At 45.0% G+C, this 144179-nt stretch overlaps 2 protein-coding genes across 2 annotated transcripts; one reads left to right on the forward strand and one right to left on the reverse strand.

Annotated features, from left to right (window-relative positions):
- The first annotated feature begins 2700 nt into the window (after positions 1-2700).
- On the forward strand, positions 2701-15876 carry ELOF1 (elongation factor 1). Its single transcript, XM_066593642.1, has 4 exons — positions 2701-2797; positions 6849-6973; positions 8551-8621; positions 13026-15876. The coding sequence occupies exons 2-4, from the start codon at positions 6858-6860 to the stop codon at positions 13088-13090; spliced, it is 252 nt and encodes an 83-aa protein (XP_066449739.1). The 5' UTR covers positions 2701-2797; positions 6849-6857; the 3' UTR covers positions 13091-15876.
- Positions 15877-19794: 3918 nt separating this feature from the next.
- CNN1 (calponin 1) lies at positions 19795-105577 on the reverse strand. Its single transcript, XM_066593643.1, has 7 exons — positions 105423-105577; positions 35220-35341; positions 35036-35102; positions 33064-33201; positions 28599-28709; positions 21827-21973; positions 19795-21214 (listed from the first exon to the last, which is right to left on the reverse strand). The coding sequence occupies exons 1-7, from the start codon at positions 105483-105485 to the stop codon at positions 20966-20968; spliced, it is 897 nt and encodes a 298-aa protein (XP_066449740.1). The 5' UTR covers positions 105486-105577; the 3' UTR covers positions 19795-20965.
- Between the last annotated feature and the right edge of the window lie 38602 nt (positions 105578-144179).

The following is a 144179-nucleotide window of genomic DNA, read 5'->3' on the forward strand; positions in this document are numbered from 1 at the left end:
TTGCGGCATGTTGTGGAGACTTGTCACTTTTCCCTTTCTCCCCCACAGCCCTAGCGATATGCCGCCTTGCCCATGGACGGGCAGCCTTAGGTGTGCAAATGCAAAGTAACATAAAGCGTGTTGCAAATTTTTTTTGTTGTGCAATCAAAAATGCGCGGGAAAAATACGTGCGTGTGAACAAAACAATTGAAATCAATGGGTTCTATTCTCTGCGCAGGTAGATTTTCTGAGGTTCTGCGTGTCGCGCACGCTCGGTTCACACCCACACAGATCCTCCAGCTCAGGTCTGATACTCAGTCCTGGACAGAATAGCGCAGGCTATATTGTCTGGTAAAACGCTGGGCGCCATGATGGAAACCTGAAGAACCCCATTACAGTCGATGAGGTCCACCGGGGGTCATTTTTGTCTGTATTGTGCCAAATCCGGGGTTTCCGTTTATTTTATTTTATTTTAATTCCGCTTCTCTGATGAGCCGAACAGAAGTGTAAAGTGCGGATATGAGGAGGTGGTACAAGGTGGCCGCCATCGCTACTTGTGAGACAAACGTACACATTTGTACCGGTCCTCCTACAGGAGCGCTCTGCGTTACCTACATTTATTTTTACCCCAAAACCTACAGAAAGCAGCTAGTCTTGCGCTCTCTCTGGGGCCCGTGACTTCGGGATCACACGAGCGAGTGGTAAAACGGCGTGTTGTCATGGTATTTTTTTTTCGTTGCACTGAATTGCCGCTTAGCGACATTTTGTATAAATGCTGCACATGATGTAATGTAATTGTGTGTGTAGAGCATTTTGTACGCCGCCATAGAGAACAATAGCGCTCTATCGCACGTAATACGCAACAAAATAGAACATGCTGCGTTTTTTTTTTTTACTTGCGTAATATCCACAATGAAAAACGCTGGTCTGGGTCTAACGGCGAAAATCAATGTATCTGAACTGCCGCAATGTAACACGTTTACGGTAATTCACATACGCTTGTGTGAGCGCGATCTTTTAGATGGAACGCTTCTTTCGAACAAGTGAAAGTGAATGATAATCATTCAGTCTAAACGCAGCAGCCTGATGATAGACTTTAGTTTAGTTTCCCACAGGATGGAATTGTCTGTAGGACGCAGCACGGGTGTGGATTTTGTCAATTATGGCGGCTTCACGCAGGGTATTTGCGTGCACAATATGCAGGGAATAGAACCCACGGGACCATATTTGGTATTGTGCACCAGGGGCCCCTGTAGGAATCTATGGGAGGAGTGCAGATGTGCGCACGGATGCGTGATACGCAGTGGAAAAACGAACACCAGCTAAATAGCCATTTAAATTGGGTCTTGTTTGTCCGCTGTGCGTAAATGAGCATGTCCTGCATGCGCAAAAAATACAGGAAAATGTATTAAGGGCACAAAAAAAAGCCTCGTCCGTAGTGCAAATACGCTGCGCTGAGGCATGCGCAAAAACACATATGCCCGTGGGAAGCTGACCCTAGTGCGGATGTTTTATTTGCGTTGTCGATTGCGGAGTGCGTTCTGCAGAACTTCTTGTGTTTTTGTTTTTTTTTTTACACAAACTTTAATTGCGGAATTCCATCTGCTGTATGTTTGAAATGCGCAACAATCCAAGACGTTCTGCATTCGGAATGCTTTACCGTGGCGGATTTTAAGCCCCATAGGAATAACACATGTCCGCCTAATAAGGGGCCTTCACCCGGCCAGGGTGACCCCACAGGACGCAGCCGAATCTGCAGCTGCGGGATAGCACACACAAATCCACAGAGCTAGGGTCTTATTCACACGACCGAATGCGTTTTTATGTTCGCCCATACGTGCCGTAAAATCGCATGAATGAAGAATTGCTGCGATCGAGTCCCGATCTTGATTAGCGGTTTTCATGCCAATCACACGGGCGGCTGCTGCGTACCGGCAAGAAAATATGCTAATGCGATGGAACCCATCGACCGCTGTAAAAGCTTTGGAAGGACTAATAGCGCTTAAATAGCAGCGTCTTCTCTTCCCAGCGTTGGGCGCAGGTAACTCCCTCCAACCCCTTTTTTTCTGCTGCCATAGAAGTCTACGGGATCATGCTGCATATTTTGGCAAAAGTCCTATCTTGTGACGCGGCGTATAAAATCGGTGCCATTTTTTACAGCGCAATTTTTTTTACACGCCCTGAAATCGCTCACCTGAATCAATATATTGGAATCCAATGTTTCGGATGGTCGCGATTTTTGGGCAATTTTTTACGCAGCTAAATACCGTTATATATATATATATATATACACACACACGGTCGTGTGAATACGGCGCAACTGTAGGTTTTGGTGCAGATTTTCCGGACTGATTCTGTTATTTTCCCATCCCCACGTCAGCAGTGCAGATTGTGGGGCGTATTCCCAACACTGGGTGAAAGCTCCCTTGTGATTCTGCAGATGAGCTGCCACATTTCCACTCTAGCTCGGGCCTGACCTCATGCTCTAGGCCTCCTTAGCAACGAGTCGCGCTTAACAACGACGCATACCCTTGACGTCATCTCCTTCCAATCAGCGGAGACGTCTCTCTGCCTCTCCACCAATCACAAACTGCGTTCTATAACGATGAGTGACGCGACCTTGGATTCAATGGGACGTTACCGCTTGGCTGTCCAATGGGAAACTAGAGGAGGCGGGACAACTTGTGTTGTGAACTAGCTGATTGGCTGCTGACCGGAAATAGGAAGTGTAGCTAGAAGGGGGGTGATTTCCGTCCACTCTCATTGCTGATCGGCGCCGGGAGGGAGGAGACACGAAGTATCAGGCGGGAATTCGGAGGTGATTATCATGTCATTATGATGTGTGCTGCGGCTCCCCGGGGATCTGGTTATGAGGTGCTGGGGGGCAGTGCGCCAGTGGTGTGTGGCAGCCTCCACCCCCATCCCTCCTGTGTATACATGTATCCCGGCATGCTGGACTGCTGGCGCAGTTTATTCCCCCCCCCCCCAAAAAAAAAAAATCTGTAATTTTCTTCCCCAAAATGTCGTTAAAAATACAACTTTTCTCCCAAACATGCGGTCCCCGCTCTGCCGCTGCCATGATGGAGCGATCGGAGGGTCGTGCAGTGATGTGGCGGTGTGTAAACATTGGGTCATGTGACCAGCCTCATGGGCTGTAATGGGGCGGTGGATATATGCCTGTCCGAATAGTCCGTCCCAACCCCATGTGGTGAACCCGCTGGGGGCGGCAGTATTGGCAGCGTATGACGGGCACCAGGGTATGGGAGGCAGTGGACACGGCCCCGTAGATCTGGCGCCCGCTTAGTGTCTCCGCCACGTGATGTTTTCTCGCACTTCTCCTGATTTTCGTACGCACAGTCCGCGCTGTCTGGGCTTTAAACCTGCGCCATTCTAAGGCTCCGGTGCCGGTTGCAGCGGCCGCTCTCACGGAGGTGGTCAGTGCGTGTTTTTTACTGACAGAATACCGTTAACGAACAGACAAATTACATTAGTGAATTCAGACGTGTTCGTGTTTTTCTACGTGGACCGTGGCGGCGCATCCCAAAAACTGATGCAGGCCCTATTCTGGTCCGCAATCACAGATCATAAATGGCCATTAGATGCATCAGCGTCCGTGTTTAACTTTTTGCGCCCTCTGTTATCTGGGGGTTGTGACAGCGGGCATCATGGGGGCCGCCTTTCGTTTTTTTGGATGCGCTAAAGATTTTAACATAAAAAAAAATCGAGTGAAAGTGTGTTTATTTTTTTTTTTTTTGTTTGTTTTTTTTACTGTCTAAAATTGCCCCCGCCCCGGTGACCGGACCCTCGAAGACTTAAGAAAAAGGAGAGGGGGAAAAAAAGCTTAAACTTAATAAAACTGGATTCCTGCTCAGCCGCTCGCTGCCTTCCAATGCCCAGGGAAGCCTGTGAGTGGTTACCTGTACAATGTGTGCCACGTGACCACCTGCCGCCTCTCCCGGGTTTAATGCAGCAGCCATCGGGGTCAGCGGTGCTCAAATAACACAAGTGGGTCTTTGCAGACGGGGAGGGGGGGGGGGGGGTGGAGCTTCAGACACAAAACACGGAAATATTAGGAAGCCCCCGTTTATAAGGTTGTGTCATGCAGTCGTGGGGCGCGGAGCACACTGATATTTAGATGCGACTCCTGGGCCTGACTATAGGGGGGAGGGGAGGATCCTCCTTTAGTTGCCAAGTCCCTCCGCCGTCCTCCGTAGCCCGCCTCCGGTGATGTCATAAGTAGATGCGCAGAACGTCTGGATGGAAACCCCAATTTAATTTTGCAGACCTTTTTCCAAAGAGGCGTTCCAATAGGGAAGATACGGCCGCCATATTTTGCATCATGAACTTAGCTACCAGGGGACACCAAGCATATGTGAGCTGATTGGCTTGGCAGGTTCCGGGGTCCCACAGCGACGGGTGTCCGTGATGTACTGGTGTGTCTGGAGGGGCAGGGAGACGATGGGATCTCCTTACAAAGGGCTTTCATGGTCCCAAAAGGTGCAAATGGGATCAAAGCGCCCCCTGGTGCAGGTGTGAAAGGCAGCGGGTGAATATTGATGCGCTCTTCTTGGCACTCTTAGACTCTCACCTACTTTTATCCTTAGGAGCTAAGCTTATGGGCTGACAGTAGGCTGACCCATCTGGAAGGGTTATACTTGCCTCCCCCGGGGGCAGCGCTGGCCGCCGCCCCTGAATGCGTTAGGCAGCAATGCTAACTTAGTAGCCAGTCCGTCCTAATTTTATAATGGGCGGACTACTTAGAGCGCCGCTCAATACACTAAGTGATGGCATTCAGCGCTGCCATCGGGGAACGATGGGGAAGTATACAACTTGCATCACCGGACTCAGCGGGTCACCTACTCCGAGTCCATGGGCTAAAAGTAGGTGACCACGTCTCTTTAACCCCTGAGGGTCACAGCCCTGCTCTCTCCCACCCATTTTTGTTTTTTCCCAATGACCCTGGGGGTCCCTTCCATCTCCACCATTCTAGGATTCTAATGTACTGAAAAACTTTAAAAAAAGTTCTGAATGGCGTGAAATGAAAAAGATACAAGATTCCGCCATTTTTCGGTGTGTCTCGTTTCTACGGCGTACACGCTGCACCAAAAATGACCTGATAACTATATTTTTTGGTCAGTACAATTACTAAGGTACATTTATATACAGCAGGTGTTTGCCGGGTTTTTATTTATTTTTTGCTGTGCTACTTAAATTTTTTTTTACAAAGGTTTAGGCCTCATGTCCACGGGGAAAATCAGATCCGCTGCAGATTCTCCATGTAGAATCTGCAGCGGGTCCCTCCTGCCCCGCGGACATGAGCGCTGAAAATAGCAATTTAAAAGCATTTACCTTTCCGTAGCGGACGGCGAAGATCAGCTGTTCCTCACGGCCGGATCTTCATTTTCGGCCGGCGGATGAATTCCTGACGCCGGCGGCACATCGCCGGCACGTCGTCGACGTGCCGCGCGCATGCGCCGGGCACATCCGCCGAGCCGAAGCAAGGGAGATGCAGCCGTGAGGAAGAGCAGAGCTTCGCGGCCCGCTGCGGGTGAGTAAATGCTTTAAATTCCTATTTTAGGTCTCCCGCGGATCCGGACGGCTTCCATAGGCTTCAATAGAAGCCCGCGGGAGCCGTCCCTGCGGGAGACCTGCACGAAAATGGAGCATGGTCCAGATTTTTTCATGCTCCATTTTTTTAAAATCACTTTTATTGACGATCCGCGGGTATTTATGGACCCGCGGGTGGTCAATGCATCCCTATGGGGTGCGGATCCGCGCGCGGGAGATCCGCTGCGGATTTTAAATGTCATTTTGCCCGTGGACATGAGCCCTTATTCTTAAATTTCTGCCGCCATCTTCTGACGGCCATCAATGTTTTATTTTTCCATTGGTGTAGTTGTGCAGGGCTCATTTTTTTGGGGCGTCTTCTGATGGTCTATTGGTACCAGTATAACTTTTTATTACATTTTTTTTTCTTGGAGACAGGGTGACCGAAAAGGCGCAATTCTGGCGTTCTTTATTTTCTTCTGACGTTTACCGTGCGGGGTAAATAATGTATTACTTTGATAGATCAGACTTTTACGGACGCAGCGATACCAAATATATATTATTATTTAGATTCTTTTATTATAAATATGACAGGTTTTTGTTTTATCATTTTTTTTAATTTTTTTTTAATTTTGTTGTTTTTTTTAAAGTCCCTATAGGGGACAAGAACTTGTGATGCAGTATGATGTAATGCCATCGCGGGTTGTCATGCAGTCGTCTTGGCAGCCGCAGGCGGTAGCATTACATCATACCGCAGTCTGATAGACACTCTGCAATGGCAGCCCCGGGGCTTTCAGAAGGCCCCTGGCTGCCATGACAACCACACGGCAACCTATGATCTTATCGTAGGTTCTGTATGTGACCCCTGAACATCAGTTGGGCCATTTAAATGCCACTAACAGAATTTGTGGCATTTAAAGAGTTAACAACTTTGATGAGCGGCACGGCTTATCGGAGCTGTTGTGGGTGGGTGTTGGATGAAACAGCCGGCACCCGCATTGTATGGAGCGGGTTTGACCCGCTATCCCCCTTCATTCACACTCCGAACCTGCAGGATATAACTGTACAGAGTTAAACCTCTGCCTGAATCCAATGTGAATGTGGGCTGACAAACAGTGGGTTCGGCCCCGTATCATGTAGCCGAATACGTTTCCTCTCCACTCTTCCTGGTTCTACTTCTTGAGCTGCAGCGCCGTTCCTCCTATTTTTGCATTTGTACTGATAGACCAGAAAGGTGGCAGATACCAGCGAGAATAGCTGACACACCATGATGGGTGACAATCTACCAGGATTATTTCATCACCTCTTCTGTTTTTTTGTAGTTGTTGAAGATGGGACGCAGAAAGTCAAAGAGAAAGCCTCCACCCAAGAAGAAGATGACGGGGAATCTGGACACCCAGTTCACGTGTCCCTTCTGTAACCACGAGAAATCCTGCGACGTAAAGATGTAAGATGTGCTAGGGGGCGCTCTATGTCAGGGCCTCGTTCTGTGGAGTCACATGATCCCTCCCAGCCTGTTAGGATCCAGTGATGTGCTCCATAGGAGTTGCCAAGTGCCTCACATGAACTTCTCCAGCTTCTGACTGGCTGAGAGGGGACATGTGATACTGAACAGTCACCGTTACTGATTCTACTTTAACCCCTAATACACTTATATACTTTGTTAATTATTCCCATTACAGCAAGGTATGTATCAACAGGATAGGAGATAACTTGCTGATTGGTAGGGGTCTGACTGCTGGGACCCCCACGAACCTGAGATGACAGCCCCGGCACATCCAAAGTGCAGACAGCAGAGGCTGTAGGTGCTCACCTCCTCTCCATTCACTTCAATGGGAAAGCTAGAGATCACCAAGATCAATCACTACATTATCTCTGGTGGTCCCCTTGAAGTGAATGAGGCAGAGGTGTGCATGCATGGCTTCCACTGCCCAAGCTTTGGGACATGCTATGGCTTAAATTTAGGGAATTATGGGGGGTTCCAGTGGTCAAACCCACACTAAACAGTGAGTTCGTGCAGGATACAGAGATTGGGGGTCCATTTGGCCCCCAAGTAAATGGAGCAGAGGTTGTGCAGGCACACCATTCACTTCAGCAATCTCCGGCGCTGTCATTGATTAGAATGGAGCAGTGACGTGTCTGTGTGACCTCAGGGACCAACTGGACCTCCGTTCCTGGCATCTGTGGTGGTCTCAGCAGTTTGACCCTGATCAATCATGAAGTTATTCCCTATCTTGTGGATATGATATAACTTGGCACAACTCCTACAAGGGGCTTTATTCTACAGCGCTGTGTTTACAGTTTAGGACCCCAAGTATTGTCCTCCCGGCTCATACATTACACGGGGGGGATGCCAGTACATGCTAGGTGTAAAATAAAGTTGGAAAACTGTAATCTTTGTAAGAGGATTAAACGACCAAGAAACAAGATCTGGTGTAGAATGTGACACTGAAATGATAGAAAACAATCAACACAAAACTAAAAAAATCATTTATTAACACTTTGTGAGAACAGACAAGTTCAGCCTTCGTGGCCGCCAGCCTCGTCCCCTCGCAGGGGAGCCTCCGATGCAACACTGTAACCTTAAATAGACTAGCATTGGCAATAGTTGTTGTGGTGTGTAAGATATTAGGGGCTGTAAAGGCAGCTGTCCGCGGCCATAATAGTTGAAACCTGCTTGTTAACCTCTATGGACGGACATCCGCCTGGAAGTGATAGAAGACTATGAATCAGATCCGTCTGGGAATCCTACAATTAGTAACAGGATAACGATCGCCTGATAGACTGAGGGGCCAAATGGGAAATGTCCATCAAATATCGTGTTAAGTTACTGTAAAACTGATTTGTGAACTTCTGGGCACATCCAGCAAATATGTAGGTGATCTCCCAGAGTATGAGGACCTGAGAAGTAGTGTGATCCCCAGCCGCTTCGCCTCAATGCACTTGAACGACTAGTTGTCTGCTTTTAAAGGTGCCTCAGTTCTTATCAAACGAGTCACTTTCTGCATCTGTTTGTTCCCACAGGGACAGAGCCCGGAACACGGGGGTCATCTCCTGCACCGTGTGTCTCGAGGAGTTCCAGACCCCCATAACATGTATCCTTTCCTAGAAGCCAGTGCGGCGTACATCGCATTGTTCCTCCGGGACCGCAGGACGTTGGGTCACTCGTCCCCTTTGTGGATATAGCCGCGCCCCAGGGTACGTGTCAGAGAGGAAGGTGTTAATAATGTGCTGGGCGTATTCCAGCAAAGCAAACGAGATAAGAGGTGATCTGAGGATAATCCTGATTAATAAGACTGCATCCCTGAAGGAGCTTTACTACTTTCATGGCCGCTCCGCCTGTTCTACTAATCTGCATCCTATCCCTGACAGCGTCGCTGTATCCGTGTTATATGCGTTATCCGGAATATTACGGGCTGTCTGTATCCTGTGTACAGGACATAGAAGACCTCCAAGGGCCGCTATCACACTGGCGATAAAAATCACACAAAATTATGAATCCCATGCTTTTCAATGGTTTCTGTCACATTTGTGATGTTTTTACTCATTCGAGGTTGCGTAAAAAAAAAACCCTGCGGCTTGCCTTATCTTTCTGCGTTTTGCCCCCCCCCCCCCCCCCCTCTTCCTGCTGTGTTTCCCTATGGAATGTAATTTTTATCGCATCACAAAGTACGAACTTGAGATCTTCATGCGATGTGATGCGTTTTAACATTAGAAGGTCCTGTTGTCTTTCTCACGAAAAAACGTGAGAAAATCGCAAGCGGCAGCGCTGTTTTTGCGAGAAAAGGCAGCACTGACGCGCAAAAGTCATGGGAAAAAAGACAAATTTTCCCGTGACTATCGTGACCTCCCGTGTGAAAACTAACTTTAGGGTGCTTTTAGATGGAACAATTAACATTCCAAAAACTGTTCAAACCAATGAGAGCGACCGATAATCCTTCAGCTGAAACGCGAATCAACAAATTCTCATTTTAACCCCGAACCAGAAGTTCCCGATTCCCAACGATGAGCTGCCTGTCTAAACTGGAGCCAGCGATGACGTCACCGTTCATTGGTGTAAAAGAGCTATTGGGGTACTTTTAGGCCGGGCGACTGGATCAGCGTTGGGGGGTGATGGGCTGAACTGGAGGGACGGAGGGCATTTTATGGCCTAACGTACCGTGTTTGTTAAAATTGTATCCGGTCTGCACAATTTAGTGTAGGTTAAGCACATCAATAGCGCAAATCTCTCCTGTCTTGATAGTTTGTTACATTGTGTCAGCCCGAAGTCCTGATTGCTCACCTCACAGAGGATTATGTGGGCTGCATACAATTGTAACAAACCCCCTGATCTGTGAGCTTTATTGAGATTCCACAGATGTAATCAAGAATATTTAGCATTCACTGATCGCCAGCAGAGTACATTAGATACTTGTAAATCATTGGACTAAGGGCAATTTACATGAAACTGGAAAATCCCTTTAAGAGCATTTCTGTATAGGGGGGGGGGGGGGGGGGGAGGGAGGCTGCCTTCAACCACTTGAGGATTTCCGATAGAGGTTGTCTGGTTACTTTATGAAAATTGAATGTCAGGGGTGCAGATGGCCTAAAATTACAAATAAAATGGTACTTACACCTTATTGGCCCCAGTTCTCCCAGTCTGTGCTGACAGCGAACATCAGGTGACTGCTGCCTACCAATCGGGCCACAGCATCACTGTTTGAAACTCCTGGCATCATGGCACCCAGGATTTGAGTAGTGACTCTGTGGCTTGTGATTGGCAGGCAGTGGTCACCTGCCTTTCACTGTCAGTAGAGCCCCAGGTGAACAGCAAGGCTGGATCACAGAGGATGGGCACCTACGGCTTGATTTGATATCCTTGGCCATCTGTGTCTGGTTACTTTTTCAAAATTAAGCGGTCAGACAACCCCTTTGGGGACCCTTCACACGGGACAGAATAGGCCACACGACCCACCGCAAGCCGCAGTAAAATCTGCATCACAAGCCACCGGCTATCCTAAGATTTTGATGCAGAATTGAAAATGGCTTAAAACCTGCCTGCAATTCTGCATCAAAATCCGTTTTGGATTTGCTGCGTCCTGCGGGGTAATTCCGCCCCGTGTGAAAGGTCCCTTAAAAGGATTGTGCCAAGATATACAACCCCTCGTTGAATGAGGGGGCTGGTGCAGACAAGTCCTGTTTTCTACACCTAACAGGAACAGACGTTGTGGCTTCCAGGGTCTGCAGTAGCATCGGAGCCCCCAGAGGTAAAACAGATTTTTCCTATTTCACAATTCTCGCCTTTCTGTTCGCAGTTTACACTACAGTTAATTAGCGCCATTTATGCAGTTCAGTATGCCACTTGCTGCTACAGTCCCGGTACGGAGGCTGCTGGGTCTTACTAGACATGGAGTTGCTCTACATTATATGTTAGTTCCGGGAGGTTTACCGCCTCCTAATATGTCAGCCTCCAGTTACAGGGCAAATCTACAGTGAGAAATGACATGTTTTATGAAGCTCCTGCACCCGGTCATTAGTGGGTAAAGTGGCGTGGGTCTTAAACTAGTTAGACAGGAGCTACAGCCTTTATTATGTAAGAGGCCGCCATAACCGAGTACAGAGCAGGCAGATGTATCCCATGGTGTCTGTCTACGGAGTGATGCACGGCAGCCTGGCACATTGCCGCTGGCGGTCTGTAGGTGACTGGCCAGTTTACACTGCTCACAAATATTTTGGGAGCCGTTAAGCATCAGAAGTAGAACCGTAGGCTGCTCCGACTTCAGGGATACTAGTGTGTCCTGTTACACCAGCATTTCTGTCTTCACTGCGAAGTGCAGAGGGAGCCGGGCCGGCACCAAGACGTGTCAGTTCGACCACTAGGAGGAGTCATGGTGTCGGACACAATTGGTGTTTTAGGGGGGAGAAATGCTACCATGTGACAGCTTAAGGTGGGGTTCACGTGGGGTGGATTTGCTGCGAACCCTTCGCTATGAAAATCCGCAGTATTTACAGCAGCAGCAAAGAGGATGAGCTTTTTAAATGTCAGCCGCAAGCTGCAGAAATAATCTGCACAAAACCCTGCGGAATTAAATACCACAGCATGTCCATTGTATCGCGGCATTCATCTCTTCTCAATAAGGGGGTGAATTCCGCACAGAAATTTGCGATAAAACCCGTACCCAGTGGTACAGGCTAGTAGACAGGCTTTATGGGACTGATCTGCAGTAGAATGCCCACTGCGGACAACCCGCTGGTAATCACCCCGCGGGCACCCAGCCTAAGGGTATGCCCACCTCCCTATTTCTCTTCTGCATTGTTCCGTGGGTGTTTCCTACTAATGATTGCAATCTCAGCCAAACATGAGTCTATGTGTGTATGTATAATATCACGCATGCACGCATACATACTCGGTGCCATTAGGTGCCACCCTCCACCCCTTCACCCTTGTACAATGATTTACAGCCTGCTGGCATTTGACTGCCCTGCAGCGTTCCTTCCGCTCCTGGCTGTTCAGTCATGTCTGCCCAGAACCGTTCCCTCGCCCTTCTCCACCAAGAGGCGAAGCAACAACTAACAGGATTACGTACGCATCTATATAATTAGGTGGAACTGTAAAAGAGCATTTTGCAAGGAGGATAAGAACTGGCATGCCCCCCATGATGAAGTGTGTGCGGGGTCTGAAGGGTAGACGGTTACCACTAAATCTCAGCTGCAGCAAATAAAGTGGCGTATTCCATCGTTATCTCTGCTAATTAACATGGCCAGACACTGTCCTATAGGCAGGCGGAGAAGGGGGCTGCCATGCATCCTCAGCCAGGTGTGCTGCTGCCACCCCGGCCCCCTGCTGTAGAGAATAATCACCAGCAAATGAGCAAGCGCCAGCCACCGCTCCGGATCACAGCAGTGGCCGGATACCATGGCAACCACGTGTCAACAGCAGGATGGAAGGATTAGAAGATCTTGAGAAGTAGATTGGTAAGAGTCTTATTACACAAGAACATTAAAGAATACCTGAACTTTCAGAAAACTTTTGACATGTCATATAAACCTGCCAAATGTATTGATCAGCGGGGTTCCCGTTACTGAGACCCCTGCTGATCGATAGAATGAGGGGGCTGCGGCACTCACCTGAGCGCTGCGCCCCCTAAATGGTGTTCACTCATTTTTGGCTGCTTTCGGCAGCTGAAGATGGCTTCATAGAGATGTATAGGAAGCATCCTGCAGCCCCCTCAATCTAGCAATCAGCGGGGGTCTCGGCAGCGGGACCCCCACTGATCAGTACTTATGAAAGTTCAGGTATTCCTTAGGTATGAATAGGGTTAACGAGATGGGAATGATGCTGTTGGCGAATGTTCAGGGGGCGGGATTTACATGTGGAAGAGGTAATGATGGGGATCACTGAGATCCGATGTGCCGTTTGTGATCTTGGATCGGTATATGTGCCCCTCTGTACTGTTAGCCCCTTGCGGGGTCTTCCTGCTCCTATGTTCTCCCAGTGTGCCCTTAACTCTTCTCCCCAGATCTGTCAGAGCCGGTGGATGTTTATAGCGACTGGATCGATGCTTGTGAAGCCGCCAACCAGTAGCATCGCGAGAGGAGGGCGATCTCAGCAATCCCTACTAGATGCCCTCTGTATATTGGCCTGCATTTCTCACCTGACTTCCTGAGGACACATTCAGAGCGACCTCTAGTGGTGGCAGCAGGGCGATGCAATCAAGACTTCACTACGAATATATGCGGACCCTCGGCTGCTAGTGGCGGATCCTCGTGGGGGGGGTTAGATCAGCGAATTATAAGGGTGCTTTAGGTTTAATCCCTAATTCCCTCCTAGTGTTATTTATGTGCCCCTCTGGACACCCGGCAGCTGTTCGCTTCTTGGGGTCCACGAGAAAACTACATTTCTGACTTTCAGCTCTCACAATGAGGCTACATCCACACGAGCATGAATCTTGCGCAAGTTCTGTGGGTTGCAAGACGCATAAAACACGTGCAAATATAAACTCCATCCTTCTGAATGCAGTCCTATCCGTTAGCGATGCTGCGAGGGAAAAAATCGCTGCATGTCCTGTTTTTTTTCCACGTCCCGCGGAACGCATCGCCCAGTTTTCATTGGGACAGTCGAACATGCCATACGATCAATGGGAAACCCTTGCAGATCCTCCGCTGCAACAAGCGCCAGAAAAGCGCAATTTCACAGAAGTGACGGGAGACGTTTTTGTATGAAAATTGCTTTGCATCCGCGGGTGAAACGCACATTGACGAGCCTGAAATTGGACTGGGTTGGCCCGATATCGCGCTCGCCTGTGTGAAGGTAGCCAGGGACAAATGCTTTTAAGGCTAATTTGACATGGGCGAGTGCCATATCCGGTGGTGAAGCTCTGCCCAATATCGCGCTTGTGATCGTCTCGCAGTGCTTCAGGGAAGTAGCGATCCTCCGGCGCGGCTGTTTTCAATGGAAGCCTCGTATCACATTCACGTGCACCCAGCTCGCCGTGCGATGCTTTCCCCAGCACCATTGAAAACAATGGGCGATGCCAGGGAACGCCCAAGGATGGGCCATGCCACCATTTTCTCCTGCACTGCGATGTGGAAACAAATGGCGCATGTTTATGACCCCCGTTCAAAATAATGGGGTTCATATTCGCGCTTCTCGCAACGCACAAACCTCACGCAATTTTCTCGGCCGTGTGAAAATGTCATAGGAATAGTTATGAAGCTGTAGCAGTTGGGGGGCTTGTTATGTAACCTGCCACATGCTTTGCTGCTCTGATCTTGCATCACATCATGTCTTCTACTCCATTTACAACAAGAGCTGCAGCCAGATTTCTATTGGTTCTCAGGAACCTCAAATCTCAGTGCTATGCGGAGTATATTCTGCTGCGGTGCATTAGGGTCGATGTAGTGTTTACATCACAGCGTACACCCAACTATGCTACAGCTGCTGTTATGAATTGGCCAAAGTAGTTCTAAATGCAGCTGTGGGTGTGACTGGAGTAGATGCCATGTGACCTCTCGCTGCTATACGGTGCAAATTCTGCTGTTTAAACGGTACATCTGCAGTGGCCCACGGTACCTTTCTCAGTGCACACAAGAGCATGCTACAGCTATTTATGGATGGGCCAGTATAGTCCTAAATGCAGCTCTGGGTGTGACTGAAGTAGATGTCAAATCTCTCAGCCATATAGTCCATTGTAGAAGATGTAGTATTTACACCATACCTCCCTTGGGGCACACAAAAGCATGCTGCATTCTATAGAGTGCTTCTGGATGCAGCTCTTGATGTGACCGCAGTCATTGTCATGTCACATCTCGTTGCTAGACAGCAGAAAGTCTGCTGTGGCAACACTACATCTGCAATGCGCCACAATACCTTTCTCAGTAGACACCAAAGCATGCTACAGATATTCTGCTCTGGGTGTGACTGGAGTAGCTAGGAAATCAATCCCACTGCGGTACAGTCCATAATGGGAGGTGACGCATTGCAATCGATGTCGTGTTTACACAGTACCTCCCTTGGAGCACACTGCATTATAGGACCTGCTTCTGAATGCAGCTCTGGGTGTGACTGGAGTAAATGTCATGTAACACAAGATGAGAAAAACAAAGTATTTGGAAATGTAATAAAAATAGTGTCCAACTTGAATCTCAATCCACCCACCATCCAGACTGTTCCAAGGCTCTATGTGATTGATTCTCCCTCATATGGACCACGTACCCCCCCCCCCCCCATGTGACAATGAGCTGCAGTGACTTCCCTATAAGACATGTATGTAGAGGTGTCCTAGTGAATTTAGGTGATAATCTAGTTTAGCTCCATAACCTAAAGTGTTTATTCTCTGGGACGCCCACATACAGAGGTTGAGGGGTGTCCTAGACCTTCAGGTTGTTCGCATTGTCCATAAATGAATATGAAGCTCTCGTTGTGTTCCAGGGTGACTCCACGCACATCGGACGTCCCAGCGTCGCCTTCCTGGCGTGGCAAATGCAGTTGTCACAGCCGCTCCACCATTACAGGGAAGTGTTTCTGATGGGGAGTCTAGTGTGATGTGTAGTAACCTGGTTCTACCACAAGATGGCGCCGTCATATGCACAGTATACCTATTCATGATGAGAATAGGAAACGAACAGTTTAATGAGAAGGCCGCCGCCATACTGTGTACCTACGATTTTATTTTTCTATTGTTTATACCATATCGCCCCTGAGCTGAAGTGTTTTGTGTCACCAGACTAGAAACTATGGTTTGTTTTTCTAATTTTATTTTGTAGATAACTAATACAATGGATGTGACCCACAGAGCCGCCACCTGCTACCACTTTGATGTAAAAGTGACTTATTTTGGTTTTTAATAAAACAAGACTGTGCGGTATGAAGCAAGTTTGAGGTGTTTTATAAAGTGGCGCGGGGGGGTCTGATCTGGACGGGGATCTTCTTAGCCACGTTCAGGTTCTTTCCTTTACAGATGACGTATAGAAACCCCTCACATACATGTATGGATCACCAGGTGCCGCCGGGGATGTAGCTGCCACCACCTATCGAGCCGCTAAGTCTGGCCCTAGACGAGGAACAGTGTGGCTCAAGCAGGGCCGGCGCTCACTGGATAGCCGAATGTTTGCACTGGTTTTGATATGTGTTGCACCATTTGTCTACATTGCCTGTTCATAGTGAATGAAGGCGGCCAGAGGAGATCTCCGTTGCGCTCCGCTTCCATTCGTTGCATGACTTGCTCCTGTATGAACGCATCAGACCAGTAGGAACTTCTGCACCCAACAGTCGCCCCTTGTAAAGTGCCCTTAGAATGATCCCTGCATGATCAGCCGATCACAAACCGTCCCCCTACTTGGAATCGCCAGCGACCAGCTGTTATCTTTGGGTAAAAACGTGGCGACAAATGATCATTTGTTCGCTTCTTGTTTTTTGTCGCTACCTTTTATACAGGCATGAAAATCATCATGTGACCAAATGATCGCCTTTTCCACTGAACGGCTGGCTTCACAAACTCCTCCCAGGCGGGGGCAGGCTAATGATGGACTGAACAAAAATACGGATGATTATCTGCGTGTTTCAGGACGTCGTTTGGAAGCGAACGTCTCATTTTCTCTTTCCGATGATGAATTGCTCCGCACAGGTGGAATACAGCAAGAATGTTCTGATTCACTGCCAGCAAGCAGAGATCTTGAGAGGGACAGTGTGTGCTGGGATGAAAGGGATTTGCACCTAGTGGTTCGTATCCAGTTCGCTTGTAGCTATACCCTTGTATCCCCTTCAGGGACCTCACACAGGACGGAGCACGCTGGTGGATATTGTCCATTACAGCTCCTGATTAGAAATCCACAAGAGGTGAAGCCTGCAGTTGTAGTGGAACACTCTAAGGCTGGGTTCACACAGGGCGGATTTGCCGCGGTTTTTCCGTTGCGGTTTTGCCGCAGAAGAACTGCTTCTGTGGCAAAACCGCTTCAAGGGTTAATTTGGGCTTGCAGATTTTTCTGCGGATTTTCATGCGGAAAAATCCGCAAGCGGCTTTTTCCGCAGCGCTTTTTTACACTTTGCCGCGGATTTGGTGCGGTTTTGGCTGCATCCATAGAGGTCTATGGACAAAAAAGCGTTGCAGAAAAGACGGTAGAATGAACATGCTGCATCTTTTAAAACTGCGACGCAGTTGCATTTCCGCCCTGCAGCTGTGCGGAAAAAATCCGTCCTGTGAGAACAGCTTTTGGCAAATCTCATTTGTGCTGCATTGCACTGCAAACGCAGCGGTTTTGCCGCAGTGCGGATATGCAACGGCAATCCGCGGCAAAACCGCGGCAAATCCGCCCTGTGTGAACCCAGCCCAAAACTAAAAGGCATTGTGAATGTCCCCCGGAGGTGTTATATGGAGTCTAGGGGGGCGTACGGTAAAGCATATATAGAATAGGTCATAAATAGTGAAATGTAGTCTGAGAATGTACAAATGATATATCCAGAAGACCGATGCGATACCGGGAGCCGGTCTGTACTTTATTCTTAAAATTTAGTACATAAATGCTAAAATAAAGAATTCTGAATTAAAGTACCTCTTTGCACACATTACCGCTAAGAAAGCAAAAGATCATCTTGGTAGCCCAAGGAAATAAAGTAAGGCCGTTAAACCACCCAGTGCATAAAGTGGCTGGAGGGCGCGTCACACGGAGCTGAGATACTGTAGGTTTCCCATAGTGGGGAATTCCAGGACAAAATCTGTGGCATTTCTGCAAAAGAAAGTCAAAATCTGCATTTTGACCAGAAATTGGCTGCGTATGTGCAGCTGCTCTGAGCAGCCACAGCGCCCCCCTCACCTCAGAAGTGGCATCACCTGACCAGCAGCGATCACTAGAGGCCGCCCGGTGAAGGGGTGCACTGACAGCACCAAGACTTTTGAGGTGAGGGGGAGGACCACTGTGGTTACTGAAATCATCTGTGGATGTGCAGACAATTTCTTGTCACAATCTGCACCAATGAGAAATGCTGCTGAATCTTCCACTGCGGACAATTCGCAGCATTGTGTGAATGGAGCCAGACTGTGTCTATTGGTTTAAAACTGAAACACTGGTTGTTAAGGGCTAAGTGGTTAATTCACTTCTAGCTCTCTTGGTGCAGGGAGTAAACAGCTCCGTCCATTGCGCAGTGGTCCAGGTTGGTACTGCAGGCTGATTTCTATTGAAGTGAATGGGACAATGTACTGTGGCACGGTACAAAGCTGATTGCTTCCTGCACCAATAGGACTAGAAGTGGGACCCCTTTAAAGCGACCCTCCGGGCCTGGGCAAAGAAAGATGGCCGCACCGCTGCTCTGACTACCGGATACAGAATGCAGCATTATTAGTTTTAAGACGCTACATGCTGCTCTGAGTAACCAGTGTTGTCCATTTAGAGCAGCATCCAGTGTCTTAGACTACCACCACCCAGTGTACAGCAAGTAGTCAGAGAAGCCATGTGGCCATCCTTGGTTGTCCAGGGGGGAGGGAACTTTAAAGATGTTTTCTAGGACTTGATATTGAACTTCTCTATAGGATAGACCACCAGTGTCCCCTCAGTGGGGATCTAACTCCAGGCTCCCACCAGTCAGCTGACAAACGGGCCGCTGCAGTATCAGTTACATCAGCTGCCTAGTGGGGGCTTTCTTGCAGTTGAAACACCCCCCCCAATCTGACAGGGGTCAGCAATGGTCAAGGTGTTCTAAAACCATTGATTAACTGTCCTGACCCTTCTGGTATTTGTGGCCCTTGTGATAATGTCCGGGGGCCTACTTGTCACTGAGGATCACATTGGTTGGATGGTGCAGTCAGGTGACGTTACGGCTTTGTTGGACTAATGGATACTGATGGCGGAGATAGCTAAGTATATTGCACTGCTTCCCTTTGTGTAACCTCGGTGGTCTCCAGCGGCTGCCCTCCAGGACTACAACTCCCAGCAGCTCTCGAAGACTTCAGTGGCCTGAGCTGCACCACCAGATGGGCAAGAAAGCAGCCGTGTTCTAATCCCGGACAAGCCCCTTAATTTTGTATAGGCAGCGAGGACAGTTCTATAAGTCAAGCAGTCGTTGGAGAGCCAGGGACCCTGGAGGTCCCTTCCAGAGTTGGAAGGGACCTCCAGGGTCATCGGGTCCAGCCCTCTGCTCAGTGCAGGATCACTAAATCGTCCCAGACCGATGTCTGCCCAGCCTCTGTTTGAACACTTCCATTGAAGGAGAACTCACCACCTCCCGTGGTAACCTGTTACACTCATTGATCACCCTCTCTGTCTAATATCTAATTTGTGTCTCCTCCCTTTCAGTTTCATCCCATTGCTTCTAGTCTTTCCTTGTACAAATGAGAATAGGGCTGATCCCTGACTTCCGTTTTTTAGCATTCTTATGGTCTCCTGCCTTTTGCGCGTACTCAGAAGTAAAACTGGCTGCAAAAACGGAAAGGAAAAACATGAAAACGGCTTGCTTTCTGATTTTTCAGTCTCCCATTGACTGAAAAAGTGAAATGTTTTCCTTCCGTTTTTGCTTCTCCCACAATGGAACAACCAGACTGAAAACAAACCCGCTAGTGTGAACTGGCCCTGCGCCATCAGTCTATGCGTGGACAGAGCCGAGGAGCATGATGGGAAATCTCTTAGAACCGGACTGCCTCGTTCTTGAAGCATTGGGAATATACACTGTGTCGCTGCCCATCGAATTGGGTTTAACCCCTTCTTTCCTGCTTGGTTGCTGATGAATCGGCATAAACCCCCCCCCCCAGGTTCTCCTTGGCATCGCGGCGCCCAGAAATAAAGCACACGGAGCCCATGTAGAAATATAGATCTAGAAATATATTTGCAGTCTGTTGTTGAACAGAGGTGAGGTGTTGTTTACTGCGGTGAGGAGGGGGAGCGAGGGACATGCACAAAACATAGCCAGGCAAGTTGTTCCTTCCACCGTAGTCTGCAGAGCATTGCATCCATCTCGGTGGATGACGCAGCACCTATTAAACCTCTCACCTGCCAGAACATTATTCTAGAACCGTCCCTCTCTTCGGAGACCTCATCCATTCATAGCTCTCTCATCCGTAAAACTAGGGAAGCTGCAGAGCATCGCTGCCCTGACGTCACCTACTCCGATTCCCTTCTGCCCACCTCCGCAGCGATGCTCTGCAGACTAGAGAAGCACTTGGCACAGGAGAAGAATTGTCATGCGTAGCTTATATGTCCCCACACCAGTGTCCCTCTACGCTGGGCGATCTGGAAAGGACAGGGTTAAGTAATATATTAATGAGCCCAATTATAGATTTACCTTTCTGTGGGGTGCGGTAATTTTTTTTAACTCTATCATTTCCAGAGCACACAGCTTAGAAGGGATAATACCCCACATGCAGGAGTGCAGTTTGTCTGCCGGTAAAGTAATACAATAGTTTACGCCCCCTGCTGACTATAAAATGTAAGGAGTGTGAACTTGTGAGTGAAGAAAAGCGTAAAAGCGGGCAGGGTGCAATATTCTGCACATATGCCGAGACAGGAGAAGCAATGCTCTGCAGACGTCCACCTGAACACAATAAAAAAAAAGGAAATGTGACGCTCATTGTCAGTCTCTTGTAAAGTGTTGTCAGGCACAGAGGGAATGGGTTTATTTCTTTCCTGCCAAAGCAGCGGGCATAGGCTGGCACAGAATGGGAAGCTTTTTACCCCTTTTCTGCCAGGAGAGCAGAAAGTGGGTAGGATGAACATCATTCTCTGCCAGAACAGCAGGTATGGGACAGGCAGCATCTAATTGCCAGAAGGCAGGCTGGCACAGAGCGGGCATCATCTATTTCTTCCTTTGCAAGAGCAAACACGGATAGTGGGTAGCATTTAACCCCCTTTGCCAGAGCAACTAGCACACACTGGCATAGAATGGGCAGCATGAACACCGTTCTCTGCCACAGTAGCAGGCACACAGTGGCACAGAAGAGGGTGGTGTACGGGTTATTTTTGGGAATGGACGGTGTTACTCGGAGTTGTAATACTGATGGCTGTTACTGTAGCTCCCATCTTCATCCGAAAACAGGAGCATGTTGGGATCTCCGCAGTACTTGGAGTCGTACACCTGGCGTGGGAGACCGTACACAGTCATGCCTTGCTGAGATGCCCCCTTGTTTGTCCCCATTTGCAAGGGTATGGTCTGGGTGTCACAATGCTCCATGCCAAGCTTCTGCTCGAAAATCTGGCGCTTGGTGCCTGGAGCCGTCATGCCAGCCTGAGGGGAAAGGGAATATGTGTTAGTCCTGTATTCTTTTACCATCCAAGCCAGTAGTGGTTAATTCCATAAGTGCGAGTCACAAAGTACCTCGTGCCTCAAGTGATGTCATTGCTTCCTAGTGACAACTGACATTGGGCCTCTATAATAATCCGCAATCTGCTTGCTGTGAGGAACACTACTTCCACATATTAATTAAGGCTAATAACGCCGCCCTATAAACCATACCAGAAAAAGTGCCATCAAGTAACAATACTGTAAGCAGAGTGCTTAACTTCACTGCTGTAAAATAAAATGATAGAATTCGGCCCACATAAACCACCACCAGGGGGAGCTCACTGCATACATATATAGTATAGTTATGCAGCGCCCATTAAAATCAATGGGAGCAATACAGCAGTGTGCTCCCTCTAGTGGTGACTGCCAGCAGTCTTTTGGGAAAATGAGCATGTTCTCCCTCGAATGTGGGGCACTCTCCACCTCCCCTATTTCAGGGGTCTCATGGACGCTCTAGGAGCATAATTTAACCCTGTAAATGGCTGATGTCTACTGGATTACCGATTAGACCAGTGCTGAGAGTACTAGTGTATCCTGAGGAAGATATGTACTCACTTGGGATGCCCCCTTGTTGGTGCCCATTTGTAAGCTGATGGTAGCTTGGTCCAGCGGCTGCTCAGTGCCCAGTTTGGGGTCATACAGATGTCTACGGGTGCCATAGGATGTCATCCCTTTTTGGCTGGCAAACTTGTTGGTTCCCATCTGCAAAAAAAGCAAACGTGTCACTGAAATGTTCTGCTTGAACGAGCGAGAACCACTTTGTACATCTTAGGGTTCCTTCACATCCATGTTGGAGGTTCCATTTGGGGCTAGTGTTGCAGATTCCGTTAAATTACCCGAAACAAATAGCATAGCATGCAGGTAACTGAAGCCTGATGGACCCTATTATAGTCAACGTGGCCCGTCGAGCACTGTTGGGGTCCGACATATGACAGATCCGGCACCGCTGTTCATTTCTTTGTTCTGCTCTTAAAACAGAGAAGAACAATGAAACATTTGAGGTAAATGCAGATGAGATCCAGCTCTTATCTCTATAGTATCCTTGTAGAACTGGCCTGAAAGTGCTGGACTTTCCTTAATCTGTTATTACTCTGCTGCCACCCTGTGGTGAATGTGGGGATCTGACAATGTCAATTTATTATGGGGTCTACCCAAAATGTATGACACAATATCATCACATAATTTCCTGCAAATGTATCAGCAGACACAAAATAAACAGCCTTTATATGATCCACTAGAAGAAGTTGCTGTTCTCCTGTATAACCCGTCCTGCAGTTCCATCTCAGGCAGATCTGTAGATGATGAGAGTTGTGGTGACTAGATGGACGGTCTTGTCACCGGAGGCCCTATAAGTGGTTCCACCCTCGGCCTATAAGAGGCTCTTGGATGCTCCTTGTGTGTAGTGACCTCTTCTTCCACTTGTGTAGAGCTTGTTGGCCACTAGACGCCTCTACGACGCAGAGAAGAGATTTCACCCCGTTACCAGAGTCTGAGAGGGGCGCATTATTGGGATGCGAGAAGCTGGATGGTCGTATCAATGAATTGTCCCCCACAGGCCATTCTGACCAGACTGTTAGGAGGTGTTGGGACCAGTGGATGTGTGAGGGCACACAAGGTGACCAGGCTCAGGACGCCCCCTACAGACCACCAGTAGAGAGGAGCGTCTGACCAGCCTGTTAGGAGGTGATGGGACCAGTGGATGTGTGAGGGCACACAAGGTGACCGGGCTCAGGACGCCCCCGACAGACCACCAGTAGAGAGGAGCATCTGACCAGACTGTTAGGGGGTGTTGGGACCAGTGGATGTGTGAGGGCACACAAGGTGACCGGGCTCAGGACGCCCCCTACAGACCACCAGTAGAGAGGAGCGTCTGACCAGCCTGTTAGGAGGTGTTGGGACCAGTGGATGTGTGAGGGCACACAAGGTGACCGGGCTCAGGACGCCCCCTACAGACCACCAGTAGAGAGGAGCGTCTGACCAGCCTGTTAGGAGGTGTTGGGACCAGTGGATGTGTGAGGGCACACAAGGTGATCGGGCTCAGGACGCCCCCTACAGACCACCAGTAGAGAGGAGCGTCTGACCGGACTGTTAGGAGGTGTTAGAGCCAGTGGATGTGTGAGGGCACACAAGGTAACCGGGCTCAGGACGCCCCCTACAGACCACCAGTAGAGAGGAGAGTCTGACCAGACTGTTAGGAGGTGTTGGGACCAGTGGATGTGTGAGGGCACACAAGGTGACTGGGCTCAGGACGCCCCCTACAGACCACCACTAGAGAGGAGTGTCTGATTGTCTGACAAGCACCAGCAGCTCCAACGATGTCCGTGAGAATGCTCCGGATAACTCTTTTCCGCACACACAAGGGGGTCACAGGAATGTCCCCACAACATTGTCGCACTTCCGTGGCCGCCTGGATACCGGGTTTATAATACTAATATCTTTATTTATATAGCACCAACATATTTCGCAGCGGTTACAAAACAGGAGAACAGATACAAAAACCACTGTTACATGAAGTGATCGATTGATGGAAACAGTAGGGGTGAGGGTACTGATAAGGGAGTGAAAAGTGTCAAAGAGCCGTTTAGGGTTGTGGGATAGTGAGGAGACGAGAGAGGTGAAATAGACTTGTTTGGCATGGTGGAGGGCGAGGTTGTAGGTTCTGAGCATGAATTTGTAGTGGAGGAAGTCTGTGGACGTTTGTGACTTTCTCCACAGCCGTTCAGCACTTCTAGAGCACCGCCGGATGAAGCGCGTTTGAGGCGTGAGCCAGGGTTGGCGCGTTCTACATCGGATGGCTCGGGTCCTGGGGGGGGCGCCGCTTCATCCAAAGCATGTTTGAGAGCGGTGTTGTAATGTGCGGCAGCCAGGTTGGGACAGGAGAGGAGAGAGTTAGGGGACAGAGAAAACTGTAGGGTCTCAGCAAAGTTTTGGGTGCAAACAGCCTGAAGGTTCAGTGGATAGGAGGGTCTGGGGAGATACTAGGGAGCTTAACAGAGAAAGAGAGGAGGTTATGGTCCGAGAGCGGGAGAGGGGAGTTAGTAAAGTGGGAAGCACAGCAGAGACGGAAGAAGACCAGATCAAGAGTATTGCCATCTCTGTGAGTGGGAGAGGCTGTGAGTTGTGAGAGACCAAGGGAGGAGGTGAGCGAAAGAAGCTGAGAGGTAGATGGGGAGATGCCTAGAATTAGGGTTGGGATTTTGCAGGATAGGAAGTGAGGGAGCCAAGCGGCAAAGTGATCCATAAACAGGCAGGGAGGGCCCTGGGGGTGGTAGATCATTGCTACTCACATGGACAGCGGGTGGAAAAGTTGTAGGGCATGTACCTCAAACGATGGCAAGGTGAGTGAAGGTACTGGGGGGGGGGATAACCTGGTAGGTACATTTCGGAGAGAGAAAATCACCTACTCCTCCGCCACGCCTATCTTCCAGTCTTGGGGTATGGGAGAACTGCAGGCCGTTATAAGGCAAGAAGGCAATGCAGCAGGGAAGACCGTGTCAGACTGCTGCATCCACGTTTCTGTGAGAGCTAGCAGGTTTAGAGATTTAACCTTGAAAAAGTCGTGGATAGGGGGGAGTTTGTTGCATGCTGACTGGCAGTTCAAGAGCACATTTAAAGTTGAGAGGGGAGGGTATGCATGGGCTAGTAGTTGGGCTAGTAGGGTATCTCAGTGAAGCAAGGTAGGGGATAATAGTTAGGAGCAATAGAGGGTGGACCAGGATTGGGAGAATTATCCCCTGCTTCTACCGTAGTAGTGGCAGGATATCGAGGGTGAGCAGGTGGTTAGGAGATTTATGAGGGCGGCTGTTATATTTCTTAGTGGCATTAGGGGGTTTGAGACTTAGTAAGAAAGTAAAGAGTGCATGTGAACTGTGCATAGGTGAGGATAGGAGAAAGGGGCTGATGTGAGTAGATTGCACGAGAGGTGGCTTTTGGAAATGGGTTCTAAAGCTAACAGCAAAGATGAGGATAGAGGTCTACCTGTCTCCTGCCCTGTCGAACTGCCATGTATAACTGCGTAAAAAACTATTACCAATAAACATGTATGGGATCATCTGGGACACCAACTTTGACAGCCTACGAGGTTGTACGATCGAGAGGCTCATTTGAAGCAAATGTGAATCGATATGCCGTAGGATATCATATGGAACCTGTATACCTCCATGTCCACCAATATCATTTCTGGTATCCAAGCTACAGGCAGTACAACAGGGAACTAGAGCCTCATGCCCACCCGTATCACATCTTGTATCCAAGTTAAAGGGGGTACAACAGGGTACTAGAGCCTCATGCCCATCCATATCACATCTTGTATTGACACTAAAGACGGTACAACAGGGTACTAGAGCCTCCATGCCCGTCCGTATCACATCTCGTATCCAAACTAGAGCCTCCATTCCTACCTGTATCACATCTTGTATCCAAGCTAGAGGCAGTACAACAGGGTACTAGAGCCTTCATGCCCCCCATATCACATCTTGTATCCAAGCTAGATGCAGTACAACAGGGTACTAGAGCCTCCATGCCCACCTGTATCACATCTTGTATCCAAGCTAGAGGCGGTGCAACAGGGTATTGGAGCCTCCATGCCCCCCGTATCACATCTTGTATCCAAGCTAGTGGCAGTACAACAGGGTACTAGAGCCTTCATGCCCCCCCCACCCCCGTATCACATCTTGTATCCAAGCTAGAGGTGGTACAACAGGGTACTAGAGCCTCCATGCCCACCTGTATCACATCTTGTATCCAAGCTAGAGGCGGTACAACAGGGTACTAGAGCCTCCATGCCGGCCCGTATCACATCTTGTATCCAAGCTAGCGGCAGTACAACAGGGTACTAGAGCCTTCATGCCCCCCCCCCCCCATATCACATCTTGTATCCAAGCTAGAGGTGGTACAACAGGGTACTAGAGCCTCCATGCCCGCCAGTATCACATCTAGTATCCAAGCTAGAGGCGGTACAACAGGGTACTAGAGCCTCCCTACAAGGGGTCAGTCCTCCACAATAAATTATGCTTTCGCTCTGATATTGTAATCACTTACTTATATCGGTGTTACAATCACAGAGAAAGTTTATTCCATCTGACAACTTATAGGGGAGGGGGAGTTGGTCTGACAATGAGTGTATATAGAATGTATATAAGACATTTGCATTGGTGATGATGATTATCCGTTCAGTCGCATCCGACCTTCGGTCACTCTATGGGTCAATGTTTTCCACGTGTTTCTGTCTTTCACCGCTTCTTTCAGTTCAGTGATTGACAAGATTGTATCTCACCATCTTGTTCTTTGTCGCCCTGATCTTCTCTTCCCACTGACCTTGACAAGGATCAGTCCTGTTTCCAGTGAGTTAGTGCGCATCACGTGGCCAAAAAATGAGAGCCGCTGTTTGATGATTTAGCCCTCTAGTGATATTTTCGGTTTGACGCGATCTAACACTACCTTGTTCATTGTCATGGCAGTCCAAGGTATCCGTAGCATTCTCCTCCAGCACCAGAGTTCAAACGCATCCGTTTTCCTTCTGTCTGTTTTCCTGAGCGTCCATCTTTCCCAACCATATATCGTTATGGGAAAGGCGATTGCATTGGCCCGTCTGGTTTTTGTTGCGATGCTAATGTCCTTGCTTTTCCAGATCTTTTCCATTCCTTGCATTGCATTCCTACCAAGTGTAATCCGTCTCTTGATCTCAGGTCCAGATTGCCCGTTGCGATCAATTTTAGATCCAAGGAAGATGAAATCTTGGACCGACTCGTCAACTTCGTTGTTGATGTTTATGATCCCTGTCCCTTTACCTACCGCGGTCATGACTTTAGTCGTCTTGCTGTTGAGGTACAGTCCCATGGGTTCGCTTTCCTTCTGCACTCGTTGGATCAGGTATTCCAGGTCCTTTTCACCTTCTGCCAGCAGGGTGGTGTCATCTGCATATCGGAGGTTGTTGACATTTCTGCCACCGATTTTGACTCTGATTTCTGATTGGTCCAGATTGCATCGCCTCCTGATCGTTTCTGTGCACAGATTGAAAAGGACTGGTGATAGAATGCAGCCGTGCCGGACGCCATTCTCGATTCCAAACCAATCCGTGTTTCCATAAGCCTTCCTGACTGCTACTTCTTGGTTGTTGTAAAGCGACCTTATAAGCTGTTCAGTATGTTCTGGGACGCCCCTTTACATCAGACACTTCCAAAGGTTGTCATGTTCGACACAGTCACATGCCTTGCTGCAGCTGATGAAACACATGCACACGTCCTTTTGATACTCCCGGGTCTTCTCCATGATCCAGCGCAAGTTCACAATTTGGTCTCTAGTGCCACATCATTTGCAGAAGCCAGCTTGAACGTCCGGCAGTTCCCGTTCAACAATCGTCGCAATGTGTTTTTGTATGATCTATAAAATAATTTTGCTCACCTGAGGTATGAGGGTGATGGGCGGTCATTGGAACATTCTTGAGCATCACCTTTTTTGGAAGTGTGATGAAGGTACATCTTGTCCCGTCTTTGGGCCACGATTTGGAGCTCCAGATCTTCTGACATAGGTCGGTTCGAATCTTGACTGACGCTGGTTTGCGCAGTTCGGCTGGTATGTGATCAACGCCCGGAGCTTTCCTGTTTGGTGGTAGTTTCAGGGCCCGTGTGACTTCTTCCTCCAGAATGCCCGGTTCTTGTTCTACTTGATGTTCCTTGATCTATTGTGTTGTTTGATTGGCGACATACAGCTCTCCCGTATATTCGCCACCTACGCGTCATTTGATCTTCTTGTAATAATTCACCATCCCAATCTTTGATAGTTGCTGCCTTGCGTGGTACGAACGGCGCCCGGGTCTGCTTTACATGGGCAAAGAGCTCGGGTGTGGCCTTGCTGGTTCACTTCTTCCAGTTTCGCGCATTGGTCGTTCCAGTAGCGCTCCTTGCCTCGCCTGACCTTTTCTTTGAAATTCCACATTCAGCTGTCTGAATTCAACGATGGTGCCCGCTGCTTTAGCTGCTTGTTGGCGATTCTGATGGATTCATCTGACAGCCATTGCGGTCGTTTTGCTGATTTCTGAAAGGGATGATTTGTTGAGCTGTGTTCCTTGTGATGGATTTGATTTCCTCCCATAATCCGTCAGGGTCTTTTGCAATGGTGCTGAGCGCTTCAAATCTGTTATTCACTTCGACTGCGTATCATGAAGGGATGTTGTCTACATCCAAACCGCGTACTGCTGGTAACCTTTTGGTGTTGCTGAATTTGACCTTGATTTTTGCAACATTTGCATTGCTTCCGTTGAAATATGTATTAATGACAGCCCCCCCTGCTGGTGCCACATGAGAATACAGCTACCCAAAACACTCACCTGAAGTCCAATTATATTTCTTCCTTCCTTAAGTTTTTCAGGGTTGAATTTCCTCTCCTGCCGGTCGGCGTACTTGACCCCGAGGTTGACTTTGGCACCTTTTGACTTGGCCTAAAATATTGAAGGACACAGGTAAGCATATATATTAGCACATACTGAATTGTGTGTTGTATTCCATTAGTACACAGCTAGGATCAGTGACTTCAGCTTGGCTGCACTGATTATTATTAGAGCTTCTGCATGTGAAATGCCTCTCCTATCTCATCTGATGCTCGAGTTGCTGTTCAGTCTTTGTCCCATACTTTACACTGCAGCTTTGCTTATTCAGATTTAATGCTTTTCATATACAGGTCAGTACATGCAGAGCTGATTTTAACCAGAGGAAGGACAGGATCAATGGCATAACTATAGAAGATGCAGGGGATGCGGTCGCACCCGGGCCCAGGAGCTTCAGGGGGCCCATAAGGCCTCTCTTCTCCATATAGGGATCCCAGTACTATGAATAAAGCATTATAGTTGGGGGCCCTGTTACAGTTTTTGCCATGGGCCCCAGAAGCTTCAAGTTACGCCTCCGGACAGGATGATTATAAAACTAAAAGAAAACTAAGACCTCCCGTGAGAACATGAGGCTCAGACTGGTACAGTCTAAGGTTACATTACAATGGACTACAGAAAAGGTGTAATAATACAAGGAGGATCTTCCCTTCCAAATTTCAACAGGTACGGCAGATTTACACAAGGAGCTCCATTTATCAACATCACTAAGTTAAAGGGGTTGTCCCGCGGCAGCAAGTGGGTCTATACACTTCTGTATGGCCATAATAATGCACTTTGTAATGTACATTGTGCATTAATTATGAGCCATACAGAAGTTATAAAAAGTTTTTTACTTACCTGCTCCGTTGCTAGCGTCCTCGTTCCCATGGAGCCGACTAATTTTCGCCCTCCGATGGCCAAATTAGCCGCGCTTGCGCAGTCCGGGTCTTCTGCAGTCTTCTATGGAGCCGCTCGTGCAGAATGCCGGCTCCGTGTAGCTCCGCCCCGTCACGTGCCGATTCCAGCCAATCAGGAGGCTGGAATCGGCAATGGACCGCACAGAAGAGCTGCGGTCCACGGAGACAGAGGATCCCGGCGGCCATCTTCAGCGGTAAGTATTGAAGTCACCGGAGCGCGGGGATTAAGGTAAGCGCTCCGGTAAGCTTTCTTTACGTCCCTGCATCGGGGTTGTCTCGCGCCGAACGGGGGGGGGGGGGGTTGAAAAAAAAAAAAAACCCGTTTCGGCGCGGGACAACCCCTTTAATTCATTAAATTACATAATTGAATGGCTGTGATTGGTTCATCAAGCGCCGGCTTTGATTGGTTCACGAGTGCTGCCTCAGCCAATCAGAGCAATCGCTTGCTGGAGGGGGGGGTATTCAAGCCTCGTTATCAGCAAGAGATGCTCCGTGGACATTAAGGACTGCACGGAAGCCTGCAGGAGCACCGGAGGCCAGCGGGAGGGACCCAAACGGTGCCTGCTAGATGACTATAAGACACCCTCTGAAAATAAGACCCTGTGTAATACAGTGTCTTATTTTTGGGGAAACACTGTATGTATTTGGAATCAAGCAACTTACAAACTTGATTTACTATTCTGCTGCACTACCTGTATTGACCACCAGGTGGCAGAAGCAAACTGTAATCCTAATATTTAGTGCCCTTTAGTCTCAAAAATAGCTTTTTGGATGATGTGATGTTCATATATATATAGCTGTTTTTACCTTCCCAGGAGCTAAACATTACATCACAATGCGAGATGGGTGGCTGCTCACTTATACTGTATAGAGTTGCCCTAAGGCTGGAAAATGGCGATACGAATAATTACTAATGCAGCTCCTTCTTGTGAATAACTCGTCTGCCTTATGTCATGTCCGCTCTCCAGGATGTCAGATAACAAGGTGACTAAAGTATATATCAGGCTCAGACCTGCCCTGCAGATAATACCTGTAAAGGATGCTGTAACTACAGTGTATTTGTTGAGGAGTGATGTCATCTCAGTCACATGACCCCTCGAGTAAGAAATCAGCAGATAGAGAGTTGGAGAGATTTACCAATGGAGCATTGAATCAGCAAGGAATGCTTCAGTGCCGAAGCCTGCAGAATAGTGAGTGCAGCTCTGGAGTATAATACAGCATGTAACTGAGGATCAGTACAGGATAAGTAATGTATGTACACAGTGCCTCCAACAGCAGAATAGTGAGTGCAGCTCTGGAGTATAATACAGGATGTAACTCAGGATCAGTATAGGATAAGTAATGTATGTACACAGTGACTCCACCAGCAGAATAGTGAGTGCAGCTCTGGAGTATAATACAGGATGTAACTCAGGATCAGTACAGGATAAGTAATGTATGTACACAGTGACTCCACCAGCAGAATAGTGAGTGCAGCTCTGGAGTATAATACAGGATGTAACTCAGGATCAGTACAGGATAAGTAATGTATGTACACAGTGACTCCACCAGCAGAATAGTGAGTGCAGCTCTGGAGTATAATACAGGATGTAACTCAGGATCAGTACAGGATAAGTAATGTATGTACACAGTGACTCCACCAGCAGAATAGTGAGTGCAGCTCTGGAGTATAATACAGGATGTAACTGAGGATCAGTACAGGATAAGTAATGTATGTACACAGTGACTCCACCAGCAGAATAGTGAGTGCAGCTCTGGAGTATAATACAGGATGTAACTCAGGGTCAGTACAGGATAAGTAATGTATGTACACAGCGACTCCACCAGCAGAACAGTGAGTGCAGCTCTGGAGTATAATACAGGATGTAACTCAGGATCAGTAATGTATGTACACAGTGACTCCACTAACAGAATAGTGAGTGCAGCTCTGGAGTATAATACAGGATGTAACTCAGGATCAGTACAGGATAAGTAATGTATGTACACAGTGACTCCACCAGCAGAATAGTGAGTGCAGCTCTGGAGTATAATACAGGATGTAACTCAGGATCAGTACAGGATAAGTAATGTATGTACACAATGACTCCACCAGCAGAATAGTGAGTGCAGCTCTGGAGTATAATACAGGATGTAACTCAGGATCAGTACAGGATAAGTAATGTATGTACACAGTGACTCCACCAGCAGAATAGTGAGTGCAGCTCTGGAGTATAATACAGGATGTAACTGAGGATCAGTACAGGATAAGTAATGTATGTACACAGTGCCTCCAACAGCAGAATAGTGAGTGCAGCTCTGGAGTATAATACAGGATGTAACTCAGGATCAGTAATGTATGTACACAGTGACTCCACTAACAGAATAGTGAGTGCAGCTCTGGAGTATAATACAGGATGTAACTCAGGATCAGTACAGGATAAATAATGTATATACACAGTGACACCACCAGCAGAATAGTGAATGTAGCTCTGGAGTATAATACAGGACGTAACTCAGGATCATTAATGTATGCACACAGTGACTCCAATAGCAGAATAGTGAGTACAGCTCTGGGGTATAATACAGGATGTAACTCAGGATCAGTATAGGATAGGTATTGTATATACACAGTTACTCCTCCAGCTGAATAGTGAGTGCAGCTCTGGAGTATAATACAAGATGTAACTCAGGATCAGTACAGGATAAGTAATGTATGTACACAGTGACTCCACCAGCAGCAGAATAGTGAGTGCAACTCTGGAGTATAATGCAGGATGTGACTCTGGAGCAGTGCAGGATAAGTAATGTATGTACACAGTGACTCCACCAGCAGAATGGTGAGTGCAGCTCTGGAGTATAATACAGGATGTGACTCAGGAGCAGTACAGGATAAGTAATGTATGTACACAGTGACTCCAGCAGTAGAATAGAGAGTGCAGCTCTGGAGTATAATACAGGATGTAACTCAGGATCAGTACAGGATAAGTAATGTATGTACACAGTGACTCCACCAGCAGCAGAATAGTGAGTGCAGCTCTGGAGTATAATACAGGATGGGACTCAGGAGCAGTGCAGGATAAGTAATGCCAATAGAGCGGTGCCCATTCTTCTCCTCATAAATTCCACAGGGCAGATGTGCAGGTATGCATACGCTTTATCAGCCCCTGTATCCTATAGAGAGTGACATATCTTGCTCTCCTAATATTAGACTATATATGTAATATTTGGCCTGGGGTAACCAAGCGGCAATCAGTTCTTATCTGATCTGCACAACATTCGTAATGACAGCAGTGATTTGACTGGTTTATCCTAAACATGCTGGGCATAATGGGAAAGCGAGTGTGTGTGCAAAGAACGGAGCAGGTGCTCATAACAACCAATCAGATCGCTGCTTTCATCTTTCAATGATGAGTTCTAGAATACAATAAATATTCTGATTGGTTGCTGTAGACAAATGCGACTCCTTCCCTTGTCTTCATATATAGGATCCACCATGGCTTCTTAGTGCATGTTGGTTGACTGCAATGACTTACCATGCTGGCCAGGGCGAGCAGTGTGGACTGGACTTGGGTGAGGTTGGTGTTCTCAAACAGGTCGTTTGCTTCGAATATATCATGTGGTTTGACTCCGTACGCTGTGATGGCCTTAATAAAGTTTCCAATATTTTCCAGCTGCAGAGACAAAGAACCAGATTCCGTATGATGCAGGTGAAATCATTCCTAAGGCCGCTATCACACATAGTGTTGGCAAAACGCAGCGATTTTACGGCAGTTTTCGGACACAGGTTACTGCCTCCGATAGCGAATTTTAACGTACCGCATCATTCTGATGGGTGATGAGGTGCATTAATTGCGGTAAAATAGAGCAGACGGCGCTCGAAAATCGCGAGAGCATGTCTACGAGGCCCCATTGAAATCAAAGGGAGCCTTGTACCGCAGTGATTTGAACCCCCCAGAAATCACGGTAAAAAGCGGATGTGTGAGAGTAGCCTTAGAATTAAAGTTCCATGCTGAACTTGCTCTGTATCAGTTGCTCCTTAGCAGCAGGATACAAATATGCCATTAGTTTGTTGGCCTTCACTGTGGCAGTGGTTATCGAACACTTAAAGGGCCACTATAACAAAAACACATTTTTCTACCCCTGCCCCCTCACCTGATTGTCTGTCACACTCTGAAGTTCTCCTCAGTGTATTCCAGTCACTTCCCTGCAGTGAAGCCCCTGTCTGATACGTATCAGGCACGATTTAACTTTCACTTTCAAATGAATACCATGATGCATTAGCTAGAGGCTGTACCATTTCTGCCTGCTGGGAAGGGGGGGAGTTTAATTATTCTATATTCACCTAAGTAAGCTACAGACCATAAGTATACAGTCAAGAGGATGAGCTGTGATCTCTACTATTATGCCTGTGGGACATGGAGCTGTGTGATTATTATCAGTAACTGAGACAGGAGTGTTTTGTTTCCCCCTTTAGGCAGTTTTTGTGGTTTGGTCCATGTAATAACATCACACAGACTGAAAAATGGACTAGAAACGAAACACAAAAATCTAAGTAAATCTGAGCTGATAAGAATTCAGATGACATGACTATTTGTGGGAAAAGAGGCCAGGAGTCTCAGATAGAAAGAAATAACTAGCCAATATAACATTAGCCCACTTTATATACTGGGGGGATAGCAACATAGTGAATAGATTAAAAAAAATCACTGGAGTGGCCCTTTAAATTTTCATGATCCGTCCATCGGATGAACCATCAATAAATGATCAGTAGGTATTGGCTCCTGATTTGTCCACAGATCACCTGAGTTCCAGACCGTGTTGCAGTACCTGGTGCAGCCACACTCATGTTCAGCGCTGCATCTTTGTAACGGGGTACAGTTTGAACACAGCAACTTCTTCATTCTGCTGGTTGCTGGGCATTCCAGAAGTCAGACTTCCATTAGTTAAAGCAGTTATGCCACGTTTAAAAAGTTATCCTCTATCCAAAGTACAGGGGGTCACTTTCAGATCGGTGGTAATCCAACTGCTGGGACCCCATTGATCCCAAACAAGGGTCTCCAGCGTGTCCAGAAGTCAGGATAGTGGCAGTTGCGCAATACTAATTCATTCATTTCAATGCGACCTCCGGAGATGTTGAACTTGGCTATCTTTGGCAGTCGCATTAAATGAATGGAGCAGAGCATTTGCGACAGCCGCTGCTTCCGCTTCAGGATGTAGTATAGCTGCCTTCTCAGGATCGATGGGGACGCCAGTGGTCATAGCCCATCGATCTGAAAATTATCATCAACCTTGTGGATAGGGTATAACTTTCAAAGATGGCATAGCCCCCTATAAATATTGATAGCCAAGAATAGACCTCCAAGTCCGACAAAATCATTTACGTGAAGCTTGTAGTCTGTTGCTAAGGAGCAAGTGAAGATTGATGGGCCGAACAGCTTTACCAATTATATTACCGTGGTGCACAATATCAGTATGGTGCAGAAAAGCTACTACTACGTCAGTTACCTGATGCCAGTTTTGTGTAGACTCATTGATCTTCCTGACGGATCCAGGCTTCAGCTTATTGATTAATCTGCGGGAGAAAGAAGAAGTATATTGGAGAGTCACACTGATCCAGTCTTGTAGGTCCGGCTTACCGCATATAATGACTTTCTCTGTAGAAGCTACATTGGAGCCGTACACTACTTACTCGCACAGGATGACGCCATCTTTCAGTCCGTCCATGAACTTGTTTCCCATGTTCTTTCCGGTTGTGCTTTCTATCCATTCCCGCAACTCTGCCTCCAGATGGGGGTCATACTTGGACGCCAACTGAAAGTAGAGAAGGCAGCGTCTCAGCAATGGCGCATGTAACTATTAACCCCGCATTCATCCCGACTATATAGTGTACCTGTAGGGAATTTTATAGAATTTGCCATACACATCAAGCTTTTGGGGCCCCAATATAAATCTATACCAAGGACCCCAACTTTTCTGGGCTACAAAAGGGGTGGAGTTTGTACTATTTTGACCCCCAAAAGGTTCTGGGCTCAAATTTTTTCAGATATTGGTACATATATTTTTATCATAAAATACGACACATTTCCAAATGGCTCACAGCGTCCAATAGATTTGTCACAAGAATAAAATAAGAATGACAGAGAGCCAATACTGATAAATGTTGCCCTCAAAAAGAGCCTCAGACCACTTCTGGACTTGTTGCCCCAAGCAAGGAATCAGAGCTAAGCTTCTATTGCTTAGGCAGCTCAGGAAAAATGAAAGGCGAGCTATGATTGGTTGCTTTGGGACTTGTTTTCTGCCTGATCTGATAAGGCCCAGTGTTTTGAAAAAGTCATCAAAAATCATCAGAATTGGATAAAAAATTCATCAAGAATGTATTAATATAATCCATACAGCACTTTTAAATGGTAAATCTGCTCAGAGTGGTCATAAATGGCTGCACATCCAAGTGGAAGAATGTATCAAGTGCAGTACCACAAGGCTCTGTCCTAGGCCCAGTGTTGTTCAACATTTTTATAAATGATCTGGAGGAGGGAATTGAGGGGAAACTCATCTAATTTGATGACGACTCAAAGCTAGGAAGGATAGCTAACACTAGGGAAGAGAGGTAGAGCATTCAAAAAGATCTAGAAAAGCTTCAACAATGGGGGGGGGGGGGGGGGGGCGACAAACAGAATGGTCCTACATCTGGGCAAGAAAAATGAAAAAAGCGCATACAGAATGGGAGGAATTGGGCTAAGCAGCAGCACATGTGAAAAAGACTTGGGTATACTAATAGATCACAGACTGAACATGAGTCAACAATGTGATGCAGCAGCCAAAAAGGCAAAACACAATTCTGGGATGTATTAAGAGAAGCTTAGAGTTTAGATCACGTGAGGTAATTGTCCCCCTCTACTTTTCCTTAGTCAGACCTCCTCTGGAATACTGTGTCCAGTTCTGGGAACCCCACTTAAAAAAAAAATACATAGACAAATTAGAACAAGTTCAGAGAAGAGTTACTAAGATGGTGAGTGGTCTGCAAATCATGTCCTATGAGGAATGGTTAAAGGACCTGGGAATGTTTAGCTTGCAAAAAGAAGGCCGAGAGGAGACTTAATAGCGGTCTACAAATATCTGAAGGGCTGTCACAGAGCAATAGGATGAAACTGAAAGGGAGGAGACACAGACGATATTAGACTGTGAGGGTGATGAATGAGCGGAACAGGTTGCCACAGGAAGTGGTAAGTTCTCCTTCAATGGAAGTGATCAAACAGAGACTGGACAGACACCTGTCTGGGATGAGGTGACTAGACGTCCCGATTTAGGCTTGACAGTTCTGCTTTGAGACCCTGTGTCCCGCTGTCCCCAGGGACCCAGCGGGACAGCCATTTGTCCTGCTTTTGGGACATCTGTACTGTTTTTGACTCATTCTCAGGACGTCTGGTCGCCATTAAATGATTATTATCTGGGATGCCGCAGCTCCCTGGCTAGTAATCACTCTGCAGCGCCGCTGCCGGATGCACACGCTGTCGGCAGTGTGTGCATCTGGGCTATTTCTCCCCTGACTTCTCCTTAGTTTCGCAGGAGAAGAGGAGGAGGTGCTGCTGCGGGTGCACACATTTCCGCCTGCAGCAGCGCTGAGAAGAAGAGCAGCAGCGCTCTGAAGACCAGGAGAAGATAAGTATATGGAGGTCTGCTGTGGCTGCTATTGGGGTCAATAGAGGGGACACTATTAGTGTCAGTGGGCTGGTCAGGTGAGGCCACTACAGGCTGCTGGAAACCTTTATTTTTTTTAAACGGCCCTGTGCTTTTTATAAGGACGTAGGTAAAATCATAGGTTGTGATAAGCCCCACCCCTGACCACACCCCTCTGTGCCGCTTTGACCCTGGGAAAGTCTGGGATGACTTAGTGATCCTTCACTGAGCAGGGGGTCAGACCTTATGACCCTGGAGGACCCTTCCAACTCTACCATTCTAGGATTCTATTTCATCATTATAGGCCCTACAGTTACTTTTGTGCTAGACGTGACTAATCAACGCTCGCATGTATAGATTATTCTCCCTTTAATGTTGGCATCACTTCTGTGTTTTGTTGTTACCAAATTCAGCAATTGGCAAATATGGAGGACAGAAGCGGCGTTATCTCGCTGTGAGCAGGCAGCAGGTTGGCAGGAGCGCGCCCAGTTCTGGCTTTTGTTCAGTTGGGGTGTAATTAATCAGGAAATTGTGTTGTCACATCTGGCGCCAAAAGCAAAAAGTGAGATTTATTGAGGTTGGTGCAAAAGCGAAATATTGCGTTATCAACAGCGACCAATCGCATTCGATTTTTACTGCCATGTAATACTGTTCATATAGGATTGGCACAGGTTAATGCAAAGGGGGAATCCGTAACAGTGTTTATGGTCTGGTGTAAAAAAAAGCCACACATTTTTGCGGAAGACCTACGTGTACAAAACTTTGCAAATTTTCATACATTTTCTTGCCATTCTTGTAAAAAGTGCATGGGGCTAGGCCATCAATAGTAGATCATTGGGGGTCCACCACCGGGGACCCTTGCTGCTCAGCTCTTTTCTTGGCTTCTGCACTGGTCCACTGAGCCTTTTTCTGCAGGAAGAAGACAGCTCCTTTCCCAGTGCAGTGGCGAAACTTGGTATTACAGGCAAAGTTCTCAGTTGATTAAATGGGAGCTTTGTGTGTAATACAAAGCCTGGCCACTGTAGTGGGAACAGCACCGTCTACTTCCTGCAGAAATCAGCTAAGTGGTGATATTCAATTCCCCTAGTAGGACAAAAATAAAAAGTTAAAAAAGTGTAAAAAAAATAATAAAAATAACGTCAAAACCTGTAGGGCTTATTTATTCACACGAGCGTATATCAACCGCCCTTTTCACGGCTGGACGATATATGCTACCATCTGAGCTGTCATCCCCCTTCCCTCCTCTTCGCCGGCTCTCTGCCTCTCTCCTCCTCTCCAGCTGTTTGCAATGGGAGGAGGCGGGGTGGAGCTAAGCTCCTATTGCTTGCTGCAGAAAGAGGGTGGGAGCTGAGCTCCGCCCCTGTCCCGCCCCCTCCAATTACAAACAGCCGAAGGGGATAAAAATGTCCCACAGATCAAAAAATGGTACCATTAAAAAGTACAACTCATCCTGCAGGTAAACCCCGCACAGCAGCGGTGACAAGAAAGAAACCTTTTTGAATGCAGCAATAAAAATAAAATTGTTTTAAAAAGTGTGAAAAAGTCACAAAAAAAACCAAACTATGTAACTTGGGTATTGACACAATCCTACTGGCCTGCAGAGCGACTTGTTGGTACTTCCCCTGGCACCCAATAGATCACATGCCCTGCGTGCCCACCCTAATTACACCCCTGGAATGGATGGACAAGGGCAAGGTTTAAGTGCAAGAGACTGTGAGAGGCGGACTGAAAGCTCTGCATTAGGCCAGCTGCACACAGCCGGATTTGCAATACGGAGTCCGTAGCGAGCGTCCGCCTTCGGATCCCGCAGTATATGCCGCAGCATGCTATGGCAAAACGCTTTTTCCTCTACATGAGTGGAAATCAATTGTGATTTTCCGCTCGTGGAGGAAACATTGCAGCATGCTCTATTTCTGTGCGGATTCCACACGGACGGCTTCCATTGAAGTCAATGGAAACCGTCTAACCCGCGGCCCTTCTGAGATGACATTGTGGAAAGGTTGCGGATTCCGCGTCATTGCCTAGCAACAGTGCCGGGATTTAGAAGAGAAAAAAACTGTACTGTGCATGTGTGACGGCTCACTGTGCGGACCATTCACAGTACAGCCGGACAAGAAGAAAAGCAGGTACACGCGGATGCCGGCTGGGCACAGGGTCAGATTCCGCTGTGGGCTCCCTTATGCAGAGTCCGATCCGGTCGTTTGCAGCCGACCTTATTTGTAAGAGCAAGCAGACGTTTTAAAGAGGACCTGTCATCTCTCTCGATGTGTCTGTTATAGTAAATACTTGCCTTCCCCAATAAAATACCAATTCTAGAACATTTTTTTTACAACTCTTTGTTGTGCCTCTGTTATTCCTCCTGGAACTGGATGCTACCATTCCACTGTCCTAAGAGTTTTCTACAGCTGGGCACGCACTTACTGTGTGTGTGAATTGTGCCTGAGCGAATATTTACGCCCGTGTGAATGAGCGCTAAGGGAAAAAAAGTGCGACGGGAAGCAGTTACAGTATCTAATGGCCTCTCAAAAATGTTACCTGGAGTCTGATTGGTTGTTTTGGGAAACGTCTTTTCCCCTGCAGTAATGTATCTGTGTAGGAAGTCCAGGCTGTTGTAACAACCCTTCAGCGGTGAAAAGTATTAGCTATGTGCAGGTTTTCAGTCTTTACCTGTAGACATGAATATTCCCATTCACTGACAGCAAACAGGGGTCTTGAAATGATGAGAAATAGCCATTCAGAAAATTGCGTAGCTTGCCATCCTCCAATGCTGAGGTCGGACTGCCTGCTCCTCTCCGGGGGTCTCCCCATTGGGCATGTAGGAGACTAAAGCCGGGCTCACATGGGCATATGATTAATGCGGGCACTGTACCCCCGTGTGATACGCGGTAACTCACAAGCAGTCAATTACATTGCCTTACGCAATTCTGATCACATTAGTATGTCAGAATTGTGTAGTACGCGAGTACCAAAAAAAAAAACACAAAATGTTTTACCGCATATTTATGTGAGATTGAGCCCAACTGCGACGGCGAGGGAAATATAAAGACCCAGTGCTTGAAATGGCTAATGAGTTCCAGATGTGATACACAGCGTATCACGCATCTCCTGGCATTTGCGCACCCCCTATTGACTTCTATGGAGACCTTAGGTGTGCAAGTGCCCAGAAACGTAGAGCAGGTTGCAGTATTTTATTATTCTTTTGCACGACCGAAATGCGTACGTAAAACACGGAAATGTGAACAAACCCATTGAAATCAACAGGGTTCTACTCTCTGCGCCGTGTGAAGGAGCCCTAAGTCATGTGACCAGCACCTTTTGCACACCTGGGCTGTAAATCAGATCATGTGACTTGCTCACCTGTACCATTGCCAAGAATGAGAAGGTTGCCCAGGGCTATCTCTTTGGTATCATCCGCACGCGATGCCAGCGGGATGTGGTGGAGAGGACTGTAGGGGGGGCACGGATGAACCGTGCGTGGGTGGTGTGAAGAGGAGGAGGGGGCAATTTCCAGTCCTCGGGGGCATCATTGTGGCGTCTATAAAGTTTATATAAAGAACAATGACCCAGTAAATCTTTGCGTGAACCAAGGAGTCAAGTATGTGAGAAATCAGCAGGCGCTCCTGCCAACATTCACTGCATGCCAGACTGCTGGGACCACACAGCAGCTCCTCCAGGACTGCAGCTCGCCGGTTAGTGCAGCCGTTGTCCCCGTATTACATAGTATCATAATAGTAGGGGAGACTATTATACGTATCTCTGTGACGCAGGGCACCTCTTGTAAGCGGGACAGTGCCAGAGCTATAGTGTCCTCTATATGGGAGATCAGTGTGTGGACGTCTACTAGGAAGCTATGAATGTAGATGAGGAACCAGGAAGCTCAGGATGAACATTGTTACACTCTACATAGAAGAATGCATAGGGCCGCTGCTAACATACTGACACTGACGACGGAGTTATATCTGGGGTGATAAGTAGGGTGAAGGGGTATTTGGGGTACGGAGGAAGTAATGTATTGACCAAGATGTGCCGCAGCAGCAGACATAAAGGAGTTATAGATTCAGCAGGAATAGAGGGGAGGACAGAAGGGTGGGATGATGGGGAAGATGATGCAATGATACTAAACTCTGCCGGCTCTGCCAACCCAAACAGTGACAGATCTAGAATTGACCAAACTAGGGAGCAGACAAGAGACTGCACAGACCCCAACCTGACATACACAGCTCTGCTATACCAAGAGACACAAGGACTCATGCATCTGCTGCAGAGCATCTCGCCTACTGTGATCCATTCCATAATGGGATATGTGGTGCTGTATTGTTATCCAAGTCAGCATCCTTTACGATATGCTTAGATACACAGGCTCAACAAGCAGTATCACACAGGATAGGCTTAGATGCACAATTGCCACAATTACTGCCCTTTAAGATATGCTTCTACAATGTATGTGTTTTCCACTCGCTCCCTAAACAAAAGAATCAAGGACTGTGCAGTCCTCTACCCAGACGTAGGGGCGTCCCATGTCCTTTTGTACAATGGAAATTGATATTGTTGCAATGGTAGCTAAATAATACCACTATACAGTGGCTGTATCATACTGCCATAGTGTGCATACATAACAGTGCAGTACAGCGAGTGCATAAAGTGCCAAAATAACACTGCTCTATAGTGCTCAAATAATACTACTATATAGCGATTTTACATAAATAGTGCCATAATAACATTAGCATGTAGTGCCTATGTAATACTGCCACAGAGTGCAAACATAATAAGGCTAAAATAATATTGCTCTGTACCACTAAATAGTATCTACATAATACTGCCATACAGTGATCACATAATAGTACCTACAGTGCTCAAGTAGTATTATAACTTTATATATAATGTCAGAGCTGCATCATGGCTTTGGTTTTGGCTGGTGGAGTTCCCAAATTGAGGACGGCCTAAAAAAATGTCCCCATTTGCCCATTCTATAATCCAATCCTGGTGTGAGACAACCAGATCCTGACACAATCTAGGCAAGGATTATAAATATGCAGAACAGGTCTCAAATGGTCTCATTCAATAAGCTTTATATAATTCAATAGTATATAAGAAGTCCTGTAACAGATCATTGAGAGATCAGATTACATGCTGCCCATAGAAGTCCATGTAACATAGTAACATAGTATGTAAGGCTGAATGAAGACAATGTCCATCTAGTTCAGCCTGTTTATCCTCCTATGTTGTTGATCCAGAGGAAGGCAAAAACCCCAAGAGGCAGAAGCCAAATAGCCCTTTTGGGGTAAAATTCCTCCCCGACTCCCTAATGGCAGTCAGACTATTCCCTGGATCAACCCCTAATAGTTCCTACCTGCCTGTATACCCGGATTAACAATTAACCTAATATTTATATCCTGTAATATCTTTCCGCAACCAGAAAGACATCTAGTCCCCTCTTAAACCCCCCTCTGGATTTTGCCATCACCACATCCTCAGGCAGAGAGTACCACAATCTCACTGCTCTTACAGTAAAGAACCCTTTTCTGTGTTGAAACATGCTTTCTTCTAGACGTAGCTGATGCCCTCTTGTTACCATCGCAGTCCTTGTATAAACAGATCATGGGAGAGATCCTTGTATTGTCCCCTCATGTATGTACTGGGGAGGAAGAGCCAAATGAGAGAGAAACGGAGATACCCACACAGAGACACTGCTCAACCTAATAGTAGGTGTTTTACTGTTTCACAACAGCTGGAATCACATCTACCCGTCCGAGTACTTCTTTATAATGTCCTCCATGCTGCAGTTGCTTCTCAGTATATGAGACATAGTAATAAGGGAGCAGTATATCCTCTAATTCCTGTATGAAATGTATGGAGGCATCATAGCAGTAGTCTACACTCACCTTATAAAGGAACATAGCATCAGTCTACATCCATGGTCTAGGACAGCTCATAGAATCCCATGGCTTTCAGTATCGCCTTTAGATTGACGACACTCCAATCTACCACTCTGGCCCACATGTTACCTCTCTTCTATCCAGAATCCCATCTTGTCCATCTAATATATCCTCCTTCTTTTCTTCCCGCTTTCTAAAACCTAACATGGAACTGAACTCCTCATCTTTCCCCGCCTCAGTAGGAGGGGGCAATTTCTAGTCCTTGGGGGCATCATTGTGGTATTTATAAAGTTTATATAAAGAACAATGATCCAGTAAATCTTTGGGTGAACCAAGGAGTCATCTCTTACCACAACCTGTCCTCTCCATACATCTTTTACCACAACCCGTCCTCTCTATAAATCTCTGACCACAACCCATTCTCTCCATACATCTCTGACCACAACCTGTCCCCACCCAATACATCTCTGACCACAACCCGTCCTCTCCATACATCTCTGACCACAACCTGTCCTCTCCATACATCTCTGACCACAACCCATCCTCTCCATACATCTCTGACCACAACCCATCCTCTCCATACATCTCTGACCACAACCCATTCTCTCCATACATCTCTGACCCCAACCTGTCCCCACCCCATACATTTCTGACCACAACGTGTCCTCTCCATACATCTCTGACCACAACCCGTCCTCTTCATATATCTCTGACCACAACCCGTCCTCTCCATACATCTCTGACCACAACCTGTCCTCTCCATACATCTCTGACAACAACCCGTCCTCTCCATACATCTCTGACCACAACCTGTCCCCACCCCATACATTTCTGACCACAACGTGTCCTCTCCATACATCTCTGACCACAACCCGTCCTCTTCATATATCTCTGACCACAATCCGCCCTCTCCATACACCTCTGACCACAACCTGTCTCCTTCATACATCTCTGACCGCAACCCATCCTCTCCATACATCTCTGACCACAACCCGTCCTCTCCATACATCTCTGACCACAACCCGTCCTCTCCATACATCTCTGACCACAACCCGTCCTCTCCATACATCTCTGACCACAACCCGTCCTCTCCATACATCTCTGACCACAACCCATTCTCTCCATACATCTCTGACCACAACCCATTCTCTCCATACATCTCTGACCACAACTTGTCCCCACCCCATACATCTCTGACCACAACCCGTCCTCTCCATACATCTTCTCAACCCATGAGACTCTTCACCACCTAAGAAAGCTTCAAAGGAGCCTGATAACCCTCCTTTTCACACACGCTACAACCTACGGTAACCCAGCTGTCACCGGAAGACAACCCCCTCCTACACCCACCTATTGTCCTCTTTCCCTGTACACTATAAGCCCTTATGGACAGTGTCCTTTCCCCCGCTGTATTATATACTGTGTGCGCACAGGACTCTGAAAAGAGTCAGCTTTTCGTGCCCCATGCCGATTTCACCGGGAACACCGCTGGATCACGGGAGCAGCAACTATAAAAAAAATACCTCACCCGGCTCCCTCTCACCTTCCCTAACAGCACCATGACTTAGTTTATGTGGGACGTGACGGGTTCTCTTTAAAGAGTGGCAGTAGTTTTACTTGTGTCATATAAATATAAACCAAGGAATTCTGTGAGATCTGAGTTCCCAGCTATCCTAAAATACCTTGGCCCCTTTTTCTCCTATTTTGGGTTTCGTACATACTTAATATCTGCTGGTAAATACCCGACCTGCTGCGTTGCTACAACAGTTTACTGCTTAGAGCAAAGTAAACAAAATTACTCAGCTTTAGTGTTTTTGTACTGATTTTGAGCTAATGCATGTGGTTTCCTGCATGGATGTACAGTAGTATACTTGTTAAAATATATATATCTTGTTATTTGTATAGCGCCAACTTATTCTGCAGCGCTTCCAGGTAATTTATTACCCCCTCCCCACCAAGCTGGGTGCTCATTTTACCGACCTCAGAAGGATGGAAGGCTGAATCAACCTTGACCCAGCTACCTGAACCAGGCAGGGATTGAACTCACAACCTTCAGTTGGAACATTGCATAATGGAGCAATAAAGCTGATTTTTTTATTGCACCCAACATGCTGTCTTGGGTTGTTCTTCCCCTTTAAAGAGTCTGCCACGCTGTCCTTGTATGGAATACAGCACATCATCGCTTTTGTGTCCTCACGCTGTTATGGACCAATCACCGAGTAGCTCCCCACCAATCATGGCATCTGGAGAAAACTTCCCCAACGCTGTGTTGGTTGGGCATGGTCATTGCAGCAGAGGACCACCACTCCATTATAATATATAGCGTATCTATGTTATGCAGTCAATACAGCATAACTAACTAGAGGACCTGCACAGGTCATGTGACCACAGGCTCTTCTTACATATAATACATAGTAATATAGCACGATGAAACAAATACAGTGCAACAAAATAAACACCTCACAGTTCTGATGGAACTGCTGGCTTGTAGCTGTGATGATCTTGTAGAATACAGAATATAGTCGCACTTGTGTGAGCGTTGCGGTCCTGCAAGCTACTCTCCTGCAGCACATCGTACTTCTTGTAGCGGCTGTCCCGTCTTGTCCCATTGAAGTGAATGGAACGGCGCTGCAAAGTGTTTAGCTAAAGTAAATGGTTGTTTTACTGAAAACTAACTACAAACCACACGGACAGCACGGAGATTTTGTGGCAGGCTGTGAACATCGGTATTTGTACACACAGATGATCCTTGTCAGGCCTCGCTGTGTGACGAACGCAGATGTTGTGGCGCTGCCAACAACGGAGCAGCAGGGTTTATATCCTTGTCAACATGTCTAAGTCGCGGTAATTACCCTGGAACTGGCGGTGTAACAGGACGGGCCCGGCGGGGCTGCGGGGGGCATCAGCTGCCTCTGCTGAAGGATGCCACTGTCCCCGATGGATTGGGCGCCCCAGGGCATGAACCAGGGGTCTTCTGCATAGTGCTTGGACATTTACAAATGCATCTGCATATGATCAGCTAAATTATCCACCTTAACTGCTCAAGAATGGCGCACCGACTCCATATATTTGAGTGGTTCTCCGTTTTCTTTTTGGTGCTGACTTTAATGAGAGTTAAAGCGGTTTTCCAGGGAGAATACTACTGATGACCAATCCATAGGATAGGTCATCACTAGTAGATCGTCTGGGAACCGTCGCTCGGGACCCCAACCGATCAGCTGAGCGGGAGCATGTTGTCAGCGCCGGAAATACGCAGAGGTCGGAGCGGAAGCAGCAGAAGTCTCCATACCGACCTCTGAATAGTGGCTGGTGCTTGCAACTGCAGGCACGGCTCACGTTGGTTTCGGAGACTTCTGCTGATTCCGCTCTGACCTCTGTATTTGCGGCACTGATGGCATGTGCCCAATCAGCTGATCGGTCAGGGTCCCAAGTGACAGACCCCAGCCAATCAACTATTGATGGCCTAGCCTGAGGATAGGTCAAAAGTAGTATTCTCCCTGGAAAACCCCTTTAAACCCTTACTAGCGACCAATACACCTTTTTATTGACCTCACTAATGGACTTTAAGGCAGTGGCTTGGCTGACTACTGACAGCCAGGCTCCTGCTTTGACCGCCAGTAACGGAGCAACCTCAGATCCTATTAGTTTAACTAACCCCTTATATGCCATAATCAATAGTAACTGCAGCAGGTAAGCAGATGACAGGAGAAGCGGTCTCCTTCTATCACCCATTGGCACTCCAGAGTGCGGTTCCAAGGTACCAATGGGTTTGCCTGACAAAGGCCTGCATGTCTGCCATCTAACTCAGCCTATTAGGTCCCACCTCCATCAGGGTCTAATATGCTGCTGCTATAGGCCTAGCAGAATGCACTACATAAGTAATGCAGTGAACTATCATAGCGCATCTTTAAGTCCTCTCGAGAGTCTAAAAACCAGCATCAAAAAAAGTCCAATAAAGTTTAATTGAAAAAAATATATACATTTTTCCTGCACAAAAACACTTTTTAAATCGATAAAATACCCCCTAAATTTTCTAAAAAGCAGCACATAATAGATATTACTACATTCATAATGACCCGGACAATAAAAATATTTATCTTGCATGATGAACGCCGTAAAATTATTTTTAAAAAGTAATGCCCGAATTGCTATTTTCCTTTTGTTCGCCTCCAAAAAAACGTAAAAAAAAGCAATCCAAAAGTCACATCAACCTCAAACTTGTATCAATAAAAACTGCAAAAAAACCCAAGGCCTCACAGAGCTCCACTCCCAGAAAAATAAGAATGTTATGAGTCTTTGAATGCGGCAATACAGAGGCAATTGCTTTTCTTTAAAAACATGTTTTATTGTGCAAAGTTTTAAAAAATCTATATAAACTTGATAATCGTGCTGATCCAGATAAAAAAGTTAATGTTATCCTTACCAAATGGTGAACACCATAAAAGCAAAACCTCCAAAACAATGGCGAAATTTTTTTGGGGGGGAAAGGGTTTACATACCCCCCCCCCCCAAAAAAAAATTAGAAAAAGTTCTACAACACATTGTATGTACCTCAAAGTAAGGTCATTAAATTATACAACTTTTCTCCAAAAAAAAAGCCCTCATTCGGCTATGTCAATAATTTTTTGGAGTTCTTGCAGTGCAATGATGAATATTGCTTGATCCTTAAAGAGGCTTACTTACTTACCCTATAAGTGTTATACATACTTCCCCTATTGTTCCCCCGCTATCAGTGCTGAAAGCCACCGTTTCAATGCATCGAGCAGCGCTGCTAAGTAGTCCGCCCATTATAAAATTAGAATAGACAGACTATTTAGCAACGTCGTTCAATGCACTGAGCTGCGGTTTCCAGCACGGACACTGGGGGAACCACAGGGAAGTAAGTCCCACATTTGTCCCATTTTCAGGATGTCTGGTCGCTATTAAAATGATTATTAGCCGTAATGCCACAGCTCCCTGACTAGTAATCACTCTGCGGCGCTGTTGCTGGATGCACACATTGATGGCAGTGTGTGCATCCGGGCTTTTCCTCCCCTGACTTCTTCTCCTTAGTTCCGTAGGAGGAGAGAAGGAGGCACTGCTGCGGGCGCACACACTTTCGCCTGCAGCAGCGCTGAAAAGAAGAGCAGCAGTGCTCTGAAGACCAGGAGAAGGTAAGTATATGGAGGTTTCTATTACTACTGGGGCTGCTGTGGGGTGGGGGGATGGCACTGTATTTAATATAGGGGACACTATTAGTGTCAGCGCTCCCCAACTTCCGGTTTCCAGTGGGCTGGTCAAGTGCGGCACCGCTGGTCAGGTGAGACCACTACAGGCTGCTGGAAACTGTCACCTTATTATGGGATGATTTAGTGATGCTGCATTGAACAGGGGGTTGGACCTCATCACTAAGGGGTTAATTAAATATCTCCTCCCCTATATCGGGCTAATAACTGCTATCTATACTCCTGTTTTTTTCTTTCCTGTTTGATTTAGGGACACATAAAGAAGACAGGGTGTTTTTTTGTTTTTTTGATGTTTTTTTTTCTCCTCTCTCCTCCTTCCTATAGATATCTTTACATATTACATATTCTTTGCACAGCCACACTATATTGTAGTCACAACTTCTTTGAAAGCATTCTGGAGACAGTATTTAAAAGCAGACACTGTTCGGTTGGTTCTCTTACACTGTATAGCGTGCTGATCCACCAATCTTTCGTCTGGTTGCTATTAAAGTAGTCACTTAATTTAGATGAAACTCAAAGGGTATTGTGGCCTTATCAATCAGGTATGCCTAATTATTATTTGATGCATCAGAGAAGAAAATGAGAAACACTCAAGTGATGTTTCCAAGCTCTTCTATTTTATTGTTGCAATGTAAGAGGTTATATAGTGTAACAACCCCCACAAAGTCAACAATTCAAAGTCTACAGCATGTGTGATACTTCTCTCTTAGTAAAACATTACAAAGGTTAATTATGACAAAGCTGCATGCTCAGCGTCTGGGAATCTGACAGTAAAACTACAATAAGTGTCTTTTGTACATGAACTTCTTGCTATGCACACAGCACAAATATTATTCACATGACACTACTACATAAAATACAATTTAATACTTTTACAGTGCGGGGTCCTGCCTCCAGCAATCTGCTTGGATCATCCACTCTTAGGCCCCAAGAAGATAGCATAGGCCAGGAATGCAGATAGAGCAGACATGAAGGTCACTTCCAGGGTACTGTTGTGCCACTTTTGCCCTCTATTTGGCATCTGACATACAATGTAGCAAAAGTATACCCAAGGTATTTAACTATAATCTCTTATAAGGGATTGCTTCTATTATTTTTTTGTTGTCAGAACCCTCTTTGGAGGAGGAACTTAAAGTTTTGGATGAGACATACTCCTACTCAATATCTCAGGATGAAGATCTGGGTAAGTTATATTTCCCACTAGAAAAGATAAAATATTGAGGTCCATCTGGTCATGCGACAAAGGGGAAGCTACAGAGTCCACCTCTAGGGGGGCTAAGGTCTTCAAATCGGACAAAGCCCTAAATAAAGCTATGATGGTGGAATGGAAGCATCTAGAGAAAGGCCTTGTCTTATCCAAGAGATTCCACACTATGTTCCCCATAAAGGAGGAGCAGTTCAATAAGTGGAGTTCCATTCCGAAGGTGCATATGGTGATAGCAAAGCTTTCATGCCTCACCATAGACCTACGGAGGATGGCTGAAGTCTACATGATTCCATGGATTGCAGGGCAGACCAGAGGTGAGTAGAGGTTATTCTACCACCTCAGCTCAATGCTCGAAGGTAAAGGTCTCTGATAAGGTAGCCCATAGCTTAAGGAAACGTTTTCTTCAGCTACAGGAAAACATTAATTCCAAAGTCCCCCGGGATGATATGCTACCGTCTTGTAAAAACCTAGACTTCCTTTGCGATGCAACACCCCAACAGGTAAAATTTTCTGCCAGAGCCATGTCCAACTACAGCTAGAAGAGTACTGTGGCTAAGACTTTGGGTATCTAACAGTACTTCCAAATACCCCTTGTGTAATCGCCCATATGAGCCTGGTAGAGTCTTTGGATCTGCCTTGGATAGTATAATGGAGGGTCTTTCAGATAAGAAGGATAAGTCCCTGACGCATTCATCTTGTAACCGAGGGAAAAGAGCCAGAAGGGAAAGCTCCCTACAGAGATCTCGCCAATCACGGCCGTATTGTTGGCGGGACTCAGGTCAAAAGAGAAGCTCTGCACATTCCAGAGACCCAAATAAAGATAAAAAAAAACTGACTTCTGATTTCAGATCCAGGGACATCAATATACAAAAGGACAGCATCCACATCGGCAATCACCTCTCCAGACCTGGAAAGGTATTATCAGGACCACTGAGTCCTAAATATTATTCAGAATGGCTACCCAATAGAATTCACCTGGCTAAACCCTGATAGATTCATGCAGACAGGTTTTTTCCAACCAACCAAACTGAGAACATTAGAAGACTCTATCAAAGATTATCTTTTAAAAGCAGTCTTAGAGATTGTCCCCACAGCAGAAAGAGGATCAAGCATTTATTCGTCCACCTTCCTAATCCAAAAAGCACAGGAGGATTATAATAGATCTAAGATTCCTCAATCAGCCTATCAAGAATCTCTGCATCTCAATAAAATCTGTTTGGTCCATTTTCCAACCAGGAGTCTTCATGATCATGTTAGATCTGAAGGACACCTAACTGCACATCCCCATAACACAATCCCACAGGAAATACCTCAGGTTTGCAGTCAATATCATAGGAAAGACCCAACACTATTAGTTTTCGGCTCACTTTACAACGGTCATTTTTTGGTTACAGTCTATCTCAGAGTTCAGGGATTATCAATTGTTCCATACCTGGATGATTGGCTAATGAAAGCAAGTTCAGCAGAACTGCAGAAGTCCCAGTTACAAACCATGCTCATATTTCTCCAGGCCCTCAGCTGAGTAGTGAATTGGAACACATCTGAGATAATACTTGCCAACACCAGAAAATTCCTAGGCTTCATTATAGATACCATACACATAACACTCACACTTACTCCTGTAAGGACAGCCATAACTATAACACTCGCAAAATTCCTATCTGTACCCAGGAGGGTTAAAATTGGGACCCTGATTAAGGCGGTAGGCCTTATTAGATCAGCAGTGGAGGCCACCCCTTGGACTCTATGGTGCTTACATCCACTACAGAACGAGGTTCTCTAACAGTGGGTTGAAACTGTGAAAGGGTTAAATGGAAAACATTCCCTGTCCTGGCCAAACTGGTACACTCTCAATAGGCGGGTTCATCTCAAAGACGGGAAATCCTTGACCCAGCCTTGCTGGATTCTTTTGACTCCAGATGCCTCCTATTCTGAATGGGGAGCTAACCTGGAAAGAGTCTCATTCAGTGGACTTAGGCGAATCAGGGGAAATTCTTCTCGTTGAATCTTAGGGAACCTAAGAACAGACAATACAACGTCGGTACAACACAAACAAACAGGGAGCATGAGATTTCAGGCCCTTCAGAAAGGAGTGGATATGATCTTAACATGGGCAGAGAAAGGTCTATCCCATCTAACAGCAGTCTATATATGTCTCAACACAGTAGCGAATCGATGGAGTCAAGACCACCCGACACCAGGAGAGTGGTGGCTGAAGAACACAATCTTCTAATCACACAAAGATGGGGTAAACTGGAAATCAACCAAATGGCAACAAGATTGAATGGGAATGGGAAGGTGGAGACGTTTTACTCCTTATATCAGGAAGACAATACCCTGGCAGTGAATGTTCTGTCCATCCCATGGATGTTGAAACTAGCTTACATATTCCCTCTGGTTTCATGATATTGAGGGTATTAGCAAAAATCAGTGAAGCCCAGGCTACTGTAATAGCCATTATTTTGGCCAAAGAGGTCATGGTTCACCCAGCTCATATACATGAGTCAAGGTTGCTGTCTGGAGACTTCCCCGAGTACAGGCTGGTATCACAGAGCACACTACTCAATACACACCTGTAAAGTTTGAAACTGACAGCCTGGAAGTTCACCGGTCCCTACTCAGTTCTACATGACTATCCCAGGTGGCCCTTAGAACTCAAGTCTACTCTGGGGCAGACTCTACAAAAAAGCCCTATGCAAGGATAAGGAAAATATTGGAAGCTTGGTGCATGGATAAATAGTCTAGTAGTATTGACCTATCATTCAGCAACATCCTGGACATTTTACAAAACAGCCTTGACTAGAGTTTCATCATGCTGAAGGTTCAAATATCAGCCTGTCTTTGGAAACAATTATCCTAAAAAGCCCTAATGAAAAGATTCATTAAAGATTCAGTCTGCCTAAAGCCCACGATCATCCCTCAATAGGATTTACCTGATAAGAGAATTGTCTTCGTTACCCTTTGAACCCCTACAAGAGGTTGAGCCTAACTTTCTTTCTATGAAGGTAACCTGTTTGTTGGCCATCACCTCTACAAACAGGTTAAGGCCCATTTACACGCAAAGATACTCTTTCAAACGACTGAAAAATTGAAAGATTTTGCAATCCATTTACATAAAGTATTAATGGCCATTAATACTTTATCATCTTCATTTGCATGTAAAAGGGCCTCCAGGAGCTGTTTGCAGAGCCCAGCGTGTGATTAATCACACGCCCAGCTGTGCACACAGCTGCATTGTTCTGCTCCGGGTTGCCTGCAAATCACAATGTTATCTGCCGGCTCCTGTTGAGATAACAGCATGCGGTCTATTGAGAGACACTTTATTTCTCAGTGTTTGAACCATGGATTTTAAGTTCGCCGCTAAATCATTGTTCAAATGAAAAGGGCATGATATCTGCGTTTACATGTAACGATAATTGCAAATTTTCGGTTGTTTGAACGACTTTGAGCGACAATCGTTACGTGTAAATGGGCCTTAAGGAGAACTTCAGGCCCTCAAACCTTTGGGCCCTTGAAGTGCTTTTACATGGGACGACCTGTTGGGTGCAAGATGCCTAACAAGTCATCCCAGCGATAATTATTGCTGCACTTTTACAGAGGAACGATTATTGTTAGTGAATGGAGGTGGAGTGGGACGGGGATCGTTCAGGCCTGCTCGCCTCCATTCACAGTAAGCAGGCAGTCGTTCACTTATGAACGGGCCGATTTATCATTTTGGTATTCTATATACAGAAACTGAACGACAAATGAGAGGCAAATGAATTCTTGTTCATCATTCAGTAGGGGCATGCACTTACACTGAACGATACAGATTCCTGCTGGATGCAGGAACCGGAATGATTTTTTTAGCCCGTGTAAAAGCACCTTTATATTTTCTTCCAGATAGTAACATAGTAGTTAGGCTGAAGGGAGACAATGTCCATCCAGTTCAGCCTATTTCTACCCCCCTTGTTGATCTAGAGAAAGGCAAAAAAAAAAACAATGCGGCAGAAGCCAATTTAACCCATTTGGGGAAAAGGGTGCTTACTTTTGTTATTTCCCTTCTTTCAGGATTATAAACCAGGTAATATCTCTGCTGATGTTCCATCCAGATCCTATTTCAGAAGAGGAAGATAGGCTCCGAACCTTGGACATCTCCCGATGTCTATGAATTTATCTCAACAGATCACAAGACCTTAGAAAGGCAGAGAATTTACTTATCCTTTTCTCCTCAAAGAACAAGGATCAGAAGGCATCTGATACAACTCCAAGTAGATGGATAAAAGGAGGAAATGGAGTATCTTTTCTATCTCAGAGCTTAGATCCTCCTAATTCATAAAAGCTCAGTCCACCAGAAATGTTTCCACCTCGTGGGCAGTAAGACACTCAATTCCTCTAGAATACATTTGTGAGGAAGCTTTAAAATACATTCATCAACCATTATAGGTTGGAGTCGAGGTCATCAGCCAGCACAACCTTTGGTATTGAATGCTGCTCGGTTGGAAGGCCCTCCTGATGGGGTCCTTCTTCCTAACTCCCCATAATTGTGCTGCTAGTAGAGAAGCGTTAATTGCTATTGCTCATCTGTTTTCCCTTAGTCCTAACAGCAGAACAAACTTCCCTCCTTAGAATTTTGGCTATTCTTCATAATTTACACAAGGATAGGTACTGTAATTCGCCCTCTATAGGGGGTGGGTCAGGGTTACTATAATTAGCCTTTGTTAAGAATTCCATCTGTCCTATCAGTACACATAGGCAGAGATACCCCATAATTGTGCTGCTGCTAGGACTAAGGGAAGTCAGATTAATTATAGAAATCAACAATTATATATACTCCAAAATGTAGCCATTGCTATAAAAACCCACCAAAAACAAACACTTGTGTCAGCAGAGAAGTTAAAGGGGGTAACCACCTTTTTACAATTGATAGCCTTTCCTCAGGATAGTGTAGTGGCCCAGTATAACAGGGCCCCTCCTGAATGGTGTGTATGCTAAGTCTTGTGTTGTCAGTGTCTTTCATGTTGCAAGAATGGTGTGCATTGCATAGTTGCAGCACTGAAAGGCCCCCTGCACACGGGCAGAAATTCCGCGGCGGGATTGCCCGCAGAATTTCCGCCCGTGCATGCCTACATAGGATTGCATTACAGAATGCAATCCTATGCAGACGGCCGCGATTTGTCCGCGTGAAAAAAAAACACGCGGAAAACAAATCGCGGCATGCTCTATTTCTGTGCAGGTCTCTCAGAGGCCCACAAAGAAATGTCAGTAATGCCGGCTGGCCGGCAGCCTGCACACCACAGTGCCGCGGAAGCAGGTGAGCCACAGGGCTGTGCAGGGGCACGGATCCGCATCCTGCTGCAAGAATTCTCGCAGGGGACCCGAGCCAGCCATCTGCAGATGGCCAAAGGGTTAAGTGTCTGGTATGTGGATGACTGTCTGGTTTTGTATCTTTTTGTCCATCACGTAATGATGTTTGATATATGTGTTTGCAAGGCGTGTACAAGGGAGTCTTTTCTGAACCTGCTCTGAGGACTGTTCTAGTCCTGCCAGAGAGAGGAGTGCAGAGCTACTGTCTGTGGGTACCTTCAACCCACAGACACAGAATGGAGGAGGCCAAGAGGATGACCTAGTGAATGAGTTCTCCCTGTCACGTCACTTGTCAAGAAGCTGCTGAAATTATTTATATCTAAAGTTAAGCAAAGCGACCAGATGCCTGTCCGTTTCTGGAGGATGTGTCTTAAACAGGACCCGTGTGTGTGTTGATTTACTCCATCATCTTGGAATTCCCCCACGGAAGCTACACGGGAGAGGATTTACTCCAACATCCAGGAATCCCCGCTGTGAAAAGGCCCATTTACACGGGCCAATGATCGCTCAAACGACAGTTTGAGTGACAGCTTTGAGAAATTGTTTTGTATAAACTTTTAAGTAGCTACTCAGCTACTTAATAGCAATTAAGTGTGCAAATGAAGCCTTAGCTGAAAGCAGTTAATAGCCTGAGGGCTCTTATCTCCATTCAGCTCCTTTGTTCTCCAGCGGGAAACAATGCTCTCAGCACTACCCGCAGAGAACTGCTGATAAGGCTGAACAACAATTTTTAGGTTGGACTGAATGTAACGATCAGCTAGCAGTGCACAAAAAGTGCACGATGGGCGCACATTTAGACGCAACGATGATCGCTAAAACTATCACCTTTTAGCGATTTTTTTTTTCTTTTTAAGCGATCATCGCTCCGTGTAAATGTGCCTGAAGAAACGGTGGTGTCACGAGAAAAAACAGGACTAAAGGTAATCCATTATGTGCCTTCCAGTTTATTAACCTGCCCTCGGCCCTTGGACATGTCACCGGTTACCCTCCAGGTGGAAGACGGTAGAGCCACCAGGTGGAAGACGGTAGAGCCACCAGGTCGAAGACGGTAGAGCCAGACTCTACCCCGCTGTCTCCTAGGTCGTGGCCCGCACCTCGGTCACTGCAATAGGCCATTGATATAGCTAAGTAAGGGCACCCCGTTTCGTATCCCTAACAATGATCTTTTGGAAGAGACACGGGTACTGATGCAAGCGCTGCAGTCTCTTCAATGTTAACATCAGAGGACGAACATCTTCATACATGCTGTATTATTTACAGTGGCCTTTAGGAGTACTACAGGATAATTCCATTGAAGTGGATCATGCTCAGAAGTAAACTTGAGGAGGCTGCCATGCTAGCTTGAGAGCTGTGGCTCCTTCAGTCAGCACTGATAATCACACTGCACAGTATGGTGATATATCTATATACTGCTAATAATCACACCGCACTGTATAATGATATATCTATATACTGCTAATAATCACACCGCACTGTATAATGATATATCTATACTCTGCTAATAATCACACTGCACTGTATAATGATATATCTATACACTGCTAATAATCACACCGCACTGTATAATGATATATCTATACACTGCTAATAATCACACCGCACGGTATAATGATATATCTATACACTGCTAATAATCACACCGCACTGTATAATGATATATCTATACACTGCTAATAATCACACCGCACTGTATAATGATATATCTATACACTGCTAATAATCACACCGTACTGTATAATGATATATCTATACACTGTTAATAATCAAACTGCACCGTATAATGATATATCTATACACTGCTAATAATCACACCGCACTGTATAATGATATAGCTATACACTGCTAATAATCATACCGCACTGTACAATGATATATCTATACACGGCTAATAATCACACTGCACCATATAATGATATATCTATACACTGCTAATAATCACACCGCACTGTATAATGATATATCTATATACTGCTAATAATCACACCGCACTGTATAATGATATATCTATACACTGCTAATAATCACACCGCACTGTATAATGATATATCTATACACTGCTAATAATCACACTGCACTGTATAATTATATATCTATACACTGCTAATAATCACACCGCACTGTATAATGATATATCTATACACTGCTAATAATCACACCGCACTGTATAATGATATATCTATACACTGCTAATAATCACACCGCACTGTATAATGATATATCTATACACTGCTAATAGTCACACCGCACTGTATAATGATATATCTATACACTGCTAATAATCACACCGCACTGTATAATGATATATCTATACACTGCTAATAATCACACCGCACTGTATAATGATATATCTATACACTGCTAATAATCACACTGCACTGTATAATGATATATCTATACTCTGCTAATAATCACACCGCACTGTATAATGATATATCTATACACTGCTAATAATCACACCGCACTGTATAATGATAAATCTATACACTGTTAATAATCACACCGCACTGTATAATGATATATCTGTACACTGCTAATAATCACACCGCACTGTATAATGATACATCTATATACTGCTAATAATCACACCGCACTGTACAATGATATATCTATATACTGCTAATAATCACACAGCATTGTATAATGATATATATACACTGCTAATAATCACACCGCAGTGTATAATGATATATCTATACACTGCTAATAATCACACTGCACTGTATAATGATATATCTATATACTGCTAGTAATCACACCGCACTGTATAATGATATATCTGTACACTGCTAATAATCACACCGCACTGTATAATGATATATCTATACACTGCTAATAATCACACCGCACTGTATAATGATATATCTATACACTGCTAATAATGACACCGCACTGTATAATGATATATCTATACACTGCTAATAATCACACCGCACTGTATAATGATATATCTGTACACTGTTAATAATCACACCGCCATGTATAACGATATATCTATACATTGCTAATAATCACACCGCACTGTATAATGATATATCTATACACTGCTAATAATCACACTGCACTGTATAATGATATATCTATACACTGCTATCACCACACCGCACTGTATAATGATATATCTGTACACTGCTAATAATCACACTGCACTGTATAATGATATATCTATATACTGCTAATCACACCGCACTGTATAATGATATATCTATATACTGCTAATAATCACACCGCACTGTATAATGATATATCTATACACCGCTAATAATCACACGACACTGTATAATGATATATCTGTACACTGCTAATAATCACACCACACTGTATAATGATATATCTATACACTGCTAATAATCACACCGCTATGTATAATGATATATCTATAGACTGCTAATAATCACACCACACTGTATAATGATATATCTGCACACTGCTAATAATCACACCGCTATGTATAATGATATATCTGTACACTGCTTATAATCACGCCACACTGTATAATGATATATCTATACACTGCTAATAATCACACCGCACTGTATAATGATATATCTATACACTGCTAATAATCACACCGCACTGTATAATGATATATCTGTACACTGCTAATAATCACACCACACTGTATAATGATATATCTATACACTGCTAATAATCACACCACACTGTATAATGATATATCTATACACTGCTAATAATCACACCGCACTGTATAATGATATATCTATACACTGCTAATAATCACACTGCACTGTATAATGATATATCTATATACTGCTAATAATCACACCGCACTGTATAATGATATATCTATACACTGCTAATAATCACACCGCACTGTATAATGATATATCTATACACTGCAAATAATCACACCGCACCGTATATTGATATAGCTATACACTGCTAATAATCACACCGCACTGTGTAATGATATATCTATACACTGATAATAATCACACCGCACTGTATAATGATATATCTATACACTGCTAATAATCACACTACACTGTATAATGATATATCTATACACTGCTAATAATCACACCGCACTGTATAATGATATATCTATACACTGCTAATAATCACACTGCACTGTATAATTATATATCTGTACACGGCTAATAATCACACCACACTGTATAATGATATATCTATACACTGCTAATAATCACACCGCACTGTATAATGATATATCTATACACTGCTAATAATCACACCGCACTGTATAATGATATATCTATACACTGCTAATAATCACACTGCACTGTATAATGATATATCTATACTCTGCTAATAATCACACTGCACTGTATAATGATATATCTATATACTGCTAATAATCACACTGCACTGTATAATGATATATTTATACACTGTTAATAATCACACCGCACTGTATAATGATATATCTGTACACTGCTAATAATCACACCGCACTGTATAATGATACATCTATATACTGCTAATAATCACACCGCACTGTACAATGATATATCTATATACTGCTAATAATCACATAGCATTGTATAATGATATATATACACTGCTAATAATCACACCGCAGTGTATAATGATATATCTATACACTGCTAATAATCACACTGCACTGTATAATGATATATCTATATACTGCTAGTAATCATACCGCACTGTATAATGATATATCTATATACTGCTAGTAATCATACCGCACTGTATAATGATATATCTGTACACTGCTAATAATCACACCGCACTGTATAATGATATATCTATACACTGCTAATAATCACACCGCACTGTATAATGATATATCTATACACTGCTAATAATCACACCGCACTGTATAATGATATATCTATACACTGCTAATAATCACACCGCACCGTATAATGATATATCTATACACTGCTAATAATCACACTGCACCATATAATGATATATCTATACACTGCTAATAATCACACCACACTGTATAATGATATATCTATATACTGCTAATAATCACACCGCACTGTATAATGATATATCTATACACTGCTAATAATCACACCACACTGTATAATGATATATCTATATACTGCTAATAATCACACTACACTGTATAATGATATATCTATACACTGCTAATAATCACACCACACTGTATAATGATATATCTGTACACTGCTAATAATGACACCGCACTGTATAATGATATATATATACACTGCTAATAATGACACCGCTATGTATAACGATTAGAGATGAGCGAACGTATTCGTCCGAGCTTGATATTCGTGCGAATATTAGGGTGTTCGGGATGTTCGTTATTCGTAACGAACACCATGCGGTGTTCGGGTTACTTTCACTTCCTTCCCTGAGACGTTAGCGCGCTTTTCTGGCCAATTGAAAGACAGGGAAGGCATTACAACTTCCCCCTGTGACGTTCAAGCCCTATACCACCCCCCTGCAGTGAGTGGCTGGGAAGATCAGATGTCACCCGAATATAAAAGTCGGCCCCTCCCGCGGCTCGCCTCAGATGCCTTGTGAGTTAGATGAGGGACAGTGCTGCTGGTACCGGAGCTGCTGTAGGGAGAGAAATAGCAGTTAGTGTAGGCTTCAAGAACCCCAAAGGTCCTTATTAGGGCCAGTAATACCTGTGTGTTGGCTGCTGTTAGCAGTGCCTTTTTTTTTTTTTTCTCAAAATCGCCTCTGCAGAGCGTTGCACCCGGCATTAGGGACAGAAGTGTTGGATAGGCAGGGAGAGTGTTAGGAGTGAGTGTAGCCTTCAAGAACCTCAACGGTCCTTTCTAGGGCCATATTTAACCGTGTGCAGTACTGTGCTGGCTGCTGTTAGCTGTGCTGCATATTTTTTTTCTTCTCAAAATCGCCTCTGCAGAGCATTGCACCCTCCATTGATACTACGGGGAAAGAATTGTGTAGGCAGGGCCACAACACAGTTATTATTCATTGAATATACGCAGTGGGTCCTTTTGGTGTAAAAAAAGGGAAACGAAATCTATTTGTCCTGCCTCTGTCCGTCCTAAGGGCTGTGGACACGTGTGAGCTGCGTGTACAACGTTAAAAAATCAGACGCACCCAGCTACGGTTTACTGCTGGCTTCGCCATTTGCTTTCCTTAATTGGGAAAAAAATACCTGCTCTGCCAGAGTTAATAACTCTGCTACCCTCAAGTTCTGTGACACATTAGCAGGGCCACAGCACAGTTATTAAACTTCTCATGTTCATTGAATATACGCAGTGGGTCCTTTTGGTGTAAAAAAAGGGAAAAGAAATCTATTTGTCCTGCCTTTGTCCGTCCTAAGGGCTGTGGACACGTGTGAGCTGCGTGTACAACGTTAAAAAATCAGACGCACCCAGCTACGGTTTACTGCTGGCTTCGCCATTTGCTTTCCTTAATTGGGAAAAAAATACCTGCTCTGCCAGAGTTAATAACTCTGCTACCCTCAAGTTCTGTGACACATTAGCAGGGACACAGCACAGTTATTAAACTTAGATTATTCATTCAATAGAGGCAGTGGGGCCTTTCGTTTTCAAAAAAGGGAAAAAATTATATTTGGCCTGCAGTCTTGCGCCAATTTATTTCCTGCCTGTGAAATCAAATCACTGGTAATACAGCATGCTGAGGGGTAGGGGTAGGCCTAGAGGACGTGGACGCGGCCGAGGACGCGGAGGGCCAAGTCAGGGTGTGGGCACAGGCCGAGCTCCTGATCCAGGTGTGTCGCAGCCGACTGCTGCGCGATTAGGAGAGAGGCACGTTTCTGGCGTCCCCACATTCATCGCCCAATTAATGGGTCCACGCGGGAGACGGTTATTAGAAAATGAGCAGTGTGAGCAGGTCCTGTCCTGGATGGCAGAAAGTGCTTCGAGCAACCTATCGTCAACCCGCAGTTCTGCGCCGTCCACTGCTGCAAATCCGAATCCTTTGTCTGCTGCTCCTCCTTCCTCCCAGCCTCCTCACTCCACTACAATGACACCTGCTCAGGAGCGGGAACACTCCCAGGAACTGTTCTCGGGCCCCTGCTTAGATTGGGCAGGAGTGGTTCCTCTCCCACCAGAGGAGTTTATCGTCACTGATGCCCAACCATTCGAAAGTTCCCGGGGTCCGGGGGAAGAGGCTGGGGACTTCCGCCAACTGTCTCAAGAACTTTCTGTGTGTGAGGAGAACGATGACGATGAGACACAGTTGTCTTGCAGTGAGGTAGTAGTAAGGGCAGTAAGTCCGAGGGAGCAGCGCACAGAGGATTCGGAGGAAGAGCAGCAGGACGATGAGGTGACTGACCCCACCTGGTGTGCAACGCCTACACAGGACAGGTCTTCAGAGGGGGAGGCACGGGCAGCAGCAGGGCAGGTTGCAAGAGGCAGTGCGGTGGCCAGGGGTAGAGGCAGGGCCAGACCGAATAATCCACCAACTGTTTCCCAAAGCGCACCCTCGCGCCATGCCACCCTGCAGAGGCCGAGGTGCTCTAAGGTCTGGCAGTTTTTCACAGAGACGCCTGACGACCGACGAACAGTGGTGTGCAACCTTTGTCGCGCAAAGCTCAGCCGGGGAGCCAACACCAACAGCCTCACCACCACCAGCATGCGCAGACATATGATGGCCAAGCACCCCACAAGGTGGGACGAAGGCCGTTCAGCGCCTCCGGTTTGCACCCCTGTCTCTCCCCCTGTGCCCCAACCTGCCACTGAGATGCAACCCCCCTCTCAGGACACGGGCACTACCGCCTCATGGCCTGCACCCACACCCTCACCTCCGCTGTCCTCGGCCCCATCCACCAGTGTAGTTCAGCGCACCGTCCAGCCGTCGCTTGCGCAACTGTTGGAGCGCAAGCGCAAGTACGCCGCCACGCACCCGCACGCTCAAACGTTAACCGTCCGCATAGCAAAATTCATCAGCCTTGAGATGCTGCCGTATAGGGTTGTGGAAACGGAGTCCTTCAAAAGTATCATGGAGGCGGCGGCCCCGCGCTACTCAGTTCCCAGTCGCCACTACTTTTCCCGATGTGCCGTCCCAGCCCTGCACGACCACGTCTCCCACAACATTGTACGCGCCCTCACCAACGCGGTTACTGCCACGGTCCACTTAACAACGGACACGTGGACAAGCACAGGCGGGCAGGGCCACTACATCTCCCTGACGGCACATTGGGTGAATTTAGTGGAGGCTGGGACAGAGTCAGAGCCTGGGACCGCTCACGTCCTACCCACCCCCAGAATTGCGGGCCCCAGCTCGGTGGTGGTATGTTCGGCGGTGTATGCTTCCTCCACTAAAGCACCCTCCTCCTCCTCCTCCTCCTCCGCAACCTCTGTCTCGCAATCAAGATGTGTTAGCAGCAGCATGTCGCCAGCAGTCGGTGTCGCGCGGTGTGGCAGCACAGCGGTGGGCAAGCGTCAGCAGGCCGTGCTAAAACTACTCAGCTTAGGAGATAAGAGGCACACGGCCCACGAACTGCTGCAGGGTCTGACACAGCAGACCGACCGCTGGCTTGTGCCGCTGAGCCTCCAACCGGGCATGGTCGTGTGTGACAACGGCCGTAACCTGGTGGCGGCTCTGCAGCTCGGCAGCCTCACGCACGTGCCATGCCTGGCCCACGTCTTTAATTTGGTGGTTCAGCGCTTTCTGAAAAGCTACCCACGCTTGTCAGACCTGCTCGTAAAGGCGCGCCGGCTCTGCGCACATTTCCGCAAGTCCCACACGGACGCTGACACCCTGCGCACCCTGCAACATCGCTTTAAGCTGCCAGTGCACCGACTGCTGTGCGACGTGCCCACACGGTGGAACTCTACGCTCCACATGTTGGCCAGGCTCTATGAACAGCGTAGAGCTATAGTCGAATTCCAACTCCAACATGGGCGGCGCAGTGGGAGTCAGCCTCCTCAATTCTTTTCAGAAGAGTGGGCCTGGTTGGCAGACATCTGCCATGTCCTTGGTAATTTTGAGGAGTCTACCCAGGTGGTGAGCGGCGATGCTGCAATCATTAGCGTCACCATTCCTCTGCTATGCATCTTGAGAAATTCCCTGCAAAGCATAAAGGCAGCTGCTTTGCGCTCGGAAACGGGGGCGGTGGAAGACAGTATGTCGCTGGATAGTCAGAGCACCCTCCTGTCTATTTCTCAGCGCGTACAGGAGGAGGAGGAGGAGCATGAGGAGGATGAGGAGGAGGGGGAAGAGACAGCTTGGGCCGCTGCTGACGGTACACCGGCTGATTGCCTGTCATCCTTTCAGCGTGTATGGCCTGAGGAGGAGGAGGAGGAGGAGGAGGAGGATCCTGAAAGCGATCTTCCTAGTGCGGACAGCCATGTGTTGCGTACAGGTACCCTGGCACACATGGCTGACTTCATGTTAGGATGCCTTTCTCGTGACCCTCGCGTTGCACGCATTCTGGCCACAACGGATTACTGGGTGTACACACTGCTCGACCCACGCTATAAGGAGAACCTGCCCACTTTCATTCCCGAAGAGGAAAGGGGTTCGAGAGTGTTGCTATACCACAGGACCCTTGCGGACAAGCTGATGGTAAAATTCCCAGCCGACAGCGCTAGTGGCAGAAGGCGCAGTACCGAGGGCAAGGTAGCAGGGGATGTGCGTAGATCGAGCAGCATGTACATCCCAGGCAGTGCAACAGTCTTTAAGGGCCTGGACAGCTTTATGGCTCCCCACCAAGACTGTGTCACCGCTCCCCAGTCACGGCTGAGTTGGCGGGAGCACTGTAAAAGGATGGTGAGGGAGTACGTAGCCGATCGCACGACCGTCCTCCGTGACGCCTCTGCCCCCTACAACTACTGGGTGTCGAAGCTGGACACGTGGCCTGAACTCGCGCTGTATGCCCTGGAGGTGCTTGCTTGTCCTGCGGCTAGCGTCTTGTCGGAGAGGGTGTTTAGTGCGGCTGGGGGAATCATCACAGATAAGCGTACCCGCCTGTCAACCGACAGTGCCGACAGGCTAACACTCATCAAGATGAACAAAGCCTGGATTTCGCCAGACTTCTCTTCTCCACCAGCGGACAGCAAGGATACGTAAGCAATACGTAGGCTGCACCCGCGGATGGAAGCATCGTTCTCTCTCACCATCCAAAACGGGGACATTTCTGCTTCATCAATCTGTGTCTAATATTCCTCCTCCTCCTCCTGCTCCTCCTCCTGAAACCTCACGTAATCACGCTGAACGGGCAATTTTTCTTAGGGCCACAAGGCTCACTCAAATAATTTTTCTGAACAATTTTTAAAAGTTTCAATGCGCTGAAAAGCGTTGGAACTTTAACTTGAACCAATTTTTCGTTACACTGGGCTGCCTCCAGGCCTAGTTACCACTTAAGCCACATTAACCAAAGCGATTAATGGGTTTCACCTGCCCTCTTGGCTGGCCATGGCCAATTTTTTGGATGTACATTAGTACTGTTGATACAGCAATTTTTGTGGGCCCTCGCCTACAGTGTAATCAAATTAATTTTTAGCCCACCTGCATTACAGCTGACGTTACCTCAGCTGTGTTGGGCAATGCAATGGGATATTTCTATGTACCGCCGGTGGCTTCCTGGCACCCACCCATGCTGTAGGTGCACACGGAGTTTTTACTACATCTGTACACTTGAAAAGAACCCCAGTCTGACTGGGGCATGCAGTGTGGGCCGAAGCCAACCTGCATTAAGCACGACATTACTACCTCAGCTGTGTTGGGTAATGCAATGGGATATTTCTGTGTACCGCCGGTGGGTTCCAGGGAGCCACCCATGCTGTGGGTCCACAGGGACTTCACAATAGGGAGTTGTACCTGCCTGTGTCTATGAATTAAAAACCGCAGTCTGACTGGGGCATGCAGACACCTTGACAGAATGAATAGTGTGTGGCACATAGGTTCCCCATTGCTATGCCCACGTGTGCAGCTCCTGATGGCGGTGGCACAGGATTCTATTTCTCATTGCTTCTGTACAGCATTGTGGGCTATCGCTCCGCCACTTTTAAAGAGGGTCGCTGCCTAGCCGTGCCAACCTCTGCAGTGTGTGCCTGCGGTCCCTCGTCATGGCAGACGCAATTCTAAATAGACATGAGCGTGGTGTGGCATGAGGGCAGCTGAAGGCTGCCCAGGGACACTTTGGTGTGCGCTGTGGGGGGGAGGGGGGGCGGTTGGGCAGCATGTAAGCCAGGAGAAGTGGCAGCGGAGTGTCATGCAGGCAGTGATTGTGCTTTGTTGGAGGTAGTGTGGTGCTTAGCAAAGGTATGCCATGCTAATGAGGGCTTTTCAGAAGTAAAAGTTGTTGGGAGGGGGGGGGGGGGCCACTCTTGCCGGTATTGTGGCTTAATAGTGGGACCTGTGAACTTGAGATGCAGCCCAACATGTAGCCCCTCGCCTGCCCTATCCGTTGCTATGTTGTTCACATCACTTTCTTGAATTGCCCAGATTTTCACACATGAAAACCTTAGCGAGCATCGGCGAAATACAAAAATGCTCCGGTCGCCCATTGACTTCAATGGGGTTCGTTATTCGAAACGAACCCTCGAACATCGCGGGAAGTTCGTTTCGAATAACGAACACCCGAGCATTTTGGTGTTCGCTCATCTCTAATAACGATATATCTATACACTGCTAATAATCACACCGCACTGTATAATGATATACCTATACACTGCTAATAATCACACCGCACCGTATAATGATATATCTATACACTGCTAATAATCACACTGCTATGTATAATGATATATCTATACACTGCTAATAATCACACCACACTGTATAATGATATATCTGTACACTGCTAATAATCACACCACACTGTATAATGATATATCTATACACTGCTAATAATCACACTGCTATGTATAATGATATATCTATACACTGCTAATAATCACACTGCTATGTATAATGATATATCTATAGACTGCTAATAATCACCCCGCACTGTATAATGATATATCTATACACTGCTAATAATCACACCACACTGTATAATGATATATGTGTACACTGCTAATAATCACATTGCACTGTATAATGATATATCTATATACTAATAATAATCACACCACACTGTATAATGATATATCTGCACACTGCTAATAATCACACCGCTATGTATAATGATATATCTGTACACTGCTTATAATCACACCACACTGTATAATGATATATCTATACACTGCTAATAATCACACCGCACTGTATAATGATATATCTGTACACTGCTAATAATCACACCGCACTGTATAATGATATATCTGTACACTGCTAATAATCACACCACACTGTATAATGATATATCTATACACTGCTAATAATAACACAACACTGTATAATGATATATCTATACACTGCTAATAATCACACTACACTGTATAATGATATATCTATACACGGCTAATAATCACACTGCACTGTATAATGATATATCTATACACTGCGAATAATCACACCGCACTGTATAATGATATATCTATACACTGCTAATAATCACACCGCACCGTATAATGATATACCTATACACTGCTAATAATCACACCACACTGTATAATGACATATGTATACATTGCTAATAATCACACCGCACTGTATAATGATATATCTATATACTGCTAATAATCACACCGCACTGTATAATGATATATCTATACACTGCTAATAATCACACCGCACTGTATAATGATATATCTATACACTGCTTATAATCACACTGTACTGTATAATGATATAACTATATACTGCTTATAATCAAACCGCACTGTATAATGATATATCTATATACTGCTAATAATCACACCACACTGTATAATGATATATCTATACACTGCTTATAATCACACCACACTGTATAATGATATATCTATACACTGCTAATAATCACACCGCACTGTATAATGATATATCTATACACTGCTAATAATCACACTGCACTGTATAATGATATATCTATACACTGCTAATAATCACACCGCACTGTATAATGATATATCTGTACACTGCTAATAATCACACTGCACAGTATAATGATATATCTATACACTGCTAATAATCACACCGCACTGTATAATGATATATCTGTACACTGCTAATAATCACACTGCACTGTATAATGATATATCTGTACACTGCTAATAATCACACCGCACTGTATAATGATATATCTGTACACTGCTAATAATCACACCTCACTGTATAATGATATATCTATACACTGCTAATAATCACACCGCACCGTATAATGATATATCTATACACTGCTAATAATAACACAACACTGTATAATGATATATCTATACACTGCTAATAATCACACTACACTGTATAATGATATATCTATACACTGCTAATAATCACACCGCACCGTATATTGATATAGCTATACACTGCTAATAATCACACCGCACCGTATAATGATATATCTATACACTGCTAATAATCACACCGCACTGTATAATGATATATCTATACACGGCTAATAATCACACTACACTGTATAATGATATATCTATATACTGCTAATAATCACACTGCACTGTATAATGATATATCTATACACTGCTAATAATCACACCGCACTGTATAATGATATATCTATACACTGCTAATAATCACACCGCACTGTATAATGATATATCTATATACTGCTAATAATCACACCGCACCGTATAATGATATATCTATAGACTGCTAATAATCACACTGCACAGTATAATGATATATCTATACACTGCTAATAATCACACCGCACTGTATAATGATATATCTATACACTGCTAATAATCACACCGCACCGTATAATGATATATCTATACACTGCTAATAATCACACAGCACCGTATAATGATATATTTATAATATGCTAATAATCACACTGCACTGTATAATGATATATCTATAGTATGCTAATAATCACACTGCACTGTATAATGATATATATATACACTGCTAATAATCACACCACACTGTATAATGACATATGTATACATTGCTAATAATCACACCGCACTGTATAATGATATATCTATATACTGCTAATAATCACACCGCACTGTATAATGATATATCTATACACTGCTAATAATCACACCGCACTGTATAATGATATATCTATACACTGCTTATAATCACACTGTACTGTATAATGATATAACTATATGCTGCTTATAATCAAACCGCACTGTATAATGATATATCTATATACTGCTAATAATCACACCGCACTGTATAATGATATATCTATACACTGCTAATAATCACACCGCACTGTATAATGATATATCTATACACTGCTAATAATCACACCGCACTATATAATGATATATTTGTATACTGCTAATAATCACACCGCACTGTATAATGATATATCTATACACTGCTAATAATCACACCGCACTATATAATGATATATCTATACACTGCTAATAATCACACCGCACCGTATAATGATATATCTGTACACTGTTAATAATCACACCGCCATGTATAGCGATATATCTATACACTGCTAATAATCACACCGCACTGTATAATGATATATCTATACACTGCTAATAATCACACCGCACTGTATAATGATATATCTATACACTGCTAATAATCACACCGCACTGTATAATGATATATCTGTACACTGCTAATAATCACACCGCACTGTATAATAATATATCTATATACTGCTAATAATCACACTGCACTGTATAATGATATATCTATACACTGCTAATAATCACACCGCACTGTATAATGATATATCTATACACTGCTAATAATCACAGCGCACTGTATAATGATATAACTATACACTACTAATAATCACACCGCACGGTATAATGATATATCTATACACTGCTAATAATCACCCCGCACTGTGTAATGATATATCTATATACTGCTAATAATCACACTGCGCTGTATAATGATATATCTATACACTGCTAATAATCACACTGCACTGTATAATGATATATCTATACACTGCTAATAATCACACCGCACTGTATAATGATATATCTATATACTGCTAATAATCACACCGCACTGTATAATGATATATCTGTACACTGCTAATAATCACACCGCACTGTATAATGATATATCTATACACTGCTAATAATCACACCGCACTGTATAATGATATATCTGTACACTGCTAATAATCACACCGTACTGTATAATGATATATCTATATACTGCTAATAATCACACCGCACCGTATAATGATATATCTGTACACTGCTAATAATCACCCAACACTGTATAATGATATATCTGTACACTGCTAATAATTACATTGCACTGTATAATGATATATCTATACACTGCTAATAATCACACCGCACTGTATAATGATATATCTATACACTACTAATAATCACACTGCACAGTATAATGATATATCTATACACTGCTAATAATCACACCGCACTGTATAATGATATATCTATATACTGCTAATAATCACACTGCACCGTATAATGATATATCTATATACTGCTAATAATCACACCACACTGTATAATGATATATCTATACACTGCTAATAATCACACCGCACTGTATAATGATATATCTGTACACTGCTAATAATCACACCGTACTGTATAATGATATATCTATATACTGCTAATATTCACACCGCACTGTATAATGATATATCTGTACACTGCTAATATTCACACCGCACTGTATAATGATATATCTGTACACTGCTAATAATCACACCGTACTGTATAATGATATATCTATATACTGCTAATATTCACACCGCACTGTATAATGATATATCTATACACTGCTAATAATCACACCGCTCTGTATAATGATACATCTATACACTGCTAATAATCACACACACTGTATAATGATATATCTATACACTGCTAATAATCACACCGCACTGTATAATGATATATCTATACACTGCTAATAATCACACCGCACTGTATAATGATATATCTATACACTGCTAATAATCACACCGCACTGTATAATGATATATCTATACACTGCTAATAATCACACCGCACTGTATAATGATATATCCATACACTGCTAATAATCACACCGCACTGTATAATGATATATGTATACATTGCTAATAATCACACTGTACTGTATAATGATATATCTATATACTGCTTATAATCACACCGCACTGTATAATGATATATCTATACACTGCTAATAATCACACCGCACCGTATAATGATATATCTATACACTGCTAATAATCACACCGCACTGTATAATGATATATCTATAGACTGCTAATAATCACACCGCACTGTATAATGATATATCTATACACTACTAATAATCATACCACACTGTATAATGATATATCTATACACTGCTAATAATCACACCGCACTGTATAATGATATATCTATATACTGCTAATAATCACACCGCACTGTATAATGATATATCTATACACTGCTAATAATCACACCGCACTGTATAATGATATATCTATATACTGGTAATAATCACACCGCACTGTATAATGATATATCTGTACACTGCTAATAATCACACTGCACTGTATAATGATATATCTATACACTGCTAATAATCACACAACACTGTATAATGATATATCTATACTTTGCTATTAATCACATCACAATGTATAATGATATATCTATACACTGCTAATAATCACAACGCACTGTATAATGATATATCTATACACTGCTAATAATCACACTGTACTGTATAATGATATATCTATATACTGCTTATAATCACACCGCACTGTATAATGATATATCTATACACTGCTAATAATCACACCGCACCGTATAATGATATATCTATACACTGCTAATAATCACACCGCACTGTATAATGATATATCTATAGACTGCTAATAATCACACCGCACTGTATAATGATATATCTATACACTACTAATAATCATACCACACTGTATAATGATATATCTATACACTGCTAATAATCACACTGCACTGTATAATGATATATCTATACACTGCTAATAATCACACCCCACTGTATAAGGATATATCTATACACTGCTAATAATCACACTGCACTGTATAATGATATATCTATACACTGCTAATAATCACACCACAGTGTATAATGATATATCTATACACTGCTAATAATCACACTGCACTGTATAATGATATATCTATACACTGCTAATAATCACACCGCACTGTATAATGATATATCTATACACTGCTAATAATCACACTGCACTGTATATTGATATATTTATATATTGATAATAATCACACTGCTGAAAATGGTAAATTTGTTAAAAATAATGTTGAGAAAGCCGAACATTTAAATTCTTATTTTGTATCTGTTTTTTTTTTTTGGAAGGAGATGTAACATCAACTGATCTTCCCTCTGCTATTGGGGGGATAAAGTAATGCAGGCTATCTATAAGCAGAGAGATGGTGAGGGAACACTTAGCTAACTTAAATGAATTCAAGTCTAAAGGTTCAGATGAATTACATCCTAGGATACTAAAGGAAGCAGGGGAGGTAATTATTGAACCACTCGCCATAATCTTTGAAAATTCCTGGAGAACAGGAGAAGAACCAGAAGATTTGAAAAGGGCAAATGTTGTCCCTATCTTCAAAAAAGGGAATAAGGTGGATCCAGAAAACTGCAGGCCTGTGAGCCTGACTTCTCTACCAGGAAAGATATTTGAACAGATTATTAAACAGCATGTATGGAAGTGCTTGGATAAAAATTAAGCAGAGCCAGCATGGGTTTGTAACAAACAAGTCATTCCAGACAAATCTAATTTTCTTCTATGACAGAATCACCGACTGGGTTAATCAGGGAAATGCGGTGGATATAGTATATCTTGACTTTAGTAAAGCATTTGACAAAGTATCTTATATTATACTTGTTGAAAAAATTACCAAATATTGGATTGACAAGGCAACTGTTAGGTGGATTCACAACTGGCTGAGTGATAGTACTCAAAGAGTGATCATAAATAGCTGCATATCCAAGTGGAAGAATGTATCAAGTGGGGTACCACAAGGCTCTGTCCTAGGCCCAGTGTTGTTCAACATTTTTATAAATGATCTGGAGGAGGGAATTGATGGAAAACTGATCAAATTTGCCGATAACACAAAGCTAGGAGGGATAGCTAATACTAGGGAAGAGAGGGAGAGTATTCAAAAAGATCTAGAAAAGCTTCAACAATGGGTGGCGACTAACAGAATGGTATTTAAGAAGGAGAAATGCAAAGTCCTACATCTCGGGAAGAAAATATTATAAAAAAACACATAGACAATGGGAGAAATTTGGCTAAGCAGCAGCAAAGACTTGGGTATACTTATAGGTCATAGACTGAACATGAGTCAACAATTTGATGCAGCAGCCAAAAAGGCAAACACAATTCTGGGATGTATTAAGAGAAGCATAGAGTCTAGATCACGTGAGGTCATTATCCCCCTCTACTCTTCCTTAGTCAGACCTCATCTGGAATACTGTGTCCAGTTTTGGGCATCCCACTTTAAAAAAAGACATAGACAAACTGGAGCAAGTTCAGAGAAGAGTTACGAAGATGGTGAGCAGTCTGCAAATCATGTCCTATGAGGAACGGTTAAAGGATCTGGGAGTGTTTAGCTTGCAGAAGAGAAGGCTGAGAGGAGACTTAATAGCCGTCTACAAATATCTGAAGGGCTGTCACAGTGCAGAGGGATCAGCCCTATTTTCATTTCTACAAGGAAAGACTAGAAGCAATGGCATGAAACTGAGAGGGAGGAGACAGAAATTAGATATTAGAAAAAACTTTCTGATAGTGAGGGTGATCAGTGAGTGGAACAGGTTACCACGGGAGGTGGTGAGTTCTCTTTCAACGGATGTGTTCAAACAAAGGCTGGACAAATATCTGTCTGGGATGATTTAGTGATTCCTGCACTGAGCAGGGGGTTGGACCTGATGACCCGGGAGGTCCGTTCCAACTCTAACATTCTAAAATTCTATGACACCGCACTGTATAATGATATATGTGTACACTGCTAATAATCACACTGCACTGTATAATGATATATTTGTACACTGCTATTAATCAGACCGCGCTGTATATTGATATATCTATACACTGCTAATATTCACACCACACTGTATAATAATATATATCTATACACTGCTAATAATCACACCGCACTGTATAATGATAGATCTATACACTGCTAATAATCACACCGCACTGTATAATGATATATCTATATACTGCTAATAATCACACCGCACTGTATAATGATATATCTATACACTGCTAATAATCACACCACACCGTATAATGATATATCTATATACAGCTAATAATCACACTGCACTGTACAATGATATATCTATACACTGCTAATAATCACACTGCACTGTATAATGATATATCTATACACTGCTTATAATCACACCGCACTGCATAATGATATATCTATACACTGCTAATAATCACACCGCACCGTATAATGATATATCTATACACTGCTAATAATCACACCACTCTGTATAATGATATATCAATACACTGCTAATAATCACACCGCACTGTATAATGATATATGTATACACTGCTAATAATCACACCGCACTGTATAATGATTTATCTATACACTGCTAATAATCACACCACACTGTATAATGATATATCTACACACTGCTAATAATCACACCGCACTGTATAATGATATATCTATACACTGCTAATACTCACACCGCACCGTATAATGATATATCTATACTCTGCTAATAATCACACCACTCTGTATAATGATATATCTATACACTGCTAATAATCACACCGCACTGTATAATGATATATCTATAATATGCTAATAATCACACCGCACTGTATAATGATATATCTATACACTGCTAATAATCACACCGCACTGTATAATGATATATCTATAATATGCTAATAATCACACCGCACTGTATAATGATATATCTATATACTGCTAATAATCACACCGTACTGTATAATGATATATCTATACACTGCTAATAATCACACCGCACTGTATAATGATGTATCTATACACTGCTAATAATCACACCGCACTGTATAATGATATATCTATACATTGCTAATAATCACACCGCATTGTATAATGATATATCTATACACTGCTAATAATCACACCGCACTGTATAATGATATATCTATATACAGCTATTAATCACACTGCACTGTATAATGATATATCTATACACTGCTAATAATCACACTGCACTGTATAATGATATATTTATATACTGCTAATAATCACACCACATTGTATAATGATATATCTATACACTGCTAATAATCACACCGCACTGTATAATGATATATCTATATACTGCTAATAATCACACCACACCGTATAATGATATATCTATACACTGCTAATAATCACACCACACTGTATAATGATATATCTGTACACTGCTAATAATCACACTGCGCAGTATAATGATATATCTATACACTGCCAATAATCACACCGCACTGTATAATGATATATATATATACTGCTAATAATCACACTGCACCGTATTATATATATCTATACACTGCTAATAATCACGCCGCACTGTATAATGATATATCTATACACTGCTAATAATCACACCGCACAGTATAATGATATATCTATACACTGCTAATAATCACACCGCACTGTATAATGATATATCTATATACTGCTAATAATCACACCGCACTGTATAATGATATATCTATACACTGCTAATAATCACACTGTACTGTATAATGATATATCTATACACTGCTAATAATCACACCGCACTGCATAATGATATAACTATATACTGCTAATAATCACACCGCACTGTATAATGATATATCTATATACAGCTATCACACTGCACTGTATAATGATATATCTGTATACTGCTAATAATCACACTGCACTGTATAATGATATATCTATACACAGCTAATAATCACACTGCACTGTATAATGATATATCTATATACTGCTAATAATCACACCACACTGTATAATTACATATTTATATACACTGCTAATAATCATACTGCACTGTACTGTGTACAATGATAATATGAATTATACTGTAATGGATTTGGCTAATTACTTTACCACTAAGATCATCAAAGTTTTTTGTATATCTTCTCACAATGTATATACTAATTCATAGTATCTACATTCCAGTCAGTTACTGTGGGGTCACTAAAATGAGTAGCTAGTTCATGTTTAATGCTTTTTTAGGGGTGGTGGCAGACAGTACGCAACACTGCAGACAATGACATGTGACAGTACCTGGATATGCCAATAGAAGTCAATGGGCGGACAGATCCCAGCACATGGCCTGTGACTGCACTGTATGCATGGTGATCTGTCTGAAAAAATGTAAAAAGAAAACAGCCTTTTAATTGGACCTCTGAATGGATATAACATATAAATATTTGACTACATGGGCACTTTTATATTTATTTAGGCCCTATTTGGCAGTATTACATTGGCCCTGCATTGTGTGTAGCTGTTATGTGGCAATGAACCATATGGTTTTATATTTTGGGCACTAAGTGGTGGTATTATGTTGGCCCTACACTGTATATCACTACTAACTGGCAGTGTACAGTATGGGTTTATTATTTAGGCACTATATGGTAGTATTATGTGAGCCCTGCACTATTTCACTATGTGATAATACATTAAGGTTTTATTATTTGGGCATTATATCTGAGCTCCGTACTATATATCACCGATGTAGCAATGTACAGTATGGTTGTATTATTTGGGCATTATGTGTCAGTATTATGTTGGCCCTGCATTATTTATCACCATTATGTGGTAATATATGGCATGGTTTTATTATTTGGGTACTAAATAGCAGCATTATGTGAGTCCTGCTCTATGTATCACTGTTATGCGGCAATGTACAATATGGTTGTAGGTATGTTCATTTCCTGAATAAACATTTATTATACAAATTAAAGAAGATCAAGACAATGCCTGTTTAGGAGGTTTAACTCTTGAAATAGGGGTGTTCGCATTTGGAAAGTTTGCAAAACTCTCTATAACAGGGTAGAGGGGCGCCCGCCAGCTCATCATGGGGGGGTTACAAACCAGTTCTACTGTGTGAGGACCTCAACAAGCAACACCTCATATCCCAACTCTGGTTAGGCAAGAAGGAACATGTAAGGGCTTTTTCTTCTGAAAAATCGCTTCCCTGTCGCTTGCGGGAAGTGAGTGATCCGCGGTGTATCCGCAAATACAATTGCAGATGTACTGCGGATTTGAAGGTCAAACTCAATTAGGAAGCTGGGGAAAAGGCTGGGAGGTGGGGTTGCGGACTGTTTTGTATTTCCGCGCGAAAAAAAAAAAATCAATCCGCGGGAAGTCCAACTTTCTGCTCGCCCTAACGGAGGACTTTGTGTGAAACTTGCACGGACACTCCGCTGCTTCCACGCATACTGGTGGACGGATGGATGGAGCACCATCAACAAACTGTGCGCCCGCCAGGGGGGTCTTCACCAATCGTGTCTCATAATTCCTTAGTGACGACTACGGCAGAGTAAAACTTTCTGGGCCTCATTAAGCAAAAATTTAGCAAAGGCCCAATGTCCACGAACGGATTCGATTTGCGGAATCTGTGCAAGGCACCCGCAAGTAAGTTCCGCAAATGAAGCCTCCCACAGGGAAGCATTCGGCATCCGCACTTCATTTACCACCTGCCAATTTTTATTTGATTTGCGGATGCCACGCACGGATAATAAATGTTCCATTTTACCGCGGATCACGCACAGATGGGCTCCATTCATCTCTGTGGGAGGTTAGGATCCGCAGTGCCTCCACAAATACATTTGCAGAGTAACCACAGATTTGAAGGCTAAAATCAATTAGGAAAGTGGGGGAAAGGCTGGGAGGTGGGGTTACGGATTTTTTCCGCGCAGATAATCCGCAGTGAAACCGTGCGGAAAAAAGCGCAATCTCCCGCAAACAATCAAGAATCAATTTATTGATGACGCGCAGTGCATCCGCTGTGGATAACTACATGAAAAATCTGCGTGTGCCGTGGACATGAGGCCTATGGCATCCAAGCAGCCCCATGTAAATCCAGTATACAGACCGAGCGCCAAAACTGCCACCCAAAACCCACTTATGTATCGAAAGGTGCCAACACGGCAAAATAGGATACTGAGGTTTTAGTTTATATATTCTGTTTATTCCAGCTGTATTACGCGGCATCGACTCAGTATAACGGGATGTCACTTCTGTCTCTGTCTGGCGGCCATCTTATCCCATCTGACTTTTAGGACGTGATACCTACAGCCGCGTAACGGGAGAAAACGAAACCACTGATATCAATGGACTTGAGTGGTTTCGGTTTCCCTAGCGCGATTCTCTCCCAAAATGATGGGACCTGGCCTCTAGCGTGGTGAACGCATCGTGCGGGGAAGATCGCGCGGTACTTGTCTTCCCAACGTTATCTTCAAACACCTGCGCTCTGGCGCGGAGTGTGAAAAGCCGGCAATAGAAAGGGATTCCCCTCGTTCAGATACAACTACACTCCGTGCCGCTGAGCGTCGTGGCGCCCACGCTCGTGGGGATAAGCCCTCACTGCAAATGTGGCCATTATAACACAAATCCACACTGTAATGCTCACCATTCCAGGAACTACAAGCATTCCGTATAGACATATCCTGCCACCCTCCCCTGGCTAAGGGCTCATTCACATGGGCGTATTGTCATATTACACATGCGTATTTCCCGTGGGTATCAATACGCACGAGAATTAAATGGCAGCATGCTCTATTTCTCTGCATACCACGCAGCGTGAGCCCTATATACTCGTATGGGCTGCGTAGGATACGCTGTTGGTACGCAATGCATTGAGTATGGGCAGCGTTCTTATACGCATACTGCGCATGTCCGTGTGCGAGAGGAACGCGGCCATTTGCAGTGCACTCGTAGACTATACACGGTCTCTGCCGCAGCGGTTTATGCATACGCCCGTGTGACTGAGCCCTAATACAAAGTCTATCTTCTCATGTTGACATTACCAGTAGAGATGAGCGAGCACGCTCGGATAAGTCAGTTACTCGAGCAAGCATCACTCTTCTCAAGTAAATGCATTATTGTCTGAGCAGGCTCGGGGGGGGGGGGGGGGGCGGTGGATAGCGGGATCTCTCACTCTCTCCCTCTCCCCGCTCACCCCTGCCGCCCCCTGGAGCCTGCTCGGACAAGAATGCAGTTACTCAAGAAGAGCGAGGCTCGCTCATCTCTAATTACCAGTTAACAGCCCAAGATTCCCTATTTCCCCAGCACGGCCGGCCCCGTCTCCCAGAGCAACCAATCACAGAGCAGCTTACATTTTTCCATAGCAGCTTCAGGAATGTAATCTGAGTTCTGATTGGTTGCTGTGGGCTACCAGGGCTGATTGGTTGCTATGGGTGACCAGGCTTGTTTTTTTGGGCTCTGATAACTGAGGCATCCTTAATATTCACCATATTTTTGTCGATTTTCTAAAATTTCTCAAGAATTACATGTTTTATCAATTTATGTGGTCCAAACGCCCGGCTCCCCTTCAGCCATGCCACACTGTGAGCTATCCAACCCACCGACCCACCGCGGGAATCACCTCTGCCACAGGCTGCCGTCTGGTCCGCTCCCTCACGCTGCATGTGAGCCGCCCACCTTACCCCATACAGGGCAGGGAGGAAGTGCTCCCTTTGGGCTGCGCTACGGCGGGCGATGTGAGAAATGTCCTCCTGTGCGCGTGGAGAGGGGGAGTAGACTGGACCCGCGTCTGTCTAGTAGTACTAGTAATGAGTGCCCACAGTGAGGTCGCTGAGTGTCCCCTCTGGCACGCGTGCCATAGGTTCGCCACCACTACCCTAGAGAAACTGGCATGATCATCTATTTTCCCGGTGATGAGTGGACAGTGGGCACGGTTCCGGCATCAAGCCACCATGATTATCCCCCAGCACAGGGGTAAAGAACGCTTAACTACCACATACGTGAGAAGCTCTACGACTTTCTAACACTCTGCGGCTCTTGTAGGAAGCCTTTCCCAGCAGCTTTGTGATGTAATTTGCACGAGAATAATGGCATCATAGTTTTCCGACATATTAAGCGAAAAGAATGAAAAATTACGAATGGTTCTGCCCAAAATTTTTTTTTTACGAATGTGGGCGTGGCCTCTGTGCGTCGGAGGTTTCTGACATCTTTATGGAGCTAAATGTCAGAGAAAGGACGCACGAAGTAAGCGCACATTAGATCAAGTAAAACCAGGTAATGGTTTGGCGCATTTTATGGCGCTCGCTACGTATTTGCCAAATTTGGCACAATTTTATTGCACAGTTTTTCAACCTCTAAGGTAAATTTTGAGCGATCAGAAAAGCTATTTTATTTCGGAGCATCTCTCGTCGTTTTGGCGCTCACAATGTTCTTTTTTTATAAACTCGTTGAACATTTTTTATTATTTGCGGGATAATATCCTTTGTTCGTCCGTGAATCCAGACGCCGCAGTGTCAAAATCATCTCAGCACGCACTCAGCTTCCCCATTTTGGCGAGTCTATGTGAATTTTGGTACATCTAAATAAATGGTAGAGCATCTTGGCCTTCTATGCCTCCTCTACAGACTATGTAACGGCCTGAATGCGCCTTTTTGGTAAGCTTCGTCATAATTTGGTGCATTTTTCCGGCGGGTCTAAATATTCGCCACATTTACAAGCGCTGTTTACCTATTTCATAAATATGGCGTAGATTACATCAGTTGGGAACTGATAAAACCGGCCCAAATTCCACCTCTATTGATAAGTAAGCCCCACTTTGTTTAATTCCGCAGTTTCAGGCTGGGGTCACACGGGACCGAAATCACACAGAAATCTCACTGAATGACCGCACGGAAATACCGCGGGATTCCCGAAGGAGAAATGCAGCTTCAAAACCTGCAGCCTTTCACCACAGATTTTGGAGCGGGTTCGACGCCTGCATTCCGCTGCGGCCATCTCTCCCAACAGAGAAGAGAGTGGCAGCCGCGGAAAAGGGGAAAGAATTGATATGCCACGTCTTTGCATTCCGCTTGGCATGTCAATTTCAGCGCGGCTTGGCCGCAACTGATCAGTCGCAGCGTGTGGATGAGATTTTTGCAGTCTCGGCCACTTTGCTGGATAATCCTGGGATAAAAAGCCGCAGGCAGAATTTCCGTGCTGAAAGGCCCCCTGTCCACGACCGTGAATTTGCCAGCGAATCACACCGTCTGGAGTTTTCCATAGCATTGCTGCGAATTGCCGCATTTCTCCATGGTCAGCCTATCAGTCAGCCTATCTATCAGAGAGGCTCGAGTTTAGCTGAGTTCTTAGCCTGATGTAACGAGCGCCGACCAACAATCACGTTGATTTGCGCTTGTTTCATTTTCTTTTACAAGAGCCAAGAATTGGCTTACGGGGACAGTCGATTGCTCGTAGGATCGCTCGTCGCCGCAGGTCAGCTGTATGCACCACCAATCAGAGAGCATTTTTGAATGAATGCACGTTTGCTCATTTGTCGGCTGATTGTTGGTCCCTTTACGCCCAAGTGTCGATGGCCTTTCGGCTCTGACCGACCCATGTAGAAGGACCTTATGGCCACAAACTCCCAGACAGAAAAGCACAAAATGCCGCACTATTTTGTCCAGGAAAATGCTGGAGGACATTATACAAGCTGGACGGTTTTGGCGCCGTTTGATTCCGTCCTATTACACATCCGTTTGGGCAAGGATTCCGTTTTCCTGCTCCTACAATAGTGGAGAACAATAGAATGTGAAAGTGGCCGGAGGACAGCAATCCTGTACCGTCTGCGGTATTACTCGTCCTATGTGGTCGAGGTGCATTGTGAGGACCCCAACATCCCCCCGGATCGCCCCGCACCAAGCCCTGCGTCAGAGAGGAGCAGATTCCTAAGAATAGCTGCAGCGCAGGATGGGGCAGCGGTGCAGCCTCTCATGGAGAACGTTCTGCTCCAGGATTGTCATGTCACTGCCAGATGCTAATTAACAGCCAGCGCAGTCAGTATGAATGGGGGATGTGAGAGAATAGTGACGGGGAGGAGGGGGTCAATTCACACCTGGGTTATGGATTTCACCAATACCCTTATATAGTAGAGACGTCTGATGGGAGAGATCCCGGCCTTATAAGGTCTGAGCTTTCCTCCAGAACAGACTCCCTGGTTTATGTACAGACCGGCAGCTCCCTGCTGGAGCGCACAGGGTTAAACTATCCGTCTAATCCCTGCACAGACTGGTAAATATGACATTTATTATATACTGCTGGAAGCAATCCCAGTCCACAGCTCAGGGCCACACTGCTGCTGGATCTCGCAGAATTAAGTCTGTTGCCTCCTATTTGTCTCACCCTGTGGTGGGAGGGACAACTCCATGTCACATAGCTCCTCCCTCTTGTCTGTATCACACTGTTGTAGTAGGGACAACTCCATGTCACATAGCTTCTCCCTCTTGTCTGTATCACACTGTGGTGGGAGGGACAACTCCATGTCACATGGCTCCTCCCTCTTGTCTGTATCACACTGTGGAGGTAGGGACAACTCCATGTCACATAGCTCCTCCCTCCAGTCGATATCACATTGTGGTGGGAGGGACAACTCCATGTCACATAGCTTCTCCTGTTTGTCTGTATCACACTGTGGTGGTAGGGACAACTCCATGTCACGTAGCTCCTACCTCTTGTCTGTATCACACTGTGGTGCTAGGGACAACTCCATGTCATGTAGCTCCTCCCTCTTGTCTGTATCACACTGTTGTAGTAGGGACAACTCCATGTCACATAGCTTCTCCCTCTTGTCTGTATCACACTGTGGTGGGAGGGACAACTCCATGTCACATGGCTCCTCCCTCTTGTCTGTATCACACTGTGGAGGTAGGGACAACTCCATGTCACATAGCTCCTCCCTCCAGTCGATATCACATTGTGGTGGGAGGTACAACTCCATGTCACATAGCTTCTCCTGTTTGTCTGTATCACACTGTGGTGGTAGGGACAACTCCATGTCACGTAGCTCCTCCCTCTTGTCTATATCACACTGTGGTGCTAGGGACAACTCCATGTCATGTAGCTCCTCCCTCTTGTCTATATTGCCATGGTGGTAGAGGCAACTCCATGTCACGTAGCTCCTCCCTCTTGTCTGTATCACACTGTGGTGGTAGGGACAACGCCATGTCACATAGCTCCTCCCTCTTGTCTGTATCACACTGTGTCGGTAGGGACAACTCCACGGCACACAGCTCATCCTTCTTGTCTGCACCACCCTGTGGTGGGAGGGACAACTCCATATCACATAGCTCCTCCCTCTTGTCTGTATCACACTGTGGTGGTAGGGACAACTCCATGTCACATAGCTCCTCCCTCTTGTCTGTATCATACTGTGGTGGTAGGGACAACTTCATGTCACATAGCTTCTCCCTCTTGTCTGTATCGCACTGTGGTGGTAGGGACAACTCCATGTCACATAGCTCCTCACTCTTGTCTGTATCATACTGTGGTGGTGGGGACGAATCCATGTCACATAGCTCCTCCCTCTTGTCTGTATCACACTGTGGTGGTAGGGACAATGCCATGTCACATAGCTCCTCCCTCTTGTCTGTATCACACTGTGGTGCTAGGGACAACTCCACGGCACACAGCTCATCCTTCTTGTCTGCATCACCCTGTGGTGGGAGGCACAACTCCATATCACATAGCTCCTCCCTCTTGTCTGAATCACACTGTTGTGGTAGGGACAACGCCATGTCATGTAGCACCTCCCTCTTGTCTGTATCACACTGTGTCGGTAGGGACAACTCCATGGCACACAGCTCATCTTTCTTGTCTGCATCACCCTGTGGTGGGAGGGACAACTCCATATCACGTAGCTCCTCCTTCCTGTCTTTTGCCCTCTGGTGGGAGGACCAGACTCCATGTCACATAGCTCCTCCCTCCTGTCTGTCACCTCACGGTAGGAAGGGCAAAATCCATATCACATAGCTACTACCGCCTTTCTGTGTCACCTTGTGGTGGGAGGAGCAGACTCTATGGCACATAGCTCCTCCCTTCTGTCTGTGTCACTTCAATGCGGGAGGGGTAAACTCTCTTCTCCTATTGCTTCTCCCTCTTGTGTATGTCATCCTGAGATGGATAGGGGAAAAAAATCAAAAGTCACATAGCTCCACCTTCCTGTCCATGTCACCATGATGGGAGAGGGTCAAAAATCCTTAGCACATAGCTCCTCCCTCTTGTCTGTATCATCCTGTGTAGGGAGGTGCAAACCCCATGTCATATAGCCCCACTTTATTGTCTGTCCCCTTAAGGCTAGCTTCACACGGAACGGATAATCTGCAGAATTTCAGCAGCTCAGTTGATAAACGATCCTGGAATCCGCTGGACATAAAGCTGCTAATTGCTGCGGATTTCGTGGCGTTTTTCTTAACTAATAGTGCGCTTTTCGATGCGGATTTTTGTGCGATTTTGATTTGCGCTTGTTTATATAGATTTTCCTCAATACTACCCCTATGATGTGGAAGCATGCAGAAAAAACACTTATACGCTGTTAATTCCGCAACATTAAAATCCGTTCTGCCAGCAGCGGATATTCTCTACTCCGAGTAGATAAAAAATCAGTAAAACTCATTCATTTTGCTGGGATTTCAAAATGCTGCAGTTTGTACGCCGAACATCCACAGCGTATCCGTCCCGTAGGGTAGGAGGGTCAAAATACATATCCCATAGCTCCTCCCTCTTGTCTGTGATGGGAGGAGCAGACTCTGTATTACATAGTTCCTCTCTCCCATTGGTCACCCTGTGGTGGGAATGGCTGACTCTCAATGAATAAGTATTTACCCCCCAAATCTATAATACACCAGAGTTGTTTAACTTTTTTAAAGGGTCTGTCCCACCACATGAAATTATCCCTGATTCAACATGATAAGAAATAACTATTTGATCGTTGGGGGTCCAACTGCTGGTATCCCCACCAATTTGGGTGCCAAAGGTCCTGCATCCGTTACAATGACTGCAGCGGATATTGCTGAGCGCTCGTACTGGCCAGTTTCCAGCGCTGTCATTATAATGTATGGTGCACATGCGTGACCTCCACTGCTCCATTTCTGTGGGGAACCCTTGATGGGGGTCCCAGCGGTTGGACCCCATCAATCATAAATGCATCCCCTATTTTGTGCTTTGGGGATAACATTAGATCTTAGTATAAGGGCTAATTCACAGGGGCAAGCGCAATATCCTCGGGCCAATATTGCGCTTGCCAACGTGCGGTCTTTGCAGCGACTTAAAACGTTTTTGACTCAAAATTTCATCTGTGAAGCTGCGATCCTAACATGCGTTCCATTAACTGCAATGGGAAACATTACATCGCATTCACATTCACATCGCACGGCATGCGAGGGCCAAGCCATGGCTTTTATGGTCCAATGAAAAATAACGGGCGAGGCGTTCCGCGGGATCACCCAAAGATAGAACGTGTTGCAAACCTTTTCTTCGCCGCATCGCTCGTGTGAAGGATTCTACTCAAATGAATGGATTTCATATTCGTACGATTTTTGTGCGCACCGCATAATACTCACGCGAGGATATTGAATAAGCCCTAACTCCTCTAAGTAACTTACCCCCTACTCAAACAAATGACACCAAAGTACCTCCCTGGCTCTGGTCATACTATGTGCTGCCTGTTAGGGTGCGCTCACATGGGCGTATGCGCGTTTTAGGAATTGCCTGCCTATTCTGGCGGCTGCTGATGGCTTTTGCGCAGGTAAGTACGCTGCGAATTTACATGCGCAAAAAAAGAGCTTCTGCAGACGGTCGATTTTGTGCGGGCATTCACGTGTGCAACATCGCTTGCTCCAACCGCAGAGAGTTCCCTCACATTCAGCGTTTTTACGCTATATTTTCGCACATGCTTTATTTTTGTACGCACCCAAGGCGTCATAAGAGTCAATGGGGGTGGGCATACCGTCCGCACGAAATCGCGCACTGAACTGTGTGATTTCATATGGTTCATCGATAACACCAGCGACTAATCAGATTTCTCAGCGTGTTCAGTCACGCCGTGGGTGTGGCCCACGCCAATGTGAGGGGACCGGAAGCGTAGAAAAGTACAGTAGAATATGCGTATACGTGCGCCATAGAGTGCTCCCTTCATAGCACAATTACATCATGCTATCGCGAGCGTATCTACGCATACGTTCATCTGCCGGAGCCCTGAAGGGCCTGACGCGCACTAACATAGGACACGCTGTTGTTGTTTTTTCACCTGACCGAACATGCGGGAAAAAAATAAACACGTCAACGAACCCATTGAAATCAATGGGCTCTATTTATTGCGTATCGGGTGTGCAAAATCTGTGCGCGTTATAGGCTGTACAAATACGCTTGTGTGAATGAGCCCCTAGGGGGCGCTCTCACGTCACCGATTTGCTGCGGATTTTGTCGCCGATCTGCCACAGATTTCACCCCTTTTATTGTAAATCAACAATCTGGTGCCAAATCCGCGCTGTGTGAACTAGGGGCTCATTCACGCAAGCGTATTAGCGCTGCTTATTACGTGCACAGATTTTGCACCGTTTTTGCGCTATGAACAAGGCTTTTTTGCACACCCATCAGCGTATTTTGCTGCACTTTTTCTATGTTCATTTCCGTGCGGGACACAAAGACGCGCCGTCTGAAATGGCTAATGAGTTCCAGATGTGTTCTCTTTCCAGCTGAATTACGCGGCGCATCACGCATCGCCTTGCTTATTGCGTGTGCGTCTGCGCTCTCCCCCATTGACTTTTATTGGGACCTTTGGTGCGCAAATATTTAGAAAAATAGAACATTTTCTATCTTTCTTTTGCGTGGCTGAAATAGACGCGCAAAATATGGAAATATACACGTACCCATTGAAATCAATGGGCTCTATTCTCCACGCGCATAGATGCGTCCGTGTGAAGCCGGGTAAGCCCACAGACAGTGCGCCAACTAGCACGTGTCACTCACCCCCACTGCAGGCTAAGTACCATGCAGGAAGGCTACTGCTTCGTTTTCATGGCACGGTTATACACCACCATACTAGATATAACATAGGGAAAGTGCGCACTGATGTGCAGACGCAATGTGCATGACCCTAAAGCTGCCCCATGTCTCAGTTCAGCATTGCGGCCTACAACGAGCATTTTCACAGTGTGCCAAATATGCAATAAAGTCCACGGATTGACTGGTAGACTTCTGCCGTTCCCACCAATATCCTGCATGCGGATATCACCCATATCATGTTACCTGTGACGTCACAGCTCACAATATACACAGTGATCTTGGCATAATAACAGGGCATAGACCGACAACTGTGCACAACACAACATTCAATACAGTGCTCGCATTTCACAGCGCCATTTGGCATATAACATGAAGAACCGCGCCAGATTAGCATATAGTAACATATCAATGCGGTGAATATAATACAGCAGTATACGCCACATGTAAGAACATAGGCAGCATATCCACCGCAGCACATTTCTGGTGACCCATAGCAGTAACAGCGTAAAGTGCCGGAACGTTTTGGTAAGAGACGGTATACAGTATCTGCGTTTGTTTCGACCCTCTTACATGTCTATTATAAGCACAGAGCAAGACCCCCTAGAGATATGGCATATACCCCGTGGGTACTCATACCACAGGTCGGAGCTACACCATCAGACGCCACACTAAATCTGAGAGCAGGAGTAATCTTCCCATGTGAAGTATTTCTGGCACGTTAAAAATAATTTCCTATAAAACGTGACTTTTATGTGATGGATCAGACATTTGTGTAAAATTATCCAGGCTCGTTGCAGTTTGTGTTCTTAGTGATTGCTAACATTTATTTCTACTGCATTCATGAATTAAAATCATTTAACTGGCAGGCATAGAAGATACCCAAGTTATACCAGCTGTGCCTACTGTATATGATTATATGCAGAAGATGCCCAAGTTATACCAAGTGAACGTATATAATTATATACAGAAGATACCCAGGTTATACCAGCTGTGCCTACTGTATATGATTATATGCAGAAGATGCCCAAGTTATACCAAGTGTATGTATATAATTATATACAGAAGATACCCAGGTTATACCAGCTGTGCCTACTGTATATGATTATATGCAGAAGATGCCCAAGTTATAGCAGCATGGTCCACATAATAATAATAATAATCTTTATTTGTACAGCGCCAACATATTCCGCAGCGCTCACAAAGACAGGGGGAATACAGAGAGACAAAAATACAAACATTACAGAACCACGGCTACATATAGTAATCAATTGATGGAAACAATAGGGGTGAGGGTCCTGCTCCAACGAGCTTACATACTACAAGTAATGGGGTGATACAGAAGGTAAAGGGGCTGGAGATGTGCCCGGTATGGCGAGGTGGAGAGTGAGGGATCCTATACACATAGACAATGGTCAGACATTTGGCCGTGTGACGGTAGAAACGGTGTGACTGCAGGAGCGGTTTATGATGGCTAGCAGGGATTGCAGTCAGTAGGTCAGGGAGCATGTTATCAGGCGGAGTACAGAGAGGTTTGTTTAGGGAATGCGGTATGCCTCCCTGAAGAGGTGCGTTTTTAGAGCACGCCAGAAGTTCTGCGAGTCCTGAAGTGCTGCTCTGAAGAAGTCTTGGAGGCGGGAAGGAGAAGTTCGAATTAAAGGGGCGCGCAGTCTAGTTTCGTCAGCAGAGCGGAGAACCCAGGCTGGGTGATGGATTGAGATGAGGGAGGCGATATAGGGGGGCGCTGCACTGTGGAGGGCTTTGTGGATGAAGGTAGTGAGTTTAAATTGAATTCTGTATTTAACAGGCAGCCAGTGCAGTGACCGGCACAGGGCAGAGGCGTCCGAGTAGCGGCTGGACAGAAATATGAGCCTGGCTGCCGCATTCAGGGTGGATTGGAGGGGGTAGAGTCTGGTGCAGAGGAGGCCGATCAGCAACGAGTTGCAATAATCGAGCCGTGAGTGGATGAGGGCAACAATAAACGTTTTTAGCGTGTCCACAGTGAGAAAAGAGCGGATTGTTGCGATGTTCGTGAGGTGCAGCTGACATGTTCGGGCCAGAGATTGGATGTAGGGGGTAAATGATAGATCGGAGTCGAATATGACCTCAAGGCAGCGGGCATTCTGTTTGGGAGTTATGGTGGCACCACACACTGAGATGGAGATGTCAGGATGAGGGCGGTTAGTGGAGGGTGGAAATACCAATAAGTCCGTTTTTAGAGAGGTTTAGTTTTAGGTAGAGAGAAGACATAGTGTTAGAGACATCGGACAGACAGTCGGTGATGTTTTGGAGGAAAGGTACAGCATAGAGGTGGTATTGGAGGCCAAATCTCCTGATGGTCTGTCCAATAGGGGCTGTGTAGATAGAGAAAAGGAGGGGGCCAAGGACCGAGCCCTGGGGGACCCCAACAGCAAGGGGAAGAGGAAGAGAGGTAGAGCCAGCAAAGGAGACAATGAAAGAGCGGTCAGATAGGTAGGAGGAGACCCAGGAGAGAGCAGTGTCCTTTAGGCCGATGGAGCGAAGCATACTGAGGAGGAGTTTGTGGTCAATAGTGTCAAATGCTGCAGAGAGGTCGAGGAGGATCAGTAGGGAGTAATCGCCCCTCTATTTGGCTGTCAGTAGGTCATTGGATACCCTTGTAAGGGCAGTTTCTGTCGAGTGTTGGGGTCGGAAGCCAGACTGTAGAGGGGCGAGGAGAGCGTTCTCTGATAGATAGCTTACAAGGTGGGAGTAAACTAGGCGTTCTAATAGTTTGGAAATGAAGGGCAGATTAGAGATGGGTCGGTAGTTGGCAGCATCAGTCGCGTCAAGAGTCAGCTTCTTTAGCAGTGAGGATATGATGGCGTGTTTGAAAGGTGAGGGAAAAATGCCAGAGGTCAGAGAGAGGTTGAATATAGTGGTGAGATGGGAGATGACCATTGGGGAGAGGGATCGGAGGAGGTGTGACGGGAGAGGGTCGCTAGCGCAGGTGGTGGGGTGAGCAGAGTAGAGCAATTTGGAGACTTCTTCCTCTGTCGCTGGTCTGAGAACAGACAGTGAGCAGGAGCTAGATGCAGTGCTGACAAGACTAGGGTCAGGGCTAGTCTGGGATTGGGAAGTTATTTCCTGACGGATGTCATCAATTTTCTTTTTGAAGTAGGCAGCCAGCTCTTCAGCACTGAGATCCGTCACCGGGGGCTGTGGTTTAGGGCTGAGAAGGGAGTGAAAAGTATCAAAGAGTCGTTTATGGGTGTGCAATAGTGAGGAGACGAGAGAGGTGAAGTAGACTTGTTTGGCATGGTGGAGGGCGAGGTTGTAGGTTTTGAGCATGAATTTGTAGTGGAAAAAGTCCGCGGACGTTTGCGACTTCCTCCACAGCCGTTCAGCACTTCTAGAGCACTGCCGGATGAGGCGCGTTTGAGGCGTGAGCCAGGGTTGCCGCGTTCTACATTGGATGGCTTGGGTCATGGGGGGCGCTGCTTCATCCAGGGCATGTTTGAGAGCGGTGTTGTAGTGAGCGGCAGCCAGGTTGCGGCAGGAGAGAGAGCAAAGTCTTTGGTGTGAATGGCCTTAAGGTTCTTGTAGGTACGGTAGGTAGGTGGGTCTGGAGAGATGTTAGGGAGCATGACAGAGAAAGAGAGGAGGTTATGATCTGAGAGAGGGAGAGGGGAGTTAGTGAAGTTGGAAGCAGAGCAGAGACAGAAGAAGACGAGATCAAGAGTGTTTCCATCCCTGCGAGTGGGAGAGGCTGGGAGTTGAGAGAGACCAAGGGAGGAGGTGAGCGAAAGAAGCTGAGAGGCAGATGGGGAGATGGGGTCATTAGTGGGGATGTTAAAATCACCTAAGATGAGGGTTGGAATTTGGCAGGATAGAAAGTGGGGGAGCCAGGCAGCAAAGTGGTCCAAAAACAGGCGAGAAGCACCTGGGGGGGGAGGGGGGCAGTAGATAACTGCTACTCGCATGGACAGTGGGCGGAAAAGCCGTAGCGTATGTACCTCAAATGATGGAAAAGGGAGTGAGGTTACTGGGGGGATGACCTTGTAGGTGCATTTTGGGGAGACAAGAGCACCTACTCCTCCGCCACGCCTGTCATCTGGTCTCGGGGTATGGGAGAACTGCAGGCCATTGTAAGACAGTGCAGCAGGGGAGGCCAGGTCAGACTGCTGTATCCACATTTCTGTGAGAGCGAGCAGACTTAAAGATTTAGCAGTAAAAAAGTCGTGGATGGTGGGGAGTTTATTACATGCTGACTGTCAGTTCCAGAGCGCACATTCAAAGGAGTCCGGTGAGGGCCAGGATTAGGAGAGATATCCCCAGCTGCTAGTAGCAGCAAGATAGCAAGGGTGAGCAGATGGTTAGGAGATTTATGAGGGCGACTATTATGTTTGTTAGTGGCATTAGGGGGTTTGGGGCTAAGCAAGAAGGTGAGGAGTGCATGTGAGCTGTACATCACTATATATAGGAGATGTATAACTTATACCAGCTGCACATATATAATTATATATAGGAGATACCCAGGTTATACCAGCATGCTCTATATCACTATATACAGGAGATGTATACCTTATACCAGGTGTACATATATAATTATATACAGGAGATACCCAGGTTATACCGACATGGTCCATATCACTATATACAGAAGATGTATAACTTATACCAGGTGTACATTTATAATCATATACAGAAGATACTCAAGTTATATCAGCATGGTCAATATCACTATACACAGGATGTATAACTTAATCCAGCTGTACATATATAATTATATACAAATGATACCCAGGTTATACCAGCATGATCCATATCACTATAAACAGGAGATGTATAACTTTTAGCAGCTGTTCATATGTAGTTACATACAGGAGGTACCCAGGTTATACCAGCATGCTCTCTATCATTATATACAGGGAGCTGTATAACTTATACCAGGTCTACATTTATAAGCATAAACAGGAGATACCCAGGTTATACCAGCATGATCCATATCACTATATACCGGAGATGTATAACTTATACCAGCTGTGCATATATAATTATACCCAGAAGATACCCAGGTTATACCAGCATGCTCCATATCACTATACACAGGAGATGTATAACTTATACCAGGTGTACATATATAATCATATACAGAAGATACCCAGATTATATTAGCATGGTCCATATCACTATATGCAGGTTCGATGTATAACTTATACCAGGTGTACATTTATAATCATAAACAGGAGATACCCAGGTTATACCAGCATGTTTCATATCACTATATACAGGAGATGTATAACTTATACCAGCTGTACATATATAATTATATACAGGAGATACCCAGGTTATACCAGCATGCTCCATATCACTATATACAGGAGATGTATAACTTATACCAGGTGTACATTTATAATCATAAACAGGAGATACCCAGGTTATACCAGCATGCTCCATATCACTATATACAGGGAGATGTATAACATATCACCTGTACATATATAATTATATACCAACAATTTGTGCAGACCAGACGGGTTGGCCTTCACTTCGCACTCACATCAGTTAGCCTTGTAGAGTCAGGGCGCCTTCACACTGGCGAGAAAAATATGCGATTTTCCCGCAATGTGAGAGTGAGTAAAAACGCAGAATTATGAAACCAATCATTTTCAATGGTTTCCTTCACATTTGCGATGTTTTCACTCATGCAATGTTGTGAGAGAAAAAATCGCAGCATGCCCTATCGTTCTGCGTTTTGCATTTTTGTATGTCCCATGTTTCTCTGTGGAGCCTCCTTTTTATCGCATTACATCGCACGAACTAGTGTTTTTTGTGAGATGCGCTCTTAATATTAGAAAGTCCTATTGACTTTCGCATTAAAAATCGCAGGCAAAATCACGTGAAAAAAATGCGCAAGAAAATCACAAGTGGCGAGAAAAAGCAGCTTTGACACTCAAAATCACTGCGAAAAATGTCGCAATTTTGCAGCGATTTTTACGATCGTCAGTGTGCAGGAGCCCTCATGCCATCTTCCCCAAACAAGGATGTGGTCAGGTTCGCACCAGTAATAGTGGGTCCGGCTGTGATGTTCCTCACAGGCCTGGGAATTATCTTGTGTCCAAACATTTTCTTCTTTTCAGATGTAAGCAGTGAGGCTTAAAGGGGTTGTCCCGCGCCGAAACGGGTTTTTTTTTTTCAACCCCCCCCCCCCCCCCCCCGTTCGGCGCGAGACAACCCTGATGCAGGGACGTAAAGAAAGCTTACCGGAGCGCTTACCTTAATCCCCCGCCAGCAACGGAGCAGGTAAGTATAAAACTTTTTATAACTTCTGTATGGCTCATAATTAATGCACAATGTACATTACAAAGTGCATTAATATGGCCATACAGAAGTGTATAGACCCACTTGCTGCCGCGGGACAACCCCTTTAACCCTTTCCAATCCACTGTCTGACCTCTGAAGACATTATGATTTAAGGCTGTACAGCTCCGATGTTGGAAGACATCCGTCAGGGTTCTCTTACTGTCTATTGCCAGCCTCTCTGCTGTCAAAGCCTATCCAACGTGTCACCTCATGTAGTACTGGCTTTAGCCAGCAGATAGCGCTGTTGTATAAAGGCAGAAAAAGAGTAACCCCCTAGGAAAACCAGGATACAAATTGGATTGGAAAAGGTTAATGAGATGAGTCCATGAAACTAAACACCGCTCTGTGGACTACTGCACATCATGGATACGACCCTGGTAATGCACATAGCGCCATTCTACAATGTTATTTCTACAAATTGTACTCACCCCTCTGTTCTTCAGATTTCTTCACCACCTGTTAGTGAGCAGCGCACCCCACGTGACATTTACTCCCCCCTCATCTCTCAGAAGTCCTCTGCAGTAAAGTATAATCTTCCCCAATATGGTAATAAAACATCTCTTAATCCTCCAGCATATAGTATTTTTTGCCATTAATGGCCAGAAATGGGTCAAAATCTGACCACAGAGCTTCCAGAAGTAATAATTCTGTAAAATGTTAACCCATGGCTAGGAAGTACAGTTGAAAAGAAAGTAAGTGAACCCTTTGGAATTCCCTGGATTTCTGCATTGATTACTAATAAAATGTGGTCTGATCGTTATGCAAGTCACAGTTATAGACAAACACAATGTAACTAATAACGCACACAGTTGTACTATCCATGTGGCTTACTGAGCACACTGAGTAATGTGCAAAGGCTAAAGCCCTGGGTGTGCAGCAAGCCACGGGTACACAATTATCTACAGATGGAGAAAATTTAGGACTGCTCTTCTCTCCCTAGGAGCGGGCGTCTTGTTAAGATCACTCCAAGAGTAAGGGTGAAGCCACACGAACGTATATCGGCTCGGTTTTCACGCTGAGCCGATATACGTTGTCCTTGTGTGCAGGGGGGAGAGGATGGAAGAGCCAAGTGCAGGAACTGTGCTCCCGCCCCATCTCTGCCTCCTCTCCGCCCCTCTGCACTATTTGCAATGGGGAGAGGTGGCGCGGGGCGGGGCTAATTCCCGGCCCTTAGCCCCGCCCCCAGGTCTCGCCTCCTCTCATTGCAAATAGTGCAGAGGGGCGGAGAGGAGGCAGAGAGGGGGCGGGAGCCTCAGTTCCTGCTTCTGGCTCTTCCATCCCCCCCCCTGCACACCAGGACAACGTATATCGGCTCGGCGTGAAAACATAGCCGATATACGTTCGTGTGAATGCACCCTTACTGTTGTGCAAATGTGATTTGCAACTACAGGAAATATTTGGTGAAGGTGATTTATTTGGTAGAGGTGGAATATTTACATATGATACAAAACTATGTAAAGTAATTAACACAAGAGAAAACAGAATGCGGTTACATATAGTTCAGAATACGGTTATAAATGGATCTAGATCAGTTGGGGGCAAAAAAGTGGCAAATGAGGTCGAACACTGATAATGTCAGGTTCTGCACATGGACAGGAAATCCATGTCACCATTACACACCAAATGGGAAACCACTGGGTAACACTGACATGGAAACGGACTTGGAGATTTTAGTTAACTGTAAGCTTAACTGGAGCAACCAGTGTCAGGCAGCTGCTGCCAAGGCAAATAGGATCACGGGATGCATCAAAAGAGGTCATGGGGCGCATGATGAGAACATTGTTCCTCCTCTCTACAAGTCACTGGTCAGGCCACACATGGAATATTGTGGGCAGTTTTGGGCACCGATACTCAAGAAGGATATATCAGAGCTTGAGTGGGTACAAAGGTGGGCAACTAAAGTGATAAATGAAGTGGATGGACTACAATACCCAGAACAGCTATCAAAATTGGGGTTATTTCGTTATTCTGACTGTCAGATTGGAGTTGAAAAGAATTTTTTTCTCTTTGATGAGGAAAATTGGTTTCTACCTCATGGTTTTTTTTTGCCCTTCCTCTGGATCAACATGGGGGGTAATAGACTGAACTAGATGGACATGTGTTTTTTTTCACCCTTACACACTATGTAACTGTATTGCTGTGCAACATTTACTACTGCTAGTGACCTTGGCCTCTCCGTGTTAATAGCTGGCTGGTGGCTTACTGGTACGGTGGTAGCCCTTGCACATAGCCCACTATAACAATGAGCAGTAGACCATTGCCACAATTGTCTCACTGCAGCCGGGGGGTTAGGACAGCTTTTATTACCTTGAGGGGGTTTTGAGTAATACATTTGCTATAGACATCTGGCCATTTCCACCTCACAGGCTCCAAGAATGAGGTGGTTTTGGGCATTCTAGTTAGAGCTGCATAAGGTTTGACTTACAAACATGCCATGCTCTGTGATTTCTCTATTTGTTCACTAGGGTGGGTGCTGGAGAAAATACAGGATAGGCCGCGGAAAATTAGCCAGGACGACACTCTTATGAAAGCTGGCTAAAAGAAAATCTTTGGGAAGGGGCGAAGCATTAGAGAGCAAAAAATTCAGGACGGAGACAAGCGGCAGCGATACAATATATCAGGAAGACACAATGCTGAGCGAGAGGGTGAGTGCTGGAGGACCCGGGACACAACTCTAGATAGTGCTGTGTTTTAATCCTATGTCTGGTGGGAGAGGAGGATGAAAAAAATGCTAGATATCAGCACTGGTCTCATGATTTGATTACTGACCAGGCCTGTGGTTTACGGGCTAGGAGGCAACTCTACCCATGACCCTGTCACCGGTTCACCGGTTGTCCTTCCTTGGACCAATTTTGGTAGGTAGTGACCACTACATACCAGGAACACCCCACAAGAACTGCTGTTTTGGAGACGCTCTGATGCAGTCATCTACACATCACAATTTCACCCTTGTCTCTGATCTTTACACTTGTCCATGTTTACTGCTTTCAACACACCAATTTCAAGAACTCGCTGATCATCTGCTACCTGATATATCCAACCCCTGACAGGCGTCATTGTCATCAGATCAGTGTTATGCACCTCACCTGTCCATGGCTTCACCATCTTAGTGCTTTCTGATGTCTATATGTCATTAACAACATCCAGTTCATGCTCTATGATGGATATCTATCTATCTATCTATCTATCTATCTATCTATCTATCTATCTATCTATCTATCTATCTATCTATCTCATATCTATCTATCTATCTATCTATCTATCTATCTATCTATCTATCTATCTATCTATCTATCTATCTATCTATCTATCTATCTATCTATCTATCTATCTAATAGTGATCATGCAAAAGCTGCCATTGTACTCGTGAGATCAATAACAGGGAAGGCACTGATACAAATAGCCGGGTTCCTGTGCCAGCTGCCGATTTTGGATGTAGCATCAATCCGTTTAATACCTTAGATGCCATAATCAATAGTGGTTGGAGAGAAGGAAGGGTTTATCTCTGTCATCCAATCTGCCCCCTTGTGAAACAATTGTATAGTTTGACAGCCAGGGTACTAATGATGGCAAACAGGTCTGCCATCTAAGGAAGTCTATTAGGCCCTGCCAGAAGTTAGGCTACCTGTCAGTGTAAAACTGACAGGTGTAATATACTGCAATATGGAAGTATTGTAGTGTATACAAGAAATCAAGTGATCATATGATCAATTTCCATTGTTGGATAAAAAGGAAAAAAAAAATGAAAAATTGTTTAATAAAATGTTAATAAAATGTAAAAAGAATACCCCTCCCCCCAAATTGCCATTTTCCCCTTTAGGCCCTCTGTCCACGGGCGTTGCGGTATCCCGTGGCGGATCTCCACCGCAGGAGTCGCCGCCCGGGAGCAGGAGTCGGCAGATGGATCTTCGCTGTCAGCCTATATGACAGATAGGCTGACCGCGAAGAATCACGACAATTCGCAGCATGCTGCGAATTGCCGCCCGTGAGCGGAGAATCGTAATGATTCTCTGCTGGTGGACAGGGGGGGCAGCGCTTTCCATAGCAATGCTATGGAAAGCTTCAGATGGTGTGATTTGATGGCGATTTCCCACCAGCGGAATCTCGCCCGTGGATAGGGGGCCTAAACATTGCTTTCTTAGAAATGAAAAACCAAAGCAACAAAACAAAAAGTTGCATGTCCCAAACTTCAACCAATTAAAACATCTACTCATCTGTCTAAAGACAAGTCCTCACACAGCTCCATCATTGTCAAATTAAAAACGTTATGGGTCTGAGTACCCCAAAAACAAACAAAAGTGTTTTTACTTTAGAGAAGTGTATAAAAACATTAAAAGAAAAACTTTGTACACTCGGTATCGCCTTAAGGCCCAATGTACACGAGATCCAACCCTGTGCCCCCGCCTGTAACTCCCACGTACCTGTCCGCTGGCTTTGTCTGCATTCGGCCTCTGTACTGCGGATGTGCTGGTTGGCGCACATGCGCAGTACAGTGTGTGATGCACTGTTGCTAGGCGATAAAGCGGATCCCGCAGCCCCTGTGCACTCCTCACTGCGAATGGGCCGCGGGACGGACAGCTTCCATTGACATAAAATATCATAAAAACAAAACTTCAAAATTTGTGTAACTACTGGTTTTGTTCCGCTCCTGGGTTCCGCTGGGTTCACACGGGGCGGATTCTCGACGGAAATCTCGCGGTTTGGCCGCAGCGAAAAACCGCAAGATTTCCGCCGGGAGACCCGCTGCTTCAAAACCTGCGGCGGTTTTGAAGCGGCCTGGCCGCTTGCTCTTCCGCTGCGGATGGCGATCCCATAGAGGAGAGCGCGGCCGCAGCGGGAAAAAAAAATGAACATGCTGCGGCGGCTTCTGCCGGCTTTGCCGCAGCGGATTTGCCGTCCATAAATCTCGTCAACATGGCTGGCTAATCTTGGGATTAGCAGCCGCATGCGGATTTGCCGCTGCAAAATTCCGGACGGAATTTCCGCAGCAAATCTGCCCCATGTGAGCCCAGCCTGATTGTTTTTCAATGCATTTTTAGTATGCCAAAATGGTGCCATTAAAAAAATACAACTTGTTCAGCAAACTACAAGCCCTTATTCAACCACAATGACGGAAAAATGATAGCTCTCAGGAGGCAAGGATAAAAAATAATTAAAATTGCTTGGTCACTAAGGCTGGAACAGGCCGCATGCTTAAAAAGGTTGTTTGTTACAAATTAAGTTTTTAAGATTAGAGCTAAATGGGTTAAAACAATAAAATAAAGACTACATCAACAACTTGAGATATGCGGATGATCCGACTCTGCTGGCTGAAGGAGAGGAGGATCTGATAAACAGGATTTTGAAATGTAGGATAGAAAGTGAAAAAAATGGGGCTGCACCCTAACATCAAGAGAACAAAGATCACGACAACAGCGGCGAACGGGAAGCTAAAGCTTAAAAAGTTTGGAGATTCATCTTCCTCGTATCAAAACCGACCAAGATGGCAAATCTGCCCAGAAATCAAACGTAGGATCGCATTTGGCTCTTCTGCAATGGTTGGAACCTGGAAGAGCAAAGATATCACCCTAACAACCAAAAGCCACTAGTTGGAGCCATCGTCTTTCTTATGATCATGAATGGGTGCAAGAGTTGGACACTAAGAAAGGCGGACAGGAGGAGAATCAATGCATGTGATATGTGCTGCTGGTGGAAATGATTAAGAATACCGTAGACAGCCGGGTAACAAACAGCAAAGTGTTGGATTGCATAACCAGGGACATCGCTAGAAGTAATGTCACTAGACTGCGACTGACTTACTTTGGCCATGCCATGCATGCAAACTGGCTAGAGAAGTCAATAATGTTGGGAATGACCAGTGGAACCAGAAGAAACGGCCGACAGAGAACACGCTGGCTCGACACCATCAAAATGGATACCAATCTGTGCATCAAGCAGTTAAAACAAGCCGTGCTCGACTGGGAAGCATGGAGAATGTTCACCTATAGTGTCACCAAGAGTCGGACATGAATAAATGGATAGATTGATTGACTTACCTCAGAAGCCACAGCATCAGCAATCGGAGCTCTGGGCATCATGGCGCCAAGAATGTGAGCTCTGATGCCAGGAGAACCGGTGTTGATGCTGTGGCATATGACTGGCAGGCAGTGGCCACCTGACTTCTGTTGTAAATAGACATGGAAGAATGGTGGAGCTGCAGAGCTGGATCGCCCGGCTTGTGGAGGGTGAATACCATTTATTTTTTGTTCTAACTCATTTGGCTCTAATTTGGAAAACTTAATTTGTAACCAGATAACTACTTTGAAGGGTTTTACCACTAAAGACATTTATTCTCTATCTAGACAAAACATTTATTCTCTACAGGGGATAAATGCCTGTCGCTGGGGGTCTAACCATTGGAACCTCCAGCAATCCTGAGAACGGCATCACTGAATGCCTCATGTGAATGGAGCCGCATGTGGTGTGCATGCGTGACCATACACCTCTATGGGACAGATGGAGATATCTGAACACATCAACCTCTACTTGTCTCATAAAATTGAATGGAGAGGTGGTCAAGCATGCGCACCGCTACTTAATTCAGAGCATACATGCGTTTTCAATAAGAATAGGGGTTTAGCAGTGGCTTATCTCCTGCAGTAAAGAATGGGCATACTGAAATCCAATATGGACAGTTCTTCTTTCCCCCATTAATTGCTGTCCAGGCAGAGTTGGTAGACTTTCATTCACATAAGATGGTCAGTTGATCCCAATGAAATTGGCAGGTTCAGATGACATTTATTTAGGGCTGGGTTCAGACCACCGTTTGATTTTCCATTTTCCTGATCAAATATAGAAGCAGGAAAACAGAAGTCCCACCCAGATGGATTCATCCTATAACCAAATTGAACAGCATCGGACGGACCCCATTGACCATAATGGGGTCTGGGAGGCTTCTGTTATGCCCTCCAGGATGCTGCTATGTTTCATTCTGGACTTTAGGACAGATCCACTCCGAAGGCTCCAAACAGGAGGTCTGGCATAGATGTGAACAGAGTCTAATGTGTATGACCTTCAGTCTATAAGAAGAGGCCAGCCAAAGGTAGAAGAGAGGATCTGCAAGAGTTGGGACGTAAAGTTATAATGTTGTGAGATAGCTACGTCGCCCATATTCTGCAGTCCATTAATTACCTAATAATTGCATAATTGACAGCAGACAAGGTTTTCGCGGAAGAACATGTACTTTTTTGGTCTTCGCCATACAATACTTTACTGTTGTCATGTTTTCAATGAAGCCCTTTTACATGTGCCAGCTATACATTATGTATATCATTCATAAAATGCTCTAAACCACATGTTCGCATGCTGCCAAACCGCATGTGCCCCATTACACAAGTCATCCTGACACCCACATTATGTGGAATCTGTCAATCCATTGCCTAACGATTTGAGAGGCATGTTGGTTGGATAATAGTAATGCGAAACTGGAATGAAATTCAGTCTGCTTAGTCTCCTCATGAATTAGAAAGGAGGTCTGCTCTTCACAAACCCTTTTCAGATACCTTCTAAGGAAAACTGAGCTATTGAAAATTGGGTGGGTGGAATCACCCACTCCCATCCTCCATTGGCCAGAGCCAAGTTATTGTCTGGAGGACCAAGGGTCCTCCGGAGAGCAGAAGACATTGGACAGAATGGTTGTCTTAAGGTTCCTATACACCTTCTACAACTATTGGACAAACCATTGTCTCTCCAACAGCTATTTCTTTCAGTTTCCCATACATATGACTGTTCAGCTCGGTTGAATGTTCATGTATTTAGGGAGTTAAGCCTCAGCGAGGCAGCTTGTGTATCTCTCAGGGAACATAAAGATAGGACATTGGGATTAAATATCCTGAATCCTTCATTCCCCCAACATCATCAATCATGGGGAAAGTTCAGCACTCTAGAGAGTCATCCAACCCCACTGCTATTGGTAGGATTGGATCAATAAACTGTAATGTCTATGGAAACCTTAAATGTCCCCTATGGTTTCCTCACCACATACAACCAATTTTGAAGGCTCTTAACACCAATACCTCTCCATTTGTAAAGACAACATGCAGAGTGAAATGTGTTTGTCCAAATTGGACAACCAAATTGCAGAACCCCTTTAACTCCTTTGGTTCCAATTGGACAACCCCTGTAAAAAACCTCACCTGTATTTCGAAGGGAAACACCATATTACCTCAGCAGCACCAAAGGAAATATTTCTGATGGTTAGGGCTCATGCACAATGGCGACAGCGATATTACGCCGTGATTAATCGCCCTCACAATCCTTCTGAACACCCCTGGATGCAAGGCGTTTTCACATGGAAACCGCCTCATATCCCTGCGGGGGTTCCCTTCATCCCCGCCGCAGCTGTGACAACCACGGCAGGAGACCGCGATGTTCTCCCATTGTTTTCAATGAGGCTGGTCCTATTGAAGACATGTGGAAACCCCTGGATGTGACAGCCTTGCATCCCAGCGGGGCTGAAGGAATCCCCTGTTGAAGCTGTCACAGCCGTCATGATGTTCCCCCATTGTTTTCAATGGGGCCGTCACATTGAAGACAATGGGCGATATCACATAAAAAGAAAGATGATGCAAATTATTTTTTTCACGCAGCATCGCAGGAGTGAAAACATCGCAAATGAGAATGAAACCATTGAAAATCATTGGTTTCATAATCATGCATTTTCACTCACTATCGCATCGCAATTTTCTCGCCAGTGTGATGGAGCCCTTTGTCTTTCAGCTATACACAACTAGAACAGGCCTACACCATTGACATTGAAGATGTATCGACTAGAGAAGCTCCTTCCATCATCTTCTTCTCGTAGTTTGCTCTAGGAAGTCCTTAAGTTACAATAACCATTTTTAGCAACTATAGAGTTACCATTTTGTATCCAAATCACCCACTTTTCTACAAATACCTAGCCTTGCTCTCTTCTGCCTCAGCAGTAAAATGAAGAACCTGGGATTGAAAGGCCTTTAGTCTGGAATGAAAGGCATTATGTAAACTGGAAGGCAAGAGAGCTAAGAGGTCCAGAGCAAAAGCCATTGCTTGGTTGTCCTTGTCCATCAGTCCTAAACTCTTTGTCACTGACCACATCCAACCTGCATTATAGGCTTAATCCTCACATCTGCTGTTGCATATAAACCCCTAAAGTCCTGGTATTATCATAGTTAAAATTAGCTCTGACAACCGCGGCCACCTACAAGAGCGCAGAACCTATACAAAGCAAGAATCAGTCGAGTTCAATGATTTTCCTGAGATGACTGACTTGTCTTGGCATATCAAAGCTATTGCATCTCAGAAATTCATTTTGGCTTAATTGATTAAGGCTAGACTTGAAGTAATGCTTTGTTGCATATAAGGAAGCATTACACTTGGCAGTGGTGAATAGAGGTACTGCAAGTAGAACAATGGCAATTGAAGACTTATTTTTATGAGCAAATTATGGTCAACAGTAAATGACTGGAGACAAAGCATTCATCTGTTATATTTGTGGACTCTATCCATGCCTAGAACTTCTGCAATCAGTAATATCTTCTTTTTTGGAATAACCATATAGAATAAGCCAACATGTATTGGCTGTAATGCTGGTAACTGGTTCTCATATGCTCCATGTATGATCCAAGGGAGCACAAGAAATTCCCTTCTCACCTAACTGTAATAATGCATGTCTTCTCCTAATGAAGCCAGGACCACCATGGAATAGGGTCCTAGAAGGTTATGAATGAGCTGGTGGTCTGTCCATTGGAGATAACATGAAGCAGTTGGTGGGAATAGGGTGGTCATTGAGAATGATACATGAGTGACTCTCAGCCGTGTTATACATCTAGACGGCACCAGTGGCTGCTCTTGAGGTGAAGCAGACATCAGTAGCATCAACTCCATGTCAAGTAAAATCAACATTCTGTCAACAAACAAGAGTATTCCATTGCAGTGAAACCAATCCATCATGTCACAGGAATCCAGCTCAAGTGCCAGATTGTTACACAGAAGACAGAAATACATCGCTAAGAGTGTGAGCTCTGCAGACCAGACAAAACGTTACTCATCAACATCTCTGGGGGGAACTCGAATTCCAGGACAATGGCACGCTGAGACTTGGAATACAAGACAATGATACAATGCTAGTTGGGGTACAGAACAGTAACACACCGACACCTTGGGTACAACCAAGGATACAGTGATGGTTGGGGTACAGAACAGTAACACACCGACACCTTGGGTACAACCAAGGATACAGTGATAGTTGGGGTACAGAACAGTAACACACTGAAACTTGGGGTACAGCCAATGACACAGTGATAGTTGGGGTACAGAACAGTAACACACTGACACTTGGGGTACAACCAATGATACTATGATAGTTGGGGTACAGAACACTAACAGATGGGTACTTAGGGTACAGGACAATGACACGCTGACACTTGGGGTACACAACAACTTGGGGTACAGGATAATGACATGCTGCCACTCGGGGTACAGGAAAGTGATACAGTGACACTTGGAGTACTGGATAATGACATACTGACACTTGGGGTGCAGGATAATGATGCGTTGATACTTGGGGTACAAGACAATGGCACACTGACACTTAGGGTACAGGAAAGTGATACAGTGACACTTGGAGGCAGGACAGAATAATGATACATTTGTACTTGGGGTACAGGATAATGGGATACTAACATTTGGAGTACAGGAAAATAGTATACTAACACTTGGGGTACAGAACAATAACACACTTATACTTGGGGTAAAAAACAATGATATACTAATGCTTGGGGTAAAAATGATACCCTGAGAATTGGGGTACAAGACAATGTTGCACTGGTACTTTGGTTACAGGATAATGATACTATGACACTTGGGGTACAGGACATTGATACTTGAACTACAAGGATAATGACACGCTGACACTTAGAGTACGGCACAGTGAGAAGTTGATACTTGTGGTACAGAACAATGAAACATTAACACTTGGGGTGTCGGACAGTGGCACACTGATAGTCGGGGTAAAGCATAAAGTCACATAAAGACACTTGGGGAACAGGACAATGAAACATTGATACTTTCCACACAGGATAATGACACACTGACACTTGGGGTACAGAATAATGACAAACTTACACTTGGGGTACAGGACAATGAAACATTGATACTTGCCATACAGGATAATGACACACTGACACTTGGGGTACAGAATAATGACACACTGACACTTGAGGTACAGGATAATGAAACATTGATACTTGCCATACAGGATAATGACACACTAACACTTGGGGTACAGAATAATGACATGCTGACACTTGGGGTACCTGATAATGACACACTGCCCCTTGGGGTACAGGATAATGACACGAGATGTTAATAATTAGGGTACAAGACAATGACACATTTACACTTGGGGTACAAGATAATGACACACTGATACTTGGGATACAGTATGATGTTACTCTGAGACTTGGGGTACAGAACAATGACACACTGATAGTTGAGATACAACACAATGACACACTGACAGTTGGGGTACAGGACAATGGCACTGTGACACTGAGGGTATAGGATAATGGCACAGTGACACTTGGTGTATGAGTTAATGACACACTGATACTTGAGGTACAGCACAATGACTCATTCAAACTTGGGGTACAAGATAATGACACCCTGACACTTGGCATACATGACAATGACACGCTGACAATTGGGCTACAGGACAATGGCACTGTGATACTTGGGGTATGAGTTAATGACACCCTGACACTTGGGGTACAGGACAATGCCATGCTGACACTTGGGGTACAGGATAATGCCATGCTCACACTTAGGGTACAGGACAATGCCATGCTGACACCTGGGGTACAGGACAATGCCACGCTCACACTTAGGGTACAGGACAATGCCATGCTGACACTTGGGGTACAGGATAATGACACACTGACTCTAAATAGAAAGCTCTGAGGAGCACACAAGTACAATAAGAAAGCTGTGTGATCAGACTGTCAGCTCTTCAGATCACAGTTCTATCCTCAGCCATAAGAAAAATGTCCGGTACACATCCGAAATCTACAACTAGTCAGCAGAAAAGAGTATCAGCTCCGCAGACCAAAGTGTTAGCTGCAATCACTATCCTGGGAGATTCATACCACATAGAGATATAAGTGCATGGATTGTCAGCTCTTGTGGTTACAGCTCCACATGCGTTCTACAGCTTACGACTTCGACTGCATGCTCTTGGGACAAGCTCCTCACCTTGTTCTTAACCTCTGCACTGAGTCCATAGGCTGGGCCCTTGTTAAAGTGAGCAGCAGACATGTTGATGTGTCCTGTAGCCTTGCTCCCTCAGAAGATGCTCCTAAAATCTTTCCTTCAACTTTTTAAATGTCTCATTATCCGGGAGTTGTGTGTCTGCGGAGGGGCTGGGGGATTGGTTCAGTGTGTGGCCAATTGTGGAGCCGCATTCCCTGTGATGTCAACGTGTTGGTATTAAAAAAAAAAGAAGCATATATATTTATATAGTGAGATATATCAGGGCTGTGTCAGATTTTCCAACTTTGGAATTCTTTGGACTGATGATGGCAGCGAACGAGGGAGAGAGGGAGGGAGAGGAGGGAGGAAGCCAGACAGAGGACTCAGAAATAAAGATAGGGAATGAGGGGGAATGCTAATAAAACTTTATAGGATCAGAGGACTAAAGGGTTAAATGGAGGGAGGAGGCGACATCAGAGCGAGAAAACATAAATACAAAGTTATTGAGCTAAACAACAGCTGACGAGATCCGACAATGCAGCAGAGGCGGAGAGTGATCTATTCCCAACATAGGGGATAAACGACTAGATTGTAAGCTCTGCAGAACATGTCACTTTCCACTCCATCCACCACTTCTTTGCATACAGTCACTGATCCATTATCACTTCTTATCCAGACTTCAAATGCACAACTGTTTGTATATAGAGGTCTAGACTTATAAGGAGACTATATGTCAAGAAGTCCCTGAACAACTGTACTATATACATCACAGTTTATTTTACCTAAATGAGAGGAACAGATCTATAAACTGTCACTCCCAAGTATTATAATCTGTCTCATAAAAACAGCAGCTCCTTACCTCCACTATAGTATATGTCGTGAACTTCCTTGCAACCTGTTAATACTCATGTAACATCATATTACAGTTACATAGCTCCTGAGCCTCTTATTACCCCTGTAACATCATATTACAGTAACCCGGCTCCTGAGCCTCTTATTACCCTGTAACATCATATTACAGTAACCCGGCTCCTGAGCCTCTTATTACCCTGTAACATCATATTACAGTAACCTGGCTCCTGAGCCTCTTATTACCCCTGTAACATTTGATTGCAGTAACCTGGCTCCTGAGCCTCTTATTACCCCTGTACCATCTTATTACAGTAACCCGGCTCCTGAGCCTCTTATTACCCTGTAACATCATATTACAGTAACCAGGCTCCTGAGCCTCTTATTACCCTGTAACATCTTATTACAGTAACCCGGCTCCTGAGCTTCTTATTACCTTGTAACATCTTATTACAGTAACCCGGCTCCTGAGACTCTTATTAGCTCTGTAATATCTTTTTATAGTAACCTGGTTCCTGAGCTTGTTATCACCCCTGTAACATTTGATTACAGTAACCTGGCTCCTGAGCCTCTTATTACCCTGTAAAATCATATTACAGTAACCTGGCTCATGTGCCTCTTACTACCCTGTAACATCGTATTACAGTAACCTGGCTCCTGAGCCTGTTATTACCCCTGTAACATCATATTACAGTAACCCGGCTTCTGAAACTTTTTTTACCACTGTAACATCTTATTACAGTAACCCGGCTCCTGAGCCTCTTATTACCCTGTAACATCTTATTACAGTAAACCAGCTCCTTATTACCCTGTAACATCTTATTATAGTAACCCGGCTCCTGAGCCTCTTATTACCCTGTAACATCTTATTACAGTAACCCGGCTCCTGAGCCTCTTATTGCCCTGTAACATCATATTACAGTAACCTGGCTCCTGAGCCTCTTATTACGCTGTAAAATCTTATTACAGTAACCTGGCTCCTGTGCCTCTTATTACACTGTAACATCTTATTACCATAACCCAGCTCCTGAGCCTCTTATTACCCCTGTAACATCTTATTACAGTAAACCAGCTCCTTATTACCCTGTAACATCTTATTATAGTAACCCGGCTCCTGAGCCTCTTATTACCCTGTAACATCTTATTACAGTAACCCGGCTCCTGAGCCTCTTATTGCCCTGTAACATCATATTACAGTAACCTGGCTCCTGAGCCTCTTATTACGCTGTAAAATCTTATTACAGTAACCTGGCTCCTGTGCCTCTTATTACACTGTAACATCTTATTACCATAACCCAGCTCCTGAGCCTCTTATTACCCCTGTAACATCTTATTACAGTAACCCAGCTCCCGAACCTCTTATTACCCTGTAACATCTTATTACAGTAACCCGGCTCCTGAGCCTCTTATTACCCTGTAACATCTTATTACAGTAACCCGGCTCCTGAGCCTCTTATTACCCTGTAACATCTTATTACAGTAACCCAGCTCCCGAACCTCTTATTACCCTGTAACATCTTATTACAGTAACCTGGCTCCTGATCCTGTTATTACCCTATGAACCTTTTAGAGACTGAGTGACCAAACTGCAACCCTAAACCTACTTATTTTTCGCAAAGTGCCAACACGTCACGGGGCGGGGGTATCACAGCGTATGATTTTACCCCCGGCGTTCTAAAAAAGACAGGGCCGCTTCAAAATAGACAGCAAGCAGATTGTGACTGCTTTTTGGATGCAGAAATGCAGCAGAAGGTCCTCAGTGAAAATTTCTGTGGAAAATTCTGCAGCATTTCTGCATCCAAAAAGCAGTCAAAATCTGCTTGCAATCTATTTTGAAACAGCCCTGCCCCATGTAAACATACCCCAGCGGTAATAGCAACATCCCCCAGCGGCCCCCAGCATAATAGCGACATCCCACAGCAGCCCCCAGTGTAACAGCGTCATCCCACAGCAGCCCACAGCGTTATAGTGACATCCCACAACGGCCCCCAGCGTAATAGTGACATCCCACAGCAGCCCACAGCGTTATAGTGACATCCCACAGCAGCCCCCAGCGTAACAGCGACATCCCACAGCAGCCCACAGCGTTATAGTGACATCCCACTGGCGTAATAGTAGCGTATTACCGTATTACCAGCGTAATAGTGACATCCCACAGCGGCCCCCAGCGTTATAGTGACATCCCACTGGCGTAATAGTAGCGTATTACCAGCGTAATAGTGACATCCCACAGTGGCCCCCAGCGTAATAGTGACATCCCACAACGGCCCCCAGCGTAATAGTGACATCCCATAGCGGCCACCAGTGTAATAGTGACATCCCTGCCCTCAAACCCCCACTCCGTCACTCACAGTTGTGGTGCGCTCTCCTCCTGTGCCTCAGCCTCTGCCGCCGCAGCTCCCAGCCTCGCCGTTGTCTTCTATGCCGGGGCCGCTGCCCGTGCCGGCGCTCTCAGCCTCACCGCAGTTCTCTCTCCCAGCCAATCAGAAGCTGGGGGCGTGAATCAGTTGGGTGACAGGTATTATGTCACCACCCTTTACTTCCGGTAGTGACATAATACACCAGTACCGAGGAGACATCGTGGTAGGAGGATCCCGGCTGCACACTGACATCACAGTGTGCGCCGGGATCGGCGTTGCTAGCAGCGCTGCTGGGTGAATGCTGGCAGTGGAGCCGCAGCCCTGCCGGCATTCAAAGGTGGGGAGCGGCCGATGTCGGCGTGTGCCAGCAGGGTGGGCTCTGCGTGCCGCCTCTGGCACGCATGCCATAGGTTTGCCACCACTGCTCTATAGCATCTTATTAAAGTAACCTGGCTCCTGAGCCTCATATTACACTGTAACATCTTATTACAGTAACCCGGCTCCTGAGCCTCTTATTACCCCAGTAACATCTTATTACAGTAACCCGGCTCCTGATCCTCTTATTACCCCTGTAACATCTTATTACAGTAACCCGGCTCCTGAGCCTCTTATTACCCTGTAACATTTTATTACAGTAACCCGGCTCCTGAGCCTCCTATTACCCCTGTAACATCTTATTACAGTAACCCGGCTCCTGAGCCTCTTATTACCCCTGTAACATCTTATTACAGTAACCTGCCTCCTGAGCCTCTTATTACCCTGTAAAATCTTATTACAGTAACCTGGCTCCTGTGCCTCTTATTACCCTGTAACATCTTATTACAGTAACCTGGCTCCTGAGTCTCTTATTACCCTGTAACATCGTATTACAGTAACCTGGCTCCTGAGCCTCTTATTACCCCTGTAACATCTTATTACAGTAACTCGGCTTCTGAAACTTTCTTCACCACTGTAACATCTTATTACAGTAACCCGGCTTCTGAGCCTCCTATTACCCTGTAAAATCTTATTACAGTAACCCGGCTCCTGAGCCTCTTATTACCCTGTAACAGCATATTACAGTAACCTGGCTCCTGATCCTCTTATTACCCCATGTAACATCTTATTACAGTAACCCACCTCCTGAGCCTCTTATTACCCCTTTAACATCTCATTACAATATTCCAGCTCCTGAGCCTCTTGTTACACCTGTAACCTCTAATTATAGTTACCCTCCTCGAGCATCTTATTACACTGTAACATCTTATTACAAAAATCCGGCTCCTGAGCTTCTTATTACTCCTGTAACATCATATTACAGTAACCCGACTCCTGAGCCTCTTATTGCCCTGTAACATCTTATTACAGTAACCCGACTCCTGAGCCTTTTATTACCCCTGTAACATCTTATTACAGTAGCCCGGCTCCTGTGCCTCTTATTACCCCTGTAACATCTTATTACAGTGACCCGGCTCCTGAGCTTCTTATTACACTGTAAAATCATATTACAGTAAACAAGTTTCTGATCCTTTTATTACCCTGCAACATCTTATTACAGTAACCCGGCTTTTGAGCCTCTTATCACCCCTGTAACATCTTATTCATCTTATTACTGTGACCCGGCTCCTGAGCTTCTTATTACACTGTAACATCATATTAAAGTAACCAAGTTTCTCATCCTCCTCTTACCGTGTAACATCTTATTACAGTAACCCGGCTCCTGAGCCTCTTATTACCCTTAAGCACCTTATTACAGTAACATGTCTCCTGAGCCTCTTAATACTGTCCAGTCAAATATCTTACTACACTAACCTTGCACCCCTTATTACCTTTATAACATACCATTATATTAACCCGGCTCCTAATAGTCTTCTTACCCTGTAACCTATTATACTGCCCTGGCTCCTGAACCTCTTTTTACCCTGTATTTTCATATTATAGTAACCCAGGTCCTGAGCCTCTGATTACCCTGCAGCATCTTATTATAGTTACCCAGATCCTGAGTCCCTTATGACCCCTGTAGAATCTTATTACAGTAACCCGGCTCCTGATCCTCTTATTACCCTTTAACATCATATTACAGTAACCTGTCTCCTAAGTCTCTTAGCACTGTCTAACGTCTTACTACAGTAACTGGCTCCTGAGCCCCTTATTACATCTATAACATCCTACTTTATTTACGTGGCTACCAATCGTCTTATTACTCTGTAACTTATTATACTGTGATGGCTCCCGAACCTCCTATTATCCTGTAACTTTACATTATAGTAACCCAGTCCTGAGCCTATTATTACCATTGTAACCTCCCATGAAAGTAACCTGGCTCCTGAGCCTCTTATTACCCTGTAGCATCTTATTATAGTAACCTAGATCCTGAGTCACTTATTACCCCTGTAACATCTAATTACAGTAGCCCGGCTCCTGAGCCTCTTATTACCCTGTAACATCTTATTACAGTAACCTAGATCCTGAGTCCCTTATTACCCCTGTAGCATATTATTACAGTAACTCGACTCTCCAGTCCCTTATTACAATGTAACATTTTACGGTATTAGTGTATCTTGACGCCACCAGGCAATGCTGTTGGAGTCAAGATTGACAGGGTGGTGACACCTCCTGAACGTGATTGGCTGCATAGCTTCTTGCCCTGCAGGTCCTGGAAGGGCACTAAAAATTTGCAGCAGTGGAGCGCAGAGCGGGAGCCGAAGTAATGGAGCCCCGAGCTGGCGGCCAGCACAAAGGATGTTAGGATGGATAGCGGGAAGCAGCACAGAGCAGCCGGCCGGCCGCCCGGATCACGATTACGCTATGGAGCCCTGAGGCGGTGGTCCGCACGGAGTTACTGCGGCGTCTGTGTGTGTATTGATTAGTGCCTGGACTGCAGCCTTACCCTGAGGATTAATTTTCTTCGGAGCCTTATATTATTAGATGTTAATGCTAATGACAACATTAACATCCCATAATGTACGCCTACGAAGACAAGTAACCCTCAGGCTAAGGCTGCAGCGCAGGCACTAATCAACGCACACTGTGCAACTAGGACCTTTTGTCTTGAGCCAATCAGGAGCTGGGGGTGTGAGAGGGGCATTCTCCCTGTCAAACCTCTAGCTTCCGGTGGCGTCAAGATACACTAATACCACATCTTACTACAATAACCTGCCTCCTGAGTCTCTTATCACTGACTAACATCTTACTACAGTAACCAAGCTCCTGGGCCCCTATTACCCCTATAATATCCTATTATATTAACCTGTAACATCTTATTACAGTAACCCAGCCTATTATTACCCTATAATATCTTATTACAGTAACCCAGCTCCTCAGCCTCTTATTACCCTGTAACATCTTATTACAGTAACCCGGCTCCTGAGCCTCTTATTACATCTGTAACATCTTATTAGAGTAACCCGACTCCTGAACCTCATATTACCCTGTAATTTCATATTATAGTAACCCAGCTCCTGAGCCTCTTATTACCCCTGTAACATCTTATTACAGTAACCCGGCTCCTGAGCCTCTTATTACCCCTGTAACATCTTATTACAGTAACACGGCTCCTGAGCCTCTTATTACCCTGTAACATTTTATTACAGTAACTCGGCTCCTGAGCCTCTTATTACTACTGTAACATCTTATTACAGTAACACGGCTCCTGATCCTCTTATTACCCTGTCACATATTATACTCTCCTGGCTCCTAAACCTCATATTACCCTGAAATTTCATATTATAGTAACCCAGCTCCTTAGGCTCTTATTACCCTGTAACATCTTATTACAATAACCGGACTCCTGAGCCTCTTATTACCCTGTAACATCTTATTGCAGTAACCCAGCTCCTGAGCCTCTTATTACTCTTGTAACATCTTATTACAGTAACCCGGCCCCTGAGCCTCTTATTACCCTGTAACATATTATTACAATAACCCAGCTTCTGAGCCTCTTACCGTATTACTCCTGTAACATCTCATTATAGTAACCCGGCTCCAGATCCTCTTTTTACCACCTGTAACATCTTATTACAGTAACCCGGCTCCTGAGCCTCTTATTACCCCTGTAACATCTTATTACAGTAACCCGGCTCCTGAGCCTCTTCTTACCCCTGTAACATCTTATTACAGTAACCCGGCTCCTGAGCCTCTTATTACCCCTGTAACATCTTATTACAGTAACCCGGCTCCTGAGCCTCTTATTACCCTGTAACATATTATTACAGTAACCCGGCTCCTGAGCCTCTTATTACCCCAGTAACATCTTATTACAGTAACCCGGCTCCTGTGCCTCTTCTTACCCCTGTAACATCTTATTACAGTAACCCGACTCCTGAGCCTCTTATTACCCTGTAACATATTATTACAGTAACCCGGCTTCTCAGCCCTTTATTGCCTCAAAACATCCTATTTTATTAACCCAGCTCCAGATCCTGTTATTGCTGCTGTAACATATTATGTTATACTGGCTCCTGAACGTCTTCTTACCTTGTTTAAACTTGTATTACTATATTCCAGCTCCTGAGCCTCTTATTACCTTCTTAACATTTACTTACATTGCTTTGTGCTACTGATGATATCATTATCATAATACTGTTATGACATTTGTGTCACATCATTAGGACAGGAGAACACTTTTCAAAATACCACTTAAATGATACATAAATGATGCCAGAGACCACAGTATTCAAGGCCCTTTACATATTATTCTATATAGGTTGTGCATATAATTTTGACATATTGACAACCCTACTTTAGATGTGTGTGAAATAGCTTCTTCAATCACTGTGTTGATTTTTTACGTATAGTATTCAGGTATACTCCTCTTTTTGTGCCTAATGTACGTGGTCCACATAGATATAGTAGGTAGTTACAGCTGTTATCACTTAGTCACAGAGGAGCTCAGGCTTCATAAATTGGCATAGTTCGTGGTCTCCCACATCAGTGGTTTCATCTCTTTTATACTGAGATGTCTCCAATTGAAGTTGTAGACCAATGACTGTAGATTATAAACTGAGGCGTGTGATGGAAGTCGTACATTTGTAATGGTGGTGGTATCATGGAACAACTTCTAGCCTTATAGCGATAAGGATTGAGTAATCTGGGATTTAAAGGGGTTGTGCCAAGATGCCAATCACTCCAAGCCCTGCCAAACATTTGATTCTGCTGGGAGATGATGCCCTATGAGGTTGATATGCCCTAACAGGGTATATGAACAATTAATGCCTTCTTGGCACAACCCCTTTAACATTTTTATAAATTGGACAAAGATATGCAGATATTTTGGTAGCCCATGTGGCTAGTATGGTTCTGTAAGGAGTTAAATACCCATTTATGTATATATTTGTATATTTCTTTTAGACTTTATATATTGTGAGCAAGCGGGATTCACTTGCTTGCAGATCATCCACCTCTCAGACTGGAGTGGCCACCACACGTATGCATATAAGCTCCAGCAGACTGAAGTTTTTTTTAATCTGGCTTCTGCCAGCTTTATGCCATAGCACATCAAAAACAGTCCATATAATATTCTTTAGCACCCCGCCTGGGTGTGAGTCAAGGGTTGTCATCCTTGTCTGATTCGTAGATAGCAAATCATAAACTACATATTATCCGCACCCCACCTGGGTGTGAGTTAAGGGTCGTCTTCCCTGTCAAACTCAAGGAATTCACTCTGTCCGCATTGGACCCCACCTGGGTGTGAGTCAAGGGTTGTCGTCCCTGTCTAGCCTTTACTGGTCTGCACTGGACCTCGGGCTAGCAGCCCTCCTAGCTCCACTGAGCTGTCACTTTCTCTCCTGATTCTGGCAGGATCTGCTCCCTTTATCTGGTTCCTGCCATGCCCATCAGGTGTTAACCCCATCTGTAGTATCAGAATGCCTGTCTGTTGTTCTCTACAGGTTATTCTGTGAAATGCACCACTACATATGCCCCTCCCTCCCCCCCGATATAGGCTGCAGCACACCTTTTGGCCCACCAGGGTCAAAACACCAGGCTCGGGGATCTCCATGTGTGGGGCTACTACGGCACCTTTCTATAACTGCCACTTCCCTAGCTGCCATATCTGGGCCCTGGATCTCTTGCAGCAACTCTTTAGCTTTCCTGAGCTGCCTCTTCACTTTGATAAGACTTTTCCCACCTGCAACTTCTGAAACCTCTTATGCAATCTCTGCTTCAGAAGTCTTCTCACCTTCAGCAGCCTCTACTGCTGCCTCCTTTTTGGTCTCTTGTACTTCAGATGTTTGTTCAGCCTTCATCTGTTGCTCAGCTCTCACTTTCTCAATGACCTTACTCTTGTTTACAGAGGCGATTTCTTCCCCCCAGACTTTCCCAGTCTTTACAAACTATTCACCTGTAGCGCCCAGATAATCTTTGCATAATTTGGCATGCTTCACTGCTTGTGTCTAATTTTCACAATGCTTCAAGAAGATCTTTTTCCCCTTTCTTCTGTCTGAACTGGGTAGACCTTGCTAATCCCTGAACCTTACTTCCAGCAACACAACTATTTGACCCCCAGAGTTGCACCTTTGCGCTTAGCATCCTAGCAATTTTTTTTAAACACAGCCTTTTCCTCTAACACAACTTTTAGGGTGCGCATCACGGTTAGCGCTTCAGTCTCTTTCTTAATATTCTCCAACAGGGTCTCCATTCCTGCTACCAGTTGTTAGAACACGCTTTTGAGCTTTTCCTGTATTAGTGTTCTCTTTTCAGCGTCTGTCTCGGTGCTAATCCAGTCTTGCATTTCAGTGCGCACCTGCCTGTTAAGCCATTTTTTTGCATCCTTAGAAAACATTGTTTTCTCCTCAGTAAGCCACTGCTCACAAATCTTCTGTTTCTTCTCCTAGTAGGACACCATCTGACATTGGTAACCAAGCTCCACACTTCTACTTCCTGCTGAAAACTCACTGTACACTTCTGAAGATCATCATAGACATCGGTACGAAGAAAAAGCAGCTGATTTATAGCTTCCAATTCTTCTAGGATCTCGCTCTTCAACAGAGACCCAGCATGCAGGGTTCTCATCCATTTTCTTTTTCATATAGGACTAGACATGAGCGAGTATACTCGCTAAAGGCAATTGCTCGAGCGAACATTGCCTTTAGCGAGTATCTCCCCCACTCGAGACTGCAGGTTCGGGTGCCGGCACGGGGGAGTGGTGAGTAGCGGCTGTCAGCAGGAGGGAGCGGGGGGGAGAGAGAGAGAGATCTCCCTTCCGTTCCGCCCCGCTTGAGCAATTGCCTTTAGCAAGTATACTCGCTCATCTATATATAGGACACCTGAGCCTGAAGTGTTGAAATCTACTCTGACAGGTTTCTTTTAGGTTTTGCATCTTTCTCTAACTGCTTGAGGAACACATCATCTTGCATTCTCTTCAGGTGTGCACTAAGACCAAGCCTTTGCTGCGTCTCTTCTTGCACCAGCCTCTGAGACTCTTCAATCTAGCTTCCAGCTCCACCTGCAGTCTGTTCCCCCTCTTAGACAACTCTGTCTGCACTCTGTCACTTTCAGTGATTTTCACTTGTAGCTCTTGAAGCTGCATCTCCACTGCATTTTTCTGTATTCAGACTCACACTTGTCTTCCAATAACCCCTTCACTTTATGGGTCAGCTCAGCACACTCACTTCTCAAATTTTCTTCCAACTTTTCACTTTGCTTCAACTGCTTGGACAGTTCCATCACAACTAGAGCATGACTCAGTTCAAGCTCCTGGATCTGGGTTTCATATAGTTCAGCTTCCTCATCCAAGCTCATCTGTAGCTGGGACACCAGACTTTCATGGAGTGCTTCCTGGTTTTCCTTGTAACCCAGTATGTCTTTCAAGAGCTCTGCTTTCTTCTCTGCCTGGCTGCACACAGCTTTCTCTATTTCCTTGAGCTGACTTATCTGTGACTCCAATTCACTATCTCTCTGGGTTAACTGCATGTTCAGCTCTGCAACTTGATTACATGCATCTGTAGAATTTCTTTCTAACTACCAACATGTCATCTCTAACTCTTGGGCTTTTACTTTCAGTTTTTTTTATAGTCCTGTTCATACTGTGAAGCTTTCACCTTTAGACATACTCTGCGATCAGCCTCATCTCTAGCTACATTTCTGAGGTCTTGCATCTCTTCATGGGCTTTTGAAACATATCACCCATATTCATTTTTTCTCACTTTTCATTTCTTCTGAGCTTTATTCACACTGGACAGTTTTCTGTTCCAGCAACAACCTTTGTTCAGTTTCAGCTTCAGCTAATCTCCTTGGTGCTCAGTCTCCTGTATCAGCAGCCTTTGCCTCTTGGCCTCTTTTTCCAGCAGACACAGGTTGGCCCTTTCTTTTTCCAACTACGTGTCATATTTTCTATTAGCAGCTTGACATGCTTCCTCAAGAAATTTTATATAAGTTTGCATCTGTACAAATCCCCCCTGAATTTAAAATCAGCGTTCCCTTTCTGTTTCACTTCAGACCTCAGGGTCTGCACTGACGACCTCCTATGTCTCACTAGAAGCAGACTTTTTTATTCTTTGCACCTTTAGTACTATCTGTCCTTTTTCTCTCTAAAGGCATATTTGTACTAACTCCCCCATGGGTGTTGGCTGCACTCCCTATAGCAACCTGTTCACACTGTGACTTTATCTGGGGAACATTTCTATACAAATCATACACAGAAAACATCCCACAATCCCCCCCACACATTTCAGGGTTAATGAAACTTTTCTGCAATACATTGTCCACAGTACGGTTTTTTGACTTATTTTCACCTAATGGACATAATGCAGTTTTCACTGCACCCTCCTGCAAGGAAAACATTCTGTTATGCAGCATTTTAACTACATTGGCGTCAGCTCTTTCAAGTCCATACCGCACAGAGCAGTCGTTTTAAATGTCCATTCACATGATGCAGCTCTTAGTGTGCCATCCTGCACAAAACCCCAGCAAGGTCCTTTTTGGTAGTCTCCCGTGACCACCGCAATCTTGACTGCACAGTTAATATGAACAAAAAAAAAATGTACATCAACTTTCCTCTTGCAGACGTTCTCCGTCTGGACTTTTTTGTTGCCCTCCAAGGCAACCGTGGCTTCGACCTCCTGGCCCTTTTAACCGTTACTCCCAGCCCTTTTAACCATTGCTCCCAGCAACCATATATTCGGCCTCCTGGCCCTTTAAATGCTGCTTGCAACTTTTCATCGCCTCACAGCAACCGCACATTTAGCCTCCTGGCTCTTTACACATGTTGCTTTCTGCGCCATTCCATTTTGTGCCAACACATCCTCCACCATATGCGAGCAAGTGGGGTTCACTTTCTTGCGGATCGCCCACTACAATATGTACCTTCTAAAACCTTCAGAGAGGTCACATGGCTGTATTGTTTTACTCTAATTTTGCTGCTATGGTTTAACAGGACCTGAGTTGCTGTTAATATGTTGATGGACTGAAGATAAAAGACAGGTCCTGTTCCTGGGCTCTGGTGTGACTCAGCAGTTTTTGCAAACAGCAGAGAGCCTTATGAGGATTGAGCTGCCCCAGTGTTATTGGAGGGCAGGGTTTTCCTGAATCAGAAGGGGGGGAACTTGGATTCCTGGAGTGGCACTACCCAGTTGCTGTAACCCTAGTGCCAGAGGGAGGTCTGCTGATCATCTAAGGAAACAGCAGCTGCAATTATTGACTTCCAATGGCCAGCCATTCCTGGGACATAGACCACAAGCGAGTGACAGACTGACAACAAGTTGGATACTCAAGTTTTGGTAGTGTGCAATCCTGAGTTCCATCATCGAAGCTCATCGCCAGTGAAATGGATTGTTTTCACTTTATCACTGTACAACTCAACCAAAGATACTGTGCTAATAATCTGGTCAGAGGGCAGTGACTGCATATTTCAGGTAGCGGATTTAGTAATTTGGTTAACCAAAGTTTCTTCAAGACTACGTTACTTCAGAGGAGACTCCTATTTCCAACCAGCATCTGTAGAGATATTTACCCCTGGCAAGGGCAAACCATTGATTGACTGTTATAATTCTGTGTTTGCTGCAGGATGAGCAACGGTGACACAAGGTTCAGCATTCGATACAGCAGATGTAGTAACTAAAGTATCCAATGTTTATTAAGAACACAGAAATGACAGTGAACAATAGAATAGTTATGAATACGTATTTGAACTTTCTAAACACAATGTACTATTAGCGATAACATAGTAATACCTTTCTCAGCAATAGCAATGACACGGAGCTACAAGCAACATGATCTGGCAGAAATACAAACTATGGAACACAGTAGTCTGTGTAAAGTCTCCATTATTAATTTCCTCTGTCCCAAAATAAAGAGCTTGAGCCATGGAAAGTAGTCCCTCCAAGTTCGATATTCCTAACAGAATTCTGTTGCTGCAGCGGGCCTGCTGGCTAATTCTTTCTCCCTATTGGTGTGCACGCCTAAAGTCTCTGCTGAGGCCAGCCTCACTGTTTGATGCGTGGAAAGTCGCAACTACTGACCGAGGCGATCCTGCAGCATTGTCCAGGGTCAGGACTGCTACTCTCCACTCCTATTTTCTGGCTCCTTGTTGGCACTGATCGCTCCTCTGTTTGTCCAAGCCTGTTAAGATAATTCTCTCTTTCTCTTCTGGCAGAAGGGGTAGTTTTCCAGTCCTTGCAAAGCATAGCCGACAGCTTCTAACTCTCCCCGTCAGCTCACCATGCAGTAAAAATAGTCTCTTTTTATATCAGAGTATCATCCAATCATACAGAGTCCACTGAGCATGCTCAGTTCCGTGGCGCTAAAATGTGGTACGAATTTTGGCACATGAGGCGATTTTGGCACAAATTTTGGTACATCTCTCCAGTCTTTCTCCATGGCAACATTAACCCCTTGAGGCGAGTCCCTTACATGTAAAAAATATTATAGATACAGACTAAGTTATACACGTTAGTAAACTGCTTGCATTGTGTCCCAATAATACTGTTGTACGTTATTGCCACATTATTCTTTATCGTACATTCAGTAAAGCATTGTTTGTTCAGCTGACCTGGTGTAAAGCCTCTCATCACCGGCCTCATATTCCGCACCTGCAACCCGTTTCAGTTCTTACAGGTCTTGCAATGTTAGCAAACATGGAAGTTGAAAATGTACTTTAAGAAAAGAGGATGACTTCCTGTCAAAGTTGGTTAGGAATGTGGAGGTGTCAAGCTGCTCCTGGAGGAGGCCTTACTTTTATCTTTGCTGAGTTTCTATTCGCCTTCAATATATATAAAAAAAATCTCCAGATTCTCATTGTTACAATCACGGGTTAATGGCGATCAGATTAGAATTTGCTGTGGGAAGCCATGTGAATGTCTGATCCTGAACACCAACATAATGCTGTTTCCATGCAGAAGAATGTCAGCTACTTGGATAACGTCCACTGAAAAAGATGGTTATTGGTGTCAGGTTCTCCATTTATTCCATGCATAAGTTTAGGCAGTCCTGGATTATTGGTCCTTCTGCCCTCGATAGAATTCTAGGCCATCAGCATATCCAAATGTTTTTTCATTGCCCTAAACAGAGTATAGTGCAACGTTTTGACTCACATGAGCCTTTTTCAAGTATAAAGAAGATTCGCCACAATACCCACTATATGCATATGCTTACTCCCCACGGGCCAATCCCCCACGTGGTTAGTCATGATTAATTAAGATCAGCAGAACAAGACCCATCCCAGATACATCACATTTAACAGACATTTCTACACACCAATGCAGAGCCATATTACGTAATCCCTTGGTCTGCAGGTCCACGGCATCAAAATGTATCCAGAATTTCCTCATAGCCAAGTCCATCATTTAGTGCGTCACATATGGCACGTGTGAATCTGCGAAATGTTGCACTTTATACGCTGTTTTAGGCAAAAAAAGACCATTTGGGAATGCTGACATTTGCCTGCTATTGGAGTACTATGTGATGCTGGATGGATCGACCTGGCTGGATGATCTGCTGCATCCGAGTGTTGAAGTAAGGAGGCCATTGGTGCTGTTTCCAATCTTGGATTTGTAGCCATGTCAGGCCCAAAACCAAAACGAGAAGGAAAGATCAGAGAGTTCAGGTCTCCGCCAGTCAACAATCCAATAGATCAAGATTAACTCTTCTGAAAACATCAGGTCATAACTTTTAATGCTTGGCCTAAAACCCAAGGGTACTAATTAAGAAATTGTAGGTATCTTTAGAGCTTGAAGATGTCTGTGCAAGACTAGTCTAAGGCTTGTTGAAGCTCAATGGCAAACATTTATTGAGGGGCTTCATCCCACCACTGGGACCAGAGGCGTAACTTGAAGCTCCTGGGCCCCGATGCAAAACTTGTAACAGGGCCCCCAACTATAATGCTTTACTTATAGTACTGGTCTCCCTATATGGAGAAGAGAGGCCTTATGGGCCCCCTAAGGCTCCTGGGCCCAGGTGCAACCGCATCCCCTGCATCCTCTATAGTTACGCCCCTGACTGGGACTCAGAACTGACCCTATATTGCAACTTCATATAAGAGGAATGACTGTACATGTGTGTGGCCCTCTTTTCTTAAGACCCCTGTCTTCATTCCCACATCCAGAAGAGCATGTCACAGATCTATTTCACAAGTGGGCCTGAAGACGTCATTGCAAATGTCTAGTCTTTTGCCTACAAGGTGAATGGATGGAAATCATGGATGTGATTTAAAGAGAACCTGTCTTGTCCCCACAACACCATAAACTAAGTTATGCTACTGTTAGGGGACGAGACAGCGGTGTTCCCCTTTGAAGTTCATGTGTGGCACAAAAATCTGACTCTTTTCAGATTTCCATGCATGTGCTCTTCTATACAAGTCTATGAAAGAGAGTCTGAAAAGTCAGATTTTCATGCCATGCTCCGACTTCAGACTGAGACAGTAGCTCCCATGCAAAAATGGCCTTAATAGCCTAATGGAAAGATTTCTTTACTTTCTTGCTTGATGGTGGGTATTTATCACCCATACTTGGTATTGTGTATGGAACAACATGGTGAGACTTCTTGCCAACATCTACAGTTGGTGAAACATCTTCCTGATGTCTAATCTCCCACTGGAGGCACAGTAGGGGGTCAATACTTCCATTTTCTGTAACAAAGGACAAGAATCAGTTAATCAAAGAGAGGATGTTCCTGCCCAGAGTCAGTTTGGGATGCGGAGAAACTGCTGACCTAAACTTCCACAAGTGATGTAGTTGGACCAAGCAGATCAAGTCGTTATAAGCTGCTGCTAACCGTAAGTCTACGAGAGGGCCTGGAAAGAGGCCAACAGATTGACTCAAGGAGGTCGAATAGTCCGACCTCGTCTGGTTGGGTGATACTTCTGTTACAAAGCTGGACATTTGTCTATTCTTATGTGGACAAATTCTGCAAACCCCTATAATAGATATTGTATGTAATCTCAGAAACAGAATGAGAACCCATGAGCGGATGAGAGGAACAGCTGCTCTGCTAAATGTGTGATAAGGGAAATAATAAAGATTACCAGTTCCCGCTGTAATAATGTAGCTCTTCTTGTTTTCTTTTCGGTCCTTACAAGGACTCTCATTGGGTAGGATTATCGTGTCCTCAGATGCATCTCTTGCTCCGGATGTGGCTGGTAAAGGAAACCAAGCCTTGTATATGGATCCTCTTGTTTGATCCCACTGGTATCATAAATGTTTGAGTTATTGCTAAAGCTGCCATTACATAAGCAGAAGTTATTTCTCCCGACTACCCCATAAGCATGCACCCACCACTTGGGAGGGTGTGTATATTTATTCAATGGGGAATGGGAATGGGTTGATCTGGGCCCACCAGTGAAATTAATTCTGGGGACTCACTTTACAGCTATGTAAGGGGGAAACTCTGCCGCCCTTATAGAGTATAGCAGCCCGGCTGCTCAGAGTGACGTATAACAGCGCCAGGTAACTGAGCGCTAATCCGATCTAGAGAGACATACCACTTGCAGAGAGACTGCGCTATATTGTGACAGGTGCATCACGTCTGACAGAAAGGCTGATAAAGAATGCTAGTATGTCTAAGGCAATGCAGCAAGATGCAGCGGAGTGTGCCACACAAGCGATGGGGAAATATAACATTGAAGAGGATATATAAGCCTTTATTAAGAAAGTCCTGGAACTCACTAATGCACTGCAGAAGAAGGTCCCAGCACCCAGAAAGGTCCTGAAACCCACTAGGCACCCTAAGGATAAATATGTGAGCTGCGTTACAGACTAGAGAAGGAAGGTGCCAAGATTGTGCTGTATGGAGAAGTGCTAGGAGGAGCATGGAAACTGCAAGAAGCAACACCAGGGAGTGTACAGTGCTGCTGTGGCTGAGCAGCTGGTGCTGAAATGCTGTGGTAATGGTAGCGTTGTGGCCTGCAGGCAAAAGAAGCTGCAGAAGAGGCTGAAATGAAGGAGAGTACTACAACCCGCTACATCCAAAGAGAGAAAAACCTTGATATTGCAGTACTGGACCAACAGAACAGTCTGCAGAGGAGAACAGCTAGGATTCAAACTGTAACAGATTGTAAGTGAGGTTGGCCTCAGTAAAAGCTGAATCGAGTGCACGTTGACAGTAACTTTTAGAAATTAGCAGGCCTGCTAAAAGTGTAGTGAGTAAGACTTGAACAACTAGTACAAACTGTGACTAGGAAAAGTTTTTATTTTTGTAACTCCGTGTTGTGCATCGTATCCTGGAACCTGCGTCACACACCGCCACCTACGACAGCTACATGCATGATCCTCTTTCATAAGTACTGGGCTGCTGCACTCTTCAATGGAAAGGTTACTGCTTGTTTGCATGCATCTTTGTCTCCACTGAAGTACCATATATGCAGATTACGGCAAGTGAGAGTTGGCGGACCCCCGTTCACTCTATGACTGATAGCTGGCCTCCTGCTGCAACAGCGCCGATCCAAAAGAACAGTGATCCCTGCTGTTAACGGCATGTAAAGGGTTCACAGAGGGAGCACTATAGGGACATAAAAAATATTTAAAAAATTTACAATTGTGTAAAAAGAAATTAACAAAAAAATTTTTGTGCACTTTCCCCTCTTTCTATGATTTTTTTTATTAAAAAGCCCACATATTTGGTATCATTGTATCCGACCTATACAAATAAATTGACCTATACAAATAAATTGACCTATACAAATAAATAAGACCTATACAAATAAATTGACCTATACAAATAAATAAGACCTATACAAATAAATTGACCTATACAAATAAATTGACCTATACAAATAAATAAGACCTATACAAATAAATTGACCTATACAAATAAATTGACCTATACAAATAAATTGACCTATACAAATAAATAAGACCTATACAAATAAATTGACCTATACAAATAAATTGAGCACACTATTTATCCCGCACGGCAAAAACGTAAAAAAACTGAGGCAAAATGCTTATTTTCTTCATTTTGCCTCTCAAATAACGCAATAAAAGTGATAAAAAAAGCTGTATACACCCCAGATAGTACAGAAACAATGACAGATTGTCACGCAAAAGCAAGCCCTCATAGAGCTCCATCCATGGAAAAATGAAAAGGTTACGGGACTTTGATTGCAAAGACATAAAAGTTTCATTGTACAAAAGTGGAAAAATGTAAAAAAAAAAAGTTAGACCGTAACCGTACCGACTCGCAGAAAAAATGTATTCTGCCATGATTAATGCTGTAGTTAAAAAAAACAATGGCAGAATTTGTGTTTTCTCTCTCTGCCCTCCAAAAAAAATTAATAAAAGTTTTACAATACCTTATATGTACCCAAAATTGGTACCAATAAAAGTTACAGTTCGCCACACAAAAAACAAACTATCATACGGCCGTGATGACTGAAAAATAAAACATGATTGTGTCCTTATGGCCAAAATAGGTGATGCCCTCAAAGGGTTAAATGAATGTTATTTGTGGAATGCAGTCTATGGGGAGAACTATAACTCCCAGCAGGTCCTGAAGGTGTGCAGCTGTCAGGCATTGTAGTATGCCTCTCAGTAGCCTGCTGCCTGGCTCGTCTTGGACTGACCCTCTCAGCTCTGTGAGCCGGGCATACGTGCTCACACACCGCAGGCATCAGCAAGAAGATGCAAGATGATTGGCAAGGGGCGCTCCACAGCAATATCAAAAAGGCGGCCCCCAGGGAAGAAGGTTCCTGGCTGTCCTATCAATGCACCACTAGTGCAAGGGGGCCAGGTCTGGACCCACCAGGGGGATTTACCTGTTCCTCTACGGACCAATGAAAGCTGAGGAGAAGGGAATAAACTGCAAACCAACAACTCCAAGGGTTGAACCCTCCAGCCTCTCCCTGTCCCCATCACCTAGACCTCATGCGTCAAAGTCAAGGCCTGTGGGCTGAATGCTGTCCGCCACGTCATTTTATGTGGCAAGTGAAGCCCTGACTCAGGCTGGTTTCACACGGCCAAGAAATTCAAGCGAGATTTGTGCATTGTGAGACGCGCGAGTATGTCCAAACATCGCAGCATGTCCTGTCTTTTTGTGTTCCTCAGAATGCATTGTCCATTGTTTTCAATAAGACAGTAAAACACATTGCACAGCGTTTGATGCAAGGTTTCCCATTGAAAACAACGGTAAACACTTGCCGATCCTCTAACGTGGCTGAAAGCCGCCCTGGAGGATCACTACTACACCATAAAAATGGCTCACATCGGCGTGATATCGGGCTGAGTTTCTTGGCCCAATAACACGCTTATCCGTGTCTAGGTAGCCTAAGAAGAGCCTTCTTTAGGTCAGAAGGTCCTGAGCTGTGCCAGGAAGACCCCCTGGCACACCATAGACTTGTTTGCCGCCTGCCATTGGGTACTGGGATTCCAGCCGCCATCTTGGTCCTACACTACGACATTGGGTGCATATTGACTGAGAGGTCAGTCTGTTCTAGCCGGCCTGTCAATATCCTGCTGCATGATTTAGAGAGTATGTTGTATTATACTGCTGCCTAACCCAGTAAGGGCTATACCCTAAGGAATTTTTGGGGAACTTTTCACTAGTTTCTGCTAACCCCAATCATTTTTCCTTTTCTCTAACTACCTGGCAGTTTAGAGTCCAGTGTCTATGTTGGGGGACTTGTGCCCCAACTTTTCTTGACTAGAGCCTTGCTCTGATCCTCCTGTTCTCTGCCTCCTATGTAATACATCCTTTAACATACAGTCTTATTATAAATGGCCCTTTGAAGGCAACCATAAAGCTGATGTGGCCCTCGGTGAAAATGAGTTTGACACCCCTGACCCAGACTGATAAGTTTCTTATCTGTTTTCCTACACACAAGCAATGAGAGACCTATCAATCTACAATCTATCTGATGGACCCTCATTCCGTGCCGATTTTCAAAGTATGTCTGTTCTGAAATGCTGCAGCCCTGCATTGGCCGTGCCTGTCCCAGGTTCATGCCGTCCGGGGTAGAGGCAGCGTGATTCTAGTGACAGGTTCCCTGGTAATCCCACTTGATGAATTGTTATTACATTCTACCAGTAAGTATTATAATCATAGTGAAATAAGCAATAGGGAATTTATGAAACCTCAGCTATAAATAATTCAGAAGGCCTATAATGATTCACACATTGCTCATCCTCACCCAGAAGTCACCACTAGTCATTACGGTAGGTATAGTCAAACAGCATTCTCTTCCTTAGGGCTCATTCACATGGGGCACATGTCACCCGCGTATTATGCACAGATTTTTAAAGTAATATGTGCTGTTAAAGCCCATTGATTTTTATTGGGCCACGCAAACCTGTGTGAAAAAAATACGCTGCCTATTTTGGTGCACGTAATACGCACCAATACAGGCTATGGGGATTTAATATTCGCCCGTGTGAGTGAGCCCTTAGACTATTTTTTATAAAGTCTCCAATGATAAGCTGATCACAGGATGTCCCTTGCTGAGATCCTTAGTGACCAGCTGTAATCTGTGGAGGAACCTAGCAGCAATTGTTCCATTTCCTTGCAGCGCCCCCACAGGGTAAATGAAGCATTACCATATTCTTTGATAACAGAGGGCTATTTGGGTTCTTTGATGCAGCTTTCTGTTCTGCCTAATAGATGAGGGTCCTTAATTGGAGATCTTAAAGGTGTTATACCTAGTATAGAAGTTAGGGGATAACTTGCTGATCAGTGCGGGTTTCCCCGCTGAGACCCCCGCCTATCCTTCCCACTGCGGGGTTACTGCACCCCCTGCAGTAAGGAGGAGACTGATTGGAGTGCTGGTTGCACAAGTGCACTAGTGCTCCATTCACTTTCATTGGGACTGTGGAGATAGTCGAGCGGGACCCACTCAGTTATTTCGTCAGCTGCACGGAAATGAATGGCGCGCCGACCTCACATAATTGCCCACCGCTCCATTTAGTCTGCAGTCACTGCGGGGGGGAAAGTGAGCCCTAAAATGGTAAGCAGAGGGGGACATGTGTTCCCCATTCTTGAGATCAGTGGGGTTCTCAGCGGTGAGCAAGTTATCCCCTAACCTGTGGATATCCTATGGATATGGGGCAACTTTGGTACAACCTCTTTAAGCTGGGGGGGTGAAGGGGACGTAGCGCTAAATCAGCTTTGCAGAGCCTTCATTCTCAAGATCAGACCTTCATTGATTAGAAAGTGATTGCAGATGCCTGGCCGGTAACCCTCTCGGATCTGTCTGCAGTCTTCATATTCTGCACTGCGGATGCCCCGGCCGTTACTGTCGCTAGACGATGACGCCGATCCCGCGGCCTTTCCGTAGTGAGCATTGCAGAAGGGATGCGGGTTGGACGGCTTCCATTGACTGCATTGGAAGCCATCTGCGCGGAATCCGCCTCAAAATAGAGCATGCTGCTCTTCTTCCCCCGCCAGTGGTAAAAATCGCAATTGATTTCCGCTCATGGGCAGGGAAAAACACTTTTCCATAGCATGCTATGGATGGTATGTGCTGCAGAACCCAGAGGCGGACGCATGCTCCGGATTCCACAATGCAAATCCGGCCGTGTGCAGGCGCCCTTACAATGATTTACCTAGAGACTTGAAGCTCCTAGCCTTGATGCAAAATCTGTAACAGACCCCCCCAACTCTCAGACATCAGTTTTAGAATTGATCTGCTCATATGTTGCAGATGAACCATATAGGACCCCTTACGGTCCAGGACAAGCATGTGACTGCAAGCACTCTATATTCTATGCCTGCACTCCTGATCCAGGCCATGAGGGTCCCATCAATATTGTAAAATCTATTCCCCTACTACGCTAACTCTGTGCTATAGTAACTGTAGGCAGTCAGTAGGCCGGCGCTGCCGTGGTGTAGGCAGGTGAGTGCAGCGGCCTGCTGGCGGGCTGGGGTGCTGGCTCTCGCCTGCCTTCCTCGCACTGCGCTCCTTATAAGTCCGTCTCCGGGAATCTCAGAGTTTTTACTGTTAAATAAATCTGGTAGCAATGCAGAGAGCAGGAGCAAGAAGGAGCGAGCCTGGCAAGAGGCCGGAGGGAGGGAGAAAATCCGAGAGGAAGATAAATTCCTGTCTTTAAACCCGCTTTTGTAAACAGATGAATGTGCCACTGATTCAGTCTTTATATGGAGAAGAGGGTCTCCAGTAATCAGCACACAATCCTCATCTATGAACGTAAGCTTCACGCCAGCAAACCTGGAGAGCCAGATTCTAAACAGAGTACTGAGCACATCAATACTGCCCTGACATCAGGAGCAATGCTGCAATAAAAGCCTATTATTATGACCCCTTGTTAATTACATTATTAACCCCCCAACTCTCTTATAATAGTGCTTCAGATCCTGATTATAGTTCACCTGAACCTCTTATTACCCTGTAATATCTTATTACAGTAACCCGGCTCCTGAGCCTCTTATTACCCCTGTAACATCTTATTACAATAACCCGGCTCCTGAGCCTCTTATTAGCCCTGTAACATCTTATTACAGTAACCTGGCACCCGAGCCTCTTATTACCCCTGTAACATCTTATTACAATAACCCAGCTCCTGAGCCTCTTATTACCCCTGTAACATCTTATTACAGTAACCCGGCTCCTGAGCCTCTTATTACCCTGTAACATCTTATTACAATAACCCAGCTCCTGAGCCTCTTATTACCCTGCAATATCTTATTACAATAACCCAGCTCCTGAGCCTCTTATTACCCTGTAACATCTTATTACAATAACCCGGCTCCTGACCCTCTTATTACCCTGTAACATCTTATTACAGTAACCCGGCTCCTGAGCCTCTTATTACCCCTGTAACATCTTATTACAATAACCCAACTCCTGAGCCTCTTATTACCCTGCAATATCTTATTACAATAACCCAGCTCCTGAGCCTCTTATTACCCTGTAACATCTTATTACAATAACCCAGCTCCTGAGCCTCTTATTACCCCTATAACATCTTATTACAATAACCCGGCTCCTGACCCTCTTATTACCCCTGTAACATCTTATTTCAGTAGCCTGACTCCCGAGCCTCTTATTACCCCTGTAGCATCTTAACACAGTAACCTGGCTGCTGAGCCTCTTATTACCCCTGTAACATCTTATTACAGTAACCCGGCTCCCAAGCCTCTTATTACCCTGTAACATCTTATTACAATAACCCAGCTCCTGAGCCTCTTATTACCCCTATAACATCTTATTACAATAACCCGTCTCTTGAGCCTCTTATTACCCCTGTAACATCTTATTACAGTAACCCGACTCTCGAGCCTCTTATTACCCCTGTAGCATCTTAACACAGTAACCTGGCTGCTGAGCCTCTTATTACCCCTGTAACATCTTATTACAGTAACCCAACTCCTGAGCCTCTTATTACCCTGTAACATTTTATTACAGTAACCCGGCTCCTGAGCCTCTTATTACCCCTGTAACATCTTATTACAGTAACCCGGCTTCTGAGCCTCTTATTACCCCTGTAACATCTTATTACAGTAACCCGACTCCCGAGCCTCTTATTACCCCTGTAGCATCTTGACCCCTGTAACATCTTATTACAGTAACCCGGCTCCTGAGCCTCTTATTACCCTGTAACATTTTATTACAGTAACCCGGTTCCTGAGCCTCTTATTACCCCTGTAACATCTTATTACAGTAACCCGGCTCCTGAGCCTCTTATTACCCCTGTAACATCTTATTACAGTAACCCGACTCCCGAGCCTCTTATTACCCCTGTAGCATCTTAACACAGTAACCTGGCTGCTGAGCCTCTTATTACCCCTGTAACATCTTATTACAGTAACCCGGCTCCTGAGCCTCTTATTACCCTGTAACATTTTATTACAGTAACCCGGCTCCTGAGCCTCTTATTACCCCTGTAACATCTTATTACAGTAACCCGGCTTCTGAGCCTCTTATTACCCTGTAACATCATATTACAGTAACCCGGCTCCTGAGCCTCTTATTACACCTGTAACATCATATTACAGTAACCCGACTCCAGAGACTCTTATTACACTAACCCAACTCCAGAGCCTCTTACTACAGTAACCTGGCTGCTGAACCCTTTTATTACCCCAGTAACATCTTATTACAATAACCTGGGTCCTGAGCCTCCTATTGCCCCTGTAACATCTTATTACAGTAAACCGACTTCAGAGCCTCTTATAACCCCTGCAACATCTCATTACAGTAACCTGACTCCAGAGCCTCTTATTACCCTGTTACATCTTTAACAGTACCCCGGCTCCTTAGCCTCTTATTACCACTGTAGCATCTTATCACAGTAACCTGGCTCCTGAGCCTCTTATTACCCCTATAACATCTTATTACAGTAACCTGGCTCCTGAGCCTCTTATTACCCTGTAACATCTTATTACAGTAACCCAACTCCTGAGCCCCTTATTACCCCTGTAACATCTTATTACAGTAACTCGGCTCCTGAGCCTCTTATTACCCCTGTAACATCTTATTACAGTAACCCGGCTCCTGAGCCTCTTATTAACCTGTAACATCTTATTACAATAACCCGGCTCCTGAGCCTCTTATTACCCCTGTAGCATCTTAACACAGTAACCTGGCTGCTGAGCCTCTTATTACCCCTGTAACATCTTATTACAGTAACCCGGCTCCTGAGCCTCTTATTACCCTGTAACATCTTATTACAATAACCCAGCTCCTGAGCCTCTTATTACCCCTATAACATCTTATTACAATAACCCGGCTCCTGAGCCTCTTATTACCCCTGTAACATCTTATTACAGTAACCCGACTCCCAAGCCTCTTATTACCCTGTAGCATCTTAACACAGTAACCTGGCTGCTGAGCCTCTTATTACCCCTGTAACATCTTATTACAGTAACCCGGCTCCTGAGCCTCTTATTACCCTGTAAAATCTTATTACAATAACCCAGCTCCTGAGCCTCTTATTACCCCTATAACATCTTATTACAATAACCCAGCTCCTGAGCCTCTTATTACCCTGTAACATCATATTACAGTAACCCGGCTTCTGAGCCTCTTATTACCCTGTAACATCTTATTACAGTAACCCGGCTTCTGAGCCTCTTATTACCCTGTAACATCATATTACAGTAACCCGGCTCCTGAGCCTCTTATTACCCCTGTAACATCTTATTACAGTAACCCGGCTCCTGAGCCTCTTATTAACCTGTAACATCTTATTACAATAACCCGGCTCCTGAGCCTCTTATTACCCCTGTAGCATCTTAACACAGTAACCTGGCTGCTGAGCCTCTTATTACCCCTGTAACATCTTATTACAGTAACCCGGCTCCTGAGCCTCTTATTACCCTGTAACATCTTATTACAATAACCCAGCTCCTGAGCCTCTTATTACCCCTATAACATCTTATTACAATAACCCGGCTCCTGAGCCTCTTATTACCCCTGTAACATCTTATTACAGTAACCCGACTCCCAAGCCTCTTATTACCCTGTAGCATCTTAACACAGTAACCTGGCTGCTGAGCCTCTTATTACCCCTGTAACATCTTATTACAGTAACCCGGCTCCTGAGCCTCTTATTACCCTGTAAAATCTTATTACAATAACCCAGCTCCTGAGCCTCTTATTACCCCTATAACATCTTATTACAATAACCCAGCTCCTGAGCCTCTTATTACCCTGTAACATCATATTACAGTAACCCGGCTCCTGAGCCTCTTATTACACCTGTAACATCATATTACAGTAACCCGACTCCAGAGACTCTTATTACACTAACCCGACTCCAGAGCCTCTTACTACAGTAACCTGGCTGCTGAACCCTTTTATTATCCCAGTAACATCTTATTACAATAACCTGGGTCCTGAGCCTCCTATTGCCCCTGTAACATCTTATTACAGTAAACCGACTTCAGAGCCTCTTATAACCCCTGCAACATCTCATTACAGTAACCTGACTCCAGAGCCTCTTATTACCCTGTTACATCTTTAATAGTACCCCGGCTCCTGAGCCTCTTATTACCACTGTAGCATCTTATCACAGTAACCTGGCTCCTGAGCCTCTTATTACCCCTGTAGCATCTTAACACAGTAACCTGGCTGCTGAGCCTCTTATTACCCCTGTAACATCTTATTACAGTAACCCAACTCCTGAGCCTCTTATTACCCTGTAACATTTTATTACAGTAACCCGGCTCCTGAGCCTCTTATTACCCCTGTAACATCTTATTACAGTAACCCGGCTTCTGAGCCTCTTATTACCCCTGTAACATCTTATTACAGTAACCCGACTCCCGAGCCTCTTATTACCCCTGTAGCATCTTGACCCCTGTAACATCTTATTACAGTAACCCGGCTCCTGAGCCTCTTATTACCCTGTAACATTTTATTACAGTAACCCGGTTCCTGAGCCTCTTATTACCCCTGTAACATCTTATTACAGTAACCCGGCTCCTGAGCCTCTTATTACCCCTGTAACATCTTATTACAGTAACCCGACTCCCGAGCCTCTTATTACCCCTGTAGCATCTTAACACAGTAACCTGGCTGCTGAGCCTCTTATTACCCCTGTAACATCTTATTACAGTAACCCGGCTCCTGAGCCTCTTATTACCCTGTAACATTTTATTACAGTAACCCGGCTCCTGAGCCTCTTATTACCCCTGTAACATCTTATTACAGTAACCCGGCTTCTGAGCCTCTTATTACCCTGTAACATCATATTACAGTAACCCGGCTCCTGAGCCTCTTATTACACCTGTAACATCATATTACAGTAACCCGACTCCAGAGACTCTTATTACACTAACCCGACTCCAGAGCCTCTTACTACAGTAACCTGGCTGCTGAACCCTTTTATTACCCCAGTAACATCTTATTACAATAACCTGGGTCCTGAGCCTCCTATTGCCCCTGTAACATCTTATTACAGTAAACCGACTTCAGAGCCTCTTATAACCCCTGCAACATCTCATTACAGTAACCTGACTCCAGAGCCTCTTATTACCCTGTTACATCTTTAACAGTACCCCGGCTCCTTAGCCTCTTATTACCACTGTAGCATCTTATCACAGTAACCTGGCTCCTGAGCCTCTTATTACCCCTATAACATCTTATTACAGTAACCTGGCTCCTGAGCCTCTTATTACCCTGTAACATCTTATTACAGTAACCCAACTCCTGAGCCCCTTATTACCCCTGTAACATCTTATTACAGTAACTCGGCTCCTGAGCCTCTTATTACCCCTGTAACATCTTATTACAGTAACCCGGCTCCTGAGCCTCTTATTAACCTGTAACATCTTATTACAATAACCCGGCTCCTGAGCCTCTTATTACCCCTGTAGCATCTTAACACAGTAACCTGGCTGCTGAGCCTCTTATTACCCCTGTAACATCTTATTACAGTAACCCGGCTCCTGAGCCTCTTATTACCCTGTAACATCTTATTACAATAACCCAGCTCCTGAGCCTCTTATTACCCCTATAACATCTTATTACAATAACCCGGCTCCTGAGCCTCTTATTACCCCTGTAACATCTTATTACAGTAACCCGACTCCCAAGCCTCTTATTACCCTGTAGCATCTTAACACAGTAACCTGGCTGCTGAGCCTCTTATTACCCCTGTAACATCTTATTACAGTAACCCGGCTCCTGAGCCTCTTATTACCCTGTAAAATCTTATTACAATAACCCAGCTCCTGAGCCTCTTATTACCCCTATAACATCTTATTACAATAACCCAGCTCCTGAGCCTCTTATTACCCTGTAACATCATATTACAGTAACCCGGCTTCTGAGCCTCTTATTACCCTGTAACATCTTATTACAGTAACCCGGCTTCTGAGCCTCTTATTACCCTGTAACATCATATTACAGTAACCCGGCTCCTGAGCCTCTTATTACCCCTGTAACATCTTATTACAGTAACCCGGCTCCTGAGCCTCTTATTAACCTGTAACATCTTATTACAATAACCCGGCTCCTGAGCCTCTTATTACCCCTGTAGCATCTTAACACAGTAACCTGGCTGCTGAGCCTCTTATTACCCCTGTAACATCTTATTACAGTAACCCGGCTCCTGAGCCTCTTATTACCCTGTAACATCTTATTACAATAACCCAGCTCCTGAGCCTCTTATTACCCCTATAACATCTTATTACAATAACCCGGCTCCTGAGCCTCTTATTACCCCTGTAACATCTTATTACAGTAACCCGACTCCCAAGCCTCTTATTACCCTGTAGCATCTTAACACAGTAACCTGGCTGCTGAGCCTCTTATTACCCCTGTAACATCTTATTACAGTAACCCGGCTCCTGAGCCTCTTATTACCCTGTAAAATCTTATTACAATAACCCAGCTCCTGAGCCTCTTATTACCCCTATAACATCTTATTACAATAACCCAGCTCCTGAGCCTCTTATTACCCTGTAACATCATATTACAGTAACCCGGCTCCTGAGCCTCTTATTACACCTGTAACATCATATTACAGTAACCCGACTCCAGAGACTCTTATTACACTAACCCGACTCCAGAGCCTCTTACTACAGTAACCTGGCTGCTGAACCCTTTTATTATCCCAGTAACATCTTATTACAATAACCTGGGTCCTGAGCCTCCTATTGCCCCTGTAACATCTTATTACAGTAAACCGACTTCAGAGCCTCTTATAACCCCTGCAACATCTCATTACAGTAACCTGACTCCAGAGCCTCTTATTACCCTGTTACATCTTTAATAGTACCCCGGCTCCTGAGCCTCTTATTACCACTGTAGCATCTTATCACAGTAACCTGGCTCCTGAGCCTCTTATTACCCCTATAACATCTTATTACAGTAACCTGGCTCCTGAGCCTCTTATTACCCTGTAACATCTTATTACAGTAACCCAACTCCTGAGCCCCTTATTACCCCTGTAACATCTTATTACAGTAACTCGGCTCCTGAGCCTCTTATTACCCCTGTAACATCTTATTACAGTAACCCGGCTCCTGAGCCTCTTATTAACCTGTAACATCTTATTACAATAACCCGGCTCCTGAGCCTCTTATTACCCCTGTAGCATCTTAACACAGTAACCTGGCTGCTGAGCCTCTTATTACCCTGTAACATTTTATTACAGTAACCCGGCTCCTGAGCCTCTTATTACCCCTGTAACATCTTATTACAGTAACCCGGCTTCTGAGCCTCTTATTACCCTGTAACATCATATTACAGTAACCCGGCTCCTGAGCCTCTTATTACACCTGTAACATCATATTACAGTAACCCGACTCCAGAGACTCTTATTACACTAACCCGACTCCAGAGCCTCTTACTACAGTAACCTGGCTGCTGAACCCTTTTATTACCCCAGTAACATCTTATTACAATAACCTGGGTCCTGAGCCTCCTATTGCCCCTGTAACATCTTATTACAGTAAACCGACTTCAGAGCCTCTTATAACCCCTGCAACATCTCATTACAGTAACCTGACTCCAGAGCCTCTTATTACCCTGTTACATCTTTAACAGTACCCTGGCTCCTGAGCCTCTTATTACCACTGTAGCATCTTATCACAGTAACCTGGCTCCTGAGCCTCTTATTACCCCTATAACATCTTATTACAGTAACCTGGCTCCTGAGCCTCTTATTACCCTGTAACATCTTATTACAGTAACCCAACTCCTGAGCCCCTTATTACCCCTGTAACATCTTATTACAGTAACCCGGCTCCTGAGCCTCTTATTAACCTGTAACATCTTATTACAATAACCCGGCTCCTGAGCCTCTTATTACCCCTGTAGCATCTTAACACAGTAACCTGGCTGCTGAGCCTCTTATTACCCCTGTAACATCTTATTACAGTAACCCGGCTCCTGAGCCTCTTATTACCCCTATAACATCTTATTACAATAACCCGGCTCCTGAGCCTCTTATTACCCCTGTAACATCTTATTACAGTAACCCGACTCCCAAGCCTCTTATTACCCTGTAGCATCTTAACACAGTAACCTGGCTGCTGAGCCTCTTATTACAGTAACCCGGCTCCTGAGCCTCTTATTACCCTGTAACATCTTATTACAATAACCCAGCTCCTGAGCCTCTTATTACCCCTATAACATCTTATTACAATAACCCAGCTCCTGAGCCTCTTATTACCCCTGTAACATCTTATTACAGTAACCCGGCACCCGAGCCTCTTATTACCCCTGTATTATCTTATTACAATAACCCAGCTCCTGAGCCTCTTATTACCCTGTAACATCTTATTACAGTAACCCGGCTCCTGAGCCTCTTATTACCCCTGTAACATCTTATTATAGTAACCTGGCTCCTGAGCCTCTTATTACCCCTGTAACTTCATATTACAGTAACCCGACTCCAGAGCCTCTTATTACACTAACCCGACTCCAGAGCCTGTTATTACAGTAACCTGGCTGCTGAACCCTTTTATTACCCCAGTAACATCTTATTACAATAACCCGGCTCCTGAGCCTCTTATTGCCCCTGTAACATCTTATTACAGTAAACCGACTTCAGAGCCTCTTATAACCCCTGCAACATCTTATTACAGTAACCCAGCTCCTAAGCCTCTTATTACCCCTGTAGCATCTTATTACAGTAACCCGACTCCAGAGCCACTTATTACCCTGTTACATATTTAACAGTACCCCGGCTCCTGAGCCTCTTATTACCACTGTAGCATCTTATCACAGTAACCTGGCTCCTGAGCCTCTTATTACCCCTATAACATGTTATTACAGTAACCCGGCTCCTGAGCCTCCTATTGCCCTGTAACATCTTATTACAGTAACCCGACTCCTTAGCCCCTTATTACCCCTGTAACATCTTATAACAGTTACTCGGCTCCTGAGCCTGTTATTACCCCTGTAACATCTTATTACAGTAACCCGGCTCCTGAGCCTCTTATTAACCTGTAACATCTTATTACAATAACCCGGCTCCTGAGCCTCTTATTACCCCTGTAGCATCTTAACACAGTAACCTCGCTGTTGAGCCTCTTATTCCCCCTATAACATCTTATTACAGTAACCCGGCTCCTGAGCCTCTTATTACCCTGTAACATTTTATTACAGTAACCCGGCTCCTGAGCCTCTTATTACCCTGTAATATCTTATTACAATAACCGGGCTACTGCGCCTCTTATTATCCTGTAACATCTTATTACAGTAAACCAGCTCCTGAGCCTCTTATTACCCTGTGACATCTTATTACAGTAAACCGGCTCCTGAGCCTTTTATTACCCCTGTAACATCTTATTACAGTAACCTGGCTCCTGAGCTTATTACCCCTGTAACATCTTATTACAGTAACCCGGCTCCTGAGTCTCTTATTACCCCTGTAGCATCTTATTACAGTAACCCGGCTCCTGAGCCTCTTATTACCCCTGTAACATCTTATTACAGTAACCCGGCTCCTGAGCCTCTTATTACCCTGTAACATCTTATTACAGTAACCCAGCTTCTGAGCCTCTTATTATCTCTATAAAATTTTATTACAGTATCCTGGCTCCTGATTCCCTTATTACCTCTGTAATGTCTTATTACAGTAACCCGGCTCCTGAGCCTCTAATTACCCCTGTAACATCATATTACAGTAACCCGGCTCCTGAGCCTCTAATTACCCCTGTAACATCATATTACAGTAACCCGGCTCCTGAGCCTCTAATTACCCCTGTAACATCATATTACAGTAACCCGGCTCCTGAGCCTCTTATTACCCTGTAACATCTCATTAACGTAACCCGGCTCCTGAGCCTCTTATTACCCCAGTAACATCCCATTGAAGTAACGTGGTTCATGAGCCTCTTATTACCCTGTAACATCTTATTACAGTAACCCAGATCCTGAGTCCCTTATTACCCTGCAACATCTTATTACAGTAACCCGGCTCCTGAGCCTCTTAGTAACATCGTATTACAATCAACCATGCTATTCTATCTGGCACAAATGCTGGAAATAAATGAAAAACTGCTCAAATGAAGATCTATTGGTCTCTGGTTGAGCAATGGAAGTCTATGGTTTCATCTAGGAATCCCCAAAAATAGTATTCAGACGAAGCTCCAGGATGGAACTGGGGATGTTCACCAAAATATGATGTAAACGCTCCCTAGGTCTGCATGCATAGAAAATGACCTCATTTTTAACCTGTTCCTTTTTTTGCATTGTATTGTCTTAAAGAAGGGCAAAGCAAAATTCCATTCAAGTGTATCTATCTTTGAAGAGGTTTAAAAGCCACATTCCCTTCCAAATCCCCACACAGCAGGCAGAATAGTTCCCGGGATCAGTTGCTTAGTTTTAATTCTCTTCCAAAAGAATAAAATAATTTCAATATAAGAAAGACAAAATTATACTTTTGAGGATACTGGCGACTTCTATTAGGTAAACATGCTATAAAAGGACTTAAACAGCTAAAACAGGGGTCGTCTTCTAGGAATAGTTGTTGGGCAGTAGGACTACCTGTCCATTAACATAAACACTAATCCTGTAGATCAGGCATTGCATTACATGAGCCACATTATTATATGAAACTATATGGAGACAGTAGAAGTGAGGAGCTACCAGGCTCGCTTAGAAATAATAGAGGCTTACGATTCCAAAACAATAGTGTCATACGGTGTCCATAAAATGCAATACATATGTAGCGATGCCAAGCCATGCAGTGTCAATTCAGTGTGACTGCTACTTCCAAAAAGGTTCCTCAATTTTTAGCCCCTCCTTAAATATTCCAGGCTTCTGCAGTGTGTTGTTGGTCATAGCATAGGCTACGTACATTTACATTCATTATTCCTTATTTAGTTATAGTACCTTGTTTTAGTCTAGCTTGTTCCTATCAGTGTAGTTTTCTTCTTATGGTTATGTCTAGTCCAGTGATTGGTTCCTAGCTATGTGGCTTCTGTTTTCCATGTTTCTATCTGTCTTGTTTTGCTTTGTTTGGCTTTCTTGTCTCTTGATACAAGTGTTCTTTCATGTGTTGTAGATGTATCAGATAGGATTGCCATTAGGGGGTATCTGAGCATTCTTTAGAGACAGTGGTGTCTGGTGTTAGGGCCAGTGTCAGGGATAGATTAGGGAAATCCTTAGGGAGAGGTATGGTTAGGTATTTGTTAGCTTGTTATTTCTATTTCCATCAGCCCATCTGCTCCATTATCTGTTATCATCATCCGATTACCATCACCATTCACTCTTTGTAGCCATCCTCCTGTCTGGTTAATTCGATGATGATCCTGAACAAAAGACCCCCTTTTATAAGTCTGAATTTTCCTAATGGGGTTTTTGAAAATGGATTTTATTATCCCGATATAGAGATTGACAGTTTTTATAATGATACTACTATACAGTGCCCATTAAGTGCCATAGTACATATCTAGTAACCCTGCCTGGTCCATGCATGTTGAAGATGAGGTGTGGAGGTTCACGTATTTTGGATAAGCCCGGTCAGTTACGCCATTCACTAGCCATGCCCTCTTATATGTACATTCTTGGCACTGAAGACAACTGCCTCTTTAGTATAAAGCCTCCATGATTGCCTTATTATTAGCACTCCTGATTGTTCTGTGGTTTAGGTGGAATGAACTCATAATTTATTTCCGTAGCATCTTGGATAGTGAATTCTCGCTCTTCCCTTGGAATGAAGCAATCATCTCTTATGAACAATTTATGTGAACAATGTATTTTTGTCTGGTGAACACTTTGTTTTAACCCTCGGGGGGCTCATTGAATAAGGATATGTCCCAACCTGCCGGGCACGGTTGCCGGAGATAGTTCAGTGTTGCAAATAGGATACTCTTAGTGCACAATGGTTTTTATATGGCTCCGAAAGGATTTTCTTAAATACTTGATATAATGAAGGTATTCATAGTGAATCTAACATTGGAGCGACACCATAACTAGAAACAGTGGCAGCTAAATGTACTTAGTCAGCGGAGGTATGAGGAGCATAGGGAATGATCAGACTGTAAGAATGTGAAGGGTGTACAACTGTCCCTGAGTGTGCGAGTAAATGGGGCTGGACTCTAAGGAAGGTTCCCTGAAACCCTGGCTGGAACCGAGGTCGGACTCACTGATGTGGAGGATCTACAGAGTTACTTACTCCAATTTACAAGTAGGGGTCATTATACCTCGTTCCCATGTTTCGGGCAGCAGGAATACTATGGCCAGGCACAGGTACAGGGCACTGCTCTACCTCATTGTAGGACCCCCTTGGAAGCGGGATCGCCGAGGAAAGCTTGTGAAGTCAGACATGTTGCGTTGCACAAAACTTTTATTTACCAACAGTTCAACTTGGGCCTAACAGGCCGAAATATGTACCAAAGTACAAGACCCTTGTCTCAGCTACAATGATGGAGGAAAGTCAGTTCTGCCCGCTAATTTCCTCAGTAATTAGAATAAGTTCACCACTTGCAGTTCACAATGTTCAAGTGAAGTAGCCTCTCACCTCGGGGTTTAGTATAAACAGATCCCACAGGTTCCTCCAGGGGTGCCGCTGATGTCCCCTCTATTTTGCGTGTCTGCAGGAACAGTCAGGAAGGAATCGTCATTCGTAGTTCTGCCGATGCATGCATTTACACTGATCACTCATCGTTCTGATTATTACTGATAGGAATATGAATGCTTCATAGGCCCAGTAAAAGGGCCCTGAGTGTGAGTGTATTCTGTAACTACTTCTATGAGTGTCAGCATATTCCTATCCCCAAGTACACTTATTGTCAAAACCTATCTACCCCTAGAAGGAGCTGTTGGAATGGGAAAAAAGTTTCTGTGTGATTGTAACGTTTATATAAGTAAGTGATTACATATCAGAGCAAAAGAGTCATTTATTGTGGAGGACTGACCCCTTGTAGGGAGGCTCTAGTACCCTGTTGTACTACCTCTAGCTTAGATACAAGATGTGATACTGGGGGCATGGAGGCTCTAGTACCCTGTTGTACTGCCTCTAGCTTGGATACAAGATGTGATACTGGGGGCATGGAGGCTCTAGTACCCTGTTGTACCGCCTCTAGCTTGTATAATGGGCAGGCATGGAGGCTCTAGTACTCTGTTGTACCGCCTCTAGCTTGGATACAAGATGTGATATGGGTGGGCATGGAGGCTCTAGTACCCTGCTGTACCGCCTCTAGCTTGTATACAATATGTGATATGAACTGGCATGGAGGCTCTAGTACCCTGTTGTACCGCCTCTAGCTTGGATACAAGATGTGATATGGGTGGGCATGGAGGCTCTAGTACCCTGTTGTACCGCCTCTAGCTTGGATACAAGATGTGATATGGGTGGGCATGGAGGCTCTAGTACCCTGCTGTACCGCCTCTAGCTTGTATACAATATGTGATATGAACTGGCATGGAGGCTCTAGTACCCTGTTGTACCGCCTCTAGCTTGGATACAAGATGTGATACTGGGGGCATGGAGGCTGTAGTATCCTGTTGTACCGATCTGTCTTGGATACAAGATGTGATATAGGGGGCATGGAGGCTCTAGTATCCTGTTGTACCATTTCTAGCTTGGATACAAGATGTGATACGAGGAGGCATGGAGGCTCTAGTATCCTGTTGTTCCACCTCTAGCTTGGATACAAGATGTGATACGGGTGGGCATGGAGGCTCTATTACCCTGTTGTACTGCCTCTAGCTTGGATACAAGATGTGATACTGGGGGAATGGAGGCTCTTGTACCGTGTTGTACCGCCTCTAGCTTAGATACAAGATGTGATATGGGGGCATGGAGGCTCTAGTACCCTGTTGTACCGCCTGCAGCTTGCATACAAGATGTGATACAGGCGGGCATGGAGGCTCTAGTACCCTGTTGGGCCTCTTCTAGCTTGGCTACAAGATGTTATGTGGGCAAGCATGGAGGCTCTAGTACCCTGTTGGGCCTCTTCTAGCTTGGATACAAGATGTGATACGGGCGGGCATGGAGGCTCTAGTACCCTGTAGGGCCTCCTCTAGCTTGGATACAAGATGTTATGTGGGCGAGCATGGAGGCTCTAGTACCCTGTTGGGCCTCTTCTAGCTTGGATACAACATGTGATACGGGTGGGCATGGAGGCATACAGGTTCCGTATGGTATCCTGTGGCATATCGCTCCACATTTGCTGTAAGTGAGCATTTATTATCGTGCAAACCTGTAAACTGTTGATGTTTGCCCAGATGGTCCCATACATGTTCTATTGGCAATAAATCTGGTGACCGGGCAGCCATGAAAGTGTGACAATGTTGTGGGGGCTTCCTGTGACCCCCTTGTGTGTGCGGCCGAGCATTATCCTGCTGCCTCTTGGAAGCCGCCATGAGAGGAACACATGTGGCTGCAGGACGTCCTGAACATATCGCTGAGCTGTCATTGTCCCTCGTACCACTACTAGGGGGACCGATTGTCATATGCGATGGCCCCCCAGACCATCACACCAGCAGGGGGCAGTGTGCCGCTCCACAGCTAAGGCAGGATTGAGGCGCCCACCCCTAGGTCTCAAAGGCAGTACATGTAATGGGCGCCGTGGGACCAAATGTCCTTCAGCCAAGCACCTGGAAATGGTTACGATAGACACAGGGGTGTAATGATGGCGCCCCCTGTCTCTGAATGGTGGATAATGAAACAGTTGAAGCTGCTGTTGCTTGTCGGACAATCAAATGATCCTCTCTACTGGTGGTCTGTCGAGGGGTCCTGAGCCTCGTCACCTTGTGTGCCCTCACACATCCACTAGTCCCAACACCTCCTAACAGTCTGGTCAGACACTCCTCTCTACTGGTGGTCTGTAGAGAGCGTCCTGATCCCGGTCACCTTGTGTGCCCTCACTCATCCACTGGTCCGAGCACCTCCTAACAGTCTGGTCAGATGCTCCTGCCTACTGGTGGTCTGTAGGGGGCGCCCTGAGCCCGGACGCCTTGTGTGCCCTCACGCATCCACTGGTCCCAACACCTCCTAACTGTCTGGTCAGATGCTCCTGCCTACTGGTGGTCTGTAGGGGGCGCCCTGAGCCCGGTCACCTTGTGTGCCCTCACTCATCCACTGGTCCCAACACCTCCTAACAGTCTGGTCAGATGCTCCTGCCTACTGGTGGTCTGTAGGGGGCGCCCTGAGCCCGGACGCCTTGTGTGCCCTCACGCATCCACTGGTCCCAACACCTCCTAACTGTCCGGTCAGAACGGCCCGGTGGGGGGACAATTCTTCGATACAGCCATCCAGCTTCTCACATCTAATATAAATAAGCCTATGTGCTTTTTCTTGCACCACACGTTGACCCCTTTGCTGTAACTTTAGTGTATGATGTTGGTGTCATTAGATGACACACACGCTCACCGGTGCCGGAAAATCCTCAAATGTGAGTTTAATACATTCAGGGATTGTCAGGCGTGTTAAAAGTTACAATTTTAAGTCTATGGGCGGCGCTGCTGTGCTTCAGGCATGTGCTGGAATGAGTGAACGGTTGCTAAGCAACACAGCATACACTGCTAAGCTGCACCATACACTGCCCAACGAAGAGCAACAGAGAGAGAGCAATAGAGAGACAGACAAAAATAGAGAGACAGAGAGAGAGTGATAGGCAGAGAGAACGATAGACAAATAGAGAGAGAGATAGCAATAGACAGACAGAAAGCAATAGAGAGACAAATAGAGAGACAACAATAGAGAGACAGAGAGAAAGAGCAATAGAGAGACATAGTGAGAGATCGATAGAGACAGAGAGCGATAGAGAGATAATGAGAGAAACAGCAATAGAGAGGCAACGATAGTGAGACAGACACACAGAGAGAGACAGCGATAGAGAGAGGCAGTGAGAGAAAGAGCGATAGAAACACAGAGCAAAAGCGATAAAGAGACAGAGAGAGAGAGATCGATAGACAGAAGGAAATAGATAGATAGTGAGACAGACAGAGAGAGAGCAATAGAGAGACAGAGTGATAGAGAGACAGACAGAGATAGCGATAGAGACACAGACAGACAGAGAGAGCAATAGAGAGACAGAAAGAGAGCAATAGAGAAACAGACAGAGAGAGAGAGCGATAGAGAAACAGACAGAGGGAGAGTGATAGAGAAACAGAGAGAGAGCAATAGAGAGACAGACAAAAATAGAGAATGATAGAGAGACAGAGAGAAACAGACAGAGAGAGCGATAGAGAAATACAGAAAGAGCATAGAGAGACAGAGAGAGCGATAGAGATAGCAATAGACAGACAAAGTGATAGAGAGACAAATAGAGAGATAGCAATAAAGAGACA

This window comes from Eleutherodactylus coqui, chromosome 2, assembly GCF_035609145.1.
Source record: "Eleutherodactylus coqui strain aEleCoq1 chromosome 2, aEleCoq1.hap1, whole genome shotgun sequence".
NCBI lineage: Eukaryota > Metazoa > Chordata > Amphibia > Anura > Eleutherodactylidae > Eleutherodactylus > Eleutherodactylus coqui.

Coding starts and splice junctions, on each gene's coding strand:
- ELOF1 (XM_066593642.1), top strand. CDS start 6,858: ATGGGACGCAGAAAGTCAAAGAGAAAGCCTCCACCCAAGAAGAAGATG. Junction 6,974..8,550: donor AAATCCTGCGACGTAAAGAT/GTAAGATGTGCT, acceptor TTGTTCCCACAG/GGACAGAGCCCGGAACACGG. Junction 8,622..13,025: donor GTTCCAGACCCCCATAACAT/GTATCCTTTCCT, acceptor TCTTCTCCCCAG/ATCTGTCAGAGCCGGTGGAT.
- CNN1 (XM_066593643.1), bottom strand. CDS start 105,485: ATGTCTGCTGCTCACTTTAACAAGGGCCCAGCCTATGGACTCAGTGCA. Junction 35,342..105,422: donor GTGCAGAGGTTAAGAACAAG/GTGAGGAGCTTG, acceptor CTCTACTTTCAG/TTGGCGTCCAAGTATGACCC. Junction 35,103..35,219: donor GATGGCGTCATCCTGTGCGA/GTAAGTAGTGTA, acceptor TTTCTCCCGCAG/ATTAATCAATAAGCTGAAGC.